The following is a 144,179-nucleotide window of genomic DNA, read 5'->3' as shown; positions in this document are numbered from 1 at the left end:
TTGATTTGGGGTTCTGGTCTGTGGGCGTGGGGTGAGACAAGAGGATGGAGCTTCAGATCCAAGTGTGCAAAGGATGGGTGATGCAGGAAGCACGGCTTAGAGGACGTGGCATAGCAGGGGTGGGACCTCCTTATATTCAAAGCCAAAAGCTTTTTCTCATAAATAGTTACAAATCCTTCCACCTCCCTTTGTTTTTTGGGTAAATATGATTCTTTTCAGCCTCCACCAATTAACTGGATACTAATCTATTGAACACATATATTCTTGATAATGTGTAGGGCTACCTTGGCAATCAAAATGTCAAGGGGCAGATAATACAAATGCCTCCCAAAATCTAGAGAAACTGCATCTGCTTTGTTCCTTTCATTTGCAACATTTATAATCTCAGCAAAAATGAGAACAGATTTGCTTGATGAGATGTAGCATGAAACACTGAAATCCCCCTTTGCCCTGGCTTGCCAGCCGAATAAATCACAGTCCGCTTCATACAGCCCCTATCTGAATATATAAACATGACATGACAGCTTTGGGAACATCTACTAAATCTCATTAAACACTTCCACTGATAACATAATAACATGTTAAATATATCCTAGCTGCCACACTGCACTCAGAATCAGAGTGCCCCTCTCCTGCTTTTTGTAATACTGTGCTTTGCTTCCATAAAAAGGAAAATCCTATTACAGTTTGTTTTAAAATACCGGCTCACCCTGCAGGTTGTGTATTTTCAAAACTCAGCTCTTCTCACTCTCGTTTCTGGGACACATCATTCTTTAACCTTGGACTGCTCTCCTGACAAGGTGAAAACTCATTAACCACCTCTGTATAATTTAAACACACAGCTTTGTTACTATGCTGGCACCAGCCCACAGGGACGGCTGGGTTCCTGTAGTGATATCTTGTTCTCCTAGTAGGTATGTCCTCAATAGCTTTCTCTGGGACAGAGGATAATTACCTTCCCAGTAAAAGAATCACAGTACCAAAAAACCACACAAATGCTGTACAAACTTGTGTAAGGCAAGACCACCTCCCCCAGGACTGTCACAGAGAGGAGAAAAAAAGAGCTGCTCCTGGGGCTCCCTTTTCATGTTATCCAAACAGTTCCCAAGGGTCCGACTCCTCTCTCTGTCTCTCCCAGTACCTGCTGGTATAAGCGACAGCGGCACACACAAGTCTTCCAGCTCTCATGTCAATCACATTTCTTCCCTCAGCAGTCATTTCAGAGGTAGGCAGCTTTTCAGAAGTGACTGTTCCTAATAAATAAATTGAGAGCAATTTCAGTGCTCAGTATCTCTAATAATTTATATCACTGTCCTGTTACAGGCAAAGAAACACTAACATCGCTGCAAGGACGAGGGGTAAGTGGCAGCTGGGTCCACGTGGCAGGGGAACGGCCCCACCACTGCGGAGTCACCTTCCTCAGTACCATGGCTACACCAAGCTCTTCCACGTATCTGATCTCTAGTTACATTTGCTTCATTTGGGCTCCTTGTGGTTAGCTTCCACCCCTCTGCCAACCTCCCAAACGTAGCCCAAGGCTTCATGTCACCAGGGAGAAAGGCTCCTTTGGTGAGAAACACCGATTCACATTCACTTTACAGGACAGGCTTTTAGCCCTGCTCATTGCTCCAGTGACCAGCTGCATCCAGCACTGGCAGACTTCTGAAGTCACCAGAGACCCACCAGTCTCCAAAAGCTTGCAGTAGCAATATCTGACAGCAAAATCCGGGCTGCATCATTTAATTTACAATAGCATTAGACAAGGAGGGGAAGCAGCTTAGCACCATAGCCACTGGGTGAATTCATTAGCAAATGAAAGCCATTTGAATCCTTATGTCAGACTTCCCCACGTGTTTTTATTTCTAGGCTGAGTGCTAAGCAGGAACTGTCTACCTTCCAGTTTCAGTTTGGATGATGCCAAAATCTTTTGAGCACAACCCAAGGAAGTCAAAGTGGAAGATATTCATTTCACTAAAGAAAAAATACTCTGGAAAGCTCTCTAGAATGCAATAAAGGCCCAAGTCCAGAAAGCCCTGAGCTGTGGTTTGGTATTCACATCGACAGAGAGACTCCAGCATTTGGTGAGTCCCACAATCAGCCACTTCCCACAATGTCTCAGGTGCCACCCGAAGCTGCTTGCCACCTACTCTGATGAAGATAAAGTGACAGTCCAGGGGCAACTGCAAGAATGCAAGGAGAGAGACAAAAATTAGGAGTCCAGCATTTAAAGAGCTAAAGTCATGAGATTTTTTTCTCTACATAATTAAAATGATGGCACAAGATAATTTTGAAAAGATCAAACTGTCTTTTTCATATTGCTCATCTTCTTCCTCCTTCCATCCTCCTTTATCCCATTCTCATCACTTTCCACCACGGAAAAACTGAGGCTTTGCCTGTCCTTGCCTTTGCACCAGAACCCTTCCTTCTCTTTTTAACTGAATCCTTCAGATCAGGAGCTGACCACCTGCTTATGGGCTGTCCAAATCTAGGCAGGCTTTGCAACACCTCCTAGGAACCTCGTTTCTCACCATATTTCCCTGTGTGTAAGGCTCTGGGTGGGAATAAAGCCACGGTCCTGGCCTCTACCTGGAGCATTGCACCAGGAGCATTGCTGCAAGGGCAGCACAGCGGCGAGCCCGTAGTACATGCTGGCAGGGAGCTACCTGGGCCTGATCCGAACCTCCACAAAGTTAGTGGCAAAACTCCAGTTGACCTGAATGGGGTTTGGATCAGCGCTCTAGTGAGACAATTTTGGAGGTAATCGAAGTGCAAGGCTCCAAGTAAATGATTGCCGGTGATTGCTGTGCTGATGAGCAGAAGGGAAAGATTGTGGCAGGAGGAGCAATCAGTCAACAGCGGTAAAGGAGATTAAATTAAATTCCTACAGGATGATGTACGGATAGCTTCTTATAGTTCCCTTTCTGTAACCCCATCCTTGCAAATTTCTTTTATTCACATATAGTTTACACTGGTACCTACTTTACCTCCAAATTTGGCATAACAGACTTCAGATCATGCAGCAAGCACGTTTCACAGCATAAACAATACAAATAAAGAGACTGTTTCTCAGGTTCCCTCCCATTTCACATTTGTCTGGATCCTTCTCCCTCCTTGGGCAAACAAAAGTTATCTCTGTAGTCACCGCAGCAATTTTTTACCAAAACCATTGCTTAGGGAAGTATCTAATGCTGTTTATTTGGACAGAATTTAGAAACTGCCCTTTTTTAGTGTCCTGGTTTCAGCTGGGATAGAGTTAACTGTCTTCCTAGTAGCTGGTACAGTGCTATGTTTTGAGTTCAGAGCGAAGAATGTTGATAACACTGATGCTTTCAGTTGTTGCTCAGTAGTGTTTAGACTAAAGTCAAGGATTTTTCAGCTTCTCATGCCCAGCCAGTGAGAAAGCTGGAGGGGCACAAGAAGTTGGCACAGGACACAGCCAGGGCACCTGACCCAAACTGGCCAACGGTGTATTCCATACCATGGGACGTCCCATCCAGTATAGGAACTGGGAAGGGGGGGCAGGGATTCGCCGCTCGGGGACTGGCTGGGTGTCGGTCGGCGGGTGGTGAGCAATTGCCCTGCGCATCATTTGTACATTCCAATCCTTTCATTATTGCTGTTGTCATTTTATTAGTGTTATCATTATCATTATTAGTTTCTTCTTTTCTGTTCTATTAGACCGTTCTTATCTCAACCCACAGGTTTTGCTTCTTTTCCCGATTTTCTCCCCCATCCCACTGGGTGGGGGGGAGTGAGTGAGCGGCTGCGTGGTGTTTAGTTGCTGGCTGGGGTTAAACCACGACATTTAGGAAGGTGACCAAATCTCCAGGCAGAAAATGTCAGTGAGGCTTTTGCTAATTACAGCAAATCAGTGCATGGAAACTACTGCTAGAACTACCTGGAAACCGATACTGGAGCTGTATTTACCAGACCTGACTGTCGGCACTTCAAGGAGGAGACTGGGAACCTCCAGTCCCTGGAGAAGGAAAGAGGTGTGCAAAGACAGATTCAGGTCTTAGACGGGGCGAAGCCCTCTCTGAAGCTACCTGCCTCCTCCAACTCACTGTTGGAAGCCAAATTTTGCCTCACACAGACCTGCTTTCAGAGCAGACCTGGAAGCAGATCTCGGGAAATGGACCGGTTGCTCAGGTAACACAAGACTGAGCAGATGAAATCACTGGGATCATTTTTCCTTTTAATCATCTGGTTCTGTGCTGGTGGAAATAGTCCATTTGGGCACTTGCTCATGCAGGCGAGCAGGGCAGACCCGGGGACGGCAGCTGGGGTCAACCGAGGCAAGTTTGTCGTGATGCGGCAGGTCCAGGGTCCAGCGGGGAGGTCAGCCTGCAGGTCAGGGTCAGGCCCAGAGGGGGTACCCAGGGTCAGACGCTGCCCCGGGACGGCCAGGCAGGGCTGTGGGCAGCGGGAGACCGGCACTGCTGCTGCACCGCCGGGGCAGGGACTGGCAGCCCCAGGGGCTGGACTGGGGTCCTGGGCAGGGTAGGAGGAGGCCCCCGGGGGTGTCAGGCAGGGCCAATAGGGCCTATTAGTGCCCGCAGGGCCCCGGCGGTAGCTTAGCTGTAAATATTCAAGGACTCCAGCTTTACCAGATTTCATTAAAACTAATGGGATGAACTCATACTTATTCATTATGTCTCCTGCCCTCCTTTTCTAAAAATTTAAAAGTCTGTTGCTGTAAGCGGATCCTTGAAGACAGCTGTGAGAATGGCTTGCTATGAAGAATCTGATCTGCAGTGCTGTAGGCTACTGCAATTACCTAAATCTTTACCACTGTTGCACATTACTCCCGTTCGTCAATGTCCCCATCCTGCCTAACCCATGGTATTTCATTATCATTGCCTTTGTTTTTGAATATTCCACATTGCTGCACTTGGCGCAGAAGGAATTTATTAAAAAGCAACATGAAATTTAAAGAAGACTTTTGCTCACAGATAGGCTGAATAATACTACATTAGCATTCAACAGTCTTCACTAATCTGTTCTTGCTCCCTTGTAATAAGCATGCAGACACTGTGTAAACAGGGGCTCTATCAGAATGAATGATGCAGAGTTTAGCGTTTCCTTCCTCATGCACAATAGACAGATTCTCGCTCCATAAATTGTTCCATTTGTAAATTATCTGGTAGGTTAATAGATTTTAGAGCCTGAAGGGACTTCTGGCATCATCTAGCCTGTATCACCTCTTGTGTAACCACTGCGTGTATAAGCTGGACAGTTTTATCCAGTGATTCCTGGTGAAGAAGAAATTATTCTCCCAAACTTATTGCAGTGGGAGACCTTTGAGGGTATCACTGTGATTGAAAAAGAGTCCTTTGCTCTTAAAATTACTTTTAAAGGGAGATTTTCTAAGTATATAAGTCAGTAGTAGTTTAAGACAGATTACGTTTATAATAAATGATAGATGTTTTCAAAGTGATTTGAGGCTTCACTCCACAAAGGCACTTAGGAGTGAATATAGCTTTAAACTTGTGAATTGTCTGATAGGGTTCCTGGGCTTCCAACAGAGCCTCCGTGTAAGAGCTTTGCTAGCTTAACTGTCGCAAAAGCTCACTGAACACATTTATAAAACAGCATCAGATGAGCTTCAGTGTGAACTAAGACTCTAGACCAGTAATAGCTGCACTGCAGCAAAATGGCTTCAAGGCAGATCTGGAAACATTACAGTGTCTACACGTAACACCAAGCTGATTTCAACTTGTCTTTGAGTACGGTGATCACCCGCTTAAAAAACAGCTGTGGTACCTGACACTGCCACTCGAAAATCTTCAATTTTGCTGTCAGTAACCACAAAATAATGCTCATTTCTTAAGCATAGGACCAGAAATAGCTGGTGGTACATACTGAGCAAAGACTGACTTTTAAGTGGTGACTATGGCAGCTGTAGATCGTTTTCTTAGCTGAAGCCACCTTCATTTACCTTCCCTTGAAGATGACAGCATTGTGACAACAGCTTTGTCATGTCATAAACTCAACCTCAAAACAACATTAATTGGAATCCATGGGGAGCACCTGATACTTCCAGGAAAACACAAAATTATGTCAAAGCACATCAAAGAAAACTAAGTTACATGACAAGAAAATGTCAAAATAATCTTAATATAGACAAATAAGAAGATGAAAGATGAAATGCAACAAACTTTATTGCCAGCTTTTGGAAATAACTGCAGAGTGTCCAGGTGACTGCAAAATTAATTGGGACACTGGGAAAAGAACAAATTAGCTCATTGGCAAGTTAGGTATGAGCTAGGAACCTAACTAAAATTAGCAAGACTGAATAATATGGCTTCAAGGTGAATCTGTAAACTTTACAGAGTCTATACAACAGTAGGCTGATTTCAGGATATCTTCAGGTAGACAGTTATCCAGTCTATACTTTAAGGAACATCCTTTACTTCCTTGATTTTTTCCACGGGTTTTTCCCCATCCCTGATGCTAAAGATTCATTTATCACAAGGTCTGAATCTATTAATTATGCCTCTGAAGAGCACCAATAAGATTCTAATTAATCTTCCTCTCAGTGCAGAGTTAAGCCTGAAAAAACTGTAGTACTTAGCAGTACTAGTGACAAAGCTCCTACCAAAAAAAGTAGTGCTATTTTTCTTTCTTCCTCTCCTAAGGTGACAGTGAATGGTATACTTGCACTAAAAATCATGGATAAGACTTTTCAGTTAAGACTTTGTCAGTTAAGGTATTTCCCTAAACCTTTGGTTTCGCAGTTGTCATTTGAAAAGAAATTATATTCCAAACATCTAGCAAGGTTTGTTACTGGCTGTGCAGGTGATAAAGTGATATCTGCATGTGGCATAATAAGGAGCAAAAGGAATGGATTTGCCAAGTGAAACACCTACATACCACCTACGTACCACACCATAAGCAGCCCATTAGCAGTAGCAGTGCACAGGGGAGCTCCTGGAGGGCATCTTTTGGTTTAGTTACGTTCAAAGGGAATCCAGCCTGCGTGCTCCAAGATCACTTTTTGATGTGAATCAAAGCATGCCAAAGGGACAATTGCTCCTAACGCACACTCCTACTCTGAACTAAAATATCACGGGTACATTGCCTGCAGGCACCAGTCTGCTCTGCTGGGTTCAGAAATGGAGCAGCAAGTTAATGCTTCTGGCAGGACTTGAAAACAGGTTTACTAGGGCTCTTTGGGATCTCTAATATAAGTTCAAAACTCTGTTACCAGAGGGAGAGATCAGGCCTTCAGATGTTTTACTATAGCGAGCTGCTGTTTTGTTCTGAGTGCCAAGGTAGTCACAGAAGTCACAGCACCATATAATGGACCTGGAAAGAGAAATCAATCCTTTTCAAGCTTCGTACAGAGACTGAAAGTTTCATAAATGATCTGAGGTGAATAATTTCCCAAAACTGGGATGAAGACTAGAGTTTGAGATTGAAAGACATGTGCACACCCAAAAAATAAGGAAAACTGAGAAAATCATTGCAAGGGCTCACTTGCTCACTGCACAATTCATTCTTAGCCTTCAGCAGAACTTGGAGGACTGAAATCTTTGGCTGAAGGATAGAAACACAGTGAGTGCTGAAGGAACAACCATGAGTGACCTCCTTTGATATTTGAATCCCCGAAAAGACATCAGCAATACAGAATAGAAACTTCTCTAGTAACAGTAGGTCCTACTTAACAGGAGACTCCACTCTCCCCTGCCCACATCTCTTTCCTGTTCTGCTGTAAGTTTCTATTTTGGCACTGAAGCATGCCAACTGCCCAAGCAATTGTTTTGTGCATCCATGGTCTAGACACAAAAAGGGCTATACACTTTTTTGGGTTTTGTCATTTGCTTCTAAGGAAGTTTTTGCCTGGCATTGGAAAGACTAATCCATGGCCAAACTGATGGTGCATAGAGTAAAAAAGACAGAGCAAGTTACACAGTTATATGTGTGTTGTGCTCAGTGCAGACCAGTGACTCCAGACAGACCAGTATCACACCAGTCACATATCACTCATCTCACTCAAAATCTACTGCCAGAAATTCTCCATTCCTCTCAGTTAGTGAAGGTGCTGCTCCCGCAGTCCTCTTGCACTGAGCTGTGAAGGAAGCAGGGATGGCCCCGGAGCCTGTGGTGCATTATCGCTCCCCCATTCCCACTCCCTCCTAGAGGTCGGACATAGCTTGCACAGCCTGCCCTGAAATGGCTAATGTCCCACTTGTCTACCTTGTCCCCAGTTTCCTGTACCAGGACACATGCCCCACATGTGCTCCCCATGCAACTCATTAATGGGGGATGAAAACAGTAAATTTATATGGCAGGTTTCTATCTGCAGTTCTCTGAGAGACTGTGTTTTCAGGACATGTTTTTGGATACAAACATCACTACTACCCTGGCCGTTGGCAACCTTGAATGGACCTTAGCAACATGGCCAAAAATGAGAAGCCTCAGGCACACAGACAAGTTACTGTAGGTGACAAGTTGCGGTGTGTCAGCTACCCTGCAATGGCTGTCTGCACCGAAGCTGTTGAATGTCTGCAAGGAAAGACTTGTAACTCTGTGATTTGCTTTTGCCACAGACTAAAAGTATGTACACAGTTACTGCGCATCAGCTAATAGGAGGTCATTTCTTTTCCACTTTCATCTTGTCTGGGCTCGTAGTATTTTGCTGGTTGATTTGACAGGCCCTGTGTAGGCACAGCCTGTGGATGGCTGGAAGCTTGTTTCTATAATTTCCCGTTTCCCTCCTGTCTGAAGGACAGCCTGGCAGTGTGTATGCAGACGTGGGTCTGGCAGATGCTGGTTGGCAGAGAGCCTAGGGAAGCACCCACGGAGCAGGAAGGAAACATTGGCTGTGATTTAGTGGTTGGCCAGGGGTGGGAAAGATGGGGGGTATGGAGACAAAAATTATGCAGATGCTTCTCAGTGCGGTGGGGACAAGGAGGGTTCACAGAGGCTGGAAGATAACAGCGGTGCGATTGCGGCTCTGAGGGCATTGACTCAATACAAGAGAAAAAGCTGTCATGTCAAACAGGACCCTCAGCTCACTCCCAATAAAAGCATAAAGATATTGGGGAGGGAAAGGGAAACAAACCTTGCTTGTCCTCCTTTTTTTTTTTTTTTCTTTGAAAGCTGGTACAGTAGAATAAGAAATTTAGAAGCACACTGAAAAGAAATTTCAGTGAAATGTCTTCTCCGAGAACAAACTGTGAATTAACTTCAAGACTAAGTTCAAAATTATTTTACTGCTACACTTCTACACCAAAGGCTTTCTACAACTACTCAGTATTTCAATCAGCTTATTTCAAAGCTTACAGTATTACCTAGCTACAGTTCCCATATATTCAGAGCATGTGCACCTTATGTATCTATTTAATGCTTTCAGTAATAAGGAAATAAACTGTTTCAGCAAGAAAATAACTACTGTAGATATTTGCTTGCATTATGAAAATATTTGGGTCAGAGGACAACTCCCTGGGGGGGGCGAAATAGATCCAAATAAAAACAGACATAAACAGAAACATGCATTACATCCGTATTTATCCTGGGAACCAGCAGGAGAGAGGTCAACAAATCTGCACTGAATGATATTCAGCTCAAGATCCAGCATTTTGCATTTATTATTTAGTTGTTTGGATGAAAGCGTTGGGTTTTTTCACCATAATGTTTTAAGTGATTTGGACATGCCTTTCACAAATTAAACTGTCCTGCTTTCTTAAAAATGCTATCCCTGGGCCTTGCTGGCTGGCAGGTCACATGGATTTCAACATAAACACCACACTGCCTTACTCAAGGTGGCTATATACACCAGCAGAGATTAAACCAAGCGAAGCCCCATGGGGACAATAGATGGGGAAAGACAACACACTCCAGAATTTGCTGGATTATTTATAAAATGTGATCACTTTAAATAGGCTGTTTCTATAGCAGCTCACAGATCTTCTGTATTTCTGAGATTTAGGTTGTTTTCTTTTTTTTTTTTTTTTTTTTCTGTCTCCTGGGTTTCTCGCAATATAAGTTGGAGTTTTTCGTTTGTTTGCCTTCCTTCCCCTAACACCAACAAAATCTCTGGAATTGGCACTGGTACTCTGGATGCCTAAAGAAGCAATTCTTCAAATTGAGCCGTGCACAATTTAATTTCTCTTGGGGTCTTAATAACCACAATATCTTTCAAACATAGAGTACGAAGCTTCCTTTCAAAAAGAAAGCTTCAGTTTTCACATATCTGCCTTATTCCCCTGCTAAAGAGAAGATCTCAAATTCTCAAAGCAACAGAGGCAGCTACTTAGTTGTCTGAATTTGTATATCATCATTGTTTATTATTTATATCCCGGTGGCATTGTATGATACACAGTGCAATATAGATGAAGACGGTCCTCTCTGCATCATACAGCTTACATTCATGACTATAGCCAACAAGAAAAAGGAAGGGGAGGATGGTCTTGATCTCTCAGCCTCAGTTCATCACCTTTAAAATAGTGGTTATTTGGGCTCAAAATCCTTGGACGTGTATCTGCCATGGAAAATAGTGATAGTTACACACTTAAATAACCAGATTTTTAGAGACTTCTCCAGAGACATAATTTCAGCACTTTCAGCTTCAATGCTGTATGTGGAAGGCCCAGCAAAGGTTACAAACGTGGGCTGCGTGTTCCTGTGGATCCTAATGTCTTAAAGACAAAAAGGGCATATTAGATAACCCCAATTTATTATTAAATAAAACAAACAAAAAACCACCTTGTATCATGCAGGCTATTCTCAAGTTTTAGATGTGTGAGTCATGGTTTCAAACATTTGGGGCTGCAGACTTTGCCCCTGCATTTCGTTACTGCTGCCTCTGAGTGGGGCAGCGGTATCATCACTGACAACCTTCTTTATGTTATTCTCCAACGTGTAAAGAACTGCATCCTTAGTCTGTACATTTAAAGGTATGAATCAGCAAAATTCTCACCTCTTTCTTTTACTGTTAGAGAATGGCTAAGCAAACTACCAATGTAACCTGAAACAATAGATGATAAACACTCAATGAACATTGAACTGGTTGGTTTCTGGTTTACAGGCTCTTGCATTGGGCTCCCACCAGCAGGAGGTTCAGATGTGCCAAGCATAATTAAAAATGTTATTTTCAAATATAATTCACAGTTCATTTATGGTAGGAATTGTTTGCTTCTTACCCCTCAGGAATTTTCACTCGGTTGGCTGAACAAAAGAGGAACATTTCTTCATTTTAGGACTTGGATATTGGAAAAGCAATCTAATGTATTTTCTTCATAATCCCCTTGTTCTCCTCATTTTTCCCATTTCACCTTTGCTATGTAACACTGTCTCTCGTGGGCTGCTGTTTAGTTAAGGCTAGATAGGTGCACTTTGCTCCAGAACACACCACTACTAGGAAAAGCCACATAAGCACTAACTGTCGGGGAAAAAGGACTGAAAAAAAGGAACTCTGACTTAGAGTCAAGCTGTGTAATGAATGTCCATATGAAATATCTATGGAATTAATTAAACATTAAAACAGAAGACTGAAAGCTGCCAGCTGGGTCATCAAGTAACAAAAGATTCAAGACGCCAATGGTGAGTGAGGGTAACCTCCCTGATCACCTAAACCGGAGATTACCTTCACTGCCTCCTGATAATCTAATACATCTCAAGAATTCACAGGGTAAAATCTGCCTGAAAGCTTGATTCTTCCTCCTGTCAGAACTCTCTCAGATTCTGCCCTTCATATGCGATGTAAGTCCTCCCTCACCAAGCCACTATGGCCTTAAATTCCTCAAGACAGAGCTCTGTTATATAGTCTAGCTGAGCATATCTAGTACACAGCTACATGTGACCAACTAATGAGCAGGTTTATAAAAACCTGCTGCACTGTCATCTCATCCCTCCTCACACACACCACCTGTTTGCTGGCTCATCTGTTTTGGGGGTTTTTTTCCCCTCATCCATCTGTTATGCCTTCCACTGTCTTCACTTGTAAGCTCTGTGCTACATCTTTGTATAGTAACTAGCACAAAATGACACCTGCCAGCACTGAGGTATTAATGAAGTTAGCAGCAGAGTGATAATAACAGGACCCTGGCCCGGTACAATTTTCACCTGAATCGGCTGAACTCACTTACCTAAAGGAAACAAAGGCTGCTACTCCAGCCTTTTATGAATTCACGATTTTTATTCATGGCACAGTTAACCATTTCTACCATTACAGACAGTGCTGAACGGTTTTATTTGCACAGCAGTACATCTTTCCTGCACTAATCAGTAAAGCACTGACCTCTTGGTAGGTAACAACAGACAGGCTTGCTTTTGCTCTGTAGTGGTGACAGCTCCCTGCAATGCTGTAATAAGCATGCTGTGACAACCAGTAATGACACCAGCCAGAAGACAATCTGACAAACACCACAGTAATGTCAAAGTGAACAAAATATTTAATCAAGTAATCTCTCTACAGAGAACATAGCATTGAACCCACATCCAGCTGCTCGCTGCACAGGACCCCATGCAGCTGCACAGGACCCCATGCAGCTGCACAGGGCTGGACTGGGACTGCCCACTCTGGATGTGCAGAATATGGCAGAAAGGGAACTGTGTGAGAAGTCTGGAGGCTTTCATTCCTTCTCTAGTGAGCGGAAGAGTGCTGCTTGTATGCCACACATGATGGTATGTCTACACAGATATATATTTAAATATGCCCACACAGGTAATTACCTCAGCATAAAGTAAATGGGGAACCACCTGCCTCTGCTCCATCTCTCCCAGTCAAGTGTGCATCATATGGCCGAGGTGCCAAGTAAGCAAGCAGAATATTTGTAACTTTCTCCTTTTATCTAAAGGTGCTTAAGCCATTAGTATTTTCCTTCTTTTGTACTTCCTCGTTACGTTTGCAGGAAGGAATTTCTCCTTCCCTGTGTCTGGAAGTCTTTGATTTATGGAGCAAGTAACCATTTCTCTTAACTTTTACCTCAATTCTAAAGCATCCTGACTGTTTGGACAGGGGTTGAAAAAGGCTATTGAGGAAAACACAGAAGCTTCCTAGAACCTGTCTCCATCCAACTGTTTCACTCAGCATTGGCTGTTGGTACAGCCAAGTAAATCCCAATTACTTACTCCCTTATCAGCTCAAGAATGTATCCTACAAATCTGCATAATCAGGAAAATAACCATGACTGCTATGCATAATCTCCCCATCCTGTACATGCCCATCCAAGGCACTGAATCCCAACAACCTTAAAAATAGAAAATACTCATTCGTTGCTCGGTTTGATTTCTAGGGCAGCACTTCACAGGGGACGGGCTCAAAAAAAGAATAAAGAGAGGGGATGAAACAAAGTGCCTCCAGACTCCAAGGACTGGTTGAATTTTCCCTTACAGCAATGTTGTGATACATGTTTACATTTTTCATACAGAGCTATTGGCACTTTTTGAAGTTCAGTTCACATCTTCACAGCTCCAGGTCAGTGCCACAGAACAATAGAAGCTAGGTGGGTCAGGGCCCTCTCTCAAAGTCCTGGTTGTTTCAAAAATTTTTTGTAGCTAGTTATAAAGAAATGGGATGCTCCCTTCATGAAGCGTTGCAGTACAGACCATTTCCTTTTGACTAGTGAAAGCATACAGCCTTTTAATACTTTCATTCTCTTTCATTCCATCCTGTTTGTCTCACAGATTTCGATTACTTTTCTTGTGAACCATGGCTCTAACATAAACTTAAGTTTTTCAGAACTTCTTTCATTCTCATTGTAAAGACAAAAGAGCAGATTGCTCCTTAACAAAAAGCACGTGATACGTGTTTTCCCTGAATCACACAGCTTGGTCCATGGAAAAAGTAGCTAAACGCTTCTGACATTGCCAATAAGTGCCGAATACAAAAGAGAGTACACAAAAGAGAAGTAAACCGCTCTACAAACTACTGGCACAGATACAAGTATTGCTCTGTGCAGGTATCCAAAATGCAACACTAGGATCAAATCCATATTTGCCTGCAGCTTTGCTAAACTTACAAGAGGAATGCTTTTGTCTCCTCTGCTTTCTTTAATTACTGTCACATCTATTACTGAGCCACAGCAATACTGACATTCCAGGAAACAATGTCTGGCTCTTGCTGATCAGAAAAAGAGCTGTAAATCTTGCAAGGAGAGATTGGTTTTTATTTGTGCCTATGGGATTCTGATATTGAAATACTGGCCTTAAATATCTGCTCCATGAGCTACTGCTGCACAGTAATCCTAAATTTATCAGTTGCTGAGCTGCGATAAGACAAAAAGAGCAAGGAGTGACATAATGCTAATTGACATAGCACCGGGAATGCCATACCATTTGCAGGAGTGCAGTCACCCATGAAGCACACTACACCAGTATTTACCCCCTACACACAGCCTGTACTATTCACTTTGAGAAGGAACCACCTTCAGACAGCCCAGCTTTACCACAGATCCATTCCCACGTACACAAAGAGAAAGTTATATGGAACAGCAACACAGCCCATTAGAGAGAATTGTGAGGTTACCATTGGTCTTGCCACTTCACGCATTATTTTCCTTGGCTATGATGATTCATACTGAAACAACTGAAACATTTGATTGAGTCATCTTCCATGCATTCTCTTACCAAAAAAAAAAAAAAAAAAGACACAGAGATCAGATAACTTAGGAAAGTTTTCTGAAGTACCTCCCCCCAGCTTAACACGTTTTTTTATTATGCAGCTTCCTATCTTTGTTGCAAGGTGACATGAGGTTGTCATGAACCATCCAAGCTGCCTGTGTTTTACTACATTCACCTACTCCTGGAAATGGCACTCCAGAACACAGATGCCCTTGAAAGTCCTCAGTCAAAACCAAAACGTACATACCATATTTAGCAAGTCTCAAAATCCTCTTTGCTGTCGCCCCTCATACTGGGACTCTTCACAGGGATGGTTCTAAGACGGATTGCTGAATATCTTTTTAAGGTGTGGTAACACAGTTTAAGGGCCTGTCACTAATTTATAAGTCTCAGTAAAATATATACCATTACATTTTGGGTTTTAAATAAGCCTGTAAAAATCTTTCCTATATCAATATGTAAAAATGGATATTTCCCATATTCTATATGTAAAACTCTTTCTAATATCAGATTATAGCAAAGGTATCTTTGGTAAAACATAAAAGTACAAGGAAATCTCAACTGGACAGAGATAGAAGCTCTCCTTTTTCCATGAGATAAATCTTTATATTCATATAACTTCTACTATGATTCATTAATATCCCATAATTATTAACATCCTTGTGGCAGCTTCCTGAGGCATGGTAATGCTGCTGTGTCTACTTTAGAGAGGAGGAGCTGAAACACTGAAAGACTGAGGTTCACCTCATTGGACTTTAAGTCACTTTGTTTAAAACAGTAACCTGGGCTCCCTCCACCATGGAGAAAGAGAAGCAAGCACTTTCAAAGAGTGACTGGTCCTTCCTAAGATATGTAAATTGAAATTACTCTCAGGGATTATCTAATCCTAAACTAGACCTAGAGAGAAACTGGATGGCTGGAGAATACAAAACACTAACTTAGTTCCCACACATGGGGACTTAGATTACAAAGAAAGTATGCAGCAAAACATGATTTTAAGCTTATAATTCTCAAAAGCCAAGCCCACATCTTAACTACCGAATAACAAAAGATAGTGGACAAGACACTAAAATAAGCACTTGCTAAAAATCTCCTTTGATGGATTTGATGCAATAAGGAAATTATGAAATGAATTTAATCTATCACTAATTCTGTAACACAGCTATTACAGATGCAGACCAAAGTAGTTTGTTTGAAAGTGCTTGACAGGTACAATGATGTATGAGGAAATTAGTACATATAAAAAAGATAAAACTAGTGACAAGGTTGAATACTACAAACAACTTTTCAAAAATGCATGCAGCAAGTCATTAAACATACATATAGATGGATCATGCAGCTGGTTTTTCTTTTGAATCCACTAGAACAGAAAATGAAAAAGTAAGGTCAAAAACCAGCCTGGATTTTTGGACTAAAATGTACCAATCAACTAATATTGCATATTTAAGGAACCATCTGCTTCATTTGTTAAACATAATTGTACTTGTTTTCCTTTACTTTGCTTCTATTTCCTTAAAATATTCCCCTATCACAAATCTTTCCTGGAGCTTCTGCATGAAATGTGGCAGCTTTCAAGTAACACAAGGGCAGGAGAAAGCGAGCTAGCATCCAAAGAGAAAGGAGAGAATGAAGCCACAAGAGCACAGTTGGGTTTTAAGTGTGTTACAGTCATCTTATAAAATTCCCATCAGTTTGGCTAGTTACATTGTAGTTTTTCCATAGTACTTTTTTTCCAGAAGAAATGAAGTGTGATACTGTGGATTGTGTTCAAAATCAACTGCTATCGCTGATTTCAGTGGAGTCGTTTGGAGTGTAAAGCTAGCGTAAGAATTTTGGTCCATCTTGTAGAGCTAAATGAAAACAGGTGTTTAGAACAGACAGAAATGGGGTGGCCAAACCATAGGTCTATTCAAACTAGTATCAAATGTATTCCACATTTTGGAAACCAAGTTGCAGCCAAAGTGTTTTGGGTTTAACATAGTGAGTGATTTTATTTCACTTTTGCAACAGTTTGACAACATCCAAGGCAATCAATCATGAATTTCAGATAAAGTTCTGTTTTCTGCTGTGCGTGGTTTTGTGTGCTGTCCTTTCCTTTCCTCTCCTTTCCTCTTCTCTCCTTTCCTTTCCTCTCCTTTCCTCTCCTTTCCTCTCCTTCTTCCGAACCTGGCAGGTTTTCAACAATTGTATTCATTCTGAAATCAATTCAGATTGATTCACTTATAATTAGCCCACTCATATATCTACTAATTTAAAGAGGAACTGAAATGCTTTAAAATAAATATATTCCAAGCATTGCTTAACTCTGGTAACCATAGTTTACATACTGCACAGGCAATGAAATGTCAAAGCACTGAAAAAAAAAAGACCAAAGAAGCCAGTCTGTGGAATCAATACACAAGTACACCACAGCAGCTACAGAGCAAAAAAAATGTAAGAGCAGAGAGCTCCTATGGTTTAGACAAGTAGTTCCAGGCATCTTGTCAATACAGTAGCCATACAATCTCTTGTGCTTGTTTTTACAAGATGGGAAGCCATACACAAATATTTAGGTCAAATAAATAATATATACTTCATAAATAGTACAAGTCAGTGGGTGCATCCTTGGAGGTTTCTCTTTAGTGGACATTTGTTTCCTGAAAATGGATGCAAGTACGTTTTAACCATTTATATCAAGAGTACTGATGATTTATATTATGTTCCTGTTCTTTCATATACATATCCAGAAGGATGCACTTAGCAAAAAACTAACCAAACAAAACCACCAGAAAAATAAAAATCAAGGAAACACATTCCAGGCATAAATGAAAATATACTGGGTCAGTTACTGGTTGTTATATCTCTTTCTCTCATAAGTATGGCTCTTACCAACTCTTGTCTAGCTACTGAGTAGAGCAGAATTTTCCTCTTTCACTAGCCACAATCTGAGTTCATCCTGAAACAAAGACTAAACTTAAGACCAGATTCATCACTTAAAGAAGAATACTTAGAAAGCATGGCAAGTTAGGAATCAAAGTGCAGACAGAGAGGTGGAACCATCCAGCAGCCTGCGTCCAACAAATGTGCATTTGAGCTCCTATTGTATATGTATTTTTTGCTTCTTTACATCATACCATACATTTTCCACTCTCAGCAACCTACTATCAGGTATGACCACGTGCTCTCTAACTCACTGTTTTACTTAATAATGCACTTACTATATCTTCTTGTCTCACTTACTATGCTTGTCACATTTCCAAGTACCCATTTCAAGCAGCTAATTACAGTCATAATTGGGGTGCCTTTCAGACCAGCACACATGCCTCATGTTTGCCAGATGGTGGATCCAGAACTCGCTGTCTTGTGTGTACTCAGCAAACAGACAAAACCACAGCCTAACCATTTTTGACACCCATTGTAGATCAACATTGCATCAGTATGTCACTGAGAACTGGCTTGGCCTACATCAAGAGAAGCTAATTCTGCTCAACCTATTTTATCCCAAATGTCCCCAAAAGCTTCTCTGATACCAAAAAACTTCAGACAAAACATTACAAATAACCCTCAAGAAATGTATTCTTCTCAGCATGCCTATCTGAATTTTAAGACTGCTATGACAAGCAGCGGCAATAACAACTTCGAGGTCCTGCCACTGGATTCACCATTCAGGACAGATACAGATCGAACCCACGTCTGCAGCTCAGAGCTTTCTCAGCTGCTATACTCACAACTTGTCCTGCTTGGCACACACAGTAATAATGGAGAAACAGGCTGGTCTCAAGCTGACAATGAATATCCATAGAATTACTCAAAAACATCTAAGAGGAAGAAATACTTAAGCTAGAATGCCTACAGTTCATGGCTTGGAGCATTTCTGCTACAGGAATGTTACAGTTGCAACGACAAAAGCAAAGGTACATTTACCTTTTTCATACAATAGCCACCACACAGGAATTCAGAAACTTCTCATGTTGCAGTTGGTCAGCATTGTACTTCTTCATCTGGCCACTTAGCTATCTTCTGTCCTGTTTCATGTGCTATAAACCATCGCTCTGCCACAGAGGTTTAGAAAGGAAAAGGTGGAAAGAAGAAATGTATCGGTCATTGCATCCATAAATGAGGACAGAGGATTATTATAGCTTCTGTTCAGGCCATTTCAGGGGTGATTATTAGCACGTATAGCAGTTCTCTTGGGATCAGCTGAAACCTAAGGGGTTATAGCAGCCTTTGTAGCAAGATCGTTAAAAACAGAGCTAAACAAAGTGACAAAGATACAAAAAACAAGGCTAGATTCTTCAGTGCTGTGAATGAGTTTGTTACAGAGTGTTAAGCTATCAGTATGGACCAATTTTACACAAAGGCACTGGAACAGCACTACTCTAGATTCAGAAGTGGTGCTTTTCCCAGGGAAGGTTCCCAGGAGAACCACTTCCGATGGTTTTTGTCCCACCCCCCTTCCCTCTCAACCCTGGGAAGGAGTGCTATATTTCCACCCCTGCCAGAGAGAGAAAAATGAGAGAAAAATCATTCTACCAGGCTTGAAATCCCCAAATGCTTTTAGTGGTTGTGATTTCCCCAGTGAGCAATTTTTAACAGAATGAGCAGATAAAATTACACCGCAGACCATCAGACTGAAGGACAGAACCTTCATCATAATCAAGCATCATTCTTGCAACTATTTCATCTCAGGAATTCCTTGAATATTCATTCCTCCTAAAGGCAAGGGACAGAGATCTCTGAAGGACTCTAAATACACGCTGTATGCAAGAACTCTGTCTATGCTTTATTGTAATAGAAACACTGGCTATATTTACTGGGCATGTATTTACTGTTCCATTAGGGTAAGCCAAGGCAGGGCAGTGTTCTCAGCTACGGGATGTCCAGCTGTATGTGTGTACAGCAGCTGTACAGTTGCACTGTTTAGACGGTTGTTGTATCAGCCCCAAGTTCCCTACGGGAACTGTGGGATACTTAATACCAGTCAGACACTGAAACCAAGTATGTGGAAGTGACATCGAGCGGTTATAGATTTATAGTTGTGTAAATGAAATCATGATGAACCACCAGCTCTGCTCATCACCCTTTTCCTCCTGATCCTGAATCCTTCTTTATAGTGCTATTTTTTATTCACGACTGCTGTGAATGATTGCTCTTATAAATCTTCACAAGTTCAGATACTTAATCACATACCTCTTGCATCTATGACCAGGGTAGCAGCCCTATAGACCCGACTTTTTAAGGCCAGCTTTCAATTATCAGCTCTACGGTCGCATATTTTACCATTCCTCTTTCCTTCACAGTTTCCAAATGTCAGATGTATAAAGCATTTGACATTTAGGGAAACGGCAGCATTATAACAACTCCCCCAAGTTATGACCATGCACTAATTTTAGACAACACATGCTAATGAGCTTGTAATTTTCAAGCCTTACTTTCAACCCTAATATACATAATTTAAGGCATTTTAAAATTTAAATGAGAACTGTTTCTAGTATTAAAAAATCAAATTATAAGCATGATCGCAGAACCAAAAATATGAGGGAGTATATAATTAGCATGTGTGCATATAAATGCCATGGTAAGAACTGACACTGGTTACAAATAATTCATTTGTGAATAGATATGTTCTCTGTGAACTTCAGAAATCTGTAACCCAAAATCACTTTCATTACAGAGACTGGTCATCTTAGCTGAAAATACTTCTATGGATGAATGAGCCATGAAAATTAATCACTTTTATGGCCACAGAAAGAGGTTGTTCTGGGTCACTGTCCAGATAGTAAAACGTTAGAAGCCTGTGATCTAGTTTATAATTCATCATAGGCTATAGTTAGCCCTACAGATATTAAAAATAATTTTCTTGCTCCTCCTGAAACAGAAATTGCACTAGAAACCTCTGCAGCTCATAGAGTTTAAATGCCAAGTCCAATAATTTGACTAATATTTGTCTGTAAATTAGAAAATTTTTTAATAAATGGTTTACTAGTATTTGTGATGGGTATCCCAGAAGAAAATGCATCAACAAACCTAGCTCTTAAATTTTCAGTATTGCTGCAATCACATGGAAATTCAGCATAAGTTAATCATTATCAGTATGACTAACAGTACAATTATTGTAAAATACTAGAGCTCAGCAGTGTATTCCATGGGTATGTAATTCTTCAGTTAACATCAGTGGATGTTTTGATAGTGCAGGAAGGCCTGTCTAAGTTAATGTCTAAAAGAGGAGGGCAGAAATTAGCATGTAAACCAAAATCAAATCATATGACTGTTAACAAATGTGCCTGTAACTGTTTTGCTCCCAGAGACATGAAAAGAAAAATGAATGTCAAGTAATATATCCAATCATTTCCTTGTATAAATTGAAATTTCAATCATGTTTAACACATAAAAATATGTAACTAGGCAGATAAAATTTTACTGTCTTTACTTCTAATGTACATGACTTGCACTAAGCAAACTTCATTATGAATACATCCCTCATCATTGTATTCTTAGACCTGTGCTAAAGATATTACTGTGAAGACTTTTCCATGATTCTAAACAAAACTCAAATTATTTCCTTCTCAACCCCAAAAAGTTATTAGCAGTGTCTTACATTTTTTTACCACTTGGAACAATAACAAAGAATATTTTCAAGCACTAAAAAACATTTACTTCTTTACCATGCTAAAAAGCAATACAGAATCATAGAATCATTTAGGTTGGAAAAGACCTTTAAGATCATCAAGTTCAGCCACTAATGTAACACTGCCAAGTCTACCACTAAACCATGTCCCTAAGTGCTACATCTGCACATCTTTTAAATACCTCCAGGGATGGTGACTCTACCATTTCCCTGGGGGGCCTGTTCCAATGCTTGACAACCTTTTCGGTGAAGAAATTTTTCCTAGTATCCAATCTAAACCTCCACTGGCACAACTTCAGGCCATTTCCTCTCATCCTATCACTTGTTACTTGGGAGAAGAGACTGATACCTAATTTGCTACAACCTCCTTTCAGGTAGTCATAGAGAGCGATCAGGTCTCCCCTCAGCCTCCTCTTCTCCAGACTAAACAACCCCGGTTCCCTCAGCCGCTCCTCGTAAGACTTGTGCTCTAGACCCTTCACCAGCTTCGTTGCCCTTCTTTGGATATGCTCCAGCACCTCAATGTCTTTCTTGTAGTGAGGGGCCCAAAACTGAACACAGGACTTGAGGTGTCACCTCACCAGTGCTGAGTACAGGGGGATGATCACTTCCCTAGTCCTGCTGGCCTCACTATTTCTGATACAGGCCAGGATGCCGTTGGCCTTCTTGGCCACCTGGGCACACTGCTGGCTCATATTCAGCCGGCTGTCGACCAGCACCCCCAGGTCCTTTTCCACCGGGCAGCTTTCCAGACACTCTTCCCCAAGCCTGTAGCGCTGCATGGGGTTGTTGTGACCCAAGTGCAGGACCCGGCACTTGGCCTTGTTGAACCTCACACAGTTGGCCTCGGCCCATCCATCCAGCCTGTCCAGATCCCTCTGTAGAGCCTTCCTACCCTCGAGCAGAGCAACACTCCCACCCAGCTTGGTGTCATCTGCAAACTTACTGAGGGTGCACTCGATCCCCTCGTCCTGATCGTTGATAAAGATATTAAACAGAACTGGCCCCAGTACTGAGCCCTGGGGAACACCACTTGTGACCGGCCACCAACTGGATTTAACTCCATTCACAACCACTCTTTGGGCCCGGCCATCCAGCCTGTTTTTCACCCAGCAAAGAGTACACCCGTCCAAGCCATGAGCAGCCAGTTTCTCCAGGAGAATGCTGTGGGAAATCATGTCAAAGGCTTTACTAAAGTCCAGGTAGACAACATCCACAGCCTTTCCCTCATCCATGAAGCAGGTCACCTTGTCATAGAAGATCAGGCTAGTCAAGCAGGACCTGCTTTTCATAAACCCATGCTGACTGGGCCTGATCACCTGGTTGTCCTGTACGTGCCGTGTGATGGCACTCGGGATGATCTGCTCCATAACCTTCCCTGTCGCTGAGGTCAGACTGACAGTCCTGTAGTTCCCCAGATCCTCCTTCTGGCCCTTCTTGTAGATGAGTGTCACATTTGCTAACTTCCAGTCAATTGGAACCTCCCCAGTTAGCCAGGACTGCTGCTAAATGATGGAAAGTGGCTTGGTGAGCACATCCACCAGCTCCCTCAGTACCCTTGGGTGGATCCCATCCAGCCCCATAGACTTGTGTGTGTCTAAGCGGTGTAGCAGGTCACTACCCGTTTCCCCTTGGATTATGGGGGCTTCATTCTGCTCCCTGTCCCTGTCCTCCAGCTCAGGGGGCTGGGTACCCAGAGAACAACTGGTCTTACTATTAAAGACTGAGGCAAAGGCAGCATTAAGTACCTCAGTCTTTTCCTCATCCTTTGTCACTATGTCTCCCCCTGCATCCAATAAAGGATGGAGATTCTCCTTAGCCCTCCTTTTGTTGCTAATGTATTTATAGAAACATTTTTTTGTTGTCTCTTATGGCAGTTGCCATAATAAGTTCTAGCTGGGCTTTGGCCCTTCTAATTTTCTCTCTGCAAAACCTCACAACATCCTTGTGGTCCTCCTGAGTTGCCTGCCCCTTTTTCCAAAGGTCATAAACTCCCCTTTTTTCCCTGAGTTCCAGCCAAAGCTCTCTGTTCAGCCAGGCCGGTGGTCTTCCCTGCCGACTCATCTCTTGGCACGTGGGGATGGCCTGCTCCTGTGCCTTTAAGATTTCCTTCTTGAAGAATGTCCATCCTTCCTGGACTCCTTTGCCCTTCAGGACTGCCTCCCAAGGGGCTCTGTCAACCAGTCTCCTAAACAGGCCAAAGTCTGCCCTCCAGAAGTCCAAGGTGGCAGTTCTGCTGACTTCTCCAAGAATCGAAAACTTTATCATTTCATGATCGCTGTGCCCAAGATGGCCTCCAACCATCACATTACCCACAAGTCCTTCTCTGTTCACAAACAACAGGTCCAGTGGGCTGCCTTCCCTAGTTGGCCCACTCGCCAGCCGTGTCAGAAAGTTATGTTCCACACACTCCAGGAACGTCCTAGACAGTTTCCTCTCTGCTGTATTGTATTTCTAGAAGACATCTGGTAAGTTGAAGTCCCCCACGAGAACAAGGGCTAGCAATTGCGAGACTTCTCCCAGCTGCTTACAGAATATTTCGGCTGCCTCTTCATTCTGGTTGGGTGGTCTATAACAGACTCCCACCATGGTATCTGCCTTGTTGGCCTTCCCCCTGATTCTTACCCATAAACACTCAACCCTATCGTCACCATCACTAAGTTCTCCCCCTGAGTTGGGACCCCTCTCAGAGTAGATTTCACAAGGATTTTTTAAGGGTAGTTTTCACAAGAATTTTAAGTCGTAGATGACACAAGGATTTTAAACAGTAGATTTTGCGGGGATTTTTAAGAGTAGTTTCATGAGGATTTCCAAGATCATCTGCTGATAGATGCCGATGAAGAAGAAAAGGTTAAAGATTGTCTGCTGACAAATGCTGACAAAGGAGAATAGTGAGTAATTCACTACAATTAGATTTTGTGAGGTTTTTAAAGATCATTTGGTACCAATAATTTACTATAATTGGCCAAGAGAGAAAAATATTATAGGTTAACCTCTATATCTGTGTGTGTGTGTGTGTGTGTGTTTGTGTGTGAGATGTAAGAAACTCTGCAGTGCTGATAGCAAACATTAAATCACTCTGATAATTGGCTGATGATTAAGTATTGTTAAAAATCATATAACCTAATCTTGTAATTTACCGTAATAGTGTTAATAAATCTCAAATTGCTGCTACCTCAAAGTCATATAGGATCCATAATCACTCATTCCCCAACAAATCGGCATAGTAATTTAACGGGAGATTTTCCTTACCCTTTGTATCCCTTCTATTAGGCATAAACTGTTGTCCAAGTCTGAGACTAAGTTTGGATCCACCCACACCTAGACTCCTCTCTGAGATGGAGTTTAGAAAGCAAGGGGGTCCATTTCTGCATGAGGAGTGCATCTTGTTTGACAACCCCTCCACCCAAACTCCTCACACAGCTAACATTACCCATGTCATGCACTGCAATATATTTCACTTGGATCATTTTTTTAATTACATTTGTGAGTTTACAGTTTCAGGGATATCACGCTCAGATCACAAATGTGCGTAGCTCCCATTTCTTTCTTTTGCAGCCTGATCATCATAGGGGTTACACAGTTTGTTAAGACACCATGACAGCATTGCCTACAACAGTTGCCAGTTCCTACATTCAAATGTGATAACATATCTTTAAGCATTGTTACCACAATTTCCACCAAGATGCAAGCGTGAACGTTTAAATCATCATCTACATGTCGCAGCAACTTGGTCACTTCCCCTTCTGTCAGAGAAGTTGGTCATCTCGTCTATTACAACTGAACGCGCTTTTCAGAAATGTTCTCAGAAATATTCCCCATGCTTTTAAGAGCCACGATGCCCATTACCTCATTTAAAATAACTAGAATTATCAATGTGCCTTGAATCATTTACAGCTGTGGAATATTACTTTGTCAGCAAGCAGAGCAACCAAATATAGCTGCAAGCCAGCCTTTCCACTTAAGCATGGTCAATATAATTGTTTGTAGTACAAACTTTTCCCAGGATAACATACACCTTTTAGTGTTTTTATTATGCTTGCCTTGTTTTCTGTTCGAAGAAGCCTGAGAAGTGAGCACAGTGCCGATATCCTCTGTGGTCTTTTGAAGAACTTCAAGTACTTTGTGGTGGCCTAAAGAATCTTGGTGCCTCTCACATTCATCTTATGCTTTATCCCCAATTAGTAAATGAAGACTGGCATGAAAGCACTTTTTGTAGATGTAACCAAAAATAGCCAAAAGCTTCACAAAAGTAGAAACAAACTGCACTGTCCTCCAGAATAATCCAACCATGATAAATCATCCAAAAAAAAAGAAGAGAAAAAAGTTACTGAAAGTACATATGCAGAAGAAGTAAAAGAAAAGCAGTATGTTTTGTTAAAGGAAGCAGGAAAGAGACCAGTAGCTACCAAAAGAAGTGTGAGATGTACATGCAGGGAAACATCTCCCCAAGACAGACAATTTTGAAGACCCTGAATACTATGCCATTTATCAGACAGGAAAGAAAGGAGCCCACTGGCAGAGGACAACTCCTCAGAGCAGCCTTGGTTACTGAGAGCATTTGGCACCCAAGGGAAAAGGCATTGTTTTCAAACATCTAAGATCATCAGAGTATCACGCTCTTTTACCTGAAGAGAACAAACTGTGAGTTGTAAGAAAATTTTCCTTGCTGTAATAACATGCAACAAGGAAAAAAATTAAATTGCTACTACTTTTGGGTAAGGTTTTTCTTCTGGCTTGTGCCTGCGTACAACTTTTATTTGATAAGGGCATCTTCCAAAAAGAAATTAAGAGGAAATGGAACCATTACTTGCCCTGGATGTGTTGTTCCAGTGCTTAATTATCTTGCTATTAAATGTTTGAGCTTAATTTTGAATCTGAACTTCTCTAACTTCAGCTTCCAGACATTACAGCCTTTTCTGTTAGTTTCAAGAGCCATGCGAAACCTTGGTGAAAGCATGCTGTAATCCAGTCATGTCTTGATCTTCTTTTAAACTAACTGAACCATAACTTCTATAAATCCTTCACTATGAGACTCTTTCTCAGGTCTTCCAATACAATTTCTGTGACTCTTTCCTGCATTCTCTCTCATTTCTCAGTGCCTTTTTAGAACATGCTGTCCTGAACTGTATCCAGCTTTCAAATATTCATCTGATTGGTCCCCTGCCCAAAACTAATATTACTTCCGTGTTTCTCTTCATGATTCTCCATAATCACAGCAGCCCTTTGTTACAGCTCTGCACAGGGAACTTACATACAACCAACTACTTCCTGGGCACAGTCAATGCTTTCCAGCATGCAGTACCCTGTGATGTAGGTATGACTACATCATCTCTTCTTAGAAATACAGTTATGCATTTAGCTGCACGTATTAATAAGTTGTCTGAACAAGCTGTGTGACCAAAAGCCTCCCTTCTCAGTGCCCTGCCTTCCTCTTCATTTACCACTACATCCATCTTTGTAACACACCCATTCTTTGCCAGCAGTCCTCTGGGTTATTGAATAACTGCAAGTCTGGCACAGGCTCTGCTGGAAGCTAGTGTTTTAAGAGGTTGTAGCAAAACAGGTATTAATCCCCTTCATGAGTATTTTAATGAAAATTGGCACTTGTGTTATAATGACATACGATAAGACAAGTGCCTTTCAAAAATCTGTTGCATTTGTAGAGGAACGAAATATATCTTCCCATTCATAATAACATCACGTCTGTGTGACAAGACTTATTTTCTATTAAACTGATACAGATTAGCAAGCATTCTTTTACTCTCCATTTTCTTTCTTTCCTTCAGAAATGGACAAAGGACTGATTTGGGATAAGGGAATAAACTCAAAGCATTCTCTATATAACCCTTACTTCAGTTATGCTCCTAGTTCTTTTCAGCTTGCCTAGCAATTCAGAAAAAATGACTGAAGACTTCAACACTTTGTTCACCAATAGGAGGAAAAAAAATTAAAAAAAAAAAAAGGTAAAACGGGCTGTGCAGTGCCCAGGGTATTGCAGTTCAAAGATTCTGACAGGTCAGTAATAACTGCACAATTTTGTGCATGGGCAGAGTTTGGCTCATTACATGGTCTAAGCATCTAAACAACGCTCATGTAACACTGAAGATTAAATCAATGTGAAGCTGGCTCCCTGTCAAAATAAAAAAAGATTGGCAAAGAGGAAGGAATTAAAAAGAAGTGACAAACACATCTACAGAACCTCAAGCCACTTCTCACTTTGTGGGAGAGAATCCTTGAAGTAATTAAAGGCAAGCCCAAGCTGGGCAGAGACCATTCATAGAGAAGATAGATGCACATTTGAAAGTAAAACTTACCCATATTTTTATTGCTATCTAAAATACTTAATGCTCAGCAATAGAGAAATTATAGAGAAAAGTTCAGGAGCCAGGTAACTGGGCTGTACTTTAACACCGTATATAACTGTCTCAGTGTTGACAGAAAAAATTATTATAATAACTCTTTAGACATTTGCATATAGAATTCTATCTATATGTTACTTTGCTGCTTTACTGGATATTCATTTTTCATAAAATTTTATGCTTAATAAATTCATCCTTCAAAGTTTTTAATATTTTTCTGAATTTTAAAATTCATATTTAATACCACTGTGAATATTTAAAGAAGATTTTAAATCTCCTGAAAGAAAATTCTAACAAAAGCCGTTTCTAAAATGCACACAGGCTGCTGTCATATATTGGGGTTCTTCACACTTCCTTTATACAGCTAACCATTACTATCTGCAAGAGTTGTTACTAGAATATGAGCTTTCTTAATACTTTTATTTAAGTTACTATGAGACTACGTATGGGGAAAAATCCAAAGGAAAAATAACTCCAGGTAAGAGTACACTGAGGTCTGCCATTTGATTAGGTGCTTCTTCAGGGTGGTTTTGGTTATATGGGTTAAAGCCTAGGAGCCTATAAAAAGGGATAAAGAAGAGAGGGTGGTTAGGAAGGAGTGAAAGAAGCATGGAGCCCTGTTGGATTTTCTGAAGGAAGGCCTGCTAGCTGGTAAGGCCCCAGGTGAAAAATGTGTCAGTGTGTTACTTAAGGATCATTTTTTCCTCTCTGATTTGGGCTGTTTGGTTTCTATGGACAGCTCTATACTTAACTCACTGGGTAAATCAGGATGCATCCCAAAGCCTGATGCCTGTACTGTTCAGACCAGGAAGTCACTGGACCAGGTGATGCTTTTCATCCATAGGCTGTATGAACAGGTTTCCCATCCATAGCACACAGGGTCTGGAAAGCAGACTTGCCATCAGGACATGGCCGGGGCATGGCTCTGGAGGAGCAGTTCCCATGTATTGCCAGTCATAGCTACCTGAAGCGAAGTACAAGTGCCCGAACTCATCCAGACCTCCTGGACACCTCCAGGCCACGGGCTGCCTGAAGAGTGAATAACTTCCAAACTATGCCCTAAGATAGATAACAGCATGAGACTTCACAGCCGATGCCTCAGGGTATGCCAATATTATGCAAAATCATATTGTGTTACCTGAGATAGGCCAGAGTATCTTTGTACATCACCACGGCAGTCACAGCGTCAGACAGGCATCCTAGCTCAGGTCCAAAGCCAGCACAGCCCGACCTCAGTTTCCTCTTCCAGCAGCACTAGGCCATTCTGTGCTAGCTTAAGGGTCAGCAAACATCATCTGTATCAGCACACTCACGAGAAAGAGACAGAAGTCAGCAGTAAGACAGTGGTACAAGAGCTCTTTAACTACGACCCATTACTAATTTTTGAATCTGTTAAACTTCACAATGCCTAAAAAGAAATTTTCCTCTAAATTACAACTGTTTTGTAATGCTACAGGGTGAAATCCATCCCAATGCCATCTGCCCTAATGACCAAGACAGTCCACTGTCTCACTAACAGTGACAAACTGGCAATACAGGATACAAACATTAGCTTGTTTATAATGTGTTGTAATTGGAATGGAAATCATTCACAAATTAACTAAGTGAATAAACACAGCTCTCCAAAGTCCTAAATTAAAATATTTAATTGAAATGCTGGTCTTCCCCGTTTGTGAAACAAATGTTTAAACAGGATGAAGAAAAGCTTTTGCATTTTTTAATGTAACTGTTCTAAATGTAAGAGTGACAGATGCTGAAACACACCAAACATACTCAGTCTAGGTCACAGGGAAGTATTTGTTACACTGTCACATAAGAAATCAGTGGATAAATCAGGATGGCAGCGATCAGCAGCAAGGTGATACTCATTTTTAATCCTTGTTATAAAGCATGAGAGTCACCAGAAATATGAATGAATCATCTTGAATCATCCAGCAAAGTTTCACAAGGCTTAGCACAATGACTGAGGTAGACCTGAATGAAGGATGCATGCATGCTTGCTGAGCGCATTACTCAACAAGGGAGAAGGAAATCTTCCCTCCAGATTCCAGTCGTCCCCCATCACCAGATTTTCCAAAGTGCTTTAGGTATATAGTGGTGTAAATGAGGACAAAGCACATTTTCTTAAAATCGCCCAGGCTCTTCTAAAGACCAACTCATCCCACTATTTTGGCATGTCCTGGAGGACAGGCTTCTCTCCACTGACAACACAGGGGACCTTGGGAGACTGTCTTCTGCGCACAAACATCTACATCTGGTGACTAAAGCTGTTTGGTGTGGTTCCTCTGACCCAGTGGCTTCTCTGCAAGCTCAGTTTCTAACCCACTAAAAGTCCCGCTGGCCTGCCTGCACTATCCAATGTGTAACAGCTTTGCAAATCCGGGCACGTGTCCCTAATGTCACCCCTCTGAAGATGGCAGGCATCCCCATGCCCAGGCTTCCCCAGCAGGCTCTCTGCATGCTGTCCGGTTCTACCTGCTCTGGACCTGATACTGCGCATCTCTCCCTTTAATCTTTTATACTGTATTTTCATATGGTTATACACCACAGAATGACAGAATGGTTGAGGCATTAAGGTGCCTCTGGAGATGGTCTGGCCAAGCCCCGCTGCTTAATGTAGGGCCAGTTAGAGTAGGTCACTCAGGACCACGTCATCAGGTTTTGAGTATCTCCAGGGATGGAGACCTCACAGCCTCTCTGGCCAACCCATGCCAACACTCGACCACCCTCATAGTACAGATAACTTTGACTTATCTCATTTTTAAGAGGCTCTGCTGCGAGCGAAAGGCCAGCTGACCACTGCAAGACCAGCGAAGGGCTTGCTGGGCGAAGCATCGCATTATTGAGAGGCTTTTACTCGACCTCCGAGACCTCCACCTCCACCTCCACCTCCTCCTCCTCACCAAGGTGCACAGCTGCTGTTAACACCCACCACCACCTGCCACACATCAGAGCCACGGACGCACTTTGCCCCAGACCCTCCCCAAACCCCTATCCGCTCCCTTCAGCACCTCAAACCCACGGAGGGTCCATCCCCTCCTTCGCCCACCGCCGCCGCGATGGGGCGAGGGGAACGATCGCCTCAGGGCGGTGGCGGCGGTACCTCAGGGGCGCTCGCGCGGGAAGGGGTGGGGGCGGGGGGAGAGGGGCGGGGAGGAGCGGGGGGGGCGGTCGCCCCCCCCGGTCCTCCCCGCCCCTCTCCTCCCGCGCGCGCGGCGGGAGGCACCTGCGCAGGCGCGCGCGCACGAGGCGAGCCCCCCCCACACCCCAACACACACACACACACACACACCCTGCGTGCGCGCGCCCGCGCGCGCGCGCGCGGGGGGGGGGGGTGGCGCGCACCTGCGCTGCGCCCTCGGCCTCGCGCCGCGCCGTGAGGGGCGGCCGGTCGGTCCCGTCTGCCGCCTTGAAGGGACCACGGCGACCCTCTGCTTCTTCCTCATCCTCTTCCTCTTGCTTCCTTCCTTCCTCCGACCCGCCGGGGGAAAGCCCAGGTGACCGCCGCCGGGGTTGCGTGGCGTGTGTGTGCGTGTCCGCGTCGAGTTTGTAAGTTCTCAGAGGATATCGGCCTCCCCCCACCCCAGCCCAGGCGGGGTTTCCTCACAGGGGGTCGGTGAAGGATACCCCCCCCCCCCCCATACTTGCCGCTCCCTCCGTGACCAAAAATAATCCTACTTTGAAATCGTGGCTGCTGAATAACGGCGTTTACACCGCCCCACAGCCGGCCCCCACCCCAAATTACAGCGCTGGGGGGGGGGGGGGGGGCGTTTAGCTGTTTTATGGGCTCCCTCCCATGCCTGCGCTTTCTGCCCTATGCAGGTGAAGGGAATTACCGTTGGGATCACTCAGCCTCTGTGTGTCGGTCCCTTGGCAGATAATCTCGGGCAGTTTTAAATATTTCCCCCCCCCTCTGGTTTTGGGGTTGTTTGGGGTTTTTTTTTTGTCACATTTATGTAACAAGTGCCTGCCTGCACATTAGATTGGTGTTGCCGTCTAGGGCGTTGCATGCTCTGGGGGTGCTGTATCCAGTGCTGTGTCTGAACATTAAAAAAAATGTCTTTCCGTTGAAGAAGACAGGGGTTAAAATGAATGAAGATCTGAAGGTTAATTTGAGCTGGCTGCCCCAGGATCATGTAGAAGCCAGCTCTACCGAGAATGCCTCAGCCGCAGGCTCCTCCCTGGTTCCTGTCGTAGACCCAGAGCCAGAGCTTTTGGTAAACCCCTGGGACATTGTCTTGTGTACTTCAGGGACCCTTATCTCCTGTGAAAATGCCATTGTGGTTCTTATCATTTTCCATAATCCCAGTCTTCGCGCCCCCATGTTCCTCCTGATAGGCAGCCTGGCGCTGGCAGATCTCTTAGCGGGCATTGGATTGATCATCAATTTCGTTTTTGCATACCTTCTGCAATCAGAAGCTACGAAACTGGTTACGATTGGACTGATTGTTGCCTCTTTCTCAGCATCTGTCGGCAGCTTGCTAGCTATTACTGTTGATCGTTACCTCTCCCTGTATTACGCTTTGACTTACAATTCAGAGAGGACTGTCACTTTTACCTATGTCATGCTTATATTGCTCTGGGGAGCATCTATCTGTATTGGACTGCTGCCTGTAATGGGCTGGAACTGCCTCAGAGATGAATCCACCTGCAGTGTTATCAGACCACTCACTAAAAATAATGCAGCTGTCCTTTCGGTCTCTTTCTTGCTTATGTTTGCCCTCATGCTGCAGCTCTACATTCAAATCTGTAAAATCGTGATGCGCCATGCCCATCAGATTGCCTTGCAACACCATTTCCTGGCCACTTCCCACTATGTGACCACCCGAAAAGGAGTGTCTACTTTGGCCATTATTTTGGGGACTTTTGCTGCTTGCTGGATGCCTTTTACGCTCTATTCTTTAATAGCAGATTACACTTACCCTTCTATATACACCTATGCCACCCTCCTGCCAGCTACCTACAATTCCATCATCAATCCTGTAATATATGCTTTTAGAAACCAGGAGATACAGAAAGCACTTTGGCTCATCTGTTGTGGCTGTATTCCATCTAACCTGTCTCAGAGAGCAAGATCACCCAGTGATGTCTGATTGGCAGCTAGGAGGACGCTCCTTAACATGTTACTTTCCAGACATTCTTGCAATGCTGTTTTTGGTTTAGATGCATTCATTAAATGGTGTGTGATGGGTTCATATAAAAACCACAGGATGCACTGACCTTTTGTAAACAGAAAACCCCAGTGACCAAAATGAATCAAGTGGTTTAAGGGAGATTTCCAAAATCAAAATAACCAGTGTTCTTACAGATTTATAATGTTGCTCAGGGTCTTTTTGTTATATTACCCAGACTTTGCCATGTTTGCCATAATTTTACATTGTTTGCTAATTAAAATTAGATTGAAACAGCATACCTCCTTTGAAATTGTTTATGTGATTGAGTTTAGTCATACTGCATGTTACAGTCTGTTGTCAGGATATTTTTTTCCCTCTAATTCTTTCTGAAACAGAAAAAAAAGAAAAAAGAAAACCCAAGTCCTGTTACCCCATTTGTATGTCATCAGAATACTCTTCAAAATAATGGCCAATTGTACTGATTTGTATGGTATTTATTGCAATAATCTCAGTGCAACAAATTTGCTCTAAGTGAGGAAGTACTTGTAATAGCTTTTTATTTTACATCTCAGCAAGCATTAGCTTGATAATTGTTTTAAAGGGTTACCTGTTCTCTCCTGAGTTCTGGCTGGATGTTAAAACAGAAGATATGCTTTGCCTTCCTTTTCAAAAGTGAGCCATATGTTTTCACTTAGATACGGGATAACAGAGCTCATTATAGTGTTAATTTTAAAAGGAATTCAGGGGAGATCTTCGAAATTGATGAAACAATATGGCCTCTTTTGGCTATGCATTTGTAACAGATGCGAGTTGCTCAGACAAGTTTATCTTTTCAGAAGTGTATAAGAAAATATCTAATAAAATAACCTACAAATTGCTTGCGACACGTATTTAGCATCTACATGAAATGGTTCCCCTTAAGTTTGTTACAAAGTAAAAAATATTACCACTTGTTTTCATTGTTCTGCTATATAATTTCAAATACTGAAGTTTATAAATACTGAGAGCATATCTAGTTCATAATTGTATGCAACCAGAACTGCAACATGAAACAATATTTTCTCCTTTTCTGGCAGTTTCATCTGCTACAGATTGTGATTCTTCGCACTGTACGCATGTCAGTTCACTTCATTATAGGATGATAGTTCTGGTCTAAAAAGCAGAGCTACCTCTCATGAATGGTTAAATTTCAAACCGCTTCTAACCTTTTACTGAAGCCACATTCGAATGCACTAGAAATAAAACATTGTTTTCTAATTTGAAGACATGATTGTCAGAGACGAAATTTTCTTGGCACCTGTCTTTGTGAAACTTAAGGTGTACCCTAATGACAGTGCATAGGAGTTTTTAGTACCACTACCATTAGTGTTGATGGGAGCTCAATATGTTAATGCCCTGGCATCAGTAGGAGGTTATATTCCCTTGAATGTCAAAGTCAGCATACTGTATTGTTGCTTCAGTATCTTCCATTACAGTTTAAAAAAACCCAACAAACTCAAGTGTAAAAATAGCAATATTTACAGTTCAATGAAAAAATATACCTGTATAGTATAGATAGTAGAGACAACTGTGTTGCTGGTCTGGATTTTTCCAAATGCAATCTGTCCTTTTCACATGGACATTTGGATGACTGTAGCTTTTTGTGGTAAAGTTTCTGTGACATTAAGAATCATACGCTATACACAAAGCTGAATCTCAAATGTGAATGAGTTGTCTGTAAACAAGGCTCTGTAGAGGTTTTTATGAGCAATAATTAATTTTAGTTGCAATGCTGGGTTCAAATTCCATTATTTACTTGGTTCAACCTTCATAATATTTGGCTCTTACTTTGTAAAGTGATTAGTTTAATAATTGCATGGCATGGTCCAGTAGAGCTGTGAACTTGCAGCTCCCTTGGCTTCACTGCAATTTACAGATGCTCAGCACAGTTAGACTATGGCCCCTGCTCAGCGTAGGATATTGGTGTTCTTTATCTACTTCTGAATGCTAATGAAACCCTAGTCATTGCGTTTTGTTATGAATTTTTGTATAAGAAATAATCACTTCATAAATATCCATGCTATGTATGTGTGCAGTTTTGCAAGTATGCAAAGTATTGGGAATAAATGGCAGCAAAAGCCATGAGCTGAGTAATGTAGAATGGCACTTCTAAAAGCAAAAAATAAGTTAAAGTCATGCAAAGTTTACCCGCCCCCTTTTTTCCCCCCATTTGTTCTTCTATATCAAATTGCCAAAAACTGTGATGAAGATGAGCAGCTACAACTGTGACCAAGATTCAGTCCCGAGGCCAGTTGTTGGTTTGCTTACACAGACCTGTTCTCATCCTCTTGGATAACCTCACAGGCACTAGTGTTTTTCTCTCCACAACACCTGGGTAGTAGGGAAGCCAGAAGAAAACAGCACAGAGGGAGATAACGTAGTCCCCTCTTCTCTTGCTGGTTCACCTGGTGTCCTTGTCATCTTCCTCGCTCCACAGGCTGCTCAAATCCACAGAGACTCTCCCGAGTGCTGGGGGAGCCGACCTTTTCCTTGTGCCAGAGCAGAGAGATTTGTAATTGGAAGCAGCTCTCCTGAGGAGCAATGCGAGTCAAATGGAGGAAAGAAAGATTAATTATAGAGGTCCCACAAAGCTAGCTCATAGGGATGTGATTTGCCCTTGTTTGAGGAGTAGCACATGGTTACCTTTCACCACAAACAGATGAGAAACATGATTATGCCTCCCAAGCTACTGCTGTGACCTCCAGTGAGGATATTGTATCTTCCAGAAATACGTTCTTAAATGGAGACTCTGCAGCATAGGCCAGAAAATTCTTCTGGAAGTCGATGACGTAGGTTTGCCCACAGTTGTCAGACCAAATGTTAACATGGTTTGTAGTACCGGATAGATGCTATGTAACACACCTGTGAACGAACTCTTGGGAGTAGGGGCAGAGCTGTGGGTACAAAGCTGCCTACCTCACTTGCACAAAAGAAATGCTTGACAGACAGCCACTTTTCAGACCCTGCAGAGTTAAGCAATTCTCTGCTATCACCTCAGAGTTACAGTGTAGGCCCCAGTTCTGTATGGTGAGGTGCCAGTATCCTTCTAAGATCCATCTGAAACTGGCAGAAATCCAGCCAGCTTGCAGGATTCTGTCGTTTTGTTGTCCCATCAAACACCACCTGTGCGTAGGACCAGGGGTGTTAGAGTCACCGTTCTATGTACAGTGAAGTATCTTTCATATCTCTATCGTAATGACAAAAGACTTTTTTCTTAATGCATAATTTAGTTTAAAGAATTGCAGTTCATTTTTATTTATTAACACACATGACCCAAAGTCAATAACAGGTTGTATCTTGATGGGCAAAATTTACTGTAGTCAGTTTTTTCATATATTTATCCTCAAAGCTTGGGAGAGGATTTTTTTTAATTGTTTGTTTTTTGTTTTTTTTTAACCATTTCTCCTAACAGTAAGATTTCAGCAATAAGGGGAAATACGTTTTTAGCACAAGAGCAATAAAATCCTCCATGTTGCGGGTACTATAAACTGCTGAGTAAACTCAGAGCAACAGAGAGGAAGCAATATATTCTTTAGACAAAAAATAGTAACTTGCATAAGGACTTTAAGTAAGCAGAAGTCTTCCTTTGTTAAGCAGTTGCTATCGGACTGATGTGGGACATTATTTCTGGTTGGTTTGTGTTACAGTTATTGAGTTCCTGAATAGAATTACTCAGCAATAACCTTTTACCTTAGTTCTTGGATCCTGATTTTGTGCTATGTGCAAGAGAGGATTATGTACTGCAGTGGGGATTCTTATTCTTTTCATTGTTTGGCATTTAGTTGTACAGTGTTCTATGGATAAATTCATTGCGTTCAGGATTTCCGATTGTAACTTAATACTGACAATACTCCTTACCAAACAAAAACTGAGAATACCCAAATTTGTCATGCCCATCAAGATGGATATGATAAATGGTGCTAGCCCATTCTGAAGACAGCTTGGCTTTTAAAAGAATAAGATTATGGTATCATTGAAGAAAACCCCTAACAATGCCCAAGGTATTTGGATGCAAGCTGAAAGGCCTGCTGTCGCTGCTGTATCTTCCTACCATGGACACTCAGTGACATAAGCAGCTGTGTCCATCCTTTGGGTTCAGGGGCCAGCCTTGAGGCATCTTGGAGTCAGCAAAACCCCTCCATGGACAGCAGTGAACTTTGGCTTAGACCAGCAGCCGTTCTGTCCCCAAAGAGTTATTTTTCTGTTGCCTCATTTTCTTAGGGTTTGTTTAGCTTTTAAAAATGAGGTACTCGTGGATTCATTTCTCAAAAATGATAAGCAACCTGCCCTATAACTGGAAGTTTGGATAAAATAGCATCGCTACAAATCAAGCCCCTGAAACATAACTACACACTCCTTACTTTTAAAAAAAATGTGGTTCTGTAACATTCTGAACCATATTTTCAAAATGTTGGCCCTGACTTTTGTGGAGAGAAAGTATGTATGGTCTGGTTTTTGTATGTACAAGAAAGAAAAATAAGAATTGGACTGAGCGGTCACTATTTAAAAAACCACCAGCTATTCTGTCACTTTATCTGAGATACTGAATGGTTCTTAGTCCTTGAAAAAGAAACCAACTCTGGCAACTCTCTAGAAAATCCTGAATACCCACAAGTCAGTGTAAAAGCTTTGTAGCAAAAGTAGGAGGTCTAGCATCGTTGCCAGTGCAAAACAATTTGATGTAATGGCTCTCTTGTGAGTGGGAATAGGAACAGCGTACTTGCACGCCAGCTGTAGACAGCTCAAGTCCTAGGTGTATAGGAGTAGCACCAGAAAAAGGTGAACAGCATTTCTTTAAATCATTCTGCTGCAAGAAGACAATATCAGGTAGACTGTCACTGGATACGGATCCTATGTTGTAAGAATTCAAGAATATTTTAAAGTGCTAGTGCCCAGCTATTCAGGAAAAGGTATCATGGTGGTGTACTTTTTGAGGGGGATCAAGAACGCAGCTAGATCTATGAAAGAAGTAATTAAGGATGACGTTAAATATCTACGTGTAGACTCATCACCTCTCTTTGAGAGAAGGTCTGAGAATCTTTTTAAGGTTTTACTTGGCTGCCTTTTGGAGCAGCTGATTCTAGAACAAGAGGTTGCTCCAGTACATATATTAAATGCAGTAAATAATCTGTCCTTCTTTACATATTTATCAAAGGGAACAAATAGCTATTTGCAGTCAGAATTGTTGTTTGCAACTAAACAACATCTTTTTAATAATACCACAGGAAGCCATTTTACGAAAACAGTTTGATAACTTCAGTAGTAAACTTAGGAAAACAAAATTTTCACGTGCTTAGCATATTGCAAACTTAGCATATTGCATGTTAGCAAGAAGCCCTGTAACTTGATTGGTATTAGGCAGCAGGGATACTCAAAAGCATGTGAAATTTGGTGCTTAACCAAAAAAAAGGCCAGTGCTGATAACAGTACATTGCTATAATTGGGAAACACAATTTTAAATAATATTTCGATTTCCTGATATTTTTTTCTGGTTTTTGAATGCTATTATATAAAGCAGTGGTTTACCCTCTCTTTCAGTGCCACATTTAGTTTGGCTCAGTGATAGTTGAGAGATGTGCAATGGAGAAAAAAAAATAAGATTTCTCAATCTCTGCTTATAGAGAGAGGACTAAAAGGAAGGGGTGTGATTTATATGTCATGAATAAGCAATAGTACAGGAAAGGTAAATTAGGCTGCGTCTCTCCCCCATCTGTCAGTAAAAGAATGATGGGATTCCCAGTAAACTTGAAAGGTCTCATATCTGGAAATACTTTTTTGGTGCAAAAGGAAATTACCCCATAAAACTGGTTGCTACTGGCTTCTTCAGACCAAAAATTTGCAGTCCTTTTTAATGGGTCAGAAATCTGGATGAACTGCAAGGATATCTGCTTTCATATTAGGTGCACAATGAAAGATGAGAGGGTGCCAAGTCTATGGCTTGGCAGATCAGCCAGGTACTCAGTGCTTGAGCTTGGATAGGAAGGATGCTTGAATAAATGTGTCCCCTGTGAGAAGGTTAGTTTGAACTGTCCATTTTGAACATTACCTGATGTACATGGAGCATCTGAGAGGGGCCCTGGGGCTGCCGTTGTTCCAGGGTGTACTGTAGCTGTCCCGTGTCCTTGAGGCTGGCAATATTGCTGTTCTCATTGAATGCTGTCCAGAGAATAGAAGGGAGGAAATATGATCAGAAGTGAGGTCCTCCTTCCTTGAAAACGTGACCTCATATATTTTGTTCAGTTTATTACTTGTCTTGTTACCAATGTCTTACATGGCCCCATTTGAAATCAGAAGAGGATTTTTTGTGGAAAAATATTGAAAATATGAAAGTAGAACCAACAGCAGATTATTTTACAGTAAGTCGTTATGTATTTCTGTTTCTTCCGAGGAGCAGCTGAGTCTGTAAATTTGCAGTAACTGTTTCTTTGAAAACAATATGCCTTTGCACTAAAAAACTAAAAAAGTCCATGCTGCAGTTTATTCACAAAATTATTGTGATCTTCTAAGCCAGACAAGAAGAAACAGTTGCGTATTTCACCATGTTACACAAGCTTCTTGTAGAAGAGAAGGAAAAAAACCAAACCTGAATGTAGGTTAGATGAAACCATATTGCAGTTAACTAGTGTATCACTGCTGTGATGCAGACTAATTCAGTGCCATTGAAAGGATTAGGGGACATTTCCAGAGGAGGTTCTTTCTCTGCAAATGGGTTGAGAGAGTAAAACTAATTTTAAAATAACAGAGGTCAGTTAAACTTGCCATCCCAAACTCCTTGAATTGGCTTTTAAGGAAATTGTCCTCACCTCCCCAAACCTTTTGTTTTGCACTCTGCATGTGCCAAGGCAATTTTTACAAACTTGCTGACATGCCTAGATATTTAACTGGACAAGATAGTGTTATGGGTTTCCCCCATCCCAGGTGGGGGGAAGACTTTTATGTCCCAGAACTAGTGAACTGATTTATCTGATACCTCCAAGTAAAACAGACTTTTCTAAAAAGCACAGAGTACTTACAGACATCCACTGCACAATTAGGGGCTTCATTAAATTACTAGTGTAGAGTCATTCAGCTTATGGCCATAGGATTACGGGGGGTAGGGGGTGGTGTATTTTCCTTTTTTTTTCTTTTTTTTTTGGTGGGTTTTTTTGGTTGGTTTTTTTTTTTCCCCCAGTAGTAAGATGTCTGGCACAGTCCTTTTTGTTTCAAGATAAACGTTGCTTTATGGTTGGACTGGATGATCTTAAAGGTCTTTTCCAACCTAAATGATTCTATGATTCTAAGAACTTGCCTCTCATAAGTACCATGCTGTGTTCTTAGGTAAAAGTTTATTTACAAAGGTTTTAATAGTTGGTTATAACCCTTTCAAATATATCAGCAGCACTTTTTCATTGAACAACTTTGGTGAGCATTTGCCTTACACTGGAAATTTATCTGATTCACCTGCGGGGGGGAGGGGAGAAGAAGCAAGTGAACTGCTACAGTTTTCTTTACACTGGTGATACTCTTTTTTTTCCTCAAACCATTTGATCCCAACCATATGATCTACTGTGATGTCTGAGCATATTCCTGGTTTCTCAAGGAAAAAGCAAGCCAACTGCACATGCTGAAGACTGCATCCTGCAGGGATTTACCTTAGAAAATGGAGAGGCCTTCCACTTTTAAGGAATAGATGCCAACAAAATAGATTTGAGTTTTTTTAAAAAGTATAAACTAATTCTTAAAAGGAAATACCTGTGTCCAGGTTTAACTAAAGAACTTAAGTACTAGTTATATTACATGCTGAGTGGAGAAACAGTTTCTTAGAGTATTTTGGTATGCCATTAACTTAAGTATTATGAGCTATCATACTTAAATACTTAAATAGCATAATTACATACTTAAATATAATATATATACATAATCATTCTGATAATTTAATTTACTTTTTATATGTATGATATGCTAGATGTCATGCTTTATACCTTCAGTGTTGTAATGGTCCTGTAACCAAATGTAACCTCTTTGCTGAGGCAGTTTCATACGATTAAATAAAAAACATTGCCAAACTTATATGAATGTTGGAAACACTGAAAGATTCAGTGGTAAGTAATCGATATTTCAACAAAGACAATCCAGAAGTTTTGGAAAGGAGGTGAATTCTCATGACTTTAATTTGGACAAATCCCACTGCCAGCTCTGGGATTGCAGGAATGTGTTATATGGCCACATATGGGACAGAATACAAGAAGGGTATTTATCACTAACATGAGCCTGTATAGCAGTTATATGTTCCTGCTCATGCTGTTCCCTCTCTCTCTATCTTTCATAGGTGATTTGGTAACAGGACTGCATAGATCATGAGTCTAAACAGCAGTCCACACAGTCATATGACACAGGTGCACATTCTGCACTGGCTGATGCTAACCTGGAGAATATTACAGTATCTAAAAAATCTTACACGTTTATTTTTAAAGGGCACACGAAATACACATATGCTTCAGGGGCATTCTAGGAAAAGGGACTAGGACCTGTAAGATTTAGGGCCAAGGTATGGAGCTCTTAATGCATTGATTACTTATGGTCCCCATAGAATTTTCCTCTTAGTTCAGTGTTTGCTAAGATGAAAATCATCAAAATAATCAGGAATTCAGCTTCCACTGCTTTCAGGGAGGATATATTTTATAGTATGCAAATGAAAGCAGCATGACCTGGCCCTTCAAAAATTGAGATACCCACATTCTGAAAGGGATGTACTGTTGTGTCCCCATGGAGCTCGGGGAGTTGTGCCCCATCCGTGGGTTTTTGTTTTGCTGCTCTTTGGTTGCCCTCTGACAATGTAGTCCCTCAAGGTATGAGCAACACTTGGTCCACCTTGTGGTGCCTCTGCCCCAGAGGGCTCACGAGAAAATAGCACGGAGGTGAGGCTTTTCCACAGTGTTAATTGCAGGGTCAAAGCACGCTGGGTTTGGAAGGGAGTTCTGCTCTCAGTAGAGAGCTTTCTGAAGACGTGATAGAAAATGGTGAGCCTTCTTCAATCACATTTCAACCAAATTTCAGCTCCTTTCTTTTGTATTTGCCTTAAGCGGAGAATTCCCTTAGTCTAGGAGGAGGAGACTAACTCATTGCTGGGAGTTAGCACGCTCCAGCATGCAGCTTTTTACACGGCAGCTGTCCCAGAGCAGAGCGGCTGAATGTACAGTAGTCTGCTTCTGAACTCAGGCTGGTCGCATAGGTTAAAATGTATAGGAGGAAAATGTGGTTTTCCAGAATGTGGAAACAGTATGTGTGATTTGTGCCAAAAGTGTGAAATGGGTATTGCAGCTGAAGAGGCAGGTGAATTGCCTAGATTACATATACAGCAAAATACTCGGGCAATCTCTAGGGTTACTTGCCTGTGCTCAACTATATTTTCCATTGAAGCTGATAGCAGTCCCATGTATGTATGGAGGAGGAGAAGAATATGGACTTTTCTGTTGGGCCTCAGCCAGAGCTGAGGGCATTCTTATTTGTGTCATTATTTCTAGAAAGAGCCACATTAGACCTCTATCCATTTTGTATGTCTACATCTTCTTACTCTTTGGGGCTAAAATCTACAGTTGTGTTGTCCTTTTTTTGGTCTCAGCTTTACTGTCACAGCCAAAACCTACAAAAGTTGATTGTCAATGTGTTTACGAATAAAAAGAAACTTCATAGCATAAAATGTTATAAGTGTGCCTCTGAAATAAAGCTGTAAAACTCTGTATTTAACTTCAGGCCATGAAATTTGGAATACCCTGGCCTAGTAGAACCACTCCTAATTTTCTAGACTTACTAGCTAGACTCCCTACTTTTTTTTTTTTTTTTTTTAATTGCCAAATGCAATTAAAAATAACCTGTGGTTTACCGTGCTCATCTCATGAAATTCTCGGAGAGAGCTTTTCCTAGGAAACATTGTACAATTCATGTAAACCCCTGATACTACTGACTGCAGTGTGGTTCCATGTTGAAATCGAGAAGCTTTAGCAAAAGCAGCTGCATGGGTGTATTTCTCATGCTACACAGCTCATTAGGAGCCAAATGGCTTTAAACCAGTAATTTAAATTCTGCATGTTGTGCTTTTCATATGAGAACCAACTACTGGTTTAGTACATGAAGGCCTGTGGTTATTTCTTATACTAATTTAGGGTTTTTTTCATTTAACTGTGGTTGAAGTTTGAACCATAGCTTGCCAGTATATGAAGTAATTTTAAAAGGAAGTGAAACATCTTTGCCTCAGTTTCCCTTCAGATTAAAGCTTTGGACTGCAACTACAGAGCTTCTTGTTGTATACAAGATAGTAATTTAATGCACTTTATTTAAAAAAGGCACAAATTATTTTGTTTATAAAATGTTACAATTGCACTATGCTGTAAGAATCGGTTACTAAATATGAACTGTACAGTTTTGTAGTCAACATTGTAAGTGTTTAGTCATAAATGATTGAAACAATTACATGTTTCAGTTAAATGTTAATTTTATATGTGGTATATGTAACCATAAATAAATTTTCCTTTCTAAAAAAAGAATGGTTGTCTGTTTAATTTCATTGAATTTCACATTCTATTTCAAATAACAAAACAATATTCTTTCTAAAAATATAAAATTAAATATGTTCCAGTGCAAAGAGATGGCAGATGACACTAACTAAACTTGGGGGATTAAGTTCAGATGTGTAAACTTCAGTTGAACTTCTGTAGATCCCCTGCAGCCACTAACACCACAGGAGGAAATATCAGGCACTACAGTTCTGGACAAAAAGTCTGAAAGAAGAGCTAACAGGAATTTTTGAATGTAGAGTTGTAAATGAAAGCCGGGGTGCCCTTCCAAGTCTACCTTTCTCATCCAAGTTGGTTTACCTCTACTGCACTTCGCTTCTGAGACACAGCCATTTATTATCATTGTATACACTCAGTTTTGGGGAACAAAATTTAACGTGGATGTACAAGAGGGTCTGCACTGGGTCTTGCTAAATGGATGTGAATACTTAATAATTGAGTGAGTTAGTGATCATTAACTGGGAGAGGTAAGAGTTGAAAGAAACTATCTTAACCTAGATTTTTTTTTTAGAAGTTTGGTCCTGATCCTCCAATTAAGTACCTGCAAAATCAGATGCACGATCAGAGTTCTGTTTATACAATTTGGCTGTTACAGGCAGGCTAAAAGAAAATGGTAGACTTCCTCATTTTCCAAATTAAATTTTTTTAAAAAAATGTTTATTCCTCTGAATGGTTTTCTTGAATACCCAACTTATTTTCCAGGCATATAGATTGATGGAATGAGCTACATCTCTAACCATAAAACTGACTATTGTGTACCATAGCCAGTGAAAATGTGACTTGTGAAAGAAGTTGACCAGTGACTGACAGATAGCCAGGTAAGTAATGGAGAGCCAGGCTGCTTCCTTTATACTGTGCAGGACTACAGTCCTGCAACTCAGGTGTATCCTGGAGGAGATCTTTGTGATGTTTACTTCTACCAGACACAGCTGTCCTCTCCACCTCTCACCATCAGACATTCAGGCACCAGCAACTTTATCTAGAGAAGAAGAAACTCATATCATGGTGCAGGGGTTGAGTCCCAGTTTGTCTCTCTGCAGCTGAACTGCAGCCCAAAGGACTACAGCACAATGGTGATCAGGATGTATTTGATAAGTGGGTTTTGCTTAACTAAACGTGAACTGCGATTATACAGTATAGACCCTTAGAAACTATCCAGCCATCCAATCTACTAAACAGGAAAATGAATAAAAATTAATGGGGAAAAAAAATAGAGGGGGAGGGGAAAAGCCAATATTGAAATCATGTGGTGAGGGCTGCTCGGGGATCTCTTTGGGCTTAATTGCTGGAGCCTAAAGTAGGACAATAAACTGAACCCATTCTGACCATACAATGTGTGTTTAACCTGCTTCTGCCGTCAGGAGGACCAGGAATGAGCCAGGAACAGCAGGGACGGATGGTTCAAGCATCTTGGCATTGCTGCCCCTTCCACACCTGACAGCACTGGCATCAGTTTAACGGCTTCCTAGCATTCTCTGGTGGAACTATCATTAAGATGGCAAAATAGCTGACCAAATCAATAAACAGAATAGTAAAAACCTGCCAAAACTTCATGGTACTCAGCCAGAATTGTGAAGGAATTCCTGTTAAAATGATGGAAGTATTAATGGCGTTACAGAACTGGTAGGTATCCTGGCTGCGTTTTTGTTTAGTGTAGATAATGTCCTGCTTACGAAGCAATCCAGCAGTATCACAAGCTCAGGAAACAGCACTGTTACTAAAACACTGTTTTGGATTAACGGGGAACTTCAGGCATTGGCAATGCTTAGACCACCCAGTAACAACTACTTTGTGCATCCTGCCAAATGTATAGTGCTTTATGCACTATGGTTGGATACCAGATATGTCAACTAAGTCTGGAACTATGCAGAGGGTAACAGCAGCAGAATTTTTAATAATGTATATGCAACAGAAAACTTCTGTGGCCAATAATAAATGGTCAGTGTATTTACAAGGATAAAATAATTGAAAGCTGTCAGGACATCAAATAATTTCCATGCTACAGTAAGCAAAAGAAAGTTTCCTTATATGAGGCCCACAAGTGAAAATTAAAAGACTGTAGTCCAGTGTTGTTCTTTGGTTCAAGGAGGCTCGGCTACAGCGTTCCAGGTGCACATGCCTGTTCTTACATTCTTCTCTTAAGTGTCTGTAAGTCACATCAGAGATAAGCTGCTGCATTAGCTGGACATTTGGACACAGTGCAGCTTATCTTACCTTCTTACTAAATTCTTATGAATCATCTTATTTATAGCAAGATATCAAAGAGCGTCTACAACCTCACCACTGGCCTATAGCATGAATCTTTGATGTCTATGCAAAGTGCAAGGCCCATGCACTCAATGGATATTTACATTCATCACTGAAAACTGTATAGGAAATACCATCAATCTGGCAAGTATGACGAAGACAATCCATTTGCAGGTACTCAGGCTTTTAAAAAAAACTCCAATTCATATATACCTTTAAAAGTTATTTTGAAATTATCTAGGATCATATGGGTCTAAATTTTTTTCTCTAGAATTGCTTTTAAAGCTAGCAGCTCAAACATAATTATTTTTCTTTTTTTGTTTAATTGAAATATCCTCCTCCTAACAGAATTTCTCCCTGGGGTTGTTACTCTGCATTCCTCTGACTTGGATGCAAGCTGAGCAAACCTAGTGCTGTATGGCATGTTGCAACCAACACTTGCTCTTACCTGAGCATCTTCTGCTTGAGGATTTTATTGGGATTTTGGTTCTTTCATATCTGCCAAAGTGTTTAATCCCCTTATTTTGTGCTAATTGTAAAGATGGTGGCCTTTCAAAGCAAGGCATTCCTTATCTGAAGACAAAAGGTATTTTAATGTACCAGGACACTGTCTTTCCACCAGTAGCCTAGCAGAGCCGGTTTCATCTTCATTTTTTATCATGATGTATGGGGTTTAAATGATGCTTGACAGAGAGCCTATATAAATATGTTTTTAAGCTGCATCGAGTTTGCCATCATCATCATTTTGAGCTGTCAAGCTCAAAAGCATCCTCTTAAAATTTCCTGAACAAGGATCATCACATGCCATTCAGCTTACAAGGGGAATGCAGAGGACGTGGCAAGCTAAGGTGGGAGAGAGCCCTCACAACTCCAGTTTCAGGCATTAGGCGGGTCTAATTGGGAGCAAGAGGATTCCAAAATCTCAAACTAACCTAAGGATTCCCCTTGCTCCGCTGGATATTCTTACCCTTTCACCTTCGCAAGAGGGCTGACAAAGAGGGGGCTGGTGTTCAGGAAGCCTTCATGTTCCCCTCTTCTCTCTTACATACCATCCATCGCTGCAGCCTCCAGTTCCCATTTAGCTTTTTCCAAGAGCTGGCCTTTCTCAGTGGTGCCACTGGCAGTGCGGTGCAAGGACATCCACGGAAATTATTGTTAGCCAAACCGTGCATCTCCAAGGGCATCAGGCAGGAGAAGGAAGCATTTGCTATTTGCAAGTTTAACCCAACAGAAAAATATTTCCGTCCTGACATCCAAGCAGATCAGATAGATAGACCCACTGCTCTTGAGAGAGAAGCAAGGGGAAGCTTCCACTTCGCTCCCACTGACTAAGAGGCAGGGGACTACTGGAGAGGAGGGGCTGGTCCCTGCACAGCCTGCACACTCTCCCTTGACTCTATTACTCTGCAGATACAGTTGAGTTCACCGCCTGGCAAGGTAGCATATGCTACGCTGAGCCAGGGCCGCGCAGCAGCAGCTCATCTCTCCCTTGATGCTTTGGCTCCTTCTGCAGCCTAGTTTCTTGTTGAAATGGACTCCAGGATTTATTGTCAATGCTGGATTGCTAATCCCTTCAGACAGCTTTCTGTGAGAACTAATAAAGCAGATGTGGGGTTTGTTATTGTTGTTTTTTAATTAAACAGCTGATTTTAGGGTCCCTGGAGCTCTCTGTGCTGAGGTTGGTTTTGGTTTGGTTTTTCCCCCCTTCTAGGAAGAAGTTACAGAAGAATGTCATGACGCCTTAGTGCTTGGTCCGTTTCATTCATCCTGCTCTTTCTGGACAGTGTTTACCCTTCTATCCAGCCGCAGCTTGTGCACAGCCTTTACAGCAACACAGTCAGCCTTGCCAATAGATCCGTCTGGTCTTAGATCTGCAAACCCCTGTGTCTGCCATCACAGGGTAGTTCAGGCTAGCTCAATTTCAGCAGCTGCATGTCAGCTCTGGGGCTGCTCTCGCAAGCTGCCCACTTCACCAAGGGCAGCAGCAGCCACCTTCCTCAGAGGGCGACAGCAACCCATCTCTGCACCCCACAGAGCATTTACTAAAATTGGCCATTTCTGCTAGAAGCAGGGGAGGCCAAGAGAGCATTCCCGAGGTGCTGGTTGCTGCTGCTGTGGTCACTGCATCCCTGGGGCCTGCGAAGAGTGGGATGTGAGGGGCAGACAGCAACAGGCACTGGTCAGGGAGGCTGACTTGCCTTCCCTTGTGATACCAAGTTGCAAGCAGGTGCAGGAATAGACATTTACCTGTCCAGGATATGTTTGCTGCTCAGACATCCACGATGCATCTCCTAGAGGGAAGAGTCACCAGGCTAGACGGCTATGTGTCATAAGCCAGACTTGTCCCATGGACGTGCAGCTAGGCTGTGCTGGTAGGAGTACGTACACAGCAGACCCACAGCAGCTTTTTGGTTTCCAGCTCGTATCAATTCAGTGTTTTCTTCACGTTTACACATAATTTGTCTTACTAGGCAATGTTGTATTTTTCTTCAGAGATGAAATAAAGCATTCATTAGAGGCCAGTAGTTTCCCCTACTCTTTTTAGCGCTTTTCTGCTTCGACTTGATTCTATTAGAGGCTGTTTTAATGAGCACTCATTAAACGCATGCGTCTCTCTCCAGAGATGTAAGCAGCGGAATCTCCATTTCTGCTGCTTCACAAAACGATGTAGCGCTTTGTTTTAGTTAAAAACAGAACAAAATGCTGCTCTGCATCCCTTTCAATCTTCTCACCTTCAGCAGTCATTTGCAAAGAGGCTGTTGCTTTTTCCTCTGCTTAGAAGTTATTTTTTATGCCATTTAAGTGACAGCTTAATCATGTGATAAAGGGCTTCCCCAAGCACAGGTCTTTCCCATGTGTCAAAATATCAGTGGATTCCATATTTAACATCAGACACAGCTGCGTTGCAGCCGTAGGTGAAGTTTCCCCTGTGAATAGCTTGCGTGGTATCATATCACTGCAGAGCGCGCTTCCTTTTGGAAGGCTGCTGTGAGACTGAAGTCAGCAGGGCTCTGACCCCCACAGTGGAAATCGGCAGCAAAAATCCTGAACGGCAGCTAAGTAGCTGTAAAGATGTCAGTATATGTGGAAAGGTAGGGCCATGCGTAGAATAATTCAGGCCATTTACGATAAAGTAGCTGTATTGTTTTCAAAGATACAGAAGTCTTGGCAAACACGAGAAGTGCTTCACAGCAGATGGCAATGTGAGCAGAAAGAGGTCACATCAAGCATGCAGCAGATAGATATACAAATATCTGCTGCTCTTCCTTCTTGCTTCCCTAAGTACTTGCTGTGAAAATGTGGCAGATAAGACTAGTGCTCTCTGTCACTGTGCATTTGTGGGATTAATGCCCCAAATAAGTTATTACAGTGAATTTAACATCTACTTAAAAGTTTTGAACAATTTCCACTCCTGCAAAAAAGCTAGGTTCCGTCACATTACCTGTACGTCTCCCTGTCAGTAGCTTGTATCATCTGGAAAAGCGCACCACCGCGTAACAGTTGTGAAGCTCAATATAAAATTACCATGTTGTCAAGCTTACAGTGCAAAACAGGCTGTTGTCAGCCTTCTGGTGAGGCAGAAGCAAATAGCAGTGTAAAAAAGAGCTGGTAACTTGAAAGGCTTCCAGTAGTAGGGCAGGGGAAAGGTACAGATACTTCACAGATTCTGTGAAGCTTTGCACACTGTGTGCCACCTCCACTTGCGCACTGTAGACATGTCTCCAGCCTGAACCAGTGAAAATCCAAGGGGAGACGCGGCAACTGGGAGTTTCTGGTCAGTGGATCAGGTTAAAGGCTACAAGAAGCCTAAGGTTTAGTTGACCCATTAGAAGTTACAAAAAGCCTCACCTCCAATAGGGTTTTACCAGATACTTGCTAACGCAGATGAAGAATGGCTTCATTTTTTCCTGGTGAAGACAGAGCCCAAGAGGTATTTTGCAACCAGCGTCCATTGGTTCAACTGCAGCAGAGGTACTGTTTCCTGCAGAAAGGTCACAGGCTATTTGCAGCTTTCTGAGTCAGAAACAATCCTTAAAACTTCAGCTAAAAACCACCTAACAGCTGTGTAAAGCACTGTAATTTTGCCCCTGGGCTGCAGCAGCTGACTACAAGAACCAGAACTAGAAACCAAATCCTGCCCAGGAGAGATTACAGGTTTGTTGCTGATGGTAAATCCAGAGCAAATCTGTAAGTAGAAGAGCAGGACTGTACTTTGTGTGCACAGCATTGCGGCTAGGATGTGGTGTTTCAGAAATAAATGGGGCAACAAGCTGGTGCCCATGTTATGTGGGAGTTCGTCCTCCCTACAGTGAACATTGTAAAAGAATTCAGGAATCGACGCGGAAACCTCTTGATAGCTCTGCTTTCCCTCTGGTTCACCATCAGGAGAAACAGAGGTCTGGGTAGCTGGCAAGGTATGGAGATGATATTTGAGATGACGGTGAGACAAGAAGGTGGGAAGCCAGCGGGGCAGCTGAGAGGGACCCAGCCTGGAGGAAAGGGTTTCAGTCTTGAGCTGCAGGGAGGGCAGACAGGTGGTGACAGGAGAGTACAGTCCTGGAGGTACCAGTAACCCAAGACAACATCTTACCAGTGTATAGAATCAAATTTAGCAGATGAAATGAATAGAGAGGAACTGGTGGGAAGCCTTGACATTTATATAAAGTGTATAGACATCTGTGCTTTATCCTACAACGGCTTTATAATACCCAAATTGTCATCAAGATAACCGAGATCAGACTGCTCAACAAATCAACATCACCTTGTGCTGCATTCTGATGTTAAGGGATTTGTTTTGTAAACACAGACCCATGCGGGAAGGTAACAGTACAGGTAAGTCACGGGTGCTTCCGCAACAGCCTGTGAGGAGACACTGGGGGACCTCAGCTCATTCAGCCTGGAGAAGGGATGGCTTCACAGGGACCTAACAGTGCCTATGGAGAAGTTATCAAGATGACAGATCCAGGATCTTCACGGCGGTGCGTGATGAGAGGCAACAGGCATAAGCGAAACAAGTGAGGTTGAGACTGGATATAAGGAGAAACTTTCTACCTCAGGACAGTCAGGCAGTGGCACAGGTTGGCCAGAGAGATGGTGCAGTCCCTCTTGGATGTTTTCAAGGCTCCACTGGATAAAGCCCTGAGCAACCAGGTCTGACCCTGCTTTGAGACAGAGGTTGGACTAGAGACCTCTTGAGGTCCCTTCCAACCTGCATTATCCAATGGTCCTCATGGAGATTCAGACACACCTGTGCATGTCCAACCATCTTATCCATCAGTCCATGAAAGGCAGACTGAGGTATAAAATAAGGGGGAGGGAGGGGTGTTTTGGGTTTGGTTTTGTTTGGTTGGTTGGTTTGGGGGGGTTTTTTTTGCAAAGTTTGATCTAAGCTGTCCCATAGTGCCCTAGTAATCTCGAGTCAGAGACCCATACCATGGTCTGGAATGCTTAAACCTTGGCAGAGCAGTAGTTCATAACAAGGAGGCAGAGATCAAACTATGTCCAAGTATCAACCTCAAAACCCACTGCTCACAGCATCAGAAAATAGCTTGGACTGGATGCAGTACTTAATGCAGTGCTCCAGGTGCATTTTCAGACCTGCTAAGTCAAGGAAAATAATCACTGCTGGCTGTGCTCTTGCTAGTGCCACCTTCTATGTGGTATCACTTCAACAGGCCACTGCTGCCTCACATTCAACTTGCTGCCCACCAGGACCTTTCCAGCCTGGACTGATGTGTGGATTTATTCCATCCCAGGTGTAAGAATTTGTGTTTATCTTTGGTGAACTTAACGCAGTTTTCCTCCAGTTTACCAACATCCCTGTGAAAGGCAGCCCTGCCCCCCAGCTTACCCATTCCTTCTCCTGATTTGGTATCATTTGCAAGCTTACATGGATCCTGTCGTGTCGTTCAGGTTACTGATGACAATGTTAGGCAGTATTGGCCGCAGTGTCTGCCTCTGAAGAATAGCTCTTGTCCTTAGCTACCACCTGGACTTCAAATCAATGACCCTTTGAGCCCAATAGTCCTTCCATTTTTTCCACCCACACTGCAAGCCCACCCATCTACTCCCACTTCTCGGTCTGGCCACTAGTATCCCACAGGGAAGCAGTGTTCAAAGCCTTGCTGAAGTCAGGGTAAACAGCCTCACAGCTCTCTTTTGTCCACACACCCAGTGTTTCCACCACGGAGGACGCTGTGACCTTGCTTCAAGCTGCGCTGGCAGTTCCTGATCACCTTCTGGTCCTTTGTGTGCCTGGAAATGGTTTACACAGGACTTGGTTCAAAATATTCCCAGGGACTGAGCCTGTAGCTCCCCATGTTGTTGCCCTTTTTGAAGATGGGCATAAAATTTGCTTTTTTCTAGTCTTTGGGAAACTCCCTGGATTGCCATGACTTCACAAAGATGTTAGAGAGCATCTTCATGTACTGACAATGGCCTCAAGCTTCCTCGGCACCCATGGGTGCCTGCCATCTGGACACCCTTAGCACTAATTTCCTGAAGGAGTCTGTAGCTCAGAGTCAATATGAGGACAAGACAGACAAAATTAAATGGTGCAGCTTGACACAGCACGCCAGATTTTATGGCATGACAATACCTAGTGGGTTTCTACACCATGGCAGGGTGCCTGGGCACACTGCAGGGCACGAGCCCTGAGGCAGCAGCGCCACGCAATAAGCCCAACGGAGGCAGCTCTTCCCACCACGCTTCCAACACAGCTTCCCCTGCAAGTGTGAAGATGCACAAACCAGCCCTGGGCAGGAGAAAAGCCAAAGGCTTTTACCCTGAAGCCACATTTTGAGATGAAGAGTCCTACAGCAGCTGCAAGGCTTTGGGTCTGATCACATATTCCTTTTCCAGACAGACGCTGTGCCCCATCAGCAAGCAACGCAGCATCACCAGATGGGCTGTAGCCCCAGAGCTGCTGTATCTCGCAGCACCCGCGGCACACCACCTCCTGCCCCTGCTCTGAGCCAGCCCTTCAGGGGTAGGTTTGTAACACAGAGCCTTTCTCGTCTGGGAATGACCTTCAGCACCAACAAACTCCTCTTCCCTCTTTCTCCTTGCTCAGCACAGCTGCCCAGCCCTGGCAGGAGGTGTCTCTGGATGACATGACACACTGGGTGCAGGTCTCTTGCTCCTTTAGAGCAAAACCCAATCAGGCTTTTAAAAAAAAAATCATTGCCCCAAATGAAAAATTCAACTATATTTTGAGCAAAGCTGTCACAGGAGAAATACAGCTTGTTCCTCCCCAGGGGCTAGAGAGCTGCTTCCCACCAGCCATTCCCATCAGCAGTGCTGCTGGCTCTCCCACCCTTCTTGCTCCTGCTTTCCCATCAGCAACCAGTGGCAGCAGAGGACATCTTGATTTGGTCCCATGGGTCAAATTGGCGCATCAGTGTTCAAAGAACACTCCCGGACCAGGTACCCCCAACCACTTCTTCCTACATTGAGTCCTTGAATGGGAGGTGAGACAAGCCCTGAACACTGCAACCCGGTCTGTTCCCATACTTGTAAAAGTATGTTTTTACATAGTCTGAGAAAGCACATTTGATGTTCATATGTAGGAAAGAGTCTGAAAAATAACATTTGTGGACAATGGGAGGCTTGAGAACACAAGTTATTTTGCTTATCCAAGGAAAGCTGAAAAGTGACATGAATATAGCATTATGGGAAACACCATTTGGAGAAAATAAGAGGCATAAGGAGCACATGGGTCAAACAGAAAATGATATAACATGAGCTAATGGATAGAAGCAGATGCAAGTTAGATCCACTTCAACAGCTAGGCGTGTAAGCGTTGGAAGACACTCCCCAGAAAATGGGGGATCCCCATCTGACATCTAGACTTGCCGATGCGATAGCTTGAGCCAAGCGCAAACTACTGAACTTGGTCGAGGAATAAGTGGCTGTAAAATTAAAAGAGCCTATAAAATATTGGTAGTCTGGCTTGATGATCTAGTGGCCATTTCTAGTATTAAATGATAGGAATCAATGACCATGGTAACAGCAGAGTCATGGGCACAGCCTCCACAGGTTACACACTGGATCCTCCTCCCATAGCTCTTGGTATCAGCTGCCTTAAACAGTAACAAACGACTTCAGTGCCTGCATTTTGGGGGAGGGCAGAGAAAGGATGGGCCCCTAGCCATTTTTTTCACTTTTTACATGATGCCCTTCATAATTTTAAGTATTTCCCCCATTATTCATAACATTGGGTGCACACAAAAGGTAACACAAACATTTTAAAACTTTAAACGTTACATGAAGGTCTGCCTTGGGACATGAGCTTTGGAAATAAAATTAATTAAAATTAGACCAAGGTCTTCCTTGGCCTACAATGTGTTTTTGTCATATCAGAGGCATAAGTGTTATTTAAAAGAAAAAGTTAACACTTGTCTGTCAGTCTCCTCAACAGATAGACCAGAACAGCAGAAAGATCAGAGTTATGGCATGAGGCTCCATTAGCATTTGGATTCCAGGTGGGAAAAATCTCCCCATACCATTAAAAGCATATCCTTTGTGAAACCGAATGGCTCACAGTCACTCAGCTCCAGCCCAAGTTGTAGACATCTTTCGAGTCCTCAGGTCCTGATCATCTGAAAGAGTTAAGGCAGGACTTTGTGTCTGCAGGGTACCTGGCACAACATACCCTGGTCCTCACGTTAGAATCGTAGATAACCTATGCTTAATACAAATAAAAAAATATGAACATCATTCACAATTACCAGGTCACCATGATTTAGTTCCCTACTTGAAGTAATTTGGGGGTATCAGTCTAGTTGGTGGTGACTGACCCATAATTGGTCTGACGTTTGGCTCTTTTATTCACAGACTGGAAAAGAACCGAGAGCACGTAAATAACTTAAAGACGTCCTGTCCTCCCTAAGACTGAGGTACAACGAGAAGCTTGCACAATTTCTGGATGGAGTGAGACTTCCAGTCTCCAGGACTACCAACATGACATATTCACAAACACTGAAGTCACAGCAAAAAAAAAAAAAATTAAGGAAAAAAATCCTGCCACTGCCAGCATTACCGATCAAGTACTAATGTTTATGAAATGAAAATTTTCTATGGCAGCTGGTGTTTTGCTAAACTAATATATATTCCTTAATACTATTTTCCATATTATCTCTGACATTAACTCATTAAATATAATTTTGCTGCAGTAATAGAATAAAATACTACACATCCACAGTTTATAGAAAATCCTGTTCCCTGCTCTAGCTTGACAATGGATCAAACTGCCTGAGTAAGTGAAATAACTCATTTGTTACTGTCCCAGATGGTTCTATAAACCACTTGCTAGGAGTCCTGTTCAAACTGCTTTTGTATCTGATTTTAGGCTTTTGTCCTGTTGAAAAGTTTCACTGAAAACCTTGAATCTGCAAGAAGAAATTGTTCCTAACTTATATTACATGCATTTTTTAAAAATTTTCACACTCAAAAATATCTGATTGAAATCTCCCTGCATGCTGCCTGGACTGATTGCAACAGGCCCACTGCCATCCCACCCAGCCAAAACCTGCTCACCTGGCAGCTTCCAAATCCATCAGACTGGGAGAGAACATTTCCCCAGTTCATTTGCAGTACTAACTCCTGAGTGATGCGTTAGTCCTCCTTGAAACACAGCAGAAGTTGCCCTACACCAAACTCTCAGCAACTTGCCCTTGGAGGGGTGTGAGGCTGCCGGTGAGGTTCGTCGCTCAGCCTGGGGATGAAGGAGGATGGGGGAGGCTCGTCCTAAGGAGGACGTGGCTTATAAACTGCGCCAAGTTTCACCTTAGAAGAAAAACATTCTTTCCTAACTTTTCATGTAGAAAAGGAAGAACCACACACACCAAACCGTAAAACACGTCCCTCCCTGCCACTGAAACCCGGGCTCTCTGACCTGGGTTACTTTACTGGCCACCAAGACCTCTTTTGCTTTGGGTAGGAGGGAAGCCCCTGGGAGGATGCAGAAAGTGAGATTTGGGAGAAGGTGTACTCACATCACTCCCCAAATACTTGTGGAAATGAAGGTGTGTGGAGAGTCCTGTCTGTGCGGAGTGTATTCCGCAGTGGAGACAAACAACAGAGAAAACACGAAGATGCAGACGTACCAGAAAGAGCAGCACACGCACATTTACATCCATCCATAAGGTGAAGCCCATTCATCACCACTCTGCTCCCCGACAGGAGGTGGAGCACCTGAGGAGTTGTTCCTGGGGGAGCCTGCTTAGTATCAGTGCTTCCACAACCCACTTCTATGCAACAAAATGAAATCTAGCTTACATACACCCAGCAGAGCTGCATACACGCTAGCTGGGTGTAGTGTAACTGCCACCTACCTCTGGTATAGCATGAAATCTTGCATGAGTTAATTCACCCTGCCAAGAAGCCAATCTTAGGGTGCACCAGAGCATATTCTCACTCGAAAGACAAAGAAACTGAAATAAACTGAAGGAAGATTTGTCTGGAGTACAGCTCCCAGGACAGTAGGGCTTTTCCTCAGCTTTATAGCACCAATAAAAAGGAATTACAGAAACTACATTACTAAAATTATCTTAGGCGCATGCATATTCCTGCAAGAATTAGGCAAAGATTAAAACCAGAGCAGCTAGTAACAGCACTGTCTCATCTAAAAGATTTGCCTACCGATGAGAGACAGATACTGGCTGTGTCATCTCCCGAGGAGAAGCCGAGCACCAGGGACTGAAGGACGCGCAGCTGCAGCGAGGCAGCCCTGGCACAAGCGATGGGGCGGAGGTGCCCTTACCAAAGCCCGGGGGGGCTGTGCAGGACAAGCTGCGGTGCCACCTCCCTTTTTGTCCTGGTTTTCTCTTCTTTCCCCATTCTGGCAGGTATTCTCTTCTCCCTTGTTTCTACTTCCTCTCTGCCTCCTGCCAAAGTAGTTCAGGAATTAGCAGGGGATGCTTTTTGGCCTCCTTGTCATTACATTTAATTAGAAGACACCCTCATTTGCTTTGCTTTCGCTCTCCTGCCTGGCAGAGTAATTTGCATTTCACAGGCAACTCTTGGGTCTTGTTGAACATCTTCTACCTGAATTGAGCAGCACGGAGAGTCACGCTGAAGGGCACGGCAGCGGCAGCTGTGGCACAGCCAGAGCCAACAGCTGAAGGACACCTGGAAAGTCTAGAGGGTGGTTAAAAACTAACAAAAAAGGAAAAATGCTGAACACGCAGTAGGCCTAGGCTGTCAAATATCAGCGCAGACACAGAGAGCATCACGACTAGGTGGCACACAGAGAACAAACCAAAGCCCTCAACCCCTCTCCAATGTAGAGTGCTAAGAAATTTATAGCAGTTGTGCCATCTACGCCCTCTGTTTGTAATCATGTATGTGCCTGAAATTATTTGACAGAGAACATAGTTCTTGAATCCCCACCTCCTCTTTGAACGGCACAGCAGTGAGGCAGTGCTGCAGTTTCCATGCTCCTTCGTCACCAGGTTTTCCCAGTGCTGCTACCCAGAGCGATAACTCATACCAGGTCCAGTGCTGAGTCGCTTTTTTGGCTTTGTTGCATATTTGCATCACCAATATCGTAATAAATCATCTGTTTTCAGAGACCAGATAGCTTTGCAATGCCATCCCCCCTACCAGTGAGTTAATAATACAGTAACTGGTAGGTGCTCAGGTGAAGGTGATCACAAACACTTCCAGAACTTATGAAGTAAATCGGATTTTTCAGGGACAGTTACCTTCTCAGTGGATGCTGAATGCTAAAAGCTTTTCAGATCTTTGCTATAATAGTACAGATTATGTTGTACCACTTCAGATTGCTCTTGACTTCAGTTTTGTCCACGTCTATTCTTAAGCTATGCTTCCATCACTGGAGCTTCCAGCCCTCAAAAGTCACAAGTGAAATTTCCAACTTTTGCCGTACACAGGCTTTTCTTCAGGTCCACTCTTAAATTGATCCTGAATTATTAAAATTACTAGCAGGCCAGGAAGAATCAGTACATTGCTATGGATGTGTCAAATACACCCTGTATGGTATGTGTATACACGTGTTCACCCGGTGCCCAGCACAGGGCAGCCTCTCATCAGAAAAAGTGGATCTTCACTGGAAGCAAATTAAAAAGCAGCAAAGCATGTACACATCAAATCCTAAAAGAGGTTCATTGTTGAGAAGGTACTTTAGGAACAGGATGATGAAAAGGAGCCTGTCTGCTGTATTTTTTGCCACCTGTTCACATGAGGTTTTTGGTCTAGTTCACTTCAAGAAACTGGAGTCATCTGGCAGAGCTGAAATGCAAATACAAATTAAAATGTCAGCCCTGGAATTTGTTTTGGCTAGAGATCTACAAAGATAGGAAGATACAATAATTGTACAATTCGCAGACTCTAGGCACTTCAATAGAAGTATCTGTGGATAACATGAAGCAAATTGCCTTGAAAGAAATAATTCACTGAAATAACAAATCAAATGGACTGCATCTTTTAAAAAAAGTAGTATCAGAATCTGCTCTCTGTTCTATAAAACATCAATCTGTTTAATGGGATTTGCAGTATCTAAAGCTTTCTTCCGTATTTTATTTGCCTAGATAGGGCATAACCAAAGAAATCAAATCACTTGCCCCTGACAGTAGGATAAATAAGGAATGCAAAGTAGATATAGGCTTTAAATGCTGCAGTAGAGACACAGTTTTACAGAAGAAATAGCCTAACACGTATTGGCTGTACACACAAAAGTTGCCTTACAGAAGGTTATTAAGCAAGCTAGATCAACACTTTGATTTTATTCTCCAAGAAATTCTGAGAAAGCCTTAGTCTAGAAAAGTCAGTTTTGAGTAATTCACTTGGAAACCATTATACGTACTCTGAAAAAGGTAATTTTTCAAGCTATGAAAACAGCCCACCTGGAAAGCCTTCCAAAATTTCATCACGCACCCAGCACTGCCATCCCAAGGGCGAACCCAGCCAGACTCTCAAAATTCTTCACAACGTGAGCTAGCGGACAACGCGCAGCAACCTGCGCCCGTGTTCAGTTCAAGTACGACATGGAGAGGGAGGCTCTGCCTCTGCTTCCCAGGACCCTTCCCAGCAGTAGAAGGGCTCCGGGGTTCCACTTGAAGGCATGGCAACGATTTGTCTAGGAGGCACAGACACCCCTGCCCATTTCCCTCAGACGCTTTTCCTTCGCTTACCTTCTCCAAACCGTGCTCGCCCCACTTGCGCCTTGTCCTTTAGCTGACTGTTTGTACCAGGTTTCTCTACTTTTGGTACCAGCAATCCCAGCTCCATCCTTTCAAACTGCCCAGACCCCTCCATTCCCCGCCGTAGCCCCCTTGCCTTAGCCGTCCCCCATCCCTGCCTGGGCAACCAACCCTCCTCCCACCATATCACACACCTATTCTCCTCCCACTCCCACAGTTTTGTCATCTTTCCCCCCCTACTTCAGTCCTCTCCCACCTGCTGGTTCTTCTTGCATCTTTGCAAGTTCAAGTATAGCAGATTTAAGACAGACCTAACTCATTTGCGCAAAGCTGATTAAAACCAGAGGAGGAAAAAGTGATGAAAAGAGTCTGAATAAAGTCAATCTTGGACTAATGACTGTATTCATCCTACAGAAGAAAGAACGTGTTGGGGGGGGGGGGGGCGGGGAGTGGAACAGTACTGCAACTTGGACTTGCAGAAGCTGCAGAGATCCAGCCAGGGAGCATCAATACTCTGGCGCATCATGTTCACGGTGCTCTGCTACTGTGAATCACCATAAACTGCACAGCATAAGATTTTATGTACCAACTGTGGGCATTCAGTCAATTTTAATTGTACTTCATGTTGTGACAAGCCTTTGGAAAGAGCCATTGTTCTGATGGAAATGTTTTCTTCTGTTGTCACCTTTCCCATCTATTCAAGATCAAAGCAAACTGTCGAAAAATAGAGCCTGAAGAACAGAACAGCTGAAGCAGATTGTTATACAGCTCCTGTCAGCTCACAGGAAAGAACAACAAAATCAAGCAGCAGCAATGCCTTTCCAAGACGCGGTGCAGACGGATGCTGTGGCTACCCTATGGACAGACCTAGACCAGAAGCAAGCTGGACTGGGAATCGCAGCATACGCTGTAGGAACGCACTGGCAACGTGGTCTTTCCTGAAATGCCTGGGTTTAATCTGAATCCACCGCCTGCTTGATATCATGACTGCATTAAATGGAGTACAGTTTGGTCTACGGCAAATCTCTCTGCTCATGGGTGGGCTTTGAATTAAGAGCCAAGGCTCCTGTTCAGGTACTGTAGCTGCCCACCAACTACCCCTCAAATTCAGGTTAGACTGCAGGGATCACCTTTTCTGTCTGTGTTTATACACCACCTGGCATTGCAAGCTTCTGGGCATAACCTCAAACGCTAATAAAATGACAACGCCTGCAATACATTTCTAGTTCTGAAAGAACAAAAATCCCATCAGGAAACTGCAGATGTATCAGGTTTATTAAGAAAGGAAAAAAATGATCCTTTTTATGCTATTAGTACTATTGGCTTGTAATCTCTTGATGCAGTTTAGATATTATGGAGTTTCAGATTTAATATTCCGCCCAGAGGACGATATAAAAGCCACTATTGATTTCCACTCCCTGTAAGCAGGCTTCATCTCTATGTAAATTAAAGATTCTATAATATATTTCACAATATAGATTAGGTGTCATTCAAGCGTTGATCTATTCTCATACCAGCAGGCTGACATTGGCAAGTCCCAGACAATAACACACCTCATGAAATCCAGCTAGGCCTTTGCGTGTTAACACCTGCATCTACAGACACATCATCAAACGCCCTAAAGAACGTTTGGGATGGATTTCTTATGAGAGGAGGAGTGGTGAACACAGCAACGCTGCAAAAAGCATCGCTCACCGTCATCGTCCCAGGGGAAGAATTATCCCCTTTCTTTCCACCAGAGGACAGGGGAAGACGCCAACATCTTCCACCTACCAACTATTCAAAGCCTTCAAGTATTTGGAAAAGTTCCAGAAAAGAGAGAGGGAGAGAGAAAGCGAAGCAGCAGCATAAACGTGCTAAGGTCTCCCACGCAACACCCCAGCTGGCTTCTCCCCTGGCAGCACGCCCGGGGAGCAGGGAAGGCGGGCACTGCCCACAGCTCTCCCCGGACCACAGTGCCGGTTTTTCCTACGTGCTCTTCCCTTAGTGACCAGGAAACATTTGCTTTCTCTTCAGAGCGATGGTGGAGGCAGCGGTGGGACCTGCATCATCAGTCGTTGCACTTTGGGTGGGGAAGGCTTAGCCCCACCTTGAAGATCCTTGTCACACACTGGGGGGAAAAAAAAAAAAAACAAAAACCAACCAACACACAAAACCCAAACAAAAAACTCAAAAAAGAAAAAAACATCTTACCAGAGGCACCAGGGTCCACATCAAGCCCCGAGGAGCTTGGTCTGACCTTAGGGCTGACCCTGCTGTGAGCAGGACGTTGGACCAGAGACCTCCTGAGGCCCCCTCCTGCCTGAATTACCCTGTGATCCTATGAAAAATCAGAGGAAAGGCTTTCTACTAAGACTCATTTCCACCACACAGGAGGGTACTGGAGTCTAAGGAAACAGCATTAGCTCTGGCTGCTGAACACGCTTCCCTTCTTGGCTGGGAGATGGGTTCCCAATTACATCCCCATCCAAACCTGTGCTTGCTCACAGAAGAAAGGGGAAAAACTTAGGTCTGCCAAAACCTCACTCTGTCCCTCCAGTCCTTTTAGAAAAGGCAGCCTCAGAACTCTCCTCCTCCTCAGAAAATACCCTCATCAAAACCAACCTAATGAGAAATAATCCAAGGGCAGTGCCTCCACAAAAACCGCATTTCTCAGGGGGAAAGAAGTTGAAGAGACTGTTAATTAAGACGATCAGCAGTTTTAAAGACACTGAAATTTCACCAAGGTACATAGGAATATTTGCTCTGTGGTTGTATAGAAAAATGAAGGCATTAAGAGTTTGGGGAACAGTGAAGTGCATGAATCGCCACATCTTGAACTTTGTCTCCTGTCTGTGTTCTCATACAGCTAAATTTTAATTAGAATAAGCTGTTATGATTGCTCCATTTGTCCACTGGAGGTCAGTATCTTTCTACAGAAAGACAGTCCCTCTTACCTGGTGTTTGCAGGGGACAGAAACCTTACAGCAACACCTCATTTTCCTGTCACAGGATTTTAAGGCTTTGGGTACAAGATGAAGACAAAAGCCTAGTACGGCTCCATCATTGCCAAAGAAAGCCCTCTCCTCACATATCCCTTCTCAATCAAGCCAAGGTTTTAAAAAGGTCACACAAAGAATTGAAGGAACCTCAAATTTATTGTTTTCCAAGGTATTAAGCAGGCTCGAGCAGGGCAAAAGCTGCCGGGGCCCTCCTGCAGCTCTCCTGCCACGGCTGCGGCATTGTCAGAGCGCAATGCCTAGCTCTCCTCTTGGGTAAAACAGCATCTAGTTGGGCAGGGAATTCCTAACTGATGAATAAACCTGTTCAAACATTTTCGTGCTTCCTGCATTATCTGGCCTTGTATTTTAATCAAATACTAAAGCGTAATTGCCAGCCGATAGATTTTTACTATCCAGTTAATCCTAGTTGGCTCGTTTGCTAGGATGAGCTCCAGCGAAGGCGCCTGTTGAGGCTGCTACACACGCTGCGTGGGAGACGTGCTGCACCACCGCTTTCAGAAACACTCCCTCATTAGCAATGCGTCTTCTGCAACTGCCAGCGCTTTGCCAGACATTCAGCGCACCAAAGATATGGGTGTTTGCCTCTCCCAAGCTGAGCGATAGATGATGTTGAAGGATGACAACAGCAGAGGACAGGAGTGACCGAGTGTGGTGGGGAAGGGTGAACAGCCATGAAAACAGAGCTGTTTGGCAGTCACGCGTAGATCACGGCCACTGTTTAGGCACTGTCCATACCAGTATTTTAGTTTGGATCGGAAGCACTTTTGAAGCAAATCTGCTTGTTCCCACTTACCATGCTTTAATTTCCATCATGGAGCAGCGCATGAATTTGATTCCTCCCAGACGCAGCTAAGCGCGAGACCTGCCCTCGCTGCAGCAGCAGGCGTTCAGTTCGCACGAAGCAGAACTCCTGAAACGCGGCGAGTGCTACCAGCACCCGCTGCTCCCTGGTCTACAGACTCACTCCCTTTGAGGTCCACTTCTGAGGAACATGGACACAGTCTGACAGACTAGTTGACATCATGGCTGTTCAGGCTGCAGTTTTGCCCGTTTCCAGTAGAGGACTTCTCATCCGTAAATCACAAAGCAATTCCAGTGGCAGGAAAGAAACACTACCAGGGACTCTCCTTGCCTTCATCTCTAGTTTGGGCACCAACAGGAAAAACCGAGGCATTAAGTCTGATGAGGCGAGACAGTCCCCATGCCACATATCTCAAGACCTAGAACTTTGTACATTCTACATAAACTTCTGTTCTAACAAATTAACGGTGCCTCCGATACCTTCAGTTCTGTCCTGCCAAGAGCACTGATGTTCTCAGACAGAAACTTTGCTCTCCCCATTCCACTACCGCTCCATTTCATTCCGCGTGTGCTTCCTGAGCTAACAAATTTTTCTACAGCCTTTCTACAGCACTGGGATCCTTGTTAGCATTCAAACAGATGGGTGAGAATAAATGGTTGCTGCCCAAAACTCAGAGAGAAGCAATACCTGCAGCAGGCTGGTAATTCCAGCAATTGTGCAAAGCTCACACCTGGAAGCCTTAAAATAGAGCTACATCTTGGAAGCATGCTTTACCCACATATTCCTTAAATATCCTACCATCCTGAATATTCATGTTTTCCCTTCTGAGCAGAAAACATTCCCAGTTCGCTAGACTCCTTTAATGATTCTTTTATTCATGAATTTTAAAGAAGACCTATTTACTATTTAAATGTCAACTTAAGTCTATTTATCCTAATCGGGTATCGAGGCCAGCAGCACTGCCAATTCCGTTTGTACTCTCATTTCTCATCTGATCAGTGAAGGAAATAAAAGCTGAAGCAGACAGATGGCTGAATTGAAGAGAAAGGTTATTACATACTGCAGCTAATAAGGTGAAGAGAATAGAACAGGGAAGGTGATCTTCAGGGAGAAGGTTAAAACTTAGCCTCACCATTCAGAGGGTGTTTCTGTATGGAGATGAAACAAAGAGAAGGATCACCAATTATCACTGAAGCATCTTCTCCGATACTTTAGCACAGGAAAAATCCTGGCCCTTCTCTTCTTCCCCAACTCTGTTCTAAATATCTCTATTTTCCTACCTCCCATTTAAGAGACAAAAGAATGCCACAGATCTGTGGTGTCATTCTCCCCATTTAAGTGAGGCATCCTGTACTTAAATGCTTTTTCTCTGGTAACACAGTAAGCAAGAAGCAACATTACAGCTAGACAACTCCCATGTCTCTCATCTCAAATAATTCTAGTTGTTAGCAGCTGCCTCACAATTTGGTATATTTTAACTAGATTCGAAAATCCCTGAAGTGAGGATTTATCATCTCTTTCAGCAAAGAATGAAGTAAATCTATCATGCTGTATAAATAATTCATACAGATTCTAGAAACATAGCAAGGAATATAGGTCAGGAGGGGAACCACAGGAGAGGGATGGAGCATCCTTTACTTAAAGCATGTGGCAGACCTAAATTCAGTTTCCTAGACTGACTATGTCAACTTAAAAAAATGAAGATGGCTCTTTAATTTAAAAAGCAAAGCGTGACTTGATAGTCGCTGGGGCTTTTGAAGAGAATACAGAGGGTAAACAAAAATGAGATAATTAGATTTTTTTTCAGATAAAAATTTGTCTGATGGAAGTCAGAAATATTTACTAAAAGATTTGTGAAATATCACAAAGGTGGTTTTCAACAGTTATGGCAAATCAGTGACTGGTTACTGGGAAAAGCAACAAGCCAGCAGGATCCATCTATTTTAAAGTAAACTCCAAATACCCCTAGGAACCACTGACATTTATAAATAATCAAGATCCAGGTATATGTCAGTATTTCAATATACACATTGCAATGTGGCGCTGCACACATTACATACCTTAATGTTCTCTTGTCACAGTCAGATTAAATATTTTGATGAACCTATACAAGAGTTCTTCAGAGCAATCCAAAAAGTTCACTAAGTGCTATAAGCAAAACTTCTAAATCTTTGTTAGAGGAAAACGTGCCATAAACAGAAATCATGCAGAAATAAATTTATGGGGAAACTTTTACAGACAGTCTAGAAAGTTAGTTTGATTATCATTCTGAGAATATGAAACACACAAAACAAATCCTTCTTCCTCAAACAGAAATAATATTTACAACATAATGGCAATCAGAAGCAGTTTAGCCGGCTATGTGCAGGCACCCCACGAAAAAAAAAGAGTTTTAGGAAGTATGCTGAATTTGGAATGAAACCCAAACAGAACAGAAAAACCAACCAATCCAGGTGTAGCTGAAAACACCACAAAATCAAACCAGTGAAAATTAATACAAACGAATCTGAAAGACTGTCCCAAGCAAAGTTAAGGTGAGGCCTCACATGGTTGGAAAGAGCAGTAACCTCAGAAAGATTCACATCTCATCACTAAGCTAAGCCTATGATAAACAATCCTGCTACTACCATCATCCTCCTCAGTGGAGGAGAAAGGCCCTGAACCCGGAGGCAGCACCCTTTGTAATATCTACTGTTACCAGCACAGTCAGTAACAAGAATCTATTCAAGGGAAAGAAACCACAGCCAAACAACCAAACCGCAAGTCCTGCTGAAGCAGGGAACGGGAAGATCCTTGGCTGGTAACATGCAAATTATCCATTAAAAACCAGAAGGAAGAGACTCAAGAGAGAAGGATGCCGAGGGACAGGCTGCAGGTGGAGATCAGCACTGGGCTATCGACTTCAGGCAACCAAAGGCATTTCTATAATGGCTGGTGACCCACGTCCAGTTTGTGAAGGGTGACAAGCAATGGGCGCAGGCCATTCGGCAAGTCCAAGAAAGGCAACTGCTAAGGGACTAGAAAGCTAAATTCACTAGAGAAATAAAACATTAACACCAGGATTACTCAGAAAACTGAACAAGGAATTCATCAGCACTGGTGGACATCAAGAGCGCGCCTGATTTTCAAGAACAACAGAGAAAACTGTTAGATGAGTTCTGCCACCCCCTTCAGTATAGTCGGTAGGACGCCTGTTCAGAGTTGCTGTGAAAGACAGATGCGACGGACTGCCCAATATTGACTGGCATTAGGGTAACCGTCAGATCCCCAGCCCTCTCTTCCTTCCTTTAACCTACACTGCAATGGCAATGTCAGCGATTGCTGAACAGGGCAGACAGTTTTCACGTGGCATGACAGCATGTGAGCGATTGAAAATGCTGAGTGACTCGGAAAAGCAACACATCTTAGACAAGCTGTTGAGACATCTCAGAAAGAGTTGCCCTCAGCTCTAATCTCCAAAGCGCTCTGCCTGTGACCCCTCACCAAGAGAAATGCGCAGAAGTACGCCCTGCTCTGGCTAATCAGATAAGAACTTCTCTATCTGCAGCAGTAAGAATTAATCTCCAAAGAGACAACTATATTTAGCCAAGAATCTCTTAGGGGCTACTTGTTTTCTCACGTAGCTGAAAAAATGCCCAGTCCAGCACAAACATACGAGACTGCTTTCCCCACCTATGTGACCCACAAATGAGAACACATTTCTCCAGAGAAACCTACAGATATTTGACAGCACATGAAAAACCATTCTTTGCCTCTACCTATTAGTAGAGAAAGCAAAATATGAAATTTCTTCTCCCTGTTTTGTCCTGAAAGGATAGTTTTTTTCAGCATTCTCATTCTTTCTCTTCACCTCTGTAATGAAAGATGATGGTCAACTGGAAAGCCACAGTCCTTCCAAAGTTCCCACACTTCCTTTAAAGTCCAAGGGAATTGGGAAGGGTGTTCAGTGACAAGCTCAAGTCACTCCTGACTATTCTGTGGCAGACAGCAGGGCCTGAGGGATTCCAGCAGGGATCATAAATTATTTTAATTCCCTGTATATCACTGAGCACACCGACAATGCTTAAGTACCTGAATACAGAGCTGCCTCAAGATGCTGAAAATCCTTGGACTTCTGTGTGCATGTGTGTGTCTGTGTATGTACGTCCTCATATCAGGAACACCTCAAACTCAGACTCAGAATTAACAATTCAGGCCAGCTGCCCCCACAGGGCAAGAACCTTTCCCCAAAAGCAGACTACAGCAGGTTGGATTTCTGTTTATTTGTTTTTTTCAGAAAGAAAGAAGTGCAATGTCACCTTAGAATAATAATAATAAAAAAAAAAATCACTGTCAAAGCCATCTTTGGATAAGCTGTTCTAACATTTATTTTACTCTGCTGCTAGGAAATAGTACCTCAGCTCAAGATTGAATTCATGCAACTTCAGCTTCCAGCCATAAGATTCTAATGAACTTTTCATTATCATCAGGTTTATACTCAGTTCAGTATACAGTGACATTTTAAACATTTTTAGAAATTACACATTTGCTGTATCCTTAGGCATGTTGTTTCAAGCAGAAGGGAACACCTCTTCGTTATTAAAACAATGCCCGGCACATGAGAGAGAACATACCTGCAAAATACATCACAAGAACCAATTTCCCAAGGAGTCATTTCCCTTCCTCCCAGCTTCATCTGCATACTGCAAACAAGCTCAATTTTGAGCTTGTTCTGAACAGCATGCACCTCTCTTATAATAAAGATTTTTTCCTTCTTCATGCAGTTCATCTTAGTACAGAGAAATCTGAAATACCTAAAAATCCAACTGATGTCATTTTAGTCACATGGAAATATTTTTTAACATTCAAAAGACAACTATAAAAGCTGCAGAGGCAGTATACTGAGCGATCGTCAGTCCTAACTCCAACCCCAACTGATAAATGAGCAGTTATAAATGCTTTACTAAGATAGCCTTTGAACCAAAATTGCAAGCTCGTATATTCAGTTTCTATGTAGAATTGGTGTCTTTGCTCTAAATTACCTGAATTAAGTTCAAATCAAAGATGGAAAATTTCAGTGAAATAAGAACTGAGCTTCAGAGGGACTGGAATTTTCAGATGAACGGAGTAAAGATTAATTTATTTTCCCAGGAAACAACCACATCTAAGATGCATAAACAGATCTGTTTAATTTACAATTAGGCTACTATATTACACAATTGGTTTATGTAAGTTCTTCCAAGTATGATGAAAAGCTTCTCCTGTTACCATACCAGGTTTTAACCTGATTACAATTAAAAGATTAAATTAAAAATATTTTTCTAGTAGGCAGACACAGGTTTGCATTTTATAATAATTTGCTTGGTGTCATTAATCTACAAAGAATCTTTCTTATTAAAAAAAGTGGGGAAGGGGACTTGCTAATACAACTCATATATTCTGCCGTGTTCTTCCTGGAAGCAAAGCTGCTGTTTAATGCATTTCACCAAAAAAAATTAAAGCTACCTGTAGGGAAATTAATACCTGTTTACACCAGCCGAGAATTTCAACTTGGAGCTTGAATCAAGGTCGCAAAAGAACAAAGAAGTATGCATGTTAGGAGGAGCAACAGTACCATAAAGGAGTCTGGTTTTGTAGACTCCCAGCCTCCATCCCAGTAAAATTGTGGTTCCTGGGATCACAGATACCATTTGGAAGCCTTACATTTTCATTTCCGTTATTTATCGGTAAGAGATAAAGATTAATAGCAAAATCTTACTAATCTAAGGAAAGAAAGACAGGCTCAAAAGTGAGATTTTATTCATATTTGTTACTTATTCACAACCCAAAGTATGATAAAACTGATAAAAACAGCCTAGAATAATGTTAGTTTACATCACTAAATTCAATTCACATTTTATTAATAAAATACTGAAAGGAAAATGACAACATTGCAGGTTCAGAAAAACAGGTTGGCTACTATGACTGAAAAATCAACACTATCTTAACTGGTCACAACTGATTGCTTGTTTAATGCTTATTATTTAAAATGAACACGAATTACAAAATTTCAGACACACCCAACTTCTGTGCTCATAAAATATATCTTCTGTCATATCAAATTTCAGTAGAATTGGAAAGAATTTTCTGCTGAGATATTTCATTTCAGCATGTATTAAAAGAATACTGAGAGTACTCTCCCCACCTATACAGCGATGTAACACTGCGGTCCCAGTTGCACTTTTAGCCTACCTGTCCAAAGAATCATTTTGTAAGCCACTGTGCAAGCACACCATGATGATCAGAACAAACCGTCTCTCATACAGTGATGAAAACCACCACCCGGCTATGGCCTAAATTCTGTCCTCTGTGGTGGACACACAGACCTCAGACTCCAGGACACAAAATAAAGCAGACTTCAGCCCTGTATTTTAAGGCAAAGACAAAACCAGCTCCAACTGAAACAGAGATGAGTACCTTCAGCTGCCACCAGTTACCAAGAGCTGTAGTTGCTCACCATTATGCAGAGATTGGTCGTACTTCACGTGATAAATTTTAACACCAACATTGAGGCAGCGTGTTACCACTCCACCATAAAGACAGCCACCACGGTTTGAAAAATCATATGCAGATTAAACAGCAATGCAATTGCCAATAGTTTGCACACAAACATCGTGTTCTCAGGACTAAAACTGTTAATTGTGTAAACACGGGTTAGATAGTTATCTTCCATTTCTCTTTTTATTTTGCATACTTTTTTTTTTTTTTTTTTTTTTTTAAGAACAGACAGGGCCTCACAGAACAAAGGAGCTTTACCAAATGTTAGACCTGGAATTAGACAGACTTCAGTTACAAAGATTAAAACTGTAATCTGGTAAGGAAAGAACTCTTCCCCTGCTATGAATATATTTTTAAAAGCCTCATTAGGCAAAGCAGCAGCCTGACTCTCAGTCCAGAAGGGAGAACAAAAAAAAAAGCCATTTTAATACTGTACTAAAAAAAAAAAAAGGAATTATTTTTAAAGAAAACAGAGACAGCCAAAGCAGACTGTATGGCAGCAACTGTTTCTAAGGAAGGAGAAAAACAAGGGTATATATACGGCATAGTACCTAAACAGCCAGTAAAACTGCTTTAACTGCCAATGTTTTATCAATGGGATGTACTGGGAAAGAAATACATTCAAAGTAATAGTAGTTTTGAGTAAACATGCTACAGGAAATGCAAAACAATCTGTCATGACTATACAGGTACAAACCAACAACAACAAAACTTATTTACAAACATTTATACCACCAGGCATAAAGACCAAGTTTAATACTTGTGAAATGTATCTGATTGCTAGATCTGGACTGTTCCAATCTTTAGTAATAACAGAGTAACATTTCTACACTGCAATAACCATATGGCTTCAATCAGGTCTACCCTGAAGTCTTTGCCTCTAGCTGATCTGTATCATAAAACTGAAAAGCTCTACAGGTATTTTAACTTTCATTTGTGACACGGACGTGCATCTGCTACCTACCTGAGACCCCCTCCAGCACTCTACCCAACAAGCAGCCAGCAGCCTAGAGCTGACACTGTTACAATCTTATCCAGTCTGCTCACAAAATGTTAATTTTGGATCACATGGATTCATCCTTCAAAGCATATATTTCATCATCTGCTACATTTTTAAGATAAAAAGAAAATTATATAAAATCAACGCTGTATGCAAAAAACCCCTAAGCCCTAAGAAGTGATTAAAAATAGACTACAGTGGGCATAATTAGTAACTAATAAAAAAGCTAAAAGTCATATTTATGGAACTCAACACTTCACTCAGTCATACAGTTAACTGTCCTCAAAGACTAACAACCAGACCAATTCACAAGTACCTAAGCTGCTTAGATAATTAAAAGATTAAGATGTAAAGTCAAAAAATATATCTTATCCCTTCAAGATCAGGAAAGTAAAATAAAATGCTGGTTCTGTAACAGTGCAACAACTGCAGCATATTTTGCACGCAGCACATGATTTGCTACATTTAGTGGCACTTAAGTATTATGCGGTAAATACTGAAAGTAAGACAAGTTTCTGATCTGCATAAGCATAATCACATCATTATTACCAGAGTTGCTAAGCTACAGCATTCTGAATAATACCAATTCAAGTTTAGCACTTCGATCTCTAGCCTTAATACATGTCAATGTCCTGCTTTACATCTTGCTAAGAAAGCAATCACTGAAGCCAAGTATTTAATGAACTTGCCACTGGGCTTGGACCAGGTTCAATCTGACCAATCGTTCTCATCAAACTCTGAATCATCATCTGAATCACTGTATTCCACAGCAATGCGTCTTGAAAGGATGGTTGCCACATCATTTCCAACAGGCTCTCGCTTTGCTTCTTGCTCACGTTGTTCCTGCACCTTTTTCAGCTGAATTCCTGTAGAGACAACTACTCTCAGACAAAGTCTTCTGCACAAGAGATTTTAAATTTCATATTGTTATTGGTGAGTTTTTTGTATTCTAACATATACTCAGGAAGAAGAAAGAAAAAAAAAATAGAAACCATTGAGTTAGCCTCCCTGAGCAAGGAAGAGAAAAAGACAAAAAAGGCAGGCTGGAATATATTCTCAGAGACTGAATACTTCCAGACTTCTAAAACTGCCAACAATATGTTAAAACTAAATATTCAAGACTGCATAGGTCCTTTTGATCTGAAGATGAAAGTTTTCATATTTGTATTTGAAGTACCATTACACCTACAGCTCCACATAGTAAGCAAACACAGGAACAGCCATTAGTCACTGGTTAAGTATCAGTGGGCTGAAGCCTGGTGTTGGATAACTCGGTTCTTCTGAACAGAAGCAAAAATACATGTACATCTACTGGCTACTGTACATAATGAACACGAGTACTGTTTTCATTTGATTATGTCCACACAAACACCAGAACGTGTTTGACAAAGCTGCACAACTTTAGGCATTAGAAAAAGATCCAAAGTCAGGCTTGACAGATGTTAGCATAGGTGGGTGGTAGCTGAGGTTAACTAGGGTCTCGATGACATTCTGCCCAGCTGGGAACAGAAGCCATGAACTCAGATCACTGGAAAACAGAGTGCTTTCATTAAAAAAAAAAAAAAAAAAAAAAAAGAAATATCTAAAACTCAGTGTCCACTTACCCATTCGAATGGCAGCAAGAAGATCACTCCGTGCATCACTTACTGGTGGCTGTACAGGTTCATGACGTTTTGCCTCTGTAGCTGGAGCAGCATGCATTGGGGAGGAAGAGAGGGATGAACCTGTAGCAGGAGGGCCTGGAGGGGGAGGAGGTGGGCCGGGAGGAGGAGGAGCAGTGACAACAAGCCCACTAGAAGGAGGAGGATGAGTAGTTGCATATGTAGAGCCAGTCACCAGTCCAGAATGGGAAGGTGGCACAGGAAGCTGAAGGGGACTAACAAATGCAGTTTGTGCTGAAGGAATCATAGGGGGAGGAGGAGGAGGGGGAGGACCTGTAGGATTGTAATAATCCACCATCTGAGCTGGAAGCATCCTATATAAAACAGAACAAAAACATTTAATGCATTGAAAGTTAGGACTTACAGAATCATCACCCCTTAAACCGCTCTCATCCAACCTCAGCTAAAACAAAAATCAAAAGGAATTTCAACCGGTGAGTTAAATATGCAAGCGATTATAAACATATGAATTGTCAAATATTAATAATACATTGAGATTTAAGGCAGATGATGAAGTTAAAGACAGTGTCCTTTCAGCACTCCACAAAGTGAGATTTTTATCTTAATACTCCTGCCTAGTTAAGTATAAAGCTGTATTTGTTACTAAACAACTACTCTGAGAATATTAAATACAATGCCTACGATGAAGAATGGACCAAGAAAACTGCAGACTACACGTATCACTTCCATAGAAGACCGAGTGTTAGAACAAATATTAAGAGATAATAAAAGACAGGCATTGAGGACAATGGAAAGTATGAATGGAAAGATTCACCCAAAGGTATATCATGCATCTCATGTGTTGCTTTTGTCAAGTTTATCAATTTAAATATTATTTAATTAAATTGATACATTTGATTGATACTTTAAGGAGGAGGAACAGGGAAGAGCTAATTTTTCTGTTAAAGTGTCATTAAAAGAATTCTGAAGCAGAAAAAATGGGAGTTAAGAGTTTTGAAGTAAAGAATTAGATATAGGAGACAGGAGTTGAAGGAAAGTTACTGATGACATTCAGTGATACATGTCAATGTATCACAACTGTGATACACTGACAATGGTCATGTACCTGGGACTAAGCACAAGTATTTCTGTTATAAACTGGAAATAACAGAGAAAATGCAGGTTGGAGCAGTCAATCAGAGCATAACTGAATCATCTACAGCATGATACAGTCATGAATTGGGCAAATGCTATCCCAAGATGCATCAAGTGAGGCTGAAGAACCTTGGCTTGCTCAGTTTAAAACAACACAGGCAAGAATGATTACAACTTTCCTGGGGTTACAAGTTGAAAGTTTAAGCTATTTAAGCAAAAGAACAAACAGGCACAGACTGGTTAGAAAACACATGTTTTCTTGCTATCAGAGAGCCAGTACTCTGGAGCAAGCCTTCCTTCAGAATGCATTCAGGCCAAATATCTACATAGGAGTTTGATAAATTCGTATCTTGAATTACGGAGATGTCTGTGGCATTACGGAACTTGATTTTGTGTCTGAGGAGATCCCTTCCAATTCTGTCAAACTCCTTTAAAAAGTAATTTCAGGGATACAACACATACTGCCATGTTGATCACCTTCAGCAATACTTATTCTGCATGTTTCCTAAAGTTTAAAATATTATTCGAATTACGCTGTAACTATTTTCAGCTTTAAAGGAAAATTATCCCCTTTTTAATATCATATTAGGAAACCATAATATTTTACAAGCATATTGATTTCACCACATTTAATACACAGTTCCTTATTTCTGCTTTCACTACTTCTTCACTTAAAATTCAGTTCATACATAGAAATTATACCAATTTTTTTCTGTCCTCCCCAGGGAGATAACTAATGTATTTGGGGTTTCTTGTGTGTATGCATTGTATGTTATGATCGTTATGAAAAACATGCATCCCTCTAGTTTCGTCAAGAATCCACTGGAATAAATCAGGAGTTTTACCCATATTCTGCTGGTACCACAGGTACTGAGCTATGTTGGCCATCTGAAGGCTGGGGTGGAGGTGGAGGTGGTTGCTGAGGTCTGTTTAAAGTAGCATGTCGTACAGTGGTGGAAGGTGGTCTGTATTCATGCTCATGGCTTTGGGATGCTGCCATGTACTGTGGACCATCTCCTGTTCCATATGAAGGCATTGCTATCTGCTGATGGAGGGAATGATTCGGAGTAGCAGGATAAGAATAATCTGTAACATCAGATGCATGGGACCTAAAATTAAAGTAAATGGATGCAGAAGAACAGATTATGTGAGTGTAACATGGTATTATCTAAATCGCTCACAAGAAAAGCTAAAAAGAATGCAATCGGAATTATTTTTCTTGCAACAGGACTCCCAGATTATCAAGCACCATTCCCTTGTAAGCCCACAGAAAGCACAAGAACAAATGCAACAAAAACCCATGGTTCAGCTTAACACGACTTGAAAATAAATTAGTCTGACAAGTCAGCATAAAAGGACTGAAATTGAATGTTTTCAATATTTCAGCATACTAGCTGCATGCAGAATGTCCTCCTATAATGCAGACTTTTAAAAAGGCCAAAAAAATTCAGAGCTTTCTCCAGAGTTTAGACTTCTTTAGTAGCCAGAAGGAGGCATATTTTTTTTGTCAATGATTTTGACAGTCCATTGTTTGAAATGATAATACTTATCAGGCCTGCCTTAAGTTAACAATGGCAGCAGAAAAAGGAAAGCAATACTGCAAGCACTTGCAATTATGCAGAAAAATATATTTTACCAAAGCAGAGAAAACCAATTTCAAAAGTTAGAAAATGCTTTTTATTTTGTTCGTATAATTAATTTTGCTGGAAAGGCTTAGAGAAACTGGGAAATGTAAATATTAGTTGAGCAGAGAGTTCATAAAGATACAAAGTCTAGGATGCTCTGTCAAATAAGCCCAAGAGAGGGAGCAAAAGGATCTCTTCATCCTATTACTGCAAGCAGTTGTTTTAGTAATGAACAATCGTGCAGCCTGGCTTTTAGTGAACACAGTAAACTGATGCACTTATCTGTAAGACTGGAAGCAAGGTAAGCAACAAAAAGCCAGGGCTTTGAGTAAAACAAAATGACAAACCCTTTGGGCATTTTGTCCTCTTTCATGCTTCCTGCCTGTTCCATTTTCTTTGCGTCACTCATGAACTCAATGCCCATTTTCCTTCTCTCCCACTCTTCTTTTCTTGTTCTTACTTTTCTCACATTAATTTGCTGGTTTCTGTTTGGATTCAGCTTGTGTTTCTCTCTCTAAAGTACAATAAGTATAACAAATACATTGTAAATTGCCACAGTCCAGACACTTGGACATCAATGTTCAATGCCCAAGTCTTACAATTAGCAAACGAGAAGAAACATGAGCTTTTTTTTACTTTAGCATTAAAAAAGAACCACAGTATAGCCAAATACACTTCTTTAGGACCTTATTTATAAAACTGCTCATGCAGTAGCTGACAGCATAAAAATGTCTCTGAAACCAGTACTTATTTCTATATGCATGGGGGTTTTTTAACAGCTTAGTTCCTACAGTTAAGACTACCCGAAGGCAAGAAATAGAAAACCTTCTCTCCACCTCACTACCACTCACAAAATTAACCCTTCATGCATGTAAAATGCAGATTTCAGGATTCGATCGTTGATTCTTGGTTCACTGAAATTTAAACTTCTCAGTACATTATAAAATTTGAAGGGATTATATTAAGTACAAGATACCTGTCATACCACAACATCTATATCCAACATAACGATGCAGCCTACGATTTCTGCTTAAAAAAAATCCTACTGGTTGCAAATACTACGGATATCTGCAAACAGTCAAATACATGTTGACATTGCTGGGAGATAAAAACAAATTACTTCAATATGGTTATTTAAAACTTGGCAATCCTGGAAGCAAGGAGTTAAGGCTAGAAAAAGACTCAAAATGTGTGAAACGCAGAACTCATGATGAAAAAACCCACATCTTGCACTTGACAGCTGAACATCAATGCCATTCTATCAGATCAACCTATGGAAAGCATAGTCTTAATGAAACATTACAGACTGACAAAAAGGTGACAACGTTTTGCATTAGAAACAGTAAAAAAAACCCCTGGCAATTAAAGGATTTTAGACAGAGAGAAGGCGTCTGAATAAATTATTGAAACAGTGGTAGCAATTTTCTTTCTATTTTTTGTTTCAATTACAAAGTCATCACTCTTCACAAAGACTAAAACACTACATCTACAAAGTTCTGAACAGATTTTTTTTAAATTAATAATTTAATTAATCTCCAACTGGACAGCGGAATAAAGGTATCAGTCCGCACTTTTGCAGTGGTGGCTGGTTCGTCAACCTAGCCATTCAACAATTTAAACACTCAATTGTCACACACTTTTTCCAGTAGATTCTATTTATTCCTAACATTACTACCAGCAATTAACCACGACAGAGGAAATAAAATATGGGGGAAAATCCTCTACTGAGACCAGCTTAATAAAAAAAAAAAAAATCAGACTTCCATGCACACCAGAAGGTAACTCCCACTGAGCTCAAAGGGAATCTCAGCCAACAAAGATGACTTCTGCTGTGTGTCTCTAAGCAGAGATTTCTGCTATTTCAAGCAATAATGTTGCATCTGGTTTTGTAGCTTGCTTTTTAGACAAATACAATGTCAATAAAGCTGAACTATTCCCCCATTAAAGCAGTCTGTTAGAGGCAAAAGTATGCTTGACTGAGTAGATCACAAAAATATTTATTAAGCTATCAGCAGCATAATATGACAAACTAGACATGAATGAAGAGGTACTGACATTATCTAGTAGACGCAGACTTAAATGCTTTTGTAACTACAACTACTCAAGATCAAATATAAAGCATGCAGCAAACACTTATTTCACTACAGTGCATAACATTATGATGACAAAATGCTCATCTGAAGCTGAGGAAGAAAAAAAATCATTACCGAATTTGTTATGTTTTTTATGTTTTAAAATAATTTTCAGAAGAACTTTAAAACATGCATTGTATGTTTTGTCTATTCTAACTATTCCCAACCTGTAAAAACACCTAATTCTACTCAGTATTTCTGAACATAGAACTGTGGTATAACAAACAGCTTTGCTGTAAACAGACCTAGTATCTGGGGACAGTGATCCCTCGGAAGATGCTCCATGGTACACACTTTGAGACAACCTGTTGTCAGGTCTAAGCTCTTTGTCATACGCCATCATATTCCACTCCTGGCGTCTGTTCCTGGCTTTTCTAACCTTTTTCACCTCACGGGTGGTGCCATCTATACGCTTTTGCTCCTAATGTTCAAACAAAAGAAATAAAGCATGCAAAGAAAGAAAAAAAGGAAAGGAAAAAAGCTGGTTAAAACGCAGTTAGAGTGCATGAAAATAAGACCAGATTTACAGATGAAGCCAAGTCTTCATAAAATTTCTCTGCACTGAAAATGAGAATATCTCCTTATGCTATGAAGCTCATTAGTAGTAAGACTGCTGCTTTGCCCTTCTTCTGCAGGAACATGCTAGTATGATACCAACCTACTGTTTTTCCCAATACAGAAATGTGACTGATTTTAAAAGCCAGAAAGTTTAACTTCTTATGACATCGTATGTCATTTATTTAGACTGTCCTGAAGCACTTGTATTTCCTTCTCCTGCAAATCCATCTTATGAGAATATGTTAAATGTGCTCAGGGTTATTTTGGTTATTCATTAGGGTCACAATCACCTGAGGCCTTGGGGAAGTATGGAAAAAATTAGAAACACGTTCCTATTTCATAGTCTACATTAAATTATTTTTTGTTTGTTTGTTCTTTTGTTTTAACTTCCTCTCCCTTCTTAGAGCTGATTAACTACCAAAATTCCTCCTAGTTTTTCCTCATTGTTGTTTCCCATTATCTTATATAAAAATGAATGACACTAATCCTCTCTGCAATGTGTCAGTAATACTCTGGCCAGTAATATATTACAGCTTGATAGCTTCATGACAAATCAGTATGTTTAGTTGTTTTTAAATCTTTCTATAGAATTTCAGGCTCAATCAACATCAGTGTTTATCTACCATCTCCTAATAGTGGGACTCAATGCTTTCACACCTCTGAAATGTTGTCCTCACCTACTTCTGACTACTCAGTATGAATGGAAAAACCTTACTGGTGCTTCAGTAAAAAAATAAACGTGTTTGCTCAACCCAAACCGAAAAGGGTATTTATGTGCTACTCCTTTTTTGAACATTTATGAGGGTATTGGATTTTTTTTTTTAATCAGCTTTAGAGCCCATATCTTAGAATACTAATTCATAAATAGGTTAATCGTGTTTTATTTATTAATAAACTGGTATTAGGCTTTTGGCTGCTAGCAAAATAGTTTCTCAGGAAAGAATTATATTGATATTCCCAGAATGCAATCATATTCAATTGTACTTAGAGAAGAGTTCGGTAAAATGCTGATATGCAAGCATTTTGTTGTAGAATCTCTACCTTCAAAGTAAGGGATAATAGTTGGAAAGGCAGTCTCACCAAAAAGAAAAAGAAAAAAGCACACCACAAACACAGGTATTTTACTCCAACTGTTAAATAGTACTGAGTTAATAATTCTGAAATAATGTATTTGGCATTATACAACTAACAAAAATCCATCAAATGGCTTGTTTGCCCTTGTTTTGGATCACTTGCTTGTTCATGCGTGTCCGCATGAGGGACTTCCTGATCCGCATCTGATAACATTAAGAACGACAGAGAAAAGTCTTTTTGAAGTTCAGCACCCAAATGTTCCAACAACACTTGCTCACTCCTGGCCTGTGCAGTGAGTAGATTTTTGATCTGATGCATGTTAAGTAAAGATCGTCACCTTCGTTCTTAGCTACTTCCTATAAAATCTTTTTCCTCCCCAAACTTTTTAGAATCACACCCTTTTTTATCCAGGTTATGCAAGGCTTTACTTTCTCCTTTGATACCACTTCTTCACATCAAAATTTCCCAATACACTAATTGAAGCAGAAGGGAAACAGATTCAGTCATGCTTTATTTTAAATATATACATTTTTGCTAATTGCCATAGTTGAATATATGCTTTTTAAAGGCTTTACATCTGTCTTTCTCGTTTGATTGCTCCAAAATGTAATTTGTTTTAATTTCTGACTTTTATTCTGGTTCATTTATTAGGATTTTGTTACTCAGCCATGCTAGATTTAAGAAGAAAGTACAAGTAAGCCTTTTGGTTAACTGAAAATACACTTTAGCTTTCTCTTCTCACAGAATAGTAACTCCATCCTCTAAGGGTCACAACTATGTATTTCTTGCAAGTTTCTAGATGAAGTAAATATCCACCTTTTGACCAATGTATGATGCTGCTCAGAAGACAACCATGTTGATACAGTTCCTGTACAATCAGGAGTGCTTACATGACTGCTTACATATAACCACCTATTTAAAAGTTTGGTTTTAAAGAGATGACTATGTTTTTTATGAAAAAGGTTGCTACATACGCATGTATAAATAAACAACATAAAATCAACACAAAGCTTAGTTTGTTTTTATTGGATCAGATTTCAGTTGGATAGGTTGTTCCAGACCAGAATCTCTAAGTGTGCTAATGAATAAATATGCTGGAACCCTTTTTACTCGAACAGTATTAAACCCTACTGGTAGTGATTTTTCTTATTAAATATTATATAAATACATCTCTAAAACATTTAATTTCTTCCAAAACAGTGGGGCAGGCCAATTACTAGCAGCTGACAAAACTATATATACCTCTAACTGCATATACCTCTAATAGAGTAGTTTTAAGTTCTTCCAGTAATACTTTCATTACCTTGACAAACAATGGTGATAGCTCTAGTTTTAGTACCTAGGGCAATGACAGAGTTCTAGGGGAGCTGAAGCCTTTCAAAATTTAGAAATACCTTAGGAAAATTAAGCAACATTAAGAAGAGTTACTTCCTTTAACCAAGTGTAATAGAAGCTGTGGCAGACAAGTGGATGCTGTAGGTTAAGCCAGAAAACAGGTACGTCATTCAGCTGTTGGCAGGAAGTGATTTCAGCAAACACAACAAACATATTAGAGTCCTCAAACAGGGTTAAGTTAATTTTAAGTTTGATATTTGTATCAAGAGTTAGCAAATGGTATTTCAAGCATCTTAATAAAGAATTAGAGCTAGTAACAGACAGTAGCTTCAGCAAGTATTTGCAATACTTTCAGAAAACTGGAAGCGTGAGCCGAGTATTTTCTTGACTTCACAAATTTACAAGATCCTATCACTCACATGTCATTAAGAATAGTTTTTGAAATGCAAGCCCTCCTAATTTAAAGATTTCTACTTATTTAAATAACTGATTATTCCTCAGAAAACATGGGGAACAATAAAAAGTAAAGTAGAACAACTTTCCTTTGGTTAACCAATAATTAACATCTAGTCTACTATGGTCATTCAATTCAGAATACTACTGATACATGCACAAGTCAAAACTAATTTCATTGAACTCTTAAGACACTGATCTACTGAGAGTTTGACAGAAAAAAAAAAAACAAACAAAACAAAAACCAGAGACTACATCACAGATTAAAATTACAGTTTTCTTCAGAGAAAAAGTTCACCCGAAAGAGCCAAATCAGAGAAAGCCTGTATTAGATTTCTTCAGTTAACCTGAACACAGAAACAGTAAATAAGTATGATATTTAAAGTTCGGCAGGAAAATGAAACTCCTCACAAACCTTCTCCTGCAACAGCTCAAGCATTAAGGCAAATTACCAAAATAATATTGGAAAACTGATTTCTCTGGTGCAAGGAGTACTCAGGCTTCACTGACCACCTGAAAAATTGAGGTTAAAAACCAGCTATATTTGGTCAGCTGAGTAGGACTGCATTTGGATGTCTCATTTATAATTTGCTAAACAATACACATCTGTTTCACCTGCACAGTTTTTCATATTTTGTGCTTCTCTAGAGTATAAATTGTGTAAGGAATTCTCACTTAGCAAATTCAAAATACAACTTCAGCCACAAACTTGTTAATAGATGCTCTGGATTCATTCCTGGTCACTGCTGTCATAAGGACAACAACAAAAGAAAATGACAGTCTGTTAAGCAACCTGTGGAATGAACGGTGCCTGTGAGACATCTCACCCAAACTCTCCAGGTCTCTAAAGGTTCCAGACAATAAAAAGCTCATTTACGCTCCAACTTCTGAAAACCATATTTCTTCCTGTCACAAAGTGACACGTATCCATGCAAACTCAAATCTATGCTGCTTTCTTCTTAGTTGGTCTGTTATATATTTAATCAAATCAAACAGCACTTCAGGTAGAATTTATCAGGGGGTATTTCTGTGATGTATGGCTATAATCCTACATGATTGGAATTGAGTTTGTAGACTGTAATAAGACAATTAAAATCTACAAAAATATACCATGGATGGAAATAAGTGAGATGTGTTGCCTAAAATACAGTCTAAAAGCAAGTTTATACATAAAGTGGTTTTGTAAAAATCTCTCTAAAGCTATCAAAAATTTCCAAGCAATATTGTTATAATTTTTTTTAAAAAGCTTTTTTTTTTCTTTTTAATATTAAATCAGAATGAAAAAATTAGCAGTTGATAGTTTCTTTTTATCATTCTCTCTAGTGAAAAGATCTAAATTTGAAGGGAAAATGGTGGGAGGAAAAAAACCCTGAAGGGTACAATTATCCCTATATGTTTTTTATAAAGAAATACTGAATGAAATTTAAAAAAAAAAACTAAACTAGAGAATGAAAGCTGCTTTAACTATTTCCAGTCTTTTAATCAGCTCTGTGACTTACCATACTGAGAATACAGTAGGATTATAACCTTGCATATACATTTGTATACGATTACACAAATAACCAAGTGAATATTTTCCAATACTTTGCTTTAGACAGTAACTTCTACTGAAAATATTTACTCAGCTTTTTAAACTCTACTTAATATTTCCATACTGAGATACCTGTCAAAATAGAAAACATTTTTTACTTATACTCCTAACAGGAAGACCCAATTTATTTCTTCCAAAACTTTTAAAATCATGAATTCACAAAATACTTTAGTTAAAACAAGTCTTCATGTTTTGTCTAAAAATACTGTGTTCAGAAAGTTTTGTCTAGCAACAGGAACAAGGAATTAATAGAATTTTATAAAAACAGAATAGTAAAGCTTCCCAGTCATGCCCTAAAAATTGATTTCTAAGCAGGTACCATATATATATTAGCATATACATACACATGATGTATATGCCCAAATACACATTAGCAGGTATATTCATGTATTAGACATTATGTATATACACATGTATAATACATGTATATATGCTCATATATTATGATACCTGCTTACATATACACATGTATAGATATGCTAATATATATATGATATATATGTGTATGTTTGTGTGTACATGTACTGAAAACTAAGTAGCTTCCTTCTATTTCCTCTGAGCAGTCTGTGCATCCTGTTTGGACTTTTATTTTAAATCCCTTATCTCTCACTGAACCCATCTAAAAGGGCACCTTCTGCCAGATAAGATAGGCAGTCATTGCTTAAAACTTTCCTTCTTAACTTTTTTTTTTTCGGTATAATCTGCAAAAATCTTAAAGCCCTCAGATTTGATAAAAACATTGACCGCAAAGAAGCTGCAGAAGTAGCAACTAATTTCTTCATTCAAAACTAAAATCCATTAAGAAAATCTTGATTGCATCAGAATACACATCTTGGATCCAACTGCTGAAGATATTCCAGAAGGACTGAAGACACTTTTCTATGAAAAAGCCTTTTTTTGTTGGTTTTAAACTTAAAGGAAACAAAGAGTATTACTCCTAAAATTAATCTTCTCTTGTTGCTGAACTGCAGAATAATTTTGTGTATTATCATCTTACTAACTTGTAACAGGTGTAGAAAAAGTAAAGAGTTACTATCAAGGAATTAAAAAACCAACAAAATATTTATTTCTGGATAAGCTCATGTTTTGCTACAGGAGTTGATACTGCTGGATAAAGAACTATGAAAATAAAGGAAACCATAATTCAAATTCCCCTGCCCCCTGCCAAAATCACAGTGTCTTTTTCCAAAGCACAACAGGGCCATTTTGCTGAGGACTAATAAATAGATACTGGCAAAGGATTAAAGAAAGTATCTTGGAAGATAACTACAGTACTCCTAAAATTCAGTTTGCCAGCTTCTTAAAATAAACAGTATGAGCTTTAAAAACTGAACCAACTGAATCTACAGCCACATATAAGAAGGAATAGTCTTTCCATGCACACAAACTAAGTATGACCTAGCAATTTTTATGCCTGGACAACTGTACACAAAACTGCAATATATACATTTGCTATTATGTTTCTGCTTTTACCTTTTGTCTCCTCTTTTCTTTTCGCTTATCTTCAGTATCTTGTAACATTTTTTCTTTCCAAAGATCAAAAAAATAGGAAGGATCAGTATAGAACTTCAATCCATCTTTCTTATCATCCCTGGAAATACAGTAGAAGAAAAAGCTAAGAAAATATGAATTAGTATTTTTCAAACCAACAAAACTCACCGTCGACGATCATCCAAGCTTCATCTTTTTTGCATTATAGAATGACAGCATGCCAAGTGCATTAAATGCCACTCTTGGTAGTTACAGCTTATGATAAGCTTGATTCATGCCAAGAATTTCAGGGGAAAGGTGTGGAATCCACAGCCTTTTGGGAGGCATACTCCCAGGCTATGCCTCATCAGAGCTCAGCAGGAGCTGACTAGGCTCCTGCATCAGTCAGCTCACAGGAACAGAATTCACTGGTGCTGCAAGATCAGTGCCAGGACAGGATGCATAGGGGACAGAGGAGCATAAGAATAGAACTCAACTCTCAAAAGAACTGGAAAAGGAGTATTTGGCTCAATCCAGATGGGTCTTAAGATCTGAACTGAGGAACAAGGTAGGTCTGAGTACCTTCGCCCTTATGACAGGAAGCACAAGACAGTCGCTATTCTCAGTGGGACTCTTCTAACCAGGGGAAGGGCTAGCAAAGGGGTGGCAACTATTCTAGGAGGGTTTGAGACAGAGCTGATCTGGGCTTGCCAGCTCCAATTGACAGCGGGAGCCAGGGACACCCAGACTCAGAAGCCACAAAAAAGGTATGCTATCAATTCCTAGTTTGGCCTGGGTATAGGGAATCTTCTAATATCCTAAACTCCTGAAAAGCAACGGGTGTAGGGGGAGTCTCATGGCAGGGCAGCTGTCATGGTCCAAACAGCATATAAAGCTTGCTAAACTGGTGTTCTTCAGAGTCCCTTTTGGCTGTGGGTCCTCACTTCTTCCTGGGCAAATTTTGATGGCAGCTGAGTAATAATTTCTACCAGCAAGATCAAGAGCAATGGAGATCCAGCACGTGGAAACCTTACAACCACTGCAGCAGGGTACAAAAAGCAGATCTTGTATACTGTCTGGTCATACGGCCATAAACCCCTTACTTTTTCTGCACTAGATCTCCTCACTACAAACATCTAACCTACTGAAGGGGGTACTGGGGCCACTTTTCCACCCCTCCAGCTTTGGTCAGACTACAATGTGAAGTTTGTTTAAGTCTTGTCCAAGGCAAACACAAATAATTTAAATTCAGCAGATGTAAAAGACTTAGTAAGAAATATAATTTAAATAAGTTTCACTAAAGTATCCCTAATAAAACAGGTCACTGACACTGTCATCCAAGTACATATTAGGACATAGCTGTGCAGCACAGCTGATCGATAACAACTCTTGCTAACTGGATGCCTGTAAACAAACGCCACCATTTGCCACTGCTACAGACAAAAACATGTCCTTCAGCTATAAATCTAACAATTTTACCTTCCAAGTAAAAGCTCTCAAAAATTAAATACACTGCAAATGCTCTGCTATGTCATTCCTAAAAAACCCCTTCAAATTATTTACTGCAGATTGTGAGATAACTGTGTAAAGCAAGCACTCAACCTAGTACCTCTCAAAAGTTGAAGGACACAGTAAAAGCATATTGTTCACAACCCTTCTGACAGACAAGTTATACTCATTTTATGAACAACAATAAACTTAAAGGAAACAGGAAAAGAAAACAGGAAACGAAGTCCTGCTTGCTGCTCTTTTATTCACCAATGAGTAACCAGGAAAAGATAAAGACTGTGTGTGGGCACACATGTGTATATGTTGGGGGGAAGAGGGAGAATACAGGGAAGGCAAAAGCAACAAATCCAGCTTTCTGGATAAATGAACCAAAGCAAGCAGTTTACTATATCTTTAATTTTCTTTTCACTTTTTACATAATCAATGGCCCTTGCTCTTTGATCCTGTGCTGCCATGTAACACTTATGCTGAAATATGATGATTTTTGTCAGGAACAACTTATGATTTTAAGTGTGGTAATAGCAATTTTTGTTTCCATGAACAAGGAAGTCCCTGAAAAAACAAGTCTCAATAACCAATACAGCTTTTCCCTTCTGCTGTAATTATTCTCTGCTTACAACTAGGAGATAAAAGGGCAAAGTAAAAGAACGTAAACAATATTTCCGTACCTATAAGGTGAAAGAATATTCAGAGGTGGTGGTTTGTCACTCTGATTATAAATATCAGCCACCGGGTTAGGAATGCTGTTCTTTGAAACTACCTGCTGATCTTGAATTGTTGAGCTCTTGAATGCTTTTTTCATGTTGATATCCTGTAACGATACTGTTAGAAACAAAAATACATTTATCACAGGCCTGAAATTAACATAAGTAGATAAACAAAGTCCATTTTACACTAGCTATTTAAAATACTTTCAGCAAAATTTAGAAGGAAAACTGAAAGATTTTTCTTTAGTGGATAATCATGATATTTAATCACAAAGGCATATAAGAATTACCATAATAAATCAGATTTAAGTCCCACTGGGTCCAGAACCTCACTTAAAATAATGGGACCATGGACTGTGTCTTGGAAGATGATGGAAGAATCCTGTCACATGCAGATGTCCAATGATCTCCCCTTATTTGAGGTTTAAGCTGGACTTATAACTGCAGAAAGACTGGCTTCAAGCCTGAAACACAAGGTCTGGTATTCCTCTGACCCAGCATGTTTTACAATTACATGTGGTATCCATACACATTCAACCACATTCTAAGTTTAATTAAATTATGGCCTCCACAACCTCCTGCAAGAGAGAGTTTCACATTTTTTAACTCCTTGAGTTGAGCATCCCTTGATCTTCAGTTTTCCTCATCTCTCCATCAAGAGAAATACTTACCTTCTTTATACAGTCCAGTAATGTACTGCCATTTTATCTTTTCACATACACAATTCTGAGGGAAACAATACTAGCCTCTTCATTCATTCTTTTTAAATGAAAGATTTAAGTTGCTTTTAATTGCTCCTGTCACTTTTAGCAGGACTTTCTTTCACACTTAATATAAATTTTCCTGAGATGGAGTGACCGTTGCTAAAAAGATCCAGATAACGCCAATCACAATTTAAAGATGGCAGTAAGCTCTCCACATTATCTTCCATTCTTAGACAGTCTGAAATACAGGTTTTTGACTGCAGTTGAACAGAGCACTGAAGTCTTCACTGGCTTGTCTACAATGACAGTAACCATTTCTTGAATTGATCCAACTGTTTTACAACAGTGGAAGCTGTAGGAGTAGTGCAAACAAAATGCACTGGCTTGTTTTCTTTTTATTCCCATCAACATTTCATCTAATTTTTTTGCCCATTCATCTAAGTTATTGAGTCTTGAGAACAAACTGTGAGAACTTCACATGGTAACTGAACAGTACGAGGCAAAAATGTAGTATATTGATGACCTACAAAACCAGAAAGGCATGAAGTTTGATACAGACCCTGTAAGGTACACTGTTATCCTTTGTCACGATGGAAAACAAATCCCACTCAGACTTCTCTAGGCAACTATTTTTGTTATCTGTGCTGAGGTCTTGCCTCTCACTCCAAGACCACTTAGATTCTTACATAGCTTTTAAAATAGCAAAAAAAATTAGAAACAGAATATTTCATTCCAAATTGTCATTTCCCCATCCATGTCATCTGAAGCATCAAAACATCATTTTTGAGAAAGCACTTTCTATTTAAACCTGCCTGTAAGTAAACCAGTAAGGTATTTCAGGCAGTTTTTTCAGATGTATATCTCTGAATTGTCTTCCTTCAAACAAGAATGTAACATCCAAAAGAGCAAAAATCCCATTTTTCTGGAGCTTTTTAATGTAAGCTATTTATGTGTTATCAAAAACTATTATTTTAAAATGTTTTTTCAACTGTACTATTAGTTATATATATATAAAATATTTTTATTGATACACTATATATTAGTTATACCTAAGAAAGTAAGAAATCACGGATGCAATTAAAACTAACTACCCAGAAATATACTTAGCATTAATAACAGTACAATGAATTATTATAAAGACTTCAACTTCTACAGCGAAATAGCTAATAAAATTTCCTACTGACACTAAAGTGACAGCAGTTTGTATATATAGCTTCTTAATGTGAAAGACGATTAGCAGTGCAAGAGTAGTAACTGCTATCAATTTAAAATAAAAAGTGATTAAATTCTCAGTCCATACACTAGTTTCCCCTTCCAATAGGCTGCTTTTAATTACTCTCCAAACTCTGGAAACTAGCCAGGAGGTATTGCATAATACAAATTAGACGTTAAAAAAAGAAACAAAAGCAAAAACAACCTCTGATGAGGACTGCGCTTCCAAAAATGTTGGGACTTGAAAGTCATGAAGACTGACATGATCCACCTCAATACGGAGCAAGTACAGCATATGAATATTATCTAGTTTGCTCATATTACCACCACAACATGCCTCAAAAAGTAGGCTGAATAGTGACCCCATAATAGCTTAGTTTATGTTCCCATATAGCTCTTGACATCTAAGACATCAAAAGAAAGGTGCTAGTATCAACTGTGATACTCTACCAGTTAACATGTTCCAAAACCAGAAAAAAACAGACATGTAATAACTTTCAGACAGTAACAAGCTAAAAACAGAAGGCTAAAGATTACACTATTAGATATCAACAGTAACATTTAATATTGGCATAAATAATAGTATTAAATGTAATACATAAACTATGCAAATATAAATATTACATGATATATATAAACCATATAAACAGTACTATTAAACATATCACAAGTAGCATTAACTACTACTGAGTAAATATTACACTACTGTCTTGATGTAACAAGCTTTTACATTTCACTAAATGTCAGGAATCATCTAAACAGGGCATACATGCAGTGGCTGGCTCAGACATGTAAATGAACATGGAAGCAAACATGCACGTTACAGCTTTTAGAGCTAGACAGAGAAACATGTTTTACTTACCCAAATAAGCGCTTTTGAACAATGTAATGATGTTACTTAAATCCTTTGGTTTTACTGTGTATTTATGAAGTGAATGACGAAACACGTAAGCAAGTGAGTATGTAACAGCATTTTAAAGGAAATACTGTTTCTAGTGACTAGAAGCCCCTAGAGAATTTCACCTCGTTGATGGAAACACGCAGTGCCTCATTTAGGTAAAGAGTATTATAAGAGCTTTAGTTGCCTACAGAACAGACACTACTAACACAGTTTGTGACCACCCTACCCTGAAATAAATAGATCTACCATCTCAAATGTCTTCCGATATTCTGACTTATTTCCAGTAAGGTCTAGATCTATTCACTTCCGATTTATTACACCCACAAACTACAAGTTTTCCCTGTGAAAAAGGCAGCTTAATGACTCCATTACTACAAGGGCTTCTTGAAGTAACACTAAGTCAAAAATCAAGACAGTTATACGACTCAAGAATATTTTTTCTCGCTCTGCTAACATGATTTTTCCCAGCTTTCCTTACTGAGAAAACAAGATGAAGTATCAGTTCAGGATTACTTTGATAAGACAGAGATTGTTGTGTAATTAAATACTGTGGTCTTAACATCACTTCTGGCTCAATGCTTTCATGCAATTACCTACCCTCTTCTACTGTTGAATCCAGCTGGGTAACTTTGACAGCAAGGCGATCAATTCTGTCTTGAAGGGAATTTGCTCTGATGTAGAAGCTGTTGGCCTCGTTAAACAATTCGCCAAATATGTCTTCAGCATGTTTGCCTGTGTAAGAAAATAGACAGGGAAATCCCTTTGCTAAAGGCTTAAGAAAAACACAAGACAAATGGCTTCAATATCACGAAGTTATAATAAAACACAGTAGCTGTAAGATTATAACAGTGCAATTTGTCACTCAGCAAAATTCTAGGCAACAGATTTGTACAAAAATCTCAAAATATACCATAAATGCCACCTGGAGTCTGTCTTCCTGGACATCCTGGTTAGTATTCTACTTAAAAAACAGGAAGACTTTCAAGTTTTAATCCTTACGTAGCTGAACTACTGCCAACTGACACACAACTGATCATTAAAGCCTGCCTCTGATGAAAATAAAGTCCCATCAAAGTTACTGCTGTCCATAAAAGCTTCTGAAGTAAATTTTGAAATCTAAAATCTTGCAATCCATAGTCATTAAGATTTAATTATAAGCATGAGCACAAGCCAACATCAAAACGAAGGCAAAGTGAAGCAGATAAAAACCAGGATCCTCATGCAAGGCAGCCCACTTACCTCTACAAATGCTCACTGTATATATGTTGCTGTCACTGGAGTCACTTGAGAGACTAAGACAGCACTGACCACATTTACCCATGGCCAGTCTGGACTTCATATAGCACAAAAGAGAAGCCTACAACCTTTTCAGCCTCCCTTTCAGCTGCTGTATTTTCTCAATCACCATGAGAGTGGACAGTCCAGTTCAGATATGTAGCCTCAGGCCCTACCCTAAAAGTGCTACAGCGGACAGGAGTGCCACATGATAAACCCAATCCTCTCTTGGTCCACAAATCCTTGTGCATGCCCGTTCCTTTCCTAGACTTCCCAAAGTACTAGGCGTTTGACAGTCTGCCCCAGTCCGAACCTCTCAGCCACTTGGGATCAGAATCCCTGATTTAACACTTCTCCTGCCCCAGAACTTCCCCTACAAATTTCAGATTCCACCCAAATTCATTGCTCCTGCTCACTCAACTGACAGTACCACACCTACTTCTGTCTCAGTCCCTCCTACCCAGATACTGCTGCTTCATTTAAGATCTCCCCCTCCACAAATTCTGCAGCCAACACCCCTCTCAAGACATCCACACTCCATCAGTTCTCCATGCAAAAAGCAAAATCCTGCTTTCTGCATTTAACCATGCTTTTTAAACAAAAATAAATTTTAAAACCCTAGTTCTGAATTAAAGTCATTTTGTTATGACCTGTATCAATATGAGTCTGAAGAGCAGAAGTGGAGGGGAGGTGGAAAGTGAAACTTTGTCTAATGGTTGGAACAATATGGAATATGTATTAACCACCTAAATGACAGTGATGTCCAAAAGAAGAGCAACTGTTGACATTTTAAGCTGGGTCCTATATTTTACAAAGAACAGTACAGGCATGAGTTACAAAGTTACAGAAAATTTCAGTGAAGATCCCATCCTGTGAACATCTGGAGACCATAATTCAAAGTAAAAAATAGCCAGACTTACAAAGTCAACAGGATCTGTCCCTTTCTTGGATCATTTAGTTGCAGGGAAGAGAACACCACCACCACTAAAACAGTATCTGAAAGCACTGTTTGTGATTACAAATGAAAAAAAAAATTGATTTGATTGCCTTGCTTTGAGTGGAGGACTTGACCAGGAACAGATTTCTTCACTAAACATAAGATCAGCCAATAGCTAACCCAAAACATTAGAAATTTTGGTGTATACAAGCTCTGCTTCATACATATGTGGAAAGTGGATGGGCAAGGTGCGCTGCCTACCCCTCCTGATCTCCTCCCCCTCCAAAACAGAAGTCCCACAACCACAGAATAGCTGAGGTTGAAAATCATCTAGTCCAACTCCCTGCTCAAAGCACGGTCAGACAGAGCAGGTTGCCCAGGACTGTGTCCAGGTGGATTCTGAATACTTCTAAGGATGGAGGCTCCACAACTTCTCCGGGCAACCCATGCCAGTGTTCAACCACCTTCACACTGGAAGTGTTCTCTAAGTGCTTCCCAGCAGCTAGCTGAGATTCAATTATAATCCCCATTTGATTTAGTTGGTGCAAATGAAGAGGTTATTCCAAGCTATGGAACAAATAAGCTTTTCAACTCGAGCTAAATAAAGCAGGTATTACATTCTTCAGCCACCAGTATTCCAAGCTCAAAACATCAATAGATTTTAATAGCTGTTAGTTTATGTTAATATATTGAAATCAGCCTGCTGAGGGAAGACTGCCACATTCTAGGATTAAACACATCACCCCTAGAGAAGTCAAGCAGACAAGTGCTTGTCAGTTACCTTTCAGGAGGCAAAATAAGTCATAAAGTTGATTTGTTGGAACATACTTCTTTTAATACTGAATTCTGCTTTTTTTTTTTTTCTAAACACTTGCTACTCTAAAACAAGTGAAAGACAGGTTGTCAATCTCCTGTCAGTAAAAACAGTGACACAGTAAAGCAATATTGGAACACGCTGTTCTGATTAACATGATCTAGTAAGTTTTAGAAATAAAGTAATACTTCTCTAATGTTTTCTATGTTACCATCTTTTAAATTAGTTTTTTACAACACAAAAACAAGCAGAAAAAACTATTTGAAGTTACAAACATGTATCTTTCAACTTAAGAGCTGATTTTGGTACCGTTAAGACAGTAATTTAAAAACATGAAGTGATCCCAACACACAGGCAACCTAAATATTAATTTAAAAAAAAAACACCAAAGAAATTATGCAGTCTTTCCTTCTAAGTTTCCCTCCAACCACAGAAGTAGTTGAAAGGAAATTTAGTCATGATACTGCCTCACCAAATCCCCGCTCTCAACAGGTTTTAATATCAATTAACAAAAGTGCCTCTTTCTAGCACTTCCACAGGTCATCTTCACAGAGCTGTATATTTGATTGCTCACAAAATAAATTTCCAAGCATTGTGAGACATTTCTGGAGATCAGTATTTCACAAGTAATTGAAATACCTCTACCCAAGTTCTACAGTAATTACACAAAACATCATCTTGCCACATCAGTTTATAACATTTCTAGCAAAGACTAGACACCACCTGAATTAACTACAGCTGATTTTCACATACTGCATAAAAAAGTATGCATTAACACATTGAATACGTTGCCCCAAAGGTATCTTTTGTCAGCAGTCAAAATGCTCAGTACTGTAACAGGAGAGGAATTCAACAATGGTGCAGGCTTGCCTGAAGACCAGAAAACACAACAGTGTTTATTACTTTGGCTAGTTTCCTTTCACATATTTGAGTTTAAGAAGTACAGCTTTCCTTTGAATTCCTTGTTCCATAGCACAAGTACATGGAAGAACACGTTCAAGTTAATAGAAAGATTTACAGTGCATTAAAGGGTTACAATTTTTCACACCATAAACATGCATTATCTAAGAGAAAAGGTAGAGCAATGTCATCACCTGGATTCAGGTGTCAGTGCTACAAGACACTGGAGAAAGATGACAGTAGGGCTGCCCCACAGGGAGCCAGCACTGCACTCAGGGTCCTAGGTAAGGACTGAAACATCCCACAATTAGCTGGTGTTTTGTAAATTGGAATTCACCCAGGACATGACCATTTTATCACAACATAAAGCAGAAGACAGTGATTCCACCCACCCATTTGTAACTGGATTAATTAGCATTAGAATCATGCTTCCCCCTGCCCCTCTTTTTTTAAAAAAAAAAGCAAAAGTGGTAGGCTGTTACTGACCAGGTCTTGATTCTTACCTGCCTCCTCATAGTACCTCCAGCGTGATACCTAATGCCAAAAAAAGCTAACTTCCCAACTCAACCTGATTTAGCAGTGGTAGAGAGCAGAGTCGCACAAAGCTGGATGCAGTATGCTCAGGCCTGCATGCAAACTAGTGAATCTGAGCCAACGGCCAATCTACCCAAGAAAATACTAGGAGGCAAGTTGGTGGACATGGCGCTCTGCATGAAAGAAAAAGTATGCCAAGTCCCCACAGATCATACTTCCTCCATTTTTAGTTGTACACCAAAAAACGTTTGGCATCACTTGCGTATGGGTCAAAGAAAGTAGCTCTGTACCCATGTATAGATGGTTTATACCCATGCAGAAACAAGATTTCAGCCTGACAGGTAGTATCTGAATGAACGGAGAAGCCAAAGATACAAAAATAAAAAATATTTAAAGACTGACACAAAGGAAAGGAAAGAAGTTAAGAAATGATAATGCAACTTGAAACACGAGTATGTTAATGGACAGACTGAAATCTAATTAAGAAAAGCTCAATAAAAGAGTACATATACAGTTTTTAATATTTAGTCTTCAACGACAATCAGATGTAATTTATTATTTCTTCCTCATATATACAGATATGCAAAACGCAGGAACAAAACCATGGCGCAATGGATCCTGTTGCAGAGAGCAGCTTTCTTCACTGGCTGGAGTCCTACAGCCATCAGACCAAACTCCACTGCCAAAAGTAAGGGAGTATTTTGTGGAAGCTTTTTTCAAAGCCTTTGCTCCATGACTCTGTTTACTAGGGTATAGCATCATGGTACTTAAAGGTACAGGCTGCAAATGCTCCCAGTCCTCCCCCAGGTAGATTCTCTCCTCCCAAGTGGAGGTGAATCTGCTAGTCAAGCTGTTGCCGTATATAAAAGTGCACAGTTTCATACAGAACACTGCTCGCTCTGCCTGTGCTCTAAGCCAGCTGGCTGCAAACAAACCCAAATCTGAAGACATAATAGGAAAAACACTCCACTGAGAGCACATTCCCTTTGGATGGGAACTTGTTCATGTCTCCTGAAAAGAGCAGAGGCAGAAGCTAGCCAAATTTGTACGCAACAGCACAGATCTGGCAGTTTTTTAAAATCCATGCTGAACTCAGTGCAACATTAAAAAACAGTGTGACTTGCAAGATAGACCTGTACTTGCTCTCTCTATGCTTCAAGCTGTGGGAACACCAACAAGCTCTGATGCTGTCAGCAGGACATACTACATTAGCTCCAGCACAGCATTTTTCTATGATCATTTCCTTGCTCCCAGTTGGCTTGAAACACAGGCAAAACAAATGCTGTCTGCAGAAAAATCCCTCGGCAAACATGACAGATTTTAGACTGTGGACAAGCCTCCTGGTACATTTCACTTACTAAATACCATGTATTCATCTGTTAAAACAAAGGATACATCATTTATTTGCATAGACCTTTAACTTGACACTAATAAAGTACTTTAGGGTTGTCTACGGAGACTTCTGATGACCCAAGAAATCTGCTAAGGGAAAATTGCAGGACATGGATTGTGTAAGTAGCCAGGTCCTCAGCAACAATCCTAAGAGGATCTGAACATGCAATGTAACAGGCAGATTAGCCACAAAACCGGATCTGGAGAACTGGAAGCTACACATTCCTAGCATGTCAGACAAGTGAAAAGTGTATTATCCACACTTTGGCAATCATTGTACAATACCAAAATGACGTCTTATCAGATATCCTTGAATGTAATTAGGACATTAGCCATTCTTCTCAATTTTCTGAAACTTAAGGATGTCAATACTGAGCAACTGCCTGATAAAACAGTAAATGAAACTCAATGACAATACAAACACAAATTAACTATAAATAAGATTAGACACTAAATCAGCAACTACTCTTCAAGAAAGATCAGAGAATCACTTGGAAAATTCTCTAAAAATATCAGCTCAAAGTTTAGCAGCAATCAAAATTCTCTAAATTCTTAGGGAACTAATGATAAACCAGAAAAAATCTGTTTTGATTATGATCTGAAGTCCTCAACACTCCACCTTAAAAAAAAAAAACAACATACTCTAACATATATCCAAAGCAGAAGTAACAACAATCAGAAATACAAAACAGTTTCTATCCAAAAAGAGTACTAGCAGATCAGGACACTCCAACCTGGAAAAGATATCACTAGGAGACCACGGTAAAGACTTAATAAAATCACAGATGATTACAAAAGTACATAAGATGAAATCACCTTCCATTATTTTTCATAACTCAAGAACCAGAAGGTATCAAAAGGAAAAAACAGATCAACTTCTATTGTGGGACATTCTGCCACAGGTTATTGGGCAAGAAAGAAGTGCAATTCCACACGATAGGTTTACAAATGCTCATTACTTAGGATGATTCAGATGGACCTCCAGCTCAGAAAATCCCCAAATCACTGACTGCTGGAAAGGGTAACATGCTGTGTTTCTTTTACTCTTTCCCTATGCATATTTCCTTTCATCACAAATTGAACACCGGATTTAGTGGGACCCATAGTCTAAACTCCGTACGGACTTTCTTACATCCTTAAACTACTTCCATTTACAAAGTGAAGAAACTGATGAAACGATAATTTCTTTTCTAGGACCAGAGTTACCAGCACAAACAACAGCTGCTGATTGTTAAACACTCTGAAGAAATCTCTTTTCTCGTTCATTAAGAAATATTATTCTTCTTGCAAGCGCTCCAGGCATGCTTCCAGAACTGCTAGTTGTGGTGTCAACTAACAGGTGTACTGTGTAGGCTACTCTTTAGGGAGCTGACTCTAGCTTGCCTCAACAGTAGCCTAGAGGTTTGGTCAGTGAATGCCATTCTTTTGAATGCTTATTTTCATTGCTTAATTTCACTCATATGAATTGATCACACACATATATGAAGAAAAGGCTTAAGAAATATTAGCACATTAAGATGAACTGAAATTTCAGTCAAATGTGTAATTTGATGCCAAGAGGCAGAAGAGTTTGCTGGCTTCATCTTGTACAACTGTACACCAAGCATAACTCAAGTGCTAGTCTTGTTTCTTGCACCAATTTCTCTCACCTTAGAAAAATTCCTGGGTTTCTATGCCATAGTTTTTTGATTGTTCTTTGGGGTTTTTTTTTGTTTTGGTTTGGTTGGTTTGGGGGGGGGGGGGGGATGTGTTTGTACACTTGTAAGTCTTAGAGAGGCTCTCCTTGTATAAACTTCAAAATACAGAAGAGCATAAAAGCAATGAAGTAGCATTATATTATTATATTACATAAGTGGCAATGCCCTGTATCATAATTTTGCTATTTAAAACAAGCCATCTTACAGCTTTTCATTTATTCAGTTTTTCATCAGGAATCAAATACTTGCAGAAAGTTACAGATACTTACTTAAGCTGCTTAGCTGGCGTATGATAGCAGCAAGGGTGCTATTCGTTACACATTCCAGTTCACTAGTAATTCCCTCTGGCAGTGCTCCTCGGCAGAGATGCCGTGGTTCAATGTTCCTTTTCACCAAAGGCATGGCTCACAACCTGGAATTTACAGAAAAATATGCATTATATTTACAAAAATGAAATTAAGAGCTATGAATCTGTGTAGCACACATTCAGCTTTTTCTACAAAATGTACTTCACCTTTCTTCTTTTAAATGACTTGCTTCAGCATTCCTGCCATGAGATACTGTACAATTCCTACCGAGGCACTGGAGTCATGCACTCAAGCCAGAACATGACAAGAGCACTGCAGACAAGCATAGAGAATACAATCCACGTAAATAACGCACACATTTTGTCTTAGATTTGGTGTAAGATTTACCGTATACACAGACTTGTGCTACAGTACCAGAATCACTGGACTAAAGTGCATATTTGCATTTATAAAAAAACTGGCAGTCCCCACAGGAGTGGCAGGAGAGTTCACTGTCTGGAGCAAGCTGGCTTGCTGCCTTGGCAAGCAGGCCACCGACAGACTGTCCATGCGTTACGGCCCCCTGACTACACCAGACACTGACCTACCCTCGCTCTGACAGTTTTCAGTCAAAATGATAAACTCATCTGACAGATAAGGGCAAGGGCCTCAGAAATAGGCTGGGTGAGAATAAGGAAGAAGCTGCAATGTGAGGAAGAAGATGGTTTTCCACAGGTGGTGCTGAATGACAATCTGAATGAGGTAAGAGCACTTATTGAACAGATTCTGGGAACACGCCAGATGTGGGAAGACATTTATCTAAGAAAACAAAAGGTTGTCAGAACCGGTTGTCTTGGAAAAATAAAAGAAACTAGGATGGTGAAAACAAATACAAAAAGAGATCTCAAAGCATCGCAAAAGGGCACAAATGGCATAGAAAACACTATCCTGCAGAGAGAAGCTTTGAGAGCAAGGATGCCCAAGTGGGACAGAATTCCTGCAAAAGGGAATGAGACCATATAATTTTAGAAGTTCTTAAGCAGTTTTCTTTAAAATGGCATTAACACAATTGTAATTATATGATTACCTTTTTTTAACACTGATAATTCAATGTCCATGCACTACTTCTGAATAATATTCTGATTAAAGACCATGTGGCACCAAAATTTTCTGGCATGAGAAGTTACAGTGTTACCAAGGACATTAAGTTCTTTTGGAAAAGACTTAACTGAAAATTTCTTTTTTATTGCACTACAGCAATTAAAGTAACCTTTGAATTTCTCTAATTAAAATCACATTAGTGATTAAAATACCTTTTTGCTTTTCAAATAATTACAAAAATTATTATGCAACAAGTCCCCTTCTGAAGATTTAAAATATTTTCTTCTCAAGATCATTACTAAAAAACTAACAACTGTTAAGTAATTAGCAAATTATTTACCTGTAAGATTATTTCAGAACAGGCCAGGAAGAAACAGAATCATGACTTCTAAGCAGTAGTCTTGAATTATATTTTCTATGTTTCTTAATATGAGACAGTTATTCAAATATGTCAGAATTTAAGGCCGACTGAGTTTGCTAATTTTTAAACAATACATCAGAGATATGAGAGGAACAATTTTTATTTTATATTAGACCAAAAAGCTTCTTGTTTCTGTTCTGGTTTCGTATTCCTCCATAAACAGATGCATTTTAAAATATTACTTAATATTCAATGCAGTCAGTTTCCTGAAATTGATCAAAAATAGGTAAAAACTGGAAATTCACAGTTATTGAAGAGCAACATCTAACAACATCACACTGCAAACAGGCTAGCACATTGCAACAATGAAATAAAAGTCATTGAGGAATTGTTTCACTATGCAGTAAAATGTTCATAAATGTAATTAGTAAGAAGTAAATTAACAGGAGCATAAATCAGTGCTAAAGCAGCCAATTCCAAATCTTAGTATTACTCCAACACACAAGCTACAATTTTTGTTCTTCTCTAACGTTAACAACACTGCCATACAAACTAAAGGCATAAAGATTCCCTACAACTATGACAACAGAATTCCTGAAATACTGGTGGGTGATTGATTAGACATATAAAATTGTCTTTCCTTGGAACTAATTTTTACATGCAATTCATCAATAGAACACCCTGGTGAACAAGGCAACCATACTACTGGTTTGGGGGTTTGTGGGGGTTGGTTTGGTTGCTTTTTTAAGAGAATTACTGGGAATATGTTTTGCTACACATGTTCATACTCTTGATTTCAATTTTTAACCCTTCTTACATAAATCCTTATATGAAAAGACTAGAAGTCCAGGAGAATAAAGCCTAGTTTCCCATGGCTTTCTGTCTAGCATTCAAGGAGCTGGCCCCCCTCTTACCTTTTGCAGTTTACCTGACTTTTCCCCACCACCCCACACAACACACTGGGAACAGTCAGAAGCTGGCTGCACGCTGCCCAGCTCATCGCCTGCTACCTCCTGAAACACCTACCACACCAAGCATAATCAAAATGTCTTTCACCAGGAGCACTTATTTAAGTCCCTTCTCCACATCATGTTCGTCCTTGCCTATAAAAGCTAATTTGAAGAAAACATACAACTGCGGTTTCATTTTTTCATTTTCTCATCAAGTCTTTATGAATGGGTCCAATGCGTTCAAGAGCTAGCAGGGGAGAGACAGACCAACCCAAGACATCCCATTTCTTTAAAGAGCAGGCTAAAACACAGTACTGCTGAGGGTGGGGGGAAAAAAAATGACTTTCATTTTTGAATGCATTATTTAAATTATTACGTATCCACCTCATTTCAGTGTGAAGTTTAATTCCAAAAGTTAAACTGAACACTGATGAGTAAATATATGCAACAGATTAAGCAATGCATTAACTGCTCCTGATCAGAGGGGAAGAAAAAAAGAAAGAGGCTTGCAATTGCGATTATAAGTTTCTGCTGATGTAAAACCTTCAATTTTCTGAATCAAATGCTTACAGACCTATTCAGCTACTAACCCATTAATAAGTAAAAAGGCTCTTATCACTATGTGTTCTTGCTACTAAAGCACTACCACGCTTTTCTTCACCACACACAACTCAAGTTACATGAACTTAATCTTTCTTAAAAGACAATTCATGAGAAGCGAGGCTAAAATTTTTTCAAAATTATGTAACAGGAGGTTAAACAAGAAATCAAGACAAAATAAGCCTCTAAATTACAGGGGCTTCATCAGGCTCAACCAGGCTGGGGTGCAGTACGTTACCAGGCGCAGAAAAAGAGCTGGCAATGGCAGTTTCACTGACTTCCACCTGTTTCAAGTCACACTTCAGCCCCAGTTTATTACTAGACAAGATACTCATTGTGATATTCTGTCACTGTATTAAACACATTGGCATTTGGTAAAATCATACTCAGTTTTACAACAAGGAGGTTAAGTAATTTCTCTTCCCTGCCATCCCCAAATAAATGGAAAACATAAGGCAACTATGTTGTTACTATTTTAAAAAATTGTATCAGTTCAGAAGATTGCGACCAATCATAGTTGATAATTTTCTTACACATTTTACCCCAGCTGAGTAGGCAATACTGCTATAAATTTACAGCTAGGATAAACAGGTCCAACTCCGCTCCCTGCATGGAGCCACCTATGCCCGACACAGCTGGCCTTAAACTACCAGCTGCATCTGGCACAAGAGATGAAGGACCTAGGAAGATGCTATACTGAATATATATAACTGGCTGCACTGGAAATGTATGAGACATTAGCATCAGACCAGAAAAATGGGAGCAGGAGTCAAAGTGGGAAGAAGAAAACTAAGAGGGTGAGATGTCGCTTAACATCTTACTAAATCCATGCGTGCTTCATTGGACATGGATCGAATGCAACATCTGGCTGGATTGAACTCTGGAGCACAAACGGACACTGCTCTCCAAACCCAACAGGCATCAGCAACTGCACAGCTAATCTAACTCGATTTTCACGCACATTCTGAAAGGACAGGACATCAGAAGCTTGAATTAATTTAGATCAGTCCATTAAAAATTCACATTGGGCATGCTCCCTCTGTACTCTCACCTCCCTTTTTTTTCTTCCACCTCCCCCCCATAACAGCTTTCATAACTGCCTTTTATTTTAAAATTAGAAGGCACTTATTCCAGTTGTTATTGCTGTAGAGGCAAGTAGGGTACAGAAAGAGATAATTGAACCATTTTTGCTTTTCCTTCCACACCTCCCCTGCAGTTGCAGGAGTATCACTCCAGGTCAGCTCAGACCACCTTCCTCTGGACAACAGCTGTTAAACTGCATGTAAGAAGTTTGACATTGTCTTGGCAAGTCAGATTTAAAAAAAAAAAATATCAAGTAGAAAGCAGATGTACAGTAACAAACATGAAAGAGGACAAACACAATGTCCAATCTTTCCAAACAACAGCAGAGCACAGCTATTATAAGAGACAAGCTGGGTTTTCAAGTATTTGAGCAACTGGCAAAAACTCAAAGCACCAGCTGTTCCCCAAACCTGCCTTTTGCCCTTTCACATCCCCAAAAAGGATTTACACTATCACTAAAAATATATTCACTCATAGCACAAAACAAATGCCAATTCATTATACAGCCCCTCTACTTGTGAATGTTTCCTTACAATATTTTCTCAAAGACATTGTTCAAAACCTTTTTTAAACTCTAAAGAGGTTTCTTCTTATATCCTCTAGCAAAATATAACAAAGCTGAACATTTTTACCATGAAAAAGAGCTTTCCATACATCCATCCTAAATTCTCCCTGAATATACTCTATTATTTTCAGGGAGCTTTAGAACTTTTCATTGATGACTCTCACAGACCTCTATAAAGAGAGAAATTACCATAATTCTCCTACTGTGGAGAAGAAAAACAAGAGATGGATTGAATATGCAGCTTGTCGTAAGTGATGTACCAGATGGGATTCCATTCAAAATTAAGCACCTAAATTTGTATGACTACATATATATGAGCTCAGTGTCCATGTCCCTCTTGAGAGCTCAGCAGAAGCCCAGATAACAACTAAATCACTCCATCTATTGATAGATAGGTACAAGAATGATACGGTGAGCTCAGATACCTCATGTGTAAGCTCTGCTATGCACCTACCTAAATTTAGGTGTCTGAATCTACAACTGAATTTCACCTCATCAAAACCAGAGAAATACCATCAGTTTCCTCACCTCTAGCCCCGCAATCAAGTTACACTACCTCTAATCACACTGTCTCTATGCCTAGGGCATTTCAACATTTCAAATGTTTGCAGACAGTTAAACTTTCCTACGCCTAATGTCCTAACACTCAATTCAACACGCATTTCCATCTCTGAATGGCACCCAGTTTGGTAATATTGCCCATTTTCCTATTCAAGTTTGTAATTCTAGATAGTCTGCAATTGCCTTGCCTTCAAAATATATGTATGTCCTAAACAGAAAGAGAAGGGAAAGCAGGAAGATGAAAGACCCCGAACACTAGTTTTGGAGATGCTCTCCATCCCCATTTTTTTCCAGAGAGTCACTATTATCACAGATCTCCCTGTCCTCCAAAGGCCCCTCATACTTCACTACAAGACACAAAGGAAGGGCTACATGGATAGCAGACACTGCTATCCTTTTATCTCAAGGGAAAGAAAGGAACATGCATGCCTTTAATGCACATTCCTTTCTGTTTTTTCCTTGTCCTAAATGACTGGGAACCCAATATTTGTGAACCTTTCCTATTTATCATCTGTGAATGTCATTTACTTTATCAGTAATGACAAGTTAAAAACAAATAAACTGGAACTAGCATGTAATCTGGAAATCATTATCTTAAGCTCATGATTCGCTTAATGTCATTCATCTATACTTTTTAAAGTTTGGGTTTTTTTAAAATTCACTTCATTCCAACCAGAGTTTGAATCAACATTTTGTATACTGCCAAAGAATATAAAATATGTAGCCATCAGTTACTGTATAACACTGCTTCAATGCCCCAGAATTATGTGATATTTATTAAAAAGCATCTTAACAAGACTAATTTTTAATAACATGTTCTAGTTATTCTAGTCCTATCAAGTATGCAATCCCTCTCTCAGCCACGTTACTATGGAAGAAATATCAAAACAAAGTAAAATTTTACTAAACATCACAATTACTGTTTAAGTACTTCTATTAGAGCTATCCCAATCTAAGGGATAGTCTATTTATTAGCTAATATACTTTTTTTCATGTTTCCCCTGATTTTTAATGCAACTCTCTTGATTTTGATACTGAGTTTGCTGAAGCAAGGGCAGACATTTGTTAGAAGTATGCACAAAGTCTAATAGAATTCTGTTCCTTAAGGATAACTAAAAATCAAGAACAACTTTTTTCTCATCTGCAGCAAAACACATCTTTCAACAAGACAATACATGTAAAGTGAAATGCCTAGAAAATGTCTACCTCAAAAGAATAGCTAAAATTTAATTTGTAGCCAACTCTAGCAACGTCTTTTCCACAGATCTTCCTCCTGATTGCCAGACCTACATGAAAGGCATGACAGTCAATACTAGAATGAAAACAGGTTTTTTCTTCTTCACATCAGACCACCACTTCTGATCTTCCTTTCACATCATACCAACTTAAGTATTAGCAATGATTAAATGGGCACAGAAATCCCTAAAGCAATTTTGTTTCTTTAATAGAGCTTTTATTTTAATGTCTGTTACAATTAGCTATTTCTGAAGGTTCACCAACTTGGAGGGTTGGGTTTTTTTATTTGGCTAGGTTTTTGTCTGTGCTGAGCTCTTCAGGGCAAATTTTATGGTCCAGTGATATTATGAAGGAAATCAAGATGTTAAGCAATGACAAGAGAAAGGACAACAGGGGAAGGGATGGTGTTTGGTTTTGGTTATTTACAACCTATATATATTTTATGGACCTACGTATCCCTAGCCAACCCTCCACATCTCCAAAACCCCTGTAAGAAGCAGAACAAAAATTTTGAGTCGGTAGTTACCTCTGCTAACACTGTGGGCCTGCAACACAAAAGTTTACAGAACCATTAGAAGATGAACATATTAATTCAGAAATTTCCTCCAATTAAAAAGTTGGGAGAAAAAAAAGTAAATGGATCTCTGCAGCACTGAACATTTACAGTTACCTTAAATTTAGTTCTCATCAGAATTTCACACCAACATTAACTCTAAGCAAGCATACGTAAGATGACATTCAGTAACGCAGGAAAAAAATTTCCTGAAAATGATTTAACCTGAAATTAAGTAACTATTCTTTCCATGAAAGTGTAAACTGTAATATAAAAGAGGTTTTAAAATACTATCAACAACTATGAAGACAAATAGGAAATCTGCCTCATTTTCTCTAAAGCTTGCTGGATGATTTATTGGGGGGGGCCTTTGTTTTACAACCCTATCTTTGCATTACCAGTTGACTGTGGTTCAAGAAGGTATTTGTGCATCTGCCATGCTGTAATAGTGTCAAAGGTCTCATCAACTTCCACTTAAGTACTTGTGTCTACATTTCACCACCTAGTAAGTGTGCCTCAATGAACAAGACTGAAGGACCACTTTAACATTATTGCTTTTTTTCTTTCCAATAGAAATTAAATATTCCAAAACTACAATCCCAACACTAGCTTTTCTCCATCATAGTATTTTTCCCCAACAGCTTCTAAGGAAATGAAAATCTTATTATGAATTACAGACAGATTATGAAAAAGTTTCATCTTCTGCTCCAAAATAAAGGATCATATACATGTCAGCCAATTAAATGGCTTCCCCATTGTTAAAGGAAGAAATAAAGATATTTCTCACTCTCTGCTAATGAAGCAAGTGTACAATCAGTAGCCTAACTGAGGTTACTGCATTGTTTTACCTCCATTTCTGGGTATACAACTATAGTTCTTTTCAGGCCCAACTAAAACATATCTATGGAATATAGAACATATCTATGTAATTTCATTTTTTTTCCTGTATTAAGTTTTCTCATAATCCAATTAATGGATTTTGCAGTTTATATTCACATTTTGTCACACTGCCCAATATGCAAAAAACTTTGCCAGTAAATTAGTTTGGATTTTTTTTACCCCTCTGCCACTTAAATCTTTATACTTTCTAAAGATGCCTTATAGTTTTTATAAAAATACAGGAAAACATATACACACTATATTTTTCATGTTGAAGTATTTTTTTTTTGAAACACTAATATTTACTTAATTTCATCACTCCATTTCTTCACATGATAAACTTTCCCCAGAATATCTGTCAATATCCCTCAGCTAGTTTTAACCTCTCTTTTCTCATGCATATCTTTCCTCTGAAAGCCGAGATCTTTGGTTGTGTCACATTCTTCTGAATCACGTTCTCACTTAGAATAGCTTACCGCACCACAGTAGTACTAGTTTCAGGCTTTAAGCATCTCATTCTCAAGTAGCCTTTTTAAATCTAAAGTCAGGTTCCCATTCCTTAAAATTCTTTTCATTGAAAGAAACACAAAACAATGGGACAAAAACCCACTGTGGTCCCAATGAAGCTATTTGTTAAGCTTTTAAATAAGATTTCTCCTTCACTAACATTTTAATCTTCTTGGTACACTTAACGTCACGAAGTTATCTGTTTAAGAACACATTTGCTTACCTGAAATCTAATATAGGCTCACAGATTGCACAATACAGTAGCTTACTGTACTGAATCCAATCACTCTGCCAGCATCGGATCCACCCACCCTTTTCTACTCATTCTGTATCAGAGTACAGATGATCCAGGACACCTTCACACATGACTACAGTCTCTTGTTTCTAGATCATAAGCTGGCCTTTCGCTAACCAAATTTTGTTCATTAAGCCAAAACACTAATCATGCTTTCTCCCAAAAGAAATTAGGCTAAGGGGTACTAAAGAAATCCAACTGATTAAACTGGAAGACATCCACATGTGGTATAGTTGTTGCTGTAAAAAAAAAAAAAATCAGGGTAAAAAGTTTTAAAAAGTACATGAAGAGCATGGACTTAACAACTCTGGAAAAATGTGTACAGAAGCTTTTACCCAAATAAGTAAATTTAAGTCTGGTTTAACAGAACAATATTACTTGACACTGTGCTTAAGGGTAAAAGGTGGCTAGTCACATTAATACAGCATGCTGAATGGGGAAAAAAAAGTTGATTTGTGCCTGTGTGGGTCCATGTCCAGACTGACCACCACTTACTAATTGTTCTATATAAATCACATTTTCTCTTCTGTCTTCCTTCCATATCCACATGGATAATGTAACCACACACCGAATGACGACAACTCACATTGTTGCTTTCTGCTGAACGAACAATGACCAGTTTAAACTATCAACAAAAGATGCCGACACGTTAATCTTGTTCTTAGTGTGATGGCTGCTCATCCTGCTCATAGTCCCTTCCAGATGGCTCAGTGTGAAAGGGATGGTGGGATGGGAAGAATGAATATTCCATACTGTTCTGAACATCTGTTCCACTGTGTTTATACATTTAAAAAAAACAAAAAAAAACCTTACTGCCACTATCAATTTTATTACTTCAACCTAATACTACTAGGCTAACACCAAATATAGTGTAAATGTTACATATGTACACAAGAAAGGAAAAATGTGTTTAAGTCACAAGAGCATTTGTTTAGGTTTTGCTATCTTAAGAATGGACTTGTCTCACTACGGAAGTACTTATGCTGCACTGAAAACACGTTTTTCTTTCATATGACCTCTCTTGAAATCTGTATTATACTCCAATAATTTATCATCATCCCTTCTCCTATTCAAGCAAACAGAACTGAACTGAGTCACCATTTGTTTTCCTTTAGTTTTATTTGTTTGTCTTTACTGAAAAGATATACACTATGCATTTGTTGGAACTTGTTTAAATTCTATTTGAACAGTTTTGCACAGCAACTCAAAAGTATTTTCTGTGTGCATATACAGAAATAGTGGTAGCTTTTTGTTTTTTAAGCAGAGTTGAAAGAAATAAAAAGATGAATATCTTCCTACAGTATACAGTCTACCTCTCAAATAACATTTACCCTTTAAAAATACCATCTGTTGAAAAGAAGCACTCAGCCAGAATAAGAAGGAACTCGGCGCAGAGTTAAAGAGGAAGAAGCAGCGCTTTGTCTTACAGCACAGGAGAAAAGACTTAGATTGATCATCTTCCCCTTTTATATCATATTGACACATGCAAACCATACAGCTGCTGAATTATTCAGCTCTTTCTATTCTGAATAACCAAACATGTATGAAAATTTAGACGTATTGATGCACTGATTGGGAAAGTGGCATCCTGCAAAATCTGATTTTGTTTTAACCTTTAGGATCTAAATGGCAATATTCAGTGAGGACTATAAACTGCATGAGGTCAAAAGGATCAAAACCACAAAGCAGCAGAGAGCTAGTTATAATGCCAAGCTAATTAGGTCAGAACAGCTCTCCACTAGCAGGTCAAAATATTTCCAGATGTCATCAGGCTTGGATCTTAATCAGATTTGAGCACAGAGTTGGTTGTGTAGACAGAGCCACACAGTTCTCACTCTCCATAGCCAAACTCAGCAGCCCAGATATCTGAGAAAATATCTACAGGCCACTCTTTCAACAACCAGAAGTATTCCCATGAAATAGCTAAGATGAATTTAGCCTTAAAGTAAATCATGGTTCAAACATCTTGCTGTGCACTTCAACACTAGTGATTCCCACCTGTTTAGTGCCTCTTAAATTTTCTAGCATAGTAATACCACAGGGCAATAAAATTAAAAAATTACAAAACCAAGAGAACTGGTATTTAATAAACACTATTCCCTAACTAACAACCAACCATACCAGGACATTTCCCACCTGAAAGAAGTTTCCTTCTTGTTCACCACCCACCTCTTCCAGGATCTTTCTGGACTACAGTCCGAAGAGCATCATTATAAACACAAATTCATTCTTCATCCATCTGACAATTCAAATAAGAGGGCACAGAGTAGCTTTTCATTTCTCTATAAACTATTGAAAGACTATTTTAAGTGTGATTCTTTCAATATGGTCTCTTGAATAATGGCCTTATACATGTTAGAGTGCTTACTTTAAATCTGGTTTGCATATCTAATACACCATTCTTCTAATAGTTTAGTTTGAGTTAGGGAAAGTCACATTTTATCTACATTACAGAAATTGAGTAATTCTGTAACACAAGAATCATTACCGTATGGTATTTTACACTACTTTAACCAATTTGATGCTGGAACAACATGTAACAAAATATGAAAAGTCTGCAACTATGAACAAGCCTTTTCTTAACATTTAGACTACAATAATGCACAAATAGCTTTTAGAGACCATTTAGAGAACATTTGTCCCAGCCTCTCTCCTTCACAAACAGTAAATGTTATCAGAATTAAATGCCTTGATTATTTAAAGAAAACATAAGTTGCAGCTAGGCCTTGCTGACTTACATTGATCCCATTTAACAGAGCCTTACTGGATCTGAAGCGCTCGAAATAACCGCCTGGGTCACAGCCCACGTGACAAAGGCCACCCAGTAAAGGCCTCAGGAGCTCACCTGCAGTGAGAACATGCCGTTCAGATCCTCAAGTGACCTCAAGCTAAACCAGAAGCAAACTCAGTAATTTGTTTCGCAGAACTCCAATTAACCCTAAATTGGAGGGAATAGTACAAAAGGGATGAAGGATCCACTTCATGTCCAATAATATCCATTTTATGGCAATACACAGTGTTCCCTATTTCCCCTATCTAATATTTACCATTAGAATCCTTACAGAACAGTATTTTTCAGAAAAAAAAAATCTGTTCTTAAACTCTTTTCCCCACAGCAGTTGATCTGAAATGTCACAGGGAAGTGTTAAGTTTTCTCATAGTTCAGTTAATCCAAAATCTAAAATGTCATAGGGAAGTGTTAAGTTTTCTTATAGTTCTTTTCCGTACTTAAAAACCTCCAAAAAATGATATATGCATATATACAAGTACAGTTTGTGTACATATGTATTTGATATATACACACACACACAGATAGATACACATTTATTATACATATGACACTCTGCAATGATGTAAGAGAACAATAACATAGGTCAAACAGCAAAAGAAAAAACACTTTGCATGACAACTCAGCATTAATTTTGCCTGCCTTGACTCCTAATGTGCCTCCTCCGCTCCCAGTTCTCACCAGGCAGGAGACACTTTCTCACTGAGAAACAATGAAATGATGCTTTATCAAGTTACCACCGTGTGTCACGATCCTTAAAATACCTTGCAGTCAAGCAACTTCAATGTCCACCTGAACAACCAGGTTCTTGGAGACAGCAGCAGAAATTTCCTGGCATGTGTCAGAAAACACAGAGACAGCCCATGAAGATTTAAATTAATACAAATTAAATCAACATCCCTAAAATTCCTCAAGGTGGAGCTTCCCACCTACCCACGCCATGGAATTTCAGCAGGAAACTCAGGATTTCCCTAATTCTCCTTATTATAACGCTACTACCAGCATATCACTTTCCCTAAATAACAGAAACCTGGAAATGGCAGCTAGTCTATGTGGGGGAAAAAACAGATTTATTTTGGGTGCATTTCAAGGAAAAACTGAACAAAACATTTCGTGTTTAGATCCAACAGCTGAGTAAGTGAATCAACATAAAAATTCCCGACTATTTTCATCCTGAGCCAAGCATACCATCTGTTCCCATGAAGTCCATCTTCTGGTGGCTACCATACTACAGCATTATTACAAAGTGCCATGCGATCAAGGACTGGTGCATAACTCAAAAAAGATACTATGTGTAATAGAGTGCAACACTCAAGACAGTAAAAAAAAAAAAAAACCCACCAAAAAACCAAACCAGCCACACCAAAAAAAACAAAACCAAAAACCACCACCCAAAAAAACACCAGCAAGCACAAGCAGCCTTATTAAGGCCCAGCATTAATGCAGCCAGGCATTCTGCAGCTTTGTGTGTTGTGGTTATTTCACTCTGGTACCTAAGGAGGGCAGAGCTCCGATTAGAGGTTTTCCCAGGGTGGGAATGCTTTTCATATCTTTCCTACACATTATCTGCCTGCGTATGGTAACTTGAGCACTAACGATGCTATTTCTCTCTACCAGGTAATCTTCCTCTCTCTCTTCCACACAGTTAACATCTCCAAGTTAATCACAGAAACCATTCATGTTTGATGCACAGAAATTAGCAATCTGTAATTTTCCAGTTCATAAAATAAAATAGTAATAGTTATAGATAGAACAGCAAAACATCCAGTTATCAGGAGCACAGGACCTCCATATACCCCAACAACAATCACAAGCAAGTAACACAGGGTCCAGCAGAAATCAACATGGATCATACCCCTTTCCCTGGCCTTACTGATACTGAAGACATTTTTACAAATTAAGTTACATGGACAGATATCCATTTATGCCTTTCACCAGGAGAGAATACCAAGAGAAATAAAACCGCAGTAAAAAAAAAAAATCCGAATACACTTGCTGCATCTAATGTGTTGTTAATATATGAAGAACATCAAGATTGAAAGCAGCTACATCTCGCCAAATATAAAACATTACTTTCCCTTGGTGTTTCTGGCTCTTTTGTGACAGATCCTCCCTTTTACTAGCATCCCAAATTTAGATGTCAAAGTTCTGCCCACCATTTACTTCCTAATAATTCAATGTATAATCCTTGTCTCGGGTTTTGGGGTTTTTTTTTTTGTTTTGATTTTTTGGGGGGCGGGGAGGTAAATAAAGCTTAAAATCAATGTCAGGCATTAGTAAAAGTAACATGTTTTGATACAGTAATGCTGGCTTACAAAACCTTATTTGCAGCATTAAACAGATTTCCTCGTTAAACATACAGTAACTCCCATTATGAAACAAATAAGCTACTATAAAACCATAGTGAGTCTCAGACCGAATACAGCAGTTAGCCTTCTCTAAAAATCCCCTTTCAAGACTTGAAGGCTGAAAAGTTGTGTTCCATGAAATCTGGCATTGTATCAACAGATCTCCATGGAGCTGGCAGGGTAGAAGTGCTCCAGAAACCAGCTTCAAGGGAAGAAAAAAAAAAAAAAAAAGGCGCATTCTTACCATGTATAATCAATCACTAAAAAGAAGCTTAAGCAATATTTTTTCCCGAGCTAAAAGCATCAATCTTAGCTAAGATTACTGGGGATGCAGAGGTTAGCAATGATAATACTGACTAATTTTTAAAGTCTGCTTTCTTCCAGCATTTCAAATCAGTGCATTTAAATATCCTTTGTGGAACCTTTTGTAAACACAAGTCTTTGTGTCTTTCTTCAACACATATATGTATATATGTCTTGAAAATGTAAATGTAGCTTTCTAAGAGTCTATGAAATTTCAGAACCTAACATTGAACATTTGGAAGTATCATATTGATTTACAGCTATCTCTATAATTCTCCACTTTTAGTCAATGCCAAGTGTGGGTGAGCTGGGAGGAAAAATAGTATAATAGTATTACATAGTACAATAAAAGCAGAACTGAACAAAATACGTGGAGTCCACAAGAAAAAGAGCAGCACCATCCACCAGAGGTTTTCCACTTGTGGACCTCTGGGGATGTTCAAGGACTTCAAAAGGAATCAGGCAAACAGTAAGTAAGGTTAAAGGCTGCATTAGCAAGTTGTGTGGTACAACAGGAGCGGAGACACCTGCAGAGCGGAATAGTTGGTGCTGATGATCCTGTGTCCATCTTACATACTTTTTTTTGGTAGGGAAGCAGGGATATTTGCTCCAAACTAGCTCTTGCCTGGTCTCATGGACCATTAGATGCTGAACATCAGGTATGCTCCTAGAGAGGACCTTTTGGTTTTAGACTCATCAGAAAGGAAAGGAGCTCATATACTCCACAACTGGGGAATCTGCACCATAAACATACTACTGGATCCAAGCCAAACCAACAGCATAATGCACCCTAAAATGCCTGTTGTCATGTTTTAATTTGCTACATAAAGGTTGAAAAAGAACAGTTTTCTTTTGTTTTAATTTTATGAGGACAAGGTGGAAGAAAAGAGGCAAATACCAGTTGAAAAAAACCAATCATCTTAAGGCTGAAAACCTGTCACACAGTATTTTTTAATTATGGCTCCTTCCAATATTTACAAATGAAAGCTCCATGGGAGAGGAGGGAATAAAGACAGTCTGTGCATGAGAGTCAGTTTCATCCATTCTCTCCTTCCCTATAATGCACTCTGCCACCCAACACTTGGGGAAGGATCTCCTTTTCCTCACTAGCCAGCAGTCAACCACATACCAAATTCCTGGCAATACAGCCAACTAAAACCCACTGAAGGGGGAATGGACTGCCTAAACTCAGCAAGGTTGCAACTGCGAAGTAGCATTAGAAAGCCTGTAACAGTAAGGTTACATAATACCTGTGTTACTACAGTATCTGTACACCTAGACATTACGTTTATTCTCCAAACTTGAGAAAGGCAAGAAGCAGTATCGCAATTGTACAGTTGAGAGGCACAAAGCTACTCAATATTGGCCAGCACACATGGCCCATAGAACGATCAGAAATTGGACCTAGATCACACCAATACTTAGCAATAAGTGCTTCAACCACAAGATGAGTTGTGTTTCCTTCTCAGAAGCAAAACCCAGTTATTGCCTTAGGATCCACTCCACTTAAAGTTGTGCTTTTTGAGACAGCTGTAAGCCAACCACTCCTTGATCTAATTAAATGGATTCTTTTCCCCTTTCCCTGTTTCAACATTTCTGCTATTATAGCTGCTGCTCCTGGCTGAGCTGCTTCCAGGGCTGGAATCAGATTGGAAGTGAGCAGAAACTTAATCCAGAGAAAAGAAGTCAAAGCAGTTTATGGAATTACTGCCCTTATAGCTGAGACCACACAAGTGGTAAGAGCATTCAATCTGCTTCAGCACAAAGGAAAAAAAACAAACAAACAAAAAACACACCAAACAAACCAAAACCCCAAACAGCAATTCAAGCAAACCTCCCACTTCATACTGAAACAAGACAGGGGCATTCAAAAAAAACAGTTACAACATTAAGTTGCATAGGTGAATAGCAAGCTAAACACAAGTGACTACCTAAAAATGTGGTAACTAGAACTGAAAGGTTAGTAAGTGCTTTCTACAAGAAATGGCATCAACATTGTCATAGAAAGAGGATTTAAGTCTACTCATAGAATCATAGACTATTCTGAGCTGGAAGGGACCCATGAGGATCATCAAGTCCAACTCCTGACTCCACACAAGGCAACCTAAAAGTTAAACCAGATACCCAAGAGCATTGTCCAAACGCTTCTTCAACCCCAACCAGCAGCTTGGGGTCGCAACCACTTCCCTGCAGAGATTGTTCCAGCACTTGGCCACCCTCTCCGTGAAGAGCTGTTTCCTAATACCCAATCTGAACTTCCCCTGATGCAGCTTTAAGTCCCTCCCTTGTGTCCCATCACTGGACACCAGAGACACAACATCAGCACCTCCCTTTCCGCTCCCCCTCATGAGGGAGTTGTGGACAGCGATGAGGTCACCCCTCGGTACCCTCTTTTCCAAGCTGAACAAACCTAGTATTTTCAGCTACCCCTCGTAAGTCATGCTTTCTAGTCTAGTCCATCTTATTGGTACAAATACAGACTATAACACTAAAGAGCTCAGAGCTGTTGCAATTTTCTGTCAGCCTCTGCTGCCACATTTCCCAAAATCACATAGGAGTCCCAGAAAACTCTGAGAAGGTCAAGAAAAATCTTGTTGAATAGAAGAAAATAGACATTTCTTATATATTTATTCCTCAGGCTCACAGAAGCATCTGTCACGTCCCAAGGACTGCATTACATGTGTGATGGTTTAAGTCCAGCCAGCAACAAAGCACCACACCACTCATTCTCTCCTCCCCCGGCAGTGGGATGGGAAGGAGAAAATACAACGAAAGGCTCATGGGCCAAGACAAGAACAGGGAGAGATCACTCACCAATTATGGTCACAGGCAAAAGACAGACTCAACTTGGGGAGGGAAAAAACCAAAGTCAATATAATTTGATACCAATCAAATCAAAACAAGGACATTGAGAAATAAAACCAAATCTTAAGACACCTTCCCCCCCCATCCCTCTTTCCTGGGCACAAATCCACTCCCGATACTCTCTCCCTCCTCCCCCCCAGTGGTGCAGGGGGACAGGGAATGGGGTTTGGGGTCAGTTCATCACACGTTGCCTCTGCTGCTCCTTCCTCCTCATGGGGAGGACTCCCCACTCTTCCCCTGCTCCACCGTGGGGTCCCTCCCACAGGAGACAGTCCTTCACAAACTTCCCTGGCATGGGTCCTTTCCACAGGCCGATCTTCAGTCACAGCCTGCTCCAGCATGGGCTTTCCCATGGAGCCCCAGCCATCTTGGGGGCATCCCCCTGCTCCGGCATAGGGTCCTCCCCGGGCTGCAGGTGGAGATCTGCTCCCCCGCTCCCCTCCATGGGCTGGGGGGGGGGGGGACAGCCTGCCGTCTCACCACGGGCTGCGGGGGCTTCCCCTCCAACTTAAATCTGTTCTCCCAGAGGCGCTACCACCACCACTGTTTGGGTTAGCCTTGGCCAGAGGCAGGTCCGACTTGGAGCCGGGGAAGCTTCTGGCAGCTTCTCACAGGAGCCACCACTGTAGCCCCTCCCCTGCTACCAAAGCCCCACCAACACAAACCCAATACAACATGACATCTCATGTACGCATTACAAAATCTGTTTACCTTGTTAGCCACATAAGTAGTTTATGCCTGCATCTTTCCCATCTTCTTCATAAAAAGATGCTTTTGGTGGATGCTAACTTGGTATACATTGATTTCTGTGGTTTATTTACAGAAAGAAAAAACAGCATATACCCATAAATATTTAAGATGAAATTAATTCTAAAATCATGAAGTATTAAAGGATAATTTTTTAATAAATATACAGTACTCTGAAACAGGAGGGTAGATAGAAACTCAGCAAAAAAATTGGTATCCTCTTCTCAGCAACAAGAAGTCACCAATCTGATGAAAGGTACTATCACATCTCAAGAAAAGCAGTTGCTCTTAGCCTCTGGTAAAGGCCCCTTCTTTCTTTTCTAAGAGAGTAAGATGGAATCAAGGACAAATCATTAAAAAAAAAAAGGAACCTATTCTCTTATGTTTTGGATCTAAAAAGGTCTTAATTCTTACAATTCATAGAGAACAGAACATTTCTTTACTTGCTTCCCATTACTTTAACTGTAAATGTCAAAATAGTATACAAATAGATTGCATGTTGAACTGATCGCATTCATATTTCATAATTTCAGAGAGAAACACCCATCAAAATTCAGTAACCAAACACCTGAAGAGAAGCCACTCACTTTTATACTGAGTTTTTTATACTGATAAGATGCCCTGCCCACATTTTAGAGCCATAGTCCTAATGTTTCCCTCCCTTGTAAGAGCCCTACTGACCGTGCTTTCTCTTCTCCTTCACTTCTAGCACCACTGCTTTTTGCATACTCTCTACTCCAGTTGACGATACAGCAAGGAAGGCTGTTGTGTCCTTCACACATCCTACAGCTGCTTTCTTCTACCAGATAGAGTTTACAAGCTTGGACTCTGCTTTGCACACCTCACTTTTGGCAATGTCATGTCTCACTACTACTTTAGTAAGTAAAAAAAGTAAAAAAAACCTTATTTTACTTTACAAGTTGCCAGCTGGTCCAACAAGAGTTGGAGGCATTGGTAACTAAGGGGAGAGGTATAAACTAATGCTTCCAACTACCCTTCCCCCACCCCACAGTTTTACATTCCAGTGTTTGCCTACAAGGCCTATTTAGTATAAAACCTTGTTCTTAACTTTCTTTTTTTTAATTAGAACTGTTTTCTAGCCATGGACAGATTCTAAAGACTGTTTCTCACTCTCAAAAAAGTCCAGTAACTAAAAGAATGGGACAGGGTAGTTGCTCCTCCCTCTATCCTATCCACTCCCCACATATATCCCAAACTCCCCTCCCACTGTCAGGGTAAAATATCTTATTCAAATATTGTGTTCTTATTTGAATATGAAAACTCAGACAGGCCCCATAATGTCACCTCTTCCCACAAACCCTCAAGACTAAATGCAGCTTCTCTCCAAATCATGGGGAAAATGTACGTAGCTAAACACTGGCAGACTACAGATCAGGCAGCTGTCTGCAAAGACTCTCACTGCTTTTTTTTGTTTAAAGCATAAGAAACCATCAATACCTATTTTTAAACTGTTTTAATGCATAGCTGAGGCAGCTACATAAAGAAGCTATGTAGCTGCAACCAGATGAACAGAGTTTAAGGGCAGTCTGTTTAATCCTATAAATATACAAACTGCACATAAAAAATGAAAAAGCTTTACAAGTTAATGTTTTATTTACAAGAAAAGGTATACAACTGCAATGAGTATTGCTAAAACATGCTTTAATTTTATTCCTGAAGTTAAAGAGGAAAGGACAACCATCTAGATCCTGATGATAACTGCAGTCTCTTGTGAACTTAAAAGAAAGCAGTCTGAAATTAATTTTAACACCTATTGCCAAAAAATTTTGATTATTTTCCCCACTCCGGTTCCATAATGGTTAGTCCTGAAGCTTGCCATGAGTTTGCTTCAAAATATTTTGCATATTGGACCAAAATACTTTCAATATTGATCTATCATTAAATTGTTTTGAACAAAAAAGTCTCCTAGGAGTAGACATTAATTCTTAACACCACTAAGTAGATTTTGAACCTAAACATGCTGAATTGAAAACAATAGAAAACAAATTAAATACTAGAAAGTTTATGTCCAGGATGTCCTTGGTTTTCTTTAAACAACAGAAACAAAGAAAGATGTAGAATTCTGGAGTGAACTTACTATAAGCTTGCCTCCATCCCAGCACTGCTGTTGCTCTTATCCTGGTGATAAAATGTTCTCCTGTGAAATGCAATTATTAGTTTAAAACCCATTGAGCTGATGAGATCGCACAATTGAAGAGGAATAGATTTCTTGACTTTGGCTGTAACCAGCTGGCTGCTGAGCAAAAGGAAGACTGCTCTTGCCACCTCTGTGATAAGGCTCCAGGAGGCAATACTGTGGTTGCTGGCACCCTACCTAAGCTATTGTGAGAATCGCATCAAACTGAACAAAACTTGTGCAACTGCGTTGGAGACGTGAGTTTTTGTAGACTGATAGGGTAACACTAGGCACAAACGCATTGACTCTGATTCTCAAAGACTGTCATTTAAAGTTATCTATGATTACATGGATCTTCCATACACCCCACCAAGTTATATAACAAACCTATCAATGCTTACTTTACTCTGAACTATACTTTAAAATAGTCAATGTAATCTACAGAGACTACAAGCTGTATGTACAGAAAAAAAAATCAAGCCATTTGAGACTAATCTACACACAGTTCAAGAAGCAATTTAACTACATCAGTTAAATTTAGAAACTGATTTAGTTAATCATTGCACAGGCAACCAAGATTTAAACCTCATCTTCAAGCAGATCCCTACGCACTAGCTGCATAATTCAGAAGGGAACTTACTATGATGCCAATCATAGAAAAAGTTCAGAGAATAGGCCAGTGACTGCATTTATTTGCAGTATTGAAGTAGCACTGAATTTCTCACAGTCTCAGACAGTGATAATGAGAATATTTCTGTATGCGTTCATATCACTATCTTGAAAACATGATGGGCATGCTAAGGCTCTCACAGCACAGATGTCAGTTTTACCGAATTACTCCTCCTTGTATATTAACATCAAACCCATTTTGCCAGGCTGCAATTTAAAAATATAAAAGTCCCTCAACTCCATGCAATCAAGTCCAGAATGTAAATAAATGCACACTCAATAGAGTTTAACCCAAGACAGGGAAGAGTTGAGCCCAAATATTCAGCCTCTTCTGATATCAAGATCAGACAGAAAACAAGAAAAGCTCATAGAAAATGCATGCACCTCTTAAGATCAGAATCTGTGATCACACTTCTCTATCACTTTTTAAGTAAGTCTCTCACAAAACCAGTTCCACTTTATTTTGGCTTTACCATTTGTAATGTAAGGATTCTGAGATACTTTCTCCTCTCTTATAGGCCTTTTTTTCTCCCCAGGAGACCATTTGGAAAACATTGTTCTACCTCTCCCCCCATCCACTGCTACGTAATAAGTGATCTTCAGCTTCTGGCTGGCTAAGTAGTCCAAAAACCTTTCACCATTCTCCAGAAGACTATTTCTCTCTCCTGCCCAACTTACCTTTCACACTCACTCCTATTCTGAAAAGCTTCTTTCCTTCAGGGAAAATGCAAACTGCAGTCTTCTGAAGAAAATTCAGAGGAAACTTTTCTTAATAGTTTGTTTTAAATCAAGAATTTAAGTTACTAAATTATTCTATAATTTGCCAGCCACAAACACTACAGGTTATGTGACTGAAGAGTCAGACAGTACAGGCAAAAGTCTTTGTGATTAAATATCTAAGTTGCTTTCGCAATAAAAGTATTTCTGAAGACTGGAACAGTCTTATCCACACAGCAATGACAAACATAATATTAACATCTTTATTCAAAACATGTAACTGAATATGCAACATTTTTATATGCCAAACTAACTATAAACGTATATTTCTTGTCATTACATACAAGCAATTCTAAAGGAGTTCTTCAGATGGTCTAGTGAATTGCCTTTTGGGGCTGGTAAGCATCAGGGTCCATTTTCAAACCCTGCATTTGGTATCTCCTTTCTGACTACAGGCTCTCTAACCTTCTTTGTGGGAAACACTTTTGTAGCATAGTGTTGTAAAATTACAAGGGAAGTTTAGAAAAAGCCAGTGCATGCTACTTAACGCAGGACAGCACATTAAGGAATCAGCAGCTTTAACAAACATCTAACAGTTGTATTTTATTTTAAGCAACTTGACTACTTCTGGGGGCATTTATATTGGCAAAACACACCAGGAGATCCAGAGAAGCAAGAAAAGACAGGGCACAGTTATAATCCAAGTGACAAAATGAATGACTCGGTTTAAAATGAAAATGCCTTACTATGCATGCAAAACAGGTGAATTAAACCCCTTAGATTTTTAATTATGAATCGTTAAGTGTGTCGTGGTTTAACCCCAGCCAGCAACTAAGCACCACGCAGCTACTCACTCACCTCCCTCACAGTGGGATGGGGGAGAGAATCAGAAGGGTAAAAGTGAGAAAACTCGTGGGTTGAGATAAAGACAGTTTAATAGGTAAAGCAAAGGCCGTGCACGCCAGCAAAGCAAACCAAGGAATTCATTCCCCACTTCCCATGGGCAGGCAGGTGTTCAGCCACCTCCAGGAAAGCAGGGCTCCATCACGCCCAACGGGGACTTGGGAAGACAAACGCCATCACTCCCAACATCCCCCCTGCCTCCTTCTTCTTCCCCCAGTTTCATATACTGAGCATGACGCCGTATGGTGTGGAATATCCCTTGGGTCAGTTGGGGTCAGCTGTCCCGGCTGTGTCCCCTCCCAACTTCTTGTGCCCCCCCAGCCTCCTCGCTGGTGGGGTGGGGGGAGAAGCAGCAAAGCCCTTGGCTCTGTGTAAGCCCCGCTCAGCAGTAACCAAAACATCCCTGTCTTATCAACACTGTTTCCAGCACACATCCAAAACACAGCTCCATATCCCAGCCAAAGCCAGCATAAAGTGAAATTCTTTGAAGCAGAAATTTAAAAAGAAAAATGTTACATTTCTGTAGAAATCAATCATTATATTAAATACAAGCTTGTCATTTTATTGACCAGCTAGAGTTTCCAAATTGCATGTCCTATTAGAACATTTGTGATACATGAATGATCAGTGTTCAACCAAAAATTAGAATTTATGTTCACTAAAACTAGTTTTTAATATTTTTTTAAAAATCAAAGGCTGATTATTTTCAAGTATGTTCAGCATTCTGTCTTTAAATATCTGTCCTGGTTTGGGTTGGGATAGAGTTAATTTTCTTTCTAGTAGCTGGTATAGTGTTATGTCTTGGGCTCAGTATGAGAAGAATGTTGATAACACACTGATGTTTTCAATTGTTGCTAATTAAGTGTTTATAAGAAGTCAAGGATTTTTCAGCTTCTCATGCCCAGCCAGCGAGAAGGCTGGAGGGGCACAAGAAGTTGGGAGGGGACACAGCCAGGGCAGCTGACCCAAACTGGCCAAAGGGGTATTCCATACCATGTGATGCCATGTCCAGTGTATAAGCTGGGGGAGTTGGCCTGAGGGGCAGATTGCTGCTCGGGAACTAACTGGGCATCAGTTGGCAGGTGGTGAGCAATTGCATTGTGCATCACTTGTTTTGTATATTCCAATCCTTTTATTATTACTTTTATTATTATTGTCATTATTGTTATCATTATTAGTTTCTTCCTTTGTTCTATTAAACTGTTCTTATCTCAAACCATGGCGTTTACCTTTTTCCTTCTGATTCTCTCCCCCATCCCACTGGGGAGGCGGGGAGTAAGCGAGCAGCTGCATGGTGCTTAGTTGCTGGCTGGGGTTAAACCACGACAGTCCTTTTTGGCACCCAACGTGGGGAACGAAGGGTTGAGATAACGACAGACCCGACCAGAGCGCGTTAAAACGAATTTGTTACAAGGATTCATTATATTAGTTTAGTAGTCGCTGGTCACAATGTCAATGTATTGGCTCTTCGAGTTGTGGCGCTCGTTTTTAGAGTTCTGTTACGTATCACCTCACTTGCTGTACATAGTCCCTGTGCTGCTACTTATCATCTGTGAGAGGTGGATTAAGCTTTTCGCTTTGATGTACTCTGTAACACTGGCTTATGGTACGATAAAATTATGGTCATGGGACTAATCCGGTATTTGTACTCAGCACTGTCATCACCTCTACACTTCCGGAGCCATCTGTGGGAAACTATTAATAATTACACCCTTTACTGTTTCTCCTCAGAGAGCAAATCTATGGGTGAGATACTCGTCTTCACCTTCCCCTCCTCCTCCAATCTCATTACAATGGCGTTTGAGAAATTTGAAAAATTTGGATACCCTTAGGATGTTGAAACCAGCATAGTCCTATTGCTAGGAACTAACATGTTCCTGAATGTGGTTCAGGTCTTGTTTAGGGTTAAACAACTATTGAAGAAGATCACCCAGAGATCTGCCCCAAGGCTGGATAATTACAAGTGGCAGGGTGTGTGGGGTAGTATGGGCAAGTACCTAGAAGAGTTTTGGAACTTCACCCTTGAACAAGTGCAGAATCCTGAAAAACTAGTAGAACATTTGGAAAAAGTATGCTGTCACCCCAACCATTCCAGGGAGACACAAATTACTGCAATGTGCTGGGGCCTGGCCCATGCCTGTCGAGCCCTATTCAACACTACTCAGTACCCTTAAGGGGAAGAGAAGGTCTCTGGATCTGACAAGGCGACTGGCACTGTGGCCACTCCAGCCCCGGCGACAGGCACCACAGCTGAACCAGCAAACCAACCCATACCAGTATCAGTCGCCCCCATACAGAAGAAGAAATATACAAAAAAATCAGTTCACTTAGCAAAAGATGAACATGAACCAGGGTCATCACAAGAACAGGAGGAAGAGGCAGAACCAGAGGTAATCACCCAATCCCTATCCCTGAGTGAGCTGCGGGATATGTGAAAAGATTTCAGCCGTCGTCCAGGTGAGCACATTATCATCTGGCTGCTCCGATGCTGGGGCAATGGGGCTAATAGCCTGGAATTAGAAGGTAAGAAAGCCAAGCAGCTGGGATCACTGTCTAGGGAAAGTGGCATTGACAAGGCAATTGGAAAAGTGGCACAAGCCCTCAGCCTCTGGAGGCAACTCCTGTCAAGCGTGAAGGAAAGGTACCCCTTCAAGGAAGATGTTCTATGTCAACCAGGCAAGTGGACCACCGTGGAGAGAGGTATCCAGTACCTAAGGGAATTAGCCATGCTAGAGATGATTTATTATGACCCGGACAACACACAATTACCCAGAGATTCAGACAAAGTCCAACGCACACAACCCACGTGGCAGAAGTTTGTACAGAGCGCACCATCGTCATATGCCAACCCATTGGCAGTACCGACCTGGAAAGACGAAGAGGCACCAGTAGTGGGTGGAACGGCTCGCCAACTCCGGCGATACAAAGAAAATCTCTCTTCCCCTCTACGAGCCTGCATCTCGGCTGTGGAGAAGCTGTCCTGGGATTTCCAGCAATTCAAAGAGGATACCTGTATAGACCACTATGTCAGCTATTAGGAGCAAGTGTTCCTCTGCCCAAGAGAGAGAACATAGAAGGTACACACCACGGGGTACCCTGTGGTTTTACCTGTGCGACCACAGAGAGGACGTGAAGAAGCGGATGGAAAACCTACCTCGGTCCTAGATGTATGGGCACATGACTTGTGATGACAAAAAAAACCACAGAAGGGGATTCTTTCAGGAAAAAATCCCACTCCAGTTTCCAAACAGAGTAGAAGGGCTGACCTTACTTCTGACCCTCTTGAAGGGACTTCTAAGTCAATTTTACAAGCAGCAGGTAACGGATACTCTGAGCAGGATTAGAGCGGCCCTGCCTCCAGCCAAGTGGAAGAAAGGGACAACCGGGTTTATTGGACTGTGTGGATTCGATGGCCTGGCACATTAGACCCACAGGAGTACAACGCTCTAGTAGACACTGGTGCACAGTGCACTCTAATGTCATCAAGTTACAAAAGGGACAGAACACATCTGTATTCCTGGTGTGACAGGGGGATCCCAACACTTGACTGTATTGGAGGCTGAAGTAAGCCTAACTAGGGATGAGTGGCACAAACACCCCACTGTGACCAGCCCAGAGGCTCCATGCCTCCTTGACATGGACTATCTCAGGAGAGGGTATTTTAAGGACCCAAAGGGGTATCAGTGGGCTCTTGGTATAGCTGCCTTGGAGACTGAGGGAAATAAACAGCTGTCTACCCTGCCTGGTCTCTCTCAGGACCCTTCGAATGTGGGGTTGCTGAGGGTTGGAGAACAACAAGTGTCAATTGCTACCACAACAATGGTGCACCGGCAGCAATATCATACCAACCAAGACTCCCTGATTCCCATCCATAAGTTGAGTCATCGACTGGAGGGCCAAGGAGTGACCAGCAAAACTCACCCTTTAATAGTCCGATACAGCTAGTCCGAAAGTCTAATGGAGAGTGGAGTCCAATAGTTGACTATCGTGGCCTGAATGAAGTCACGCCACCACTGAGTGCTGCCATGCCAGATGGGCTAGAACTTCAACGCGAATTAGACTCAAAGGCAGCCAAGTGGTACACCACAACTGACATCGCTAATGCATTTTTCTCAATCCCTCTGGCAGCAAAGTGCCAGCCACAGTTTGCTTTTACTTGGAGGGGTGTCCGGTACACCTGGAATCGACTGCCCCAGGGGTGGAAACACAGCCTCACTATTTGCCATGGACTAATCCAGACTACACTGGCAAAGGGTGAAGGTCCAGAACACCTACAATACATTGAGGACATCATCGTATGGGGCGACAGAGCAGAAGAAGTTTTTGAGAAAGGGAAGAAAATAATCCAAATCCTTCTGAAAGCCAGTTTTGCCATAAAAGAAAGTAAGGTCAAGGGACCTGCATAGGAGATCCAGTTTTTAGGGACAAAATGGCAAGATGGATGTCATCAGATCCCAATGGACGTGTTCAACAAAACAGCAGCTATGCCTTCAGCAACTAATAAAAAAAGAAACATGTTTTCTTAGGTGTTGTGAGTTCTTGGAGAATGCACACTCCAAATTACAGTCTGATTGTAAGCCCTCTCTATCAAGTGACCTGGAAGAACAACGATTTTAAATGGGGCCCTGAGCAACAACAAGCCTTTGAACAAATTAAATGGGAGATTGTTCATGCAGTAGCCCTTGGGCCAGTCCAGGCAGGACAAGATGTTAAACATGTGCTCTATACCACAGCCAGAGAGAATGGCCCTACCTGGAGTCTCCGGCAACTACAATAAACTCCAGACTATTAAACATAAGATACATTTCAATTAAACTCTACAGGAAAGTTGTGCTTAACCTGCACAAAGAAATAGAAAATATTTGATAATACTACACTGAGTACGAACAGCAGATATCTCAAAATAATTTTTGAAGTTTTGTGAATAAATACAACCTAGGTAACATATTTCTAAACCGAGGTTCTTATTCCTGTAACAACTAATCTCTACAGCCTCCTATGAATAAAAGCAAGCAATGTTGCTTCCATGCAGCATGAAACGCAACTGAAATATAACAACGGTGTAACAATTGTTAAGCTTATAATACAGAAAAAGGAACACCGGAAATTAAAATATGACAGCAGTGACTTCTTTAATCCCAAGAGCAGCAGAAGTGGTCTGTAAAACCAGCTACTAGAGAGAACATAAGTCTGGGTGCCAGCTACTGGAGATCAGGGCTCTTAAAGTCAGCTACTGGAGTGACCATAGGTATGGACTACCTATTGGAGACACCTTTGCACAGACATTCACATGTGTGCACACCCCTGTTACAACAGGACACCTCAGGACACTGTAAATACATATATAAGAGGAATAAATGTCACTTTCATTCAATAAGCAATATGTTAATCCAATAATCTAGTAGTGAAGCGTATTTTCAGTCTTTGATATGACCATTTGGTTTACCAAATTTTTTGCAGACTATTTACTTTCCCTGACACACTTCCTCTGCCTTTGAAATTTACAGCAAGTGATATTTTTTACAAACAATTTCAGTATATAACCATCAAGTTACCTTAACATTTAATAGGAACAGCAGGAAGTGCAGAAGGGGGAAAGAATGGGTTTTCGTTCATCCTTCTCCTTCCAAGGCTGCTACCATACCTTTCACATTTTTGTGTGTATCATATTGCTTGCTCATCCCTTCATCCTTCACAATAAAGTTTCCTACTTAACATTGTGAATGCATGCATACATAGCAGAGTTTTCAAGAACTCCTTTCTTTGAGTTTCTCCTAATTTAGGGTGCAATCTCTTCCACAACATACGTACTGATAAGCATCTTGAGTATCATCAAGCATATAATCAGAACTCCAAATTAAAATAAGCATATGTGAATTTCAGCTGAGGGGACAAAGTGTGCCAAAGGATCATAGCCAGGGTCAGCTTTAGGATATGGGCAAAGTCAACAGTATCCTAAAGCACTGCTGCATACTTTGCTTATTTCAGAGACCTTGAAGCAAGGCTGGCTGCTGTTCCTGCCAAAGGCAGCACTGTGGTATGCAATACAGGAAGAAAGCAAAATTATATTCTAGCAAAATTGTCTGCACTTTGGCAGTAGTCCTTCATTAGCACCACCCAGTGTGGCCCACATCTTCCATCACACAGTGAAGGAAGTGCAACACAGCTGTTTCCATACTCTTCCACCAACACAACAGTTATTCCTCATCTTAAAGTCTCTGGTGTGTGTGTTACAGCTGAGACAGACTGGGGGACAGGGGAATTTTTCCCCACAAAGTTAGTTTAATTTCAATAAATAGAAATCTTATTATCCATTGCACTTTGAGGCAAACAATCAAACATTTAACCTCAGCAGATTTAGTTTAAATCTCCAAGATGACACATCAGCAAAGTACATATTATGCAGGGTAGAAGTAATTAACAGATGCAAATTTACAAATCCGATATCTCATGAACATCCATGAATAAACTAAATTTATTTCTGTTTCCTACACAATAAGATTAGCATTTAAATGATACTAGTCTCCTGGGCTAGCAGTACTTTTGACATTTGTTTCAGGGCCTAATACAGCATATCATCAACATCACAAAAATATAAACCTCCTTCCCAATGACAACTCAAAACCTTCTGGACAGTTTCCAAACTTTGTCACTGGTCTTCAGTTTAAGGACTTACCACAGTTTTCAAAGCTATTTGTAATAGATTCACACAAATGCAAAGTAAGTGACAAGGTATGTTCAGCAAGACATCCCTTGAACAACTTACCATTTAAAATAAGGGAGTAGAGAATACCCTTTCTGGTTACACGTTTGAGAAGATAGCTGTTCCGTAACTTGCTAGCACACTCAGGTGGCTTTATCTGCAAACAAAAACAAATTTCAGCTTAGCTTTTCAGTAATAGAATAATTAAAGATCTGCATTAAAAAAATCAGGTTCAGTGATCTGTTAAAAAACTTACTAAAATATGCATGAGTAGATTCCAGACACGCTTTTAACTGTTTTGAGCTAAACATTATTCCATGTTACAGCTTAAATTTTTTCAAGATCCGAAAATAGCTTGTGTTATTTTATAACCAATGCCCTTTTTTTTTTAACTGGATATATCTGCAGAGAAGGTAACACCCACTTAAAGACTGTGGGGATGGAAAAATGTAAGAAAATGGCCTACAGTGAAGCATAAGACACCAGGTTTGAGTCCCTCTGAGATTACTTCACAGTAAATTAAATATTACTAAACACAAACCTACTAAAACAAAACACACTAAAAAAAAGCAATGAGAATCTCTTGCAAAAATTAAGTATTGAGATGTTTCCATGAAAATATTACAGATCCTAGCACCAGGAGAATATTCTGACTTATAGATGAACATTTAGTCATACACTAAATTTTTATAAAGTAAGTTTCTGTGGTTAAGACATAGCTGCCCTTTCTGCAAGAACCGTACAAAGATGATCTCTAAACTAGATCATTTGATTATAAGAGACTAATATTACAGCCATATTTTTAAAGGCTGCTGCTATACATTCCTTGGTGGAACTTGATTAGACATTTTAGACAATAAAAATTCACAAGAGAGATATAAATACTTCTCTATTTCAAGGGCACATTCATAAAATGGGATTTACAACAGAGCCAAAGCATCTAGAAGAGCAAGACACTGTTAAAGTCACTGCACACAGATTTCTCAAAGGCAAGACATCAGTGTCCTATACAACACCTCTCGTTCACTGTCACCACTCTAAGTTTCCTTCATCCTCCCCCAAAATATTACAGCTTTAAGATCATGGTACCCTCACCTCAATTCCAGTAACCATTGGTGCAGTGGCCACCTACTCCAAACCTAATACTGCCCTCTGGTTAGCTTGCTACCAAGACCTACCAGTTGGCCACAGCCTTGGTCCTCACCTAAGTGTTTACATGCTTACAGAAGGAACTGTTCTGAAGTCACACCTTGTAAAAGGCTCAGGTACATATAGTTCATCCACATTCAGAGGTCTCCCTATCTTATCACTAGGATAGGTGTACTATATGTGGAAGAAGGTGCTTTCAAAACACAGCTTTACAATCCTGACTAAAATTATGTCAGACAGGATCCTATTAACCTAAGTGATTTGAACCAACAGTGATTTATTCAAGTGTATCTGTGGTTCAAGAAACAGGGTTCAATTCTAGGGCCAACAATCTGGATGCAGGAGTTGAATGCACCATTAGTAAGTTTGCTGATGATACCAAACTGGGAGGTGCTGTTGACTCTCTTGAGGGACAGGAGGCCTTGCAGAGGGATCTAGACAGATTGGAGCATTGGGCAATGATTAATGGGATGAAATGTAACAAGTTGAAATGCCAGATTCTGCACCTAGGATGGAGTAATGTCGAGCACAAGTACAAACTGGGAGAGGAGTGGCTGGAGAGCAGCCCTGCAGAAAGGGATCTGGGGGTGCTGGTCGACAGCAGGCTCAATGTGAGTCAGCAGTGTGTGCCCTGGCAGCCAAGAGGGCAAACTGCATCCTGGGGTGCATCAAACACAGCATAACCAGCGGTCAAAAGAGGGGATTATCCCGCTGTATTCAGCATTGGTGTGGCCTCACCTTGAACACTGTGTGCAGTTCTAGGCCCCACAACTTAAGAAGGACGTTAGGGTACTCGCACGTGTCCAGAGGAGGGCAACAAAGCTGGTGAAAGGGCTGGAAGGAATGTCCTATGAGGAGCGGCTAAGGACTTTGGGCTTGTCTAGTTTGGAGAAGAGGAGGCTGAGGGGCGACCTCATTGCTCTCCACAGCTTCCTGAGGAGGGCAAGTGGAGAGGGAGGTGCTGGTCTCTTCTCCCTGGTACCCAGGACTGTTCAAAGCTGTGCTACAGGAGGTTTAGACTGGACATTAGGAAGCATTGCTTTACCGAGAGGGTGGCCAAACACTGGAACAGGCTTCCTAGAGAGGTGGTCGATGCCCCAAACCTGTCAGTGTTTAAGAGGCATTTAGGCAATGCCCTTAACAAGCTTTAACTTTTGGTCAGCCCTGAAGTGGTCAGGCAGTTGGACCAGATGATTGCTGTAGGTCCCTTCCAACTGAAATATTCTATTCTATTCTTATAAACAGTTCTCCCCAATATGTACATACTTAGGTATGCAAGTAGATATATACACCATTGCAGTTTAGTTCTCACTACTAATAAAGCCTTTTGTATCTATAGATACTTATCTCTCTATATACACAAAACCTTTACAAAGATTCAGTAGGACACACACTGGAAGATATTTGTGAAAAGTGTGGGATTTTTTTCCCCAATTTGAAAGTCTCAAAAACCATTTAAATTGGTTTTAGACAGACACAGGGATCATACAGATTAATCATTAAAGAGCCACCATTTATAAAATTAAAACTCAATGGAATTAAACGGTGACTCCTTACAGTTGACCTATGGGGTTCAATTAAGGACATTATTATGTAAAGAAATAAGGAGGGTGAGAAGGGAGGGAGAGAAATGAAAGCATTTTTAACAGGTGAAACTTATGTATTTAATTATTCCATTTTACACCCTAGCTGCAGAGCTATCCTTGAAAGAGATTAGCATACTCTAGTATTAACTATTAACTACATGGTTCCAGTTTATCCCAGTTTCTCATGGTTTGGTTTTTTTTCCCCCCTCCTCCTGTTTTTAAAGGGCCAGATGAGATAGGCGGGTTTGTTTCTTTGGGGTCTTTTTTGTTATTAACATTTTTACTTATAAGGCAGTTAAACTAAAGCAGTTTTGCATGGGTCTGTGACCTCAAATTTTGTTCGATATAGAGCAGCTTAGTTTAGGAAGATCAAACAAATCACAAATCCAGAAGTATGTGAAATAAAGTCCACTTTCTCTTTCAAAAAGAAGGTTAAAGTGGCTTAAAGCCATCATGCCTGCTGTTACCATGAGATTTTTATGGTTTTAATTAAGCCTTGTTTTCATAAAAGGGAATTTTAAAACTACTTCTACTTCACACTGTTTAATATGGGTAAGGAAAAGTATGAACTTCATTATCCTAATCGCATAACCCATCCAGGTTATCTACTGCTTTACCAGACTCAACACCAAGCAGTTGATACTAACTCAAGAGATCAGATTTGCCTGTTCCCACTAAATATTCTCATAAATTCAATAAATCCTATTCTTCAGATTACTTCAGTATCTTTTTCACAGCCATATTTAGTATTTTCTATTGGGGAGGGAAGAGGCAGTCAGCTGCCACAAATGCAGCATCATACAAAAGTAACTTCCACAAAGAGATTTTGAAGCAATGAAAAAATCTTGATCTGATAATCAAGTCTAAAAACCTAAATTTCTTAATACATACAATACTGCATGTATATATATACATCCCAGATCTCTTTTAACAGTTCATAATGTGATTGCAGGTACGCCATCCTATTCTCTCACAGTTTCTTGGCCGTGTCCCTTCCTCAGTCTTCCAACAACCATAAAATACCCATTTCAAGTACATTTTCAAGTCCTGCTCCCTTTGCCTTCCTCTACTGAACATTTTGAAAACTACAAATAATGTAGATTATTTTCAAGAATTAAATACAGATTTACATCATGTAAGACACAAAATATTTTGACTTTGGAAAAAAAACCCCAAACGTTAAATGTTTTGAAACAGTTGCAACTGGTGCTGAAAGGCATGGGCCACCAATAAATCCAACCTAGCTTCTTCTCATTTGAAGAGCAAAAGTTATTCTCTTTAACACTCTGCAGACAGGAGTGGAGGCACAGAACATATCACAGGAAAGGAACCATGCCATGTCCCAGGGCAATGCCATGCCTGCCCAGGCAGCGGCTGACAGCTCCAAAGCAATGTGTGGCTTACACTCAGGAATGGAAGCAACCAGATGTTTTGGTTATTACTGACCACTCTGCTCTGGGATGGGAAGAAAGAGAGAAGGGACAGCAGGAAATCTGGCACAGCTTCAAATCCACCTCTTCCCACCTCCATACAGGAAAGCAGAAACCACACAATGCTTTGGGGCTCCAGCTCCACTTCCCAGAGGACAGGGCCAGAGCTGCACAGCTGTGACAAATTGCTTCCTCTTTCCCTCTTCATTTAACAGCTGCTTGGTGCTGGCAGAAGACCAGGAGAGGAACAAACTATTACCAAAAAGGGAGGTTCAGTTAAAAGCTTGAGAACTACTGATGTTCAGTGTGTTAGGCTTTTGCTCAGAGAACACAAGCACATGCACTGCAGATGTGTGGAAGCTAGCAAGTAAATCAACACCAGATTGAGAACTTGATTCCTTATCTTTACTCTCCTACCACAAGTAACCTTGGTTTGAAATGCTCATGTAGCTCTTCACACGTGACCTCTATGACCAACATGTGGTAAGGTGGTAGGTATAAGCACCACAATCATCTGAGCTGACCACTCATGTTATTACAGGTTACAAAATTCCTGGCAAATTCTGCATCAAGTACAATGAACTAAAACAGATCATCTAAGAAGGCATGGAACCTTGTTTGTTTTGGGGTTTGGGTTTTGTTGTTGCTGGTTTTGGGGGGGTTGGGGTTTTTTGTTTGGTTTTGGTTTTTTCAAAGCTTCCTTTATGAGGAACCACTCGAAAGTATCACCTGATCCCACATAATATAATTCTTCTTTCAACACAGTACAGACGCATACTGGTTTTCTTACTTTAGCAACTCTTGTTGCAGATTACCATGGGAATGACACCTTTTTTTTTTTTTAAAGAGGTTATTGCCCCCACCATTTTTAAGATCCTATGTTTTCACAACTTACTGCCTACAGAAATAATGGTATTTTCCACTAACTAGCAGCATGAACTGGCATTTCCATAAACTACTGGCAACACGCTTCCTATCTCACCAATTTTACTTCTGCTATGCAGGTCTACTTTAGAAAAATCAAAACGTTTCAAACCAGGTTTCATTAATGGTTTTGTCTTGTCTTTTGACACACATGGAAGATCCAAGCTCAGTTCTCAGAATTGCAGATACTCAGTAAGTTTTAATTTTGTTACCCTTGCATCTTTGGGACATTCACACCAATGGAAATGTAAAATTGTAAATTTTAGGCATTTAAAAACACCTAAGTTTCACTAGTCAGCTGTATCCTTGATGCCTGTCTTTTTTTTTTTTCTTTTTTTGAAGCCAAGACTTCCAGAAAGTGAGATTTAGCCATGCTGCTGGCATACACAGAAGAAAACCAAAGGGAACAAAACCTTCCACCTACCTCATTTTCAAGCATGACAATAATGCAGAGATGCCCTGCCCTTGAGAAAGGCTTTTATTTAGGAGTAGCCTATTATCAGGTTAACATGTAAGTAACTAAATGTTCTGCACCAAAACTACTACTTTAAAAGGGAATCTTGCAACTTTCAAGTGGACAACTTAAGCTATTATTTGGACAAGCTCATCTTCAAGTGCTTAAAAAATAAACAAATAATCAACCATCAGGACCAAGTAGGCAGTCATGGGGAAAGGGCATTTTCCCAATAAAAAGTCACAGTAACAACAACTGGTATCCACACAATGATCTTTGCCCTCATGTGGCCCACCGAAAGACTGAGGTTTAAGATTTTACAACTTGAATCAAGATAGCTTTCTAGATGTAGTCTTACTGCTACAAAAATAGTCATGTCCTCTCCTAAACATGAAGTAAAACAAAAGTAGAATAAAAAGTCCAACCATGAACCAGCACCAATCCTCCACTGGTAATGTTTTGCTGCGTTTTTCAGGTAAATAGATCACTGGCTATATGCACATTACTTAGGATTGTACAATTAACCAGAATTTTAATCTCAAAACCCCTTCTCCATCAGACTCTCAGCATCTTATCACTTCATGTCAGTCATTTTTTCTGCTTTTATTGTAGTAATGGAAAACATCATTTGAGTAATAACAAAAAGTACCACAATATTGCGTAAAATTTTGGATAACAGGTCCATGGGATTTCAGGTACCAGTAGAACTCTCTTTTCTCCTACCAGCTTCTTGCTCTTTGAAAGATGAACTTGCCCGAACGAGAGTTACAACCTGTTCTCGGGAAATTTAAACCCAATCGGACTATTACACAAAGTGATACTGCACCAGTAATGGGAACTCACACAATACTTATTCCCACTAAGACAAGACCTCCCTAGCACAACCCTCTTTTCCCTCTAGAGGGATTATGGCACTTTTTTTAAACAAAGCCCAGTAAACTAAGATACAACTAACTAAACTAAGACTAAACCTCCCAAGTTCTTGTACAGTTACAATACAGCTGAAATATTTCTCTACCACATTGTAGTTTTTGTTAAATAGTAAACAGACTTAGGAGAAAAAAAGTTTAACACTAAATCTTGTACCAGATGCACTTCTGAAGAAATACGAAACAAATAAAAGGCATTAGCCAGAATTCAAACAAAAGCACATGAGAACACACAAGAGAAGTTTTCAGATTACATGCCCCTTTGCAACTGACATTTTGCCATCTCTTTCTGCATAAGAGAGGAACACTGATTTAATGGCTGGAAGTGATGTTATGCTATCAACAGTAAATAATTTTTATCCCCAAGCACAACCAGCTCTAAAGCAATGTATCTGTGCATTAGGAAGAAAAGCTATTAAAAACAGAGTAGGTGAAAACTGTTACTGGATCAGCTGAGTGATTTATAAAGCCTCTTCTTGGCTACCAAGAATCTAGCCGGCAGAGACTACTCATTAATAAGGAAGAGAACTTCACTTTCTCCTAAGCCTTTGGAGTATCAGTGTCCGTTCCTGGATAGAACTGTTGTAAATCCCAGTCTTGCATAAAAGAGTTCACAACGAACACTCTTTGTTTGAGGGGGAAGGGAAGGACAGGGCACCTGCAGCTACTGCATCCTTATGGGCCAGCTGTTCACACAGGTCACGTTCTTCTCTATTTAGACTCACCAAAAGTTGTTTCAAGCCTACAGAAAAACATAATACTCGAGCTTCCCATTTTGGCCAAGTTTATTCTTCTTTTAACATCCAATAAGAACCTGATTTAAATCAGCCAGTCCTGCATGCTTTGAACCAGAAAAGAGGATCAACACTTCATTATACACCTGCAGAAATGAGCAAAAAAGCATAGAAGGCAGATTTTATAAAGCACTACTAATATCATGCGAATTAACTAATCCACAGTGGAATTTAATTACATCTACAGTCTTATCTTTCCTACAGTTACATTTATTTTAGTATTTTGTTCAAAGTAGATTTAGAAGACTCAAAAACACAATTCTGACAAAAGAACACTTGTCCTTCAAGCTTTGTATTTCAAACAAGCTTTTGTTTCAAGGTTTCCTCCATATATTTTAAGTTGTTCAACCTGATATTTTAGAACTGAAGAGAATATAGTAACTTTCAATAACCCTCAATTAAATTCACTGGTTTTATTCCTCTAGATTCAACACCCATATTTCCTACCCTCACAGCTAAATCTCCCTAATGTTTCCCACTCAGTGCTAAAGAGCACATGATTTTTCTCCATTCTAAGCATATCCCCATAACTGAATGAACCTAGACAAACTTCCTTGGTTAACTGGGACTGTTCTATGCTGTGTTTATTGTTCTGCAATGAGGCATAAAGAAAGTTATCTTTGGCCAACAAATCAAAGCTGTTCCCTGTCAAGACTGTCATCCCTTAGGTTCACAAAACTTACTTCGATGTATTTTCTAATGCTTCATATTCAAAGACATTAACAGCCATAATTCTACCGAGATGAACAAGAGTGGTGATACTCAAACTACAGATTTATAGCTATGGGTCTTACAGTTAACATTACAGTTACCATAAGCATAAAATGAAGCCTTATTTATTTATACCTGAACCTCAACATTTAAGTCTAGCTTTGAAAAACTTCAAAAAATTACTACAGGCTGCCTGTGTGCTTCTCGGGAGCCCAGTAACTTGGCTGAGGAAAACTCTTGCCAAGCTATGATCAGCATTTAGCAGCTTAAGGGCTAACTGTGCTTGTTGTTTCAACCTTGACAACCAACTGTAAGGACACACCATTAAATTTAACCTTCCAAAAGCATGTAACATTTGATTCCGCTGAAAATACAGTTTTACTACATGTTTTGAAAATAAAATCACTTTTTCCTCTTTTAGAAATCCATGATGATGCCAGACATATGCTTGTTTTCCAAACAACAACTGTTTAAAAGAAAGAATACTCTTTCTGATGTTCCTGCCAAAAATAACATTCTGTGGCTTAAAGAAATCTGATAGCAGGCAGTTTACTCAGTTGAGGGAAGAAGGGTTTGCATTTGGTAAGGGTTTACATTTCATGTCTTGCATCTACATCCCTCCGTTTTAAGTTTCTTTGGGGATGAATGTGGCAGTAGGGAGGGTTTTTGTTGTGGCTTGTTGGGGTTTGGTTTTTTTACATCTCCAAGCATTTCACTCTCTAAAAAAAGGCATCTGTGGGTTTTACCAGAAATGACACGAAGCAGAAGTTCATCACAATGCATTTCTTTCTTACAGGGAATAATAGGACATAAAAGAAAGAGTTTGAAAGGGAAGTAAAAGAAGACTTCAGAAGAAATGCATAGGACAGAGTTTGCAGCAGGAGGAAGCGGAACAGAAAATTCAAATGAGGAAGTAGCACACAAAGAACATTAACAGCTTCATCTTAAGACATAGGAGAGGGAGAGAAGGAGAGGGATTGAGGGTTTCAGCTGCTGTTGTCACAGGCAGCAAAAATACTACCTGCCCAATAAGGGTGGTTATTTCACTGCTGCCTCGATAGTTTCAGATTAAGGGACAAAACGAGTAACAGAAGCATGCAAATGGAACTATATACTGCATAAGACTTATTTCTATATATTTCAAAAAGCCACAATTTTAAGACAAGGGTTCTATCTGCTACCATATTTGACTTCATCCTCCATTAATTAATAACTCACAGAAATAGTAATTGGACCAATTTACTAAGTAAAGTAAAATATTTAGTTGACTTGAGGCATCTAATAAGACAACAGAAGTTCTAGAATTTTCCCCAATTGTGGAGTTTTACTTGCTGCTTCCCAGCAGTTTTTGAAAATAGTTGTAAATCCCATTGAACAGAACCTTGCCATCACTCTCCAAGATACAGAAATTCCTGAAGGCTTCTAAAACTGCTCCAGTATCAAGCCAACTAGCCAGACAACACTTCAGCCAGCTGAGTGAACATCATCTCCTACACAACAGCAAGCTGCAGATCCATGCAAGCTTAGAGGCCTCGCAATTGTTAGTATGGCAACCAGAACATTATTGCAAAGCATGTACCTTCTCCAGGAGGATAGCAAATATTTTAGAAAAATAAGGTCAGAATCCCAATGAGCTCACAGTAGTACTTCAGATGCAGCTATTTCAGGCTAATAAAAATCCTTAAGGTTAAAAACCCAACCACTTATTAGTCCAACATGGAAGCTTTTCCTGTCATTAGCAGTGCAAATCCAGCACAGAAATTCAGCAACTAGACATGAAGGTCTCTTTACAGCATTATTAGCTTGAGCTGTAACTAGGTATTGCTCCTACCTTATCTACACACTTGTGTAGAACTACCCTGAATCAAAGGATGCTTGAAATTTCAAGATAGTCTACAAGCATATGAGCAGTGTTTGATGACAGAGGCAAATGTTATAATAGCTACATTTCATGTGAGGGCTGGAAGACTATACCTCAGTGCATTCTCAGACACTCCTCTTGAAGGCATTTGTACCTCATCACTTCAACATTCAGGTATTTCATGCTTGCCATGCACAAGCTCTACAACTCTTTACTTGCTATAAAGTCATTCCTACAGTGAAGATGTGCAAGACCTGTGGGATTTGAAGAATGGAGAGCTTCAAGAGAAGCAAGCTGACTGAGCTGAAAGAGACAGGCTCCCCTCCATCTAGTAAAATGAAAATGCTGAAATGCTAGTTCCTGGTTCTTTCTGCAAAAAGGGTGGATAGAAAGCACATGGCTTGCACATCTGCTTGTCTAGCATAGCCTGACAGATACCCTTTCCCCAATACACAGATAACCTGAAAGTATAACAAAACCACTTGTATAACTGTACCAAGACATCCTCTTTAAATATGACAGTTAACTGCAGCCCCACTCAAGCTCCTGAGTTGGCATGCAGAGGTCAGAAGGAACTTCAATATTCAAACTGTGTGCAAAAAACAGTAATACACGTATAAGTGTCTTCAAATTCAGCATAAAATCAAATGTAGGTTTCATCTGAAGTGATGTGTTATCTCCTCCACATTTGCAGCTGTTTAAGCATTCAAAGCAGCAGCCAAGCTTTAAAAAGAAAAACAGTACTTTCCCAGGAAATTACAATAAACCTGTGCTGATATGAGTTCCAGAGAATTTCAACACTATATAGAAAACTCAGCGGCAAGCTCTAACCGCTGTAGAACTGAAAAGCCACATTTTCACTAAAGCCTCCCTTGTAATTCCGAAGTTCAAACTTCATTTCTTCATTTGCATGTAATGAGGCGAAGAACTTCTCAAAGCGGTGTTTCCAAAGGCTGTTTGAAGTTTCAAACTAAAACAAGCTTCCCAGGCCTTGTCTTGTGGCACACTAGTCCCCACAGCTGCTTGCTGCTCTGTTAGGACAAAACCAAGTCCACAGCAGATGAATGGTTTTCCTCAGCATCATGGAATACTGACCTTTTCCACTGTGGGATTTCAAAACAAACATCAAGAAATCAATTTCAACATTTGCTGGAATACTGTTAACATGTTTTGATATATTATGCCTGTCACCCACTATGTAAGCTCTCCAACTATTACTTTTTACAAGCAAAGCGGTTGCCCCTATGAAGATCCACAAGAAACCTGGGATCCATCAGCTGAAGAACTAAGGTCTCTGGCTATGAGGAAACCATGTGTCCTAATGTCATTTCATTTTCCAAGTCACAGGAGTGCAGAAGAGAATCTGTTTACACCTTTTTTATGAAGCAAGTTATGGATCTAAGGGTCATATACTGCTCGGTTGCTCTAACCGGCCTCTCCACTCAGGTACACAACAGCGACCCAAACACCACTGTCCTTATCTTACAGGACATCAGAAACACAAAACAGAAGAGACAAGTTAGCTCTTTCTAACCTTCAAAGGCAGCATTGCACAAGAAAAGCAGTGCTAGGCCACAAGAAAAAGCTACTGGAAAGGGAGGAGAGGGCAACAGCTGCATATATCAGCTATGACTACAAACACTAACTATAAACCTTCAAATAAAGGAATACTCAAACTCAGCTGGCCATTACAGTCATCAGAACTGGAACAAATTTCACCCCCAGATTAAATTTGAACCCCAGCCCCTACTAACAGCTGTCAATGGTATCTCGCTCTGCAGCAAGTGAAAAGCAGATAACTGATTAACCAGTCCATGGCAGAAAGTCCTGATGGTCACATTTTATGAAACGATCTCCACCTATAAATATGGCAGAGCTCCAGCAATTCCCAACTTATACTAACTGTCCTTTAGACACAGCCTTAACATTATATTCTCTTTGCCCTGGCAACCAGACTTGAATAAAACATTTTTATGAGATTATACATGCTTTTCAGTCTTCACTGATGAGGTGCTTTGTTCACTTTTAGTTTCTATGAATATATCAACAATAAAAGGAAATATTTTTCCACACACTATCTTCTAAACAGCTGGTGAAACTCAAGTCCCCTAAGGCCTCTAAAATACTATTACATTATACCTTCCATACTCTCATAGAATCATAGATTATTCTGAGCTGGAAGAGACCCATGAGGATCATCAAGTCCAACTCCTGACTCCACACAAGGCAACCTAAAAGTTAAACCAGATACCCAAGAGCATTGTCCAAACGCTTCTTCAACCCCAGCCAGCAGCTTGGGGTCGCAACCACTTCCCTGCAGAGATTGTTCCAGCGCTTGACCACCCTCTCCGTGAAGAGCTGTTTCCTAATACCCAATCTGAACTTCCCCTGATGCAGCTTTAAGTCCCTCCCTTGTGTCCCATCACTGGACACCAGAGACACAACATCAGCACCTCCCTTTCCACTCCCCCTCATGAGGGAGTTGTGGACAGCAATGAGGCCACCCCTCGGTACCCTCTTCTCCAAGCTGAACAAACCTAGTATCTTCAGCTGCTCCTCATAAGTCATGCCCTTTAGTCCTTTCACCATCCTTGTTGTGCTCCGTTGGACACTCTAGTTTGTATCTTTACATTGAGGAGCCCAAAACTGTTGGTATATTTTATTCCATCAAGGACCTCTGCCTTCATAATCTACCACTACATTAAAAACACTAAACAGGCTTTGTAAATCATGAAGAAAGCACACTAATTTAATCCAGAATATTACTGTATGCTAAGATCCAACTAATTACCTAGTAACCTAGAAGACGACAATAAAGAAGAACATAGACAAATATGAGCAGAAGTAGCAAATAACAGCATTCCAAGAAAAATATAGTATCATCTCAATTCCTAACAAGGAGTTACAAGTGTTTCCTGAATGAGGAATCTCTAACATATTACTGGTAAAACAGTAAGTGTTCAGTATTAAGAGACATGCCCCTAAAAAAATTAGGGCTTCCACTCAGGTAACCCAACATGAAAATACAGGCAGCAGCCGTTGCGCATGGCCTTCCAAATAGAGCACTTCAACTCAACAAGATGCAGTAGCCTCTACAGCTTACTAGCACAGCCCCAGCCCAAACACCACCCCATTTTAGTATTTAACTGTTCAGCAAACAGCTTAGATATACATGAAATAGTTATATGTGCTCATAGACAAGCCAGGCACCTGAATACACAACAACATTACCTTAGAAAGACTGAAGGAGCCAATTTCAAGAACATCGCAACAGAAAAAGAGTTAGAAAAGGCTGAATGACAGCAAAGTATTTCAGCATTCTTTACCTAATGAAAAAGTATCAAATAAGCTTATGTAAAATTTCAAATGTCTGAAAAATTGTAATTGCTAGCAGCACTTGAATATTTTATCAAGTTAATTTAGATCATGCATTAAACAGGATTTTCACCATTTATGATTTAAACTTTCCTTCCCAGTTTTAAAGTTCTAACAGCAAACAAAAGGCTGACAGAGGACTTGAGAATCACCATAATACATACAGAACTCTAAAGCAAATGCATATTCAGGTACCAAAAAACAACCCCCCAAAACACATTAATGAATAGTTATAAGAGCCAAACAAACCTTAACTATGCTTTTACACCAGCATAGGAAGAAACATAACCATTCCACAAGCCTCCAAAAAGTCTGTCTCATTCAAAATTAATGATAAGTATTTTTCATCAATGTGAATTTATCTGTGCATATTGCTGTGTAAATGAGTAATGCTTGATAGAGTTTTACCATAAGAAATTATTCTATAGTTTCTATGTTGGGCAGATTTCAACAACAGGGACGTGCAATAAAAGCTCATGCCAAAGAAACAGTGAAATAGAGTTTTGATTTATGGAACTGGAGAAAACATGCCAGGCTGTAATACTGTGCACAACATTTGAAAACCTCATTTTTTCTTGTCCTGCAGAAAAATACATTTAAGTCAATCAAAAATTCTGGTTTTGACAGATTAATGGAAGTTACAACTGCCTTAGCATAGACTACTTCTATTTATATCAATTATCATGACTGTAAAATATGAGTTCTGAACAGATTCAAATTACCACTGATATCTACACATACTTTATCTATGTCACTTACCAGCATTTTAAAGGTTGCATCATATTCTGAATACTATTATAAAACCAAAGCATCTACAGAATGCAAGATTAATTCAAAAACTAAAGCAAAAATATCTGTCTGCCAGCCATGTCCAAGACACTTATTTCAGTTACGTTATTATGCTCACTAATGCTTAGCCAATTCTCTTAACTCGGCACTCAGTCTGCATCAGTTCTTTCCAGTACTTCTTACCAAAACACTCTTGCAAGGAAGTTTGCAGTTACAAATGTTTAGAAGAAAACCTACACATTAAGTATAATCTGTTTGATAATATACAAGTAATGGGGAAATATTTTGCTCTATTGTTTTTGTTATAGACTGATGTCTGTTCAAAACAAACACAGACATCAGTCAAGTTCAACCTGAATAACTCTCAATTTTTCTGCTTCTAAAATATATATTTTAAAATACAAAAGATTATTAACTCAGTGTTGAAACATGCCTTTGAGTAGCACAAGTATAATGAATATTCAAAAATAAAATATTAAATACATTTGGCATAAAGATGTTCTATGCTTAATAGAAACACACATTGTCCCCTATCACCATATTTGGCTACCAAATCTCTATAGGAATAAGGAGATTATATTTGTAACCAAAAGACAGGAAGGAGCTCCAAGATTCTTGAAAAAGAGAGTAACTAAAATTTTGCTAAATGTAGAGATCCACCAAAAAAAAAAAGAAATCCCAAACACACACAGCAATCAATTCTGGACCCAGCAAACACCATTACTTTAACAGCAGATTACTTCAGTATGCAAAAGGAAAAACTGATTAGCAATGTGTTGAAATTCAGAACACCTATAAATCCCTAACACAAATAAGTTTGGATTCATTTTTTTAAAAAACCAAAGAAGCAAATCCAACAAATGCTTACTATATTAACAAGCCTTCAACAAAAATTCTCTAGCTATCTCACCTGCCAAAAATAAAGAAATTAAACCAGATAAGCTCCTAGTTTTACAGCCTAAATGAGCACTAAGACTTCCATTTTGATCTCCAGCTGTTTCTACACAAATTTCTTAACTTCTTCCCAAATGTTTTGTTTCCCCTTTTGACAGAGGAAAAAGAAACAACATCTATTAACAGCTAAAAATATTTCAGTTATCGGAGTTTTCAGAGGGGTGAAAAACAACAGTGCTTTTCCAGCTAAAAAACACCCCAGTGCAACATTTCAACAGCTTTTACAAAAGGCTGACTTCTGTACAGTTAGATCTAAATAACAGTAAGTGTGAAGGAAAGCACTTACAGGTTAAAGTTGAACAAATAAATCTGGTGTAACTTCAGGTTATTTTCATTATTACCTCTAAAGGCAGACTGAGTTCTCAGGAGATAATCTGTTATAGCAGTTCTGCTACAGAGCTAAGGCTCAAGATGCCTCAATTTAATTCTTAGTCGAGCAACTGATTTTCTTACATTACAGGTATTCTGCAAGTCTTCCATATGGAGAAGTTAATACTCACCCTCTACCTCTTTCTCTATCTGTTCTTTTAAGGGAATAAGCAGTTACAATCTGTGACCTGTAGCGTTCCTTGTACAAGAAAGCTTCTGAAGGCAATGTGCAGTTATATGTAACACAAAGACATTTATTTGTCATCTGATCCTATTAATGATCTTCATATACTGAATGACTTTAAGATTAGAGAACTAAGAAATGAGTCTGATAAGAGCAACTTCTCCCCATCAGCACTGTAAATTAGTATCTTTCTGATGTTGAGGTAATTCACAACACTTAGTGTCATAGCCCACTGGACACGCATAGCCTGGCTAGTAACTTAGGCTAGTAGTGCAATTCACCTGATACGCAGCCTGTAGCTCAATATTCTATGCAAGCAAAAATAAAATAAAAAGGAGTCACAATAACAACCACAAGAAGCCCAAAGAATTTTAACTGGAGCCACACATGAAACAGGAAGAAACCCATACATCACCATTGAATTAAAAAGGCCAAAAAATGCTGTATTATACAACCTGTATCAGATTCAAGCTCAGCTACAAAACCATATCAAGTACACACCAACTAAAGACAAGCTTGCAAGAGCAGACTGCAACTAACTGCAACAACATTTCTTGCTCATTCCTCACTAAAAACAGTCAAGGGAGCTCTGGAAGATGATGCTATGGGAGGGCTCAAAATAACAAAGATTTAACTACATATATTTATCTTTTTACACCATGAGTCCTCCATGCAGTTCTCTCAAGGCTTTTTCCCACTCCAATTACTACAAATTACACCAAGATGTAACTGTCCATGCAGAAAGTTTAATCAAAGAGAGAAGACTTGCAAAGGCATGAAAGCTAACCCACTGTACAGGTGACACCGATATAGTGACTTAAACACTCGGCTACCATCAGCTCTTCTGGAATTCTTCACCAAAGTATCTGCTCTAGTTTGGTCTGGTTTTCAGAAGTCCTGTCCTGCTAATCACTGTATATAAGAAACTTCAAAATAATATTCCTATCATCTGTCACACGATGGCTTTTCTTCCTCTTTCCTCCATACAGGAGCATTGCATGCAGACACTGTTACTCTTGTTTCAGAGAAATATATGGCGCATACCTTCTCACTGAAGAATAAAGTAAATAAACCTGAGCTAAAGTAGTCACACCAAAGAGCACCTGGTCTGTAAGAAGTTTATATTACTACTCCTAAAATCATAATCCTGAGGTATGTTGTACAGACAAGATATATAGTGAAAAACTAAGCAGGTTTATGCTGCTATTAACTATGAAATGTCATATGTGTTGTACCATATAAATCAAACATGAAGCCTCAATAACTTATTCCTGCTATGAATGCCCCCTTTTAAAGCACAAGCAATTCTATTTCTGACATAGAAAGTCATCTTTTATTACTTCCATAGACAAATAGGAAGATCAGCAAAGACCAAACAATTTCAGTAACTATTCTGCATAATCAAGGCTATTGTTTCAGTATCTATCTGATTAAAAAATGTTTTCTATTTTTCTTTATTTGAAGAAAATAGCCATGGAAAAAAGGAGAAGAAAGGACTGGTTCAATTACATATTATTTCACATACAACAAAACCTCTATGTTCACCACCTAACAACTACATTCACACTGCTGCTAGCAATACAAGCACAAAACTAATCCTCCAGGAAGCAGTAAGAGAAGTTTGCTTTGCACAACTCATCCCCAAAATTCACCTGGAAATAAACAGAGCTTTCACATTGCTCAAGGGGAGCATGGTCTGGTCCTGGTCTCAACTGAAGAGCTGCAGATCAAACATCCTTCTTACTGAAAGCCACATTCTTACTGGGCAAGAATGACTTAGGGCCTTTATTTTAGAGTAGGCAGATAACTGTCCTTCCATCTTAATGTATTTTTTTCTGATGAGAACTTAAAGGCAAAAGTAAGCTGTAACTGAACATAACACCTAACAAAGCTCAGTTCCACAGCTCAAGTAGAGGGTTTAATCTTGAATCTTTAGTTTGCAAGCATTGTAACTTGTAACTTTAATCTAACAGGTTTCCAACTTGGGTATTAGTCTACATAATTATTCTGTATCATGTCAACCCCCATATATTAGAGGCCACACAACTTAGCGTCTAAGCAACAGATCGCTGTAGCATGGGAGAGCATGCTGGAGAATAAGGATTGCAACCTTATTCCATTACTTCATTCCCTTCTTCAAGCACACACACTATTAGCTACCATGGAAAATATTGTATCAGGCAAAGTAAAAACAACGGTTTGTCTCCTATAAACTTAATACTTTGATTCCCCAAGTAAAGCTTAAAAAGAAAAAAAAAAAAAACAGTCTTACATGATATGCAAAGCAAAAAGACCTCCTCCTTCCCTCCTCCTTCTCACCCTCAGATTTCAAGTCTCTTGAAGTTCCTGGCTGCTTTCATAATCTGCCCCCATCTTTTTCTAATAGGAATACTTTCCCCTCATTCCCTGTCGTTTACAACAGAGGCACAAAGAACCACAGCTAGACAGCTTTTTCCCATTCCTGCACAAACAGCGCACAAACTAAACCATTTGTGCTTTGAAGTATTTTCTATCAAGGAATCTCACAACTGCATCCAATAACCCGTCACTCAAGTACTGGCCCCACTTCACAGATTGTTGCTCACCCTTAAAACTACCAGCCCTTCTCCCATTAGTTATCTGCAGTGATTACTGAACTGTATCAGAAACAAGAAGAAAGAAAATAGATAAAGCATTTCTTAACCACTTTTCAGCTAGCGTTAGACATTCAGCAGTTGCAGTAAAACCCTGTCTTCACACGCCTGCGCTCACCCAGACTCCCAGCTTCTTCTCAGCGACACGCTCACTTAAATAAGTGGGGAAAAAACAATTAATCTGCAAAAAACACGACTAGAAAAAAAAAAGGGGGGGGGGGGGTTAAAAGTTCCCGAGCTGTTAAGGACTCCCAGCGCCCTTCAAAGCCAAAGACGATTATTTTTAAGTACTTCAAGACCGCCGGACATCAGAAGAGACTCGCCGGTGTTACGCCGCGGTGCTGGGGCCACTCGCGGGGGAAACACGAGTGGGGATGAGGCCCCCGGATTTGCGGTGCTCGGGGCTGGGCGCCGCGTTCCCCGCAGCCCGGTCGGAGCGACCGCTCCGACCGGGCTGCGGGGAACGCGGCGCCCAGCCCCGAGCACCCTAAGTCCGGGGGGCCTCATCCCCGACCCCCCACGCGGGAGTGGGGTGGGGAGGGGGCTCCACAACCCCCACCCGAGACCGAGAGGGGGAAGGGGAACGCGCCCCGCGGCTCTAGGGTCTGGCGAGGGGCCGAGGCCGGCAGGAGGGCTAGAAACAAAAGCTTCCCTCCTCCCCGCGCCGGGCTGAGGCGAAAGGGCCCCAGGACGGGCAGCTCAGCCCGGGCCGGAGGAGAACGAGAAGCCCCGGAGCGACCCGTCGCTGCCCTCACCGCGGCTGTGAGGAAACGGGCGCCGCCGCGCTGAGGGGGCTCCCACAGGGTCAACGGCGGGATTATCCCCGCGGGCGGCGAGAGACCGTTAAAAAGCGGCTGCTCCCCCTCAGCGCCCCTCCCGGCGGCCGCCGGGCTCCCGGGGAAGTGGGGGAAAGGACCCCCCCCCCCGAGAGCTGCCGGCCGGCCGGCCGGCCGCCCTCCGCCGCCGCTGAGGGAGGCGGGAGCACGGCCCCGCACCCACCTGGCGCCGCGCTCCGTCCCATCCCGCGCCGCCGCCGCTCGACCGCTCCGGCCGCCGCTCGAGCGCCTTCGCGGGCTAAGCCTCCGCGCCCCCCACCGCCGCCCCGCCTCTTCAGCCTCAAGCCCCGCCCCCTCGCCTCCCTTTTGACCCGTGCCCAGAGGGGCGGGGCAGAGCCCGCCAATGGGGGGTCAGGGCTTCGCCGCGCACATCGCTGATCGGCGTGCGGAGCGTCCGATGAAAACGCCGGGAGGGCGGGGAGAGCTGTCACTCAGCGGGCCCTACCTGGCGTTCGCCAGCGGCCGGCCGCGGGGGAGGGGAGCTTTCCTCCCGC

At 40.5% G+C, this 144,179-nt stretch overlaps 2 protein-coding genes across 4 annotated transcripts; one reads left to right on the top strand and one right to left on the bottom strand.

The window, feature by feature from the left end:
• The first annotated feature begins 30,900 nt into the window (after positions 1-30,900).
• On the top strand, positions 30,901-43,204 carry GPR12 (G protein-coupled receptor 12). 2 transcript variants are annotated; one of them, XM_052812896.1, is made up of 2 exons: positions 30,901-31,034; positions 31,614-43,204. In XM_052812896.1, exon 2 carries the CDS (start codon positions 31,626-31,628, stop codon positions 32,628-32,630), a length of 1,005 nt encoding a protein of 334 aa, XP_052668856.1. In that variant the 5' UTR covers positions 30,901-31,034; positions 31,614-31,625; the 3' UTR covers positions 32,631-43,204. The 2 variants fall into 2 exon arrangements, with proteins under 2 accessions (XP_052668856.1, XP_052668855.1); XM_052812895.1 differs by having other exon boundaries at positions 30,901-31,086; positions 31,611-43,204.
• A 23,596-nt stretch (positions 43,205-66,800) lies between these two features.
• On the bottom strand, positions 66,801-143,956 carry WASF3 (WASP family member 3). 2 transcript variants are annotated; one of them, XM_052812853.1, is made up of 10 exons: positions 143,849-143,956; positions 124,771-124,864; positions 95,819-95,961; positions 88,598-88,732; positions 85,145-85,298; positions 82,971-83,088; positions 76,732-76,907; positions 73,575-73,838; positions 71,578-71,948; positions 66,801-70,839 (listed from the first exon to the last, which is right to left on the bottom strand). In XM_052812853.1, exons 3-10 carry the CDS (start codon positions 95,949-95,951, stop codon positions 70,682-70,684), a joined length of 1,509 nt encoding a protein of 502 aa, XP_052668813.1. In that variant the 5' UTR covers positions 95,952-95,961; positions 124,771-124,864; positions 143,849-143,956; the 3' UTR covers positions 66,801-70,681. The 2 variants fall into 2 exon arrangements, with proteins under 2 accessions (XP_052668813.1, XP_052668814.1); XM_052812854.1 differs by lacking the exon at positions 76,732-76,907 and adding an exon at positions 74,702-74,868.
• Between the last annotated feature and the right edge of the window lie 223 nt (positions 143,957-144,179).

Source organism: Harpia harpyja, chromosome 17 (genome assembly GCF_026419915.1).
Source record: "Harpia harpyja isolate bHarHar1 chromosome 17, bHarHar1 primary haplotype, whole genome shotgun sequence".
In the NCBI taxonomy this organism is placed as follows: Eukaryota; Metazoa; Chordata; class Aves; order Accipitriformes; family Accipitridae; genus Harpia; species Harpia harpyja.
This window is presented reverse-complemented; position numbering and strand designations above follow the sequence as displayed.

Excerpts from the sequence above, each read along its gene's own strand:
- WASF3 (XM_052812853.1), bottom strand. The coding sequence starts at position 95,951 with ATGCCTTTGGTGAAAAGGAACATTGAACCACGGCATCTCTGCCGAGGA. Across the intron at positions 85,299-88,597 it reads GGATTCAACAGTAGAAGAGG|TATCGTTACAGGATATCAAC; the intron begins GTAGGTAATTGC and ends TGTTTCTAACAG. Across the intron at positions 83,089-85,144 it reads AATATTCTTTCACCTTATAG|GGATGATAAGAAAGATGGAT; the intron begins GTACGGAAATAT and ends CTGTATTTCCAG.
- GPR12 (XM_052812896.1), top strand. The coding sequence starts at position 31,626 with ATGAATGAAGATCTGAAGGTTAATTTGAGCTGGCTGCCCCAGGATCAT.